The sequence below is a fragment of the Nicotiana tomentosiformis genome, chromosome 1, assembly GCF_000390325.3.
Source record: "Nicotiana tomentosiformis chromosome 1, ASM39032v3, whole genome shotgun sequence".
Classification (NCBI taxonomy): Eukaryota; Viridiplantae; Streptophyta; class Magnoliopsida; order Solanales; family Solanaceae; genus Nicotiana; species Nicotiana tomentosiformis.
The window spans coordinates 16,574,905-16,696,800 of NC_090812.1; the positions used below are offsets into that span (position 1 = coordinate 16,574,905).

General features: G+C 37.1%; 6 protein-coding genes, 1 long non-coding RNA gene and 2 other non-coding genes across 11 annotated transcripts; 6 read left to right on the forward strand and 3 right to left on the reverse strand.

The window, feature by feature from the left end:
- The first annotated feature begins 58,731 nt into the window (after positions 1-58,731).
- Positions 58,732-59,799, forward strand: LOC138903027 (uncharacterized). The gene is made up of 3 exons (XM_070190954.1): positions 58,732-59,049; positions 59,248-59,535; positions 59,587-59,799. The coding sequence occupies exons 1-3, from the start codon at positions 58,732-58,734 to the stop codon at positions 59,797-59,799; spliced, it is 819 nt and encodes a 272-aa protein (XP_070047055.1).
- A 6,336-nt stretch (positions 59,800-66,135) lies between these two features.
- Positions 66,136-66,855, forward strand: LOC138903066 (uncharacterized). The gene has a single exon (XM_070190992.1). The coding sequence runs from the start codon at positions 66,136-66,138 to the stop codon at positions 66,853-66,855; it is 720 nt and encodes a 239-aa protein (XP_070047093.1).
- A 10,856-nt stretch (positions 66,856-77,711) lies between these two features.
- Positions 77,712-78,596, forward strand: LOC104110978 (large ribosomal subunit protein P1-like). The gene is made up of 4 exons (XM_009620557.4): positions 77,712-77,844; positions 77,934-78,022; positions 78,111-78,329; positions 78,412-78,596. The coding sequence occupies exons 2-4, from the start codon at positions 77,954-77,956 to the stop codon at positions 78,463-78,465; spliced, it is 342 nt and encodes a 113-aa protein (XP_009618852.1). The 5' UTR covers positions 77,712-77,844; positions 77,934-77,953; the 3' UTR covers positions 78,466-78,596.
- Positions 78,597-91,211: 12,615 nt separating this feature from the next.
- On the reverse strand, positions 91,212-91,882 carry LOC104110977 (uncharacterized). Its single transcript, XR_689575.4, has 2 exons — positions 91,590-91,882; positions 91,212-91,446 (listed from the first exon to the last, which is right to left on the reverse strand). It is a non-coding gene; the product is annotated as an uncharacterized lncRNA (long non-coding RNA).
- Positions 91,883-93,688: 1,806 nt separating this feature from the next.
- Positions 93,689-93,760, forward strand: TRNAE-UUC (transfer RNA glutamic acid (anticodon UUC)). The gene has a single exon. It is a non-coding gene; the product is annotated as a tRNA-Glu (tRNA).
- Positions 93,761-94,298: 538 nt separating this feature from the next.
- LOC104110976 (uncharacterized) lies at positions 94,299-102,348 on the reverse strand. The gene is made up of 6 exons (XM_009620556.4): positions 102,121-102,348; positions 100,730-101,190; positions 98,941-99,251; positions 98,803-98,859; positions 95,793-96,226; positions 94,299-94,810 (listed from the first exon to the last, which is right to left on the reverse strand). Exons 2-6 carry the CDS (start codon positions 101,125-101,127, stop codon positions 94,550-94,552), a joined length of 1,461 nt encoding a protein of 486 aa, XP_009618851.1. The 5' UTR covers positions 101,128-101,190; positions 102,121-102,348; the 3' UTR covers positions 94,299-94,549.
- Positions 102,349-103,491: 1,143 nt separating this feature from the next.
- On the reverse strand, positions 103,492-113,320 carry LOC104110975 (protein REVERSION-TO-ETHYLENE SENSITIVITY1-like). 3 transcript variants are annotated; one of them, XM_009620552.4, is made up of 5 exons: positions 113,078-113,277; positions 112,911-112,961; positions 111,566-111,619; positions 104,411-104,857; positions 103,492-104,040 (listed from the first exon to the last, which is right to left on the reverse strand). In XM_009620552.4, the coding sequence occupies exons 4-5, from the start codon at positions 104,717-104,719 to the stop codon at positions 103,618-103,620; spliced, it is 732 nt and encodes a 243-aa protein (XP_009618847.1). In that variant the 5' UTR covers positions 104,720-104,857; positions 111,566-111,619; positions 112,911-112,961; positions 113,078-113,277; the 3' UTR covers positions 103,492-103,617. The 3 variants fall into 3 exon arrangements, with proteins under 3 accessions (XP_009618847.1, XP_009618848.1, XP_009618846.1); XM_009620553.4 differs by having other exon boundaries at positions 113,074-113,199; XM_009620551.4 differs by lacking the exon at positions 111,566-111,619 and having other exon boundaries at positions 113,078-113,320.
- A 2,188-nt stretch (positions 113,321-115,508) lies between these two features.
- Positions 115,509-115,580, forward strand: TRNAE-UUC (transfer RNA glutamic acid (anticodon UUC)). Its single transcript has one exon. It is a non-coding gene; the product is annotated as a tRNA-Glu (tRNA).
- A 903-nt stretch (positions 115,581-116,483) lies between these two features.
- LOC104110974 (probable plastid-lipid-associated protein 4, chloroplastic) lies at positions 116,484-121,040 on the forward strand. Its single transcript, XM_009620550.4, has 6 exons — positions 116,484-116,970; positions 117,521-117,634; positions 118,809-118,907; positions 119,768-119,842; positions 120,060-120,127; positions 120,728-121,040. Exons 1-6 carry the CDS (start codon positions 116,653-116,655, stop codon positions 120,798-120,800), a joined length of 747 nt encoding a protein of 248 aa, XP_009618845.1. The 5' UTR covers positions 116,484-116,652; the 3' UTR covers positions 120,801-121,040.
- The last annotated feature ends 856 nt before the right edge of the window (positions 121,041-121,896 follow it).

Genomic DNA, 121,896 nt, shown 5'->3' on the forward strand with positions numbered 1-121,896 from the left:
TAACTGAATACATGGAATGATCACGAGGATCGAATATGCAATACTGTTTGATTACAAATTAACAGTACAATGAAATGAAAAGACCCCAAGGGACTGCGACGATCAAGCAGCTCTACCTTGAATCCTTACGATCCCGTTGTAACTCTGGTCAAGTCCGATATCTCCAATACCTGGCTCTGCACAAAAATGTACATATGTGTAGTATGAGTATACCACGGTCGGTACCCAGTAAGTATCAAGACTAATATCAATGGAGTAGAGACGAGGTACAGTCAAGACACTCACTAGTCTAATAACCTGTGCAATATAATATACAAAATACTAGAAAAGAGATAGCAATAAGGGCAGGATAAAACAACCAGTGGTATGCGCAGCAAGATAACAAGAATACCATAAATATCACTCAACAATTAATAAATACATGTATGCCCAATCAATTCAAGTTTTTCAAATAAATATCCTTCACATATAATTCTTACGAATAAAACTTTTTTTTCAAATATAATTTCGTCAAATAAATATCTTTCAAATATAATTCTTTCATATAATTATTCTTGAATAAAAATCCTTTTAAATAAATATTTTGAATATAATTCTTTCGATTAAAGAGTCACCATGTGACACCTCGTTTCAAAATCATAAAAATACGGGGCTCGACCCATTTTCATATTTTCACGGCACCTCGTGCCCTTAATTAAATCATCATATTTCCCCGGTACCTCGTGCCCTCATTTCATATTACAACTGAACGGACAATTCACGTGCCAAATATCATTATCATTTCATCACAGCACCTCGTGCCCACATTTCATATCACAACCGCACAGACAATTTACGTGCCAATATCCCCATTTCATATCACAATTCACGGCACCTCGTACCCACATTTTATTTTATAAGCCGCCTGGCAATAGCCATAGGCTCCCATTTTCAACATAAATCAGATTATTATCAATTTACCAATAACAAGACAAATTGCACAAGGTATAAAAATAAACACAAGCAAATCACAACATCACATGAAAATTATCAACACCACAACCCCACACCATCACATATGGTCCCTGACAATAGCCACCCTTATCGCTCATATTGCCGCCCTTGTCGCTCCTATAGCCACCCTTATCGCTCCGCCCAGACAATATCAATAGCCACCCTTATCGCTCCTATTGCCGCCCTTATCGCTCCTATAGCCACCCTTATCGCTCCGCCCAGACAATATCAATAGCCACCCTTATCTCTCCGTCCGGATAATATTTCAACAAACACAATAACAGTGAAATGCCACCCTTATACTCACATAATATCAACAGTGAAATGCCACCCTTATCTCCCCAAAATAGTAACTCACACAACACAATAATTTACACGGAAAATTAACACGGCAACATAATAAAATCAATTCATATCACAATTTGCCCAATAGCCAGAACCAAATTCCAAAGATATAACAAAATTAATTAATTTCACAACAAATAACCCAAGGCTCCACACAATGTATATAACACCCAAAAATAATTAATAGAGATAGAAATTACTCAGCATAAAGCAAAACCTTCATTAATGCAAATTTAGATAATTATATTAATACTTATTCTTAAACTCACTTAAATTAATTATTTGCATAAGAAAATTCATATTGGAATTAATTTTCAAGAAATATTAAACCAACAATACTCACGAAATTTCATAAATATTTCAAGTAACAATCACATCAAATTATCATATAAAAACAAATTCAACAATAAGGATTTAGGCATGGCAAACAGATGATTTAATAATTTTCCACAATTTTTTAATTTACTACACAATAATGCCTTAGACTTTGATTCAATGAATTTTGCACGTATAAGCCCGAGTACGTACTCGTCACCTCGCGTACACGGCTTTTCACATTTCACAAATGGCAGATAAGACTCAATGCCTAAGGGGTAATTCCCCCACTCGAGGTTAAGCAAGACACTTACCTTTTTGAAGTTAGGCCGATAATCCAAAATCGCCTTCTTGCTCGAATTGACCTCCAGACCGCTCAAATCTATCCAAATTAATTGCATAACTTCATTAAAATTCATCGAAAATAATTCTGGATAATAATATGTCGACTTAAAATTTTATTCAAAAAAGTCAATAAAAGTCAAAGCGGGGCCCGTCCCTCGGAACCCGACATAATTTTTACGAAATTTGATCACCCATTCCGATATGAGTTCAACCATACTAAAATTATCAAATTCCGATGTCAAATGGACCTTCAAATCTTAAATTTGTAGTTTACGAAGTTTCTACAATTTTTTCCCAAATTTTTATCTCAAAGTACTAACTAAATGATGAAATCAGTGATATATTCATGTATATTAACCAAATCCGAGTTAGAATCACTTACCCCGATGAATTTCTTGAAAAACCCACGAAAAATCGTCTCCAACCGAGCTCCCAAAGTCCAAAAATAAAATAATAACCTAAACCTCGGATATATAGTGCACCTCTCGGATTCTCAATACGCTGACCGCGCATTTCCACCGCCCCCGCGAACGCCTCACCGCGGTCTGCGAAATTCTCACCTCGGCCGCGAAAGCTTGGTGGCTGCACTGCCAGGCTTTAGTATTCTGGCCATAACTTTCTCTACATATATCCAAATGATGGCATCTTTATCTTTCTTGAAACTAGACACGAAGGGCTACAATTTTCGTTTTTGAATCATCTCAAAATTCCCCGTGGATCAAAAGATATAGGCTTCTGAAGTCGGACCAACGGACTGCAGAACTTCCTGGAGCGCGGCCGCGGACAGAATTGCGCGGTCCGCGAAAATTTGAGCGCGGCCGCGAAATTCTGCAGCTGACAGCGTTCCTCCTTCGCCTCAGCGCCCAAAATGCGCGGTCCGTGGCCCTCCTTCACCTCAGCGTCCAAAAATGCATGGTCCGCGTCCCCGAAAGTGCCAGAATAATATTAGAGTGCTGAAATACCCGGTCTCGCTCAAAACTCATCCCGAAACTCATCCGGAATCTCCCGGACACAAATCATATATGAATTTCAATCACAAAACACGCTACGGACCTGTTCGCGTACTCAAAATACTGAAAAGAGATCGTCTTGATCCGATATTGACCATGGCCAAACTCCCAATTTTTCTTAACTTTACAAATCTCTCAACTTCTATGTTTTGCGCCGAAACGTATCAAATCAATCCGGAATGACTTCAAATTTTGCACACAAGTCATAAATGACTTAATGGAGCTATTCCCATTTTCGGAATCGAAATCGGACCTCGTTATCAAAAATTCACCCTCCGGTCGGACTTTTTCAAAATCTTATATTTTTCAACTTTCGCCAAAATGTGTCGAATTGTCCTACGGATTTTCAAATCCAAATCCGAACATACGCCTAAATCCGAAATCATCATACGAAGCTATTGCCATCTTCGAAATTCTATTTCGGGGTCGTTTACTCAAAAGTAATCTCTCCGGTCAACTCTTTCCATTTAAGCTTCTAAATAAGAATTGCTCTTTTAACTAAATTCTGAATCTTCAGTAAATCAAACTCGACCACACCCGCGGGTCATAATACATATTGTGAAGCTGTTCGAGACCTTAAGTCACTGAACGAGGCGTTAATTCTTAAAACGACAAGTCGGGTCGTTACAGCACCCTCCACTTCCAACTAATAAGTTGTGAGTTCGTGTCACCCCAAGAGCAAGTTGGGGAGCTCTTGAAGGGAGGAAATAAAAAAAATAAAAAAAAAAGTTCAAAGTTTTTGAATTACACCTACTGAGCTATACAATTCTTGTTAAGAGAATAAATTACTATTAAGTAGGAAAAGCCAGTGAAAGCGTGTCTGCAACTTTTTTGGTCATAGTTATGGTGTTGTTAACTATCTAAATATCTAACGCTAGCAGCTGGACATAGTGCATGTTGGCACAGAGGAATATTTAGTGTCACCGTTTAAAATTTGACTTTGTTAAAAAAAGTTCTAGAAAAACAACCCGCGCCAGAATGTTAAAGCACACTGTCAAAATTTAGAAGCACGATCACGCTGCTAGAGTTTAAAGCATGCTTCAAAATTTTGAAATATGTTATCAGTATTTTGAAGCACGCTATCAGATTTTTTAAAGCACGCCGCCAAAATTTTGAGCATGCTTTACAATTCTGGGGCGGGCCTATTTTTTCACAACTTTTAACGGGACCAACATACACGGTGGTTCTAAAAAAATTCATCCAACATAATTCGGCCTTTGATTTAGCAACTGACCCAATGACAATTTAAATGTTGGATTTCAATTCAATACATGTTATTGGACTTGACAAATTAATCCAACTCTACTGATCCATGAATTTATTTGGGCCAGTATGGTTGAATTTTTATATTCCTATACAATATTTGAAACTTTATTACCCTTTATACTCAAGTTTCAATTTAATTACATAGTCATATACAATTTATCAATTATGTACATTTTAGGAATTTAATGAGAATAAATTAACTCCTATAATCACTCTAACGTACATATCCCACTCCCCCCACGTTTCTCTCTCCATACCCCCCATATTTCTTCAATATTTCCCTCCATTAACGCCCGTTTTCACTCTTCTTAAAAAATCCCTCTCGATTTTTATAGATTCCAGCTCTAAATCCTACCAAAATTGTAGTTGCTTAAATTTTTCCTTAACTTTCAATGAAGAAGAAAGCACTTTCGAAGATTAGCCCTAAAAAAGCTAAAGTAGATGATATTCCTACTTTTGATTTAGGTTTTTTCTCACAGGATTCACCAAAAAAAGTTTCAAAATTGTCACATGCAAAACTAGAGACAAAACCCAAGTTTTCCCCTCGCAAAGTTAGGGCAGAAGCTCGAACAAAACATAAGCATGATAGGGATGTTGGTGAAGCCTTGACATTTGGTAAATCTGTAAAGCGGTATGGCAAAGAAATTGCTTCCGATGATGATTTCGTCGAAGAAGAAGTTATCACGAAAGTTGCAAAAAAAAAAATCAGAGTTTCTCCTACTGTTAAACCTTCAAAAAAGAAGAAGGTTCAAAAATCAGCTAAAACTATACCCCAATAGTCATTTGAGAAGGTAAAATTTTAGTAGTTCCATTTTATTTTTTTTTAAAGTTAAAAAATTTGTTCTCATTCACATGAACATACATAATTTTTGTTTTTTTGTATTTGTAGAAATTTTGTCTACATTGTGTAGATTTGTTATAGGTTAACAAATTTTTTATATTTCCCTCTAAATTGTAGATTTTTTTGTATATTATTCGAAATTATTTAGTTAGGGAATGTATTACATGATTTAGTTGGTTTTATTGGTTATTATTTGCTCTATTTTGTAGATGTTAGTTTTATTTTCTGTAGAGAAATTGTATATATTATGTCTAGTTCTTAATTTCTAATTTCTTGCTCTAAACATAATTTTATCAGTGCATTTGTAGTTTCAATGTAGTCAGTTATTATATATGATTACTAATATTGAAACTTACTTGTATGCAATGCATTAATATTTTTTTGATTGTAGCTAAAATGTAGTAGAAATGTAGTTATTTTATTTTCTGGTTTTGAAACATTGTGTAGATTTGTTGCAGGTTAACAAATTTTTTACATTTCCTTGTAAATTGTAGATTTCTTGTATATTATTCAAAATCATTTAGTTAAGGAATGTACTACATAATTTAGTTGGCTTTATTGGTTATTATTTGCTCTATTTTGTAGATGTTAGTTTCATTTTCTGTAGAGAAATTGTATATATTATGTTTAGTTCTTAATTTCTAATTTCTTGCTCTAAACATAATTTTATCAGTGCATTTGTAGCTTCAATGTAGTCAGTTTTTATATATGTTACTAATGTTGAAACTTACTTGTATGCAATGTATTAATATTTTTCTGATTGTAGCTAAAATGTAGTAGAAATGTTGTTATTTTGGTTTTTGGTTTTGAAACAAGTTTTATTAACTTGATGTTTCTTTTGGTGCAGAATCGAATATTTTTTGCACCACATGATGTTGATTATAGTATCACTAGGTTCCAGATATTATCCGACCCTGCTATTCCTGGCCAAATCAAGGATTTACTGTCTGAAAATGGGTTAAAGCTGTTTAAGAAGACATGTTTTGGGCATTTACTTTTCTTGCCCAAAATATGTATCCAAAATCAGGCAATTCACCTTCTCATGAAGTATGAATTAAACGCATCTGGTTCCGACTTTTTTACAGCATAGATAAAGGGTGAGAGGCTGAACTTTGGGCTGAGAGAGTTTGGCCTGATCAGTGGCCTTAGATGTTTTACAGAAGTGACGGACTTTGGTTACACAACTAAGTATGACAGTAAAGTAATGAAGAGCTATTTTCCGAACAAAGAAACAGTTGAGAAGTCATACTTGAAATAAATTGTAACTAGCCGTAGTTGGGTGAACGATGAGGTTGCAGTCAACATGTGTATTCTCTATCTGATAGAATTCTTCCTCTGTCCTTCAGACAAAGATAATTTATGTTTGATAGACCATTTTAGGTTCTACTTGGTGGACTCGGGGCAGTATGCGAACTACGCATGGGGTATCGAATCTTATACACAATTGTTTCAGTCCGTTCGATATAAGCTCAACCCTTCTGTGCATTTTTATGTCATTCGAGGTTTTGCACTAGCTATGCAAATATGATTGTATGAGTATTGCTCTACAGTCAACACGGATATAGCTACAGGGGTTGATAATTCGATCCCCCGCATACTTAACTGGACAGTTAGTAAGGTCAAGATATGGTTATCTGCATTGGAAGATAGAATGATCAAACCATCATGGATCAAGGTAAATGGTTTTCACTTTTGGACAGACAATTTAATACAAAATTATCTACACATTTTATACATATTATGACTAGGTCCCTCACTTTTTTTTTTCACTCAGTTCACCAACATAATTGAAGCACCAGAAGAGCTTTCAAGAATGAATTTGCCAGATAAAGTTGAATACATCCTTGAAGAAGCTGAACCAAAGGTAAAATTATCAATATATTTCCAAGAGCGAGTTATGTGCACCGACTCAATCTCATGTGTGGAATGCGTGTGATATGTATGGTGGTCAAGATGATCACTTTTATGGTTGTGCTTATATTTTTTATCCTCCCACTACCCCTTATTATGATGGTTCTACTTTTACTTATGAAGTTACTAGGAACAAAGAACCCAGGGATGCTCACCTAAAGGAGATCAAGAATATGTTAATGTGCCTTGTGGAATAAAATAATAAGACACAATTACAGATACTAAGGCAAGAGGCAACTATTCACAACTTGAAGGCTCAAGTGAGTCAAGTGGTCGAAACTTTGAATGTTCGACAAGTCAATATGGTGGATAGTAGTAAAACCAATGTGAATTAGAGTCAGCAGTTGACACTCTGATGGAGGAGATCAAAGTAGAACACCAACAACCTAGCCAACTAGAATTTGAGGATGCCGATGTTGAAGGCGTGATACTAGAGTCAACCGAGGACATTGAGGATAAATATTCAGTTGACTCTAGTGTCATTGGTGTAGAGGATGTTGAACATCTCGAAGTTCATGTATTTGAGCGTGTTGGACCTCATTCCAAACACTTCTCTACAATGTGTTCGGATGGTGAAATGGAAATTAATCTGTATGAGCCAATGCAAGAGTCAAAGGAATGGGTAGAGGCAATAAACAGTCAAAAGGATAACATTGATGCTAAGGTTTTATTCGAAATATATTCATTTTGGACAACAATTTTTACCATGTCTAAGTTTCTATTATCATTCATAAAGTATATAGCCTAAAAAATTATGCTTGTAGTTTACTGGCAGTTCTACGAAAAATGATGAGCATTACAAAGAAAAGAATAATCAACACATTCTGGGCAATAGTGCTAAACCAGTGTTGGCCAGCAGCAGTAAAACAGGTATCTACATTATATTAATATTATATCTACAATATATCTACATATAGCCTAAATTACCAACAAATAATCTATATTATATTTCCAATGGTTTTCTTAGATACAGGACACATGAATGACATTCAAATTGAGGAGAATGTTCTTGTAGGTGTTGACTTATCTTTTCAATTTCAAGGGTCATTGGATGAAGAAAATGCAGGTATGATTTAGTATATTTTATCATCATATTTTACAATATATTTTGCAAATCAGTTGCAGGACAACATTTCAAAAAATTTACTACAATTAAACTATAATTTATATACAGTGTTGTTAATGTTTACTATAAATTATCTACAATTTTATTAAGTTGTATGCATTTATTGTAACAGAGAAGGAAACTATGCATGTGGACTCTCCAAAACAGGATGCTAAAGTTGGTATTCCAGGAGAGCATTTAAATGAGGAGAAGGAGACTACAAAAATGCAATCTCCCATTCAACAAGAAAATGTTATACAACAAGGAGACGATTGCTTTGAAGATTTCAATGATATTATATGTTACAATATAATTGTAGGAAAAAAAAACAGGTTTTATATAAGTTTCAATTTTTCAAAAAGAACTGATGCAACATACAATGTTGTTCTTTTGTTTTAAATTTTGAAGGTGAAACAGCCGACTACATTAATGTAGGTGATTTGGACAATGACTCCAGGTCTAAAAAAAGGGAAGTAACACTTGATGATTTTGAGCTGCCAGAGAACTTCTCCCAGATTGTTAAGTTTGACGAGCTTAATGAAGAAGAACAACCCTTGTGCATCAAGGAAGAACAAGGCAACTTGGAAAGCATGCTAGATCCCCATTTCTCCCTTTTTATAGTTCTGGGGGAAGCACTTCTGTTGGACCTCCAATTTTCCTTATCAAGCATCCATTTATTGGGGTTATTGGTGACGATGTTGATCCTGACTTATTAGAAGAATTCAATAAGTGGTTATACTTTAGTACCGGTACGGTTTCAAAGAGGTTAGATTATACAATTTTTTCATATTTTCGAGTGCATTCAATTTTTGGATTTCCAATTGAAACTACATATTAATTGTAATTGCTATATGTTTAAATAGGAGGAAGACGCCTTATTCTTTAAAAGATAACCAGCTCAAGCCGTGGTATGATCTTGGAGTGGAGAAAGTTGATAAAAAGGAGTTGTTTTATACTTTGGCACATCTTGGGTAAGTCCTCAACGACATGGTAAATACATACCCTGACAGAATTTAATGATTAACTGTAGTATTCTGTAATTTAAGAAGTCTGTAATTTTTTTGTTTAAAAAATATAGTTAAATTGTATGAAGCATTGACAAATAATAAAATCTATTTTTTGCAGCACATTGATGTTATTTTATACTATTTGAGGAAGAGAGGAAAGTATGGTCCTCAAAACAAAATACGGTTTATAACCACTGACTGTATGTTCAAGACTAGAATTGAACAAATTTATCAGAGGTACATTAATGCTCCTGCCGATAAGAAGCTTGATGTTGTCAAATCCCAGGACGTCGTATCAGAATACATATTGGGGTACAGGTTACTTGCAAATGTTGTATGGGATAAAGTTAATTTTGTGATTATGCCCATAAATATTGTGGAGAAATTTCATTGATTGTTGGCTATGTTTGACATTACCGAGAGGGTTCTATATGTTTATGATTCTCTGGTCTCTTCACGAAATCATAACCTTGTTGAATCTATTGTCAACAAGTTTGCTGTTATGATCCCCCTCTACTTGTCATACACCGGCTTTTATGACAAGCGTCCAGACATCAACTACAAGAACACAAAGGCATATATTGAAAAGGGTGTTACTGATCCTCTTGACATTCAGTGGTTGGTCGGTGAGATACCCCAGCAAAAAGAGGGATCAATGTATGAAAAAACTACTTTTCCTTCTATCTATTTAACAAATTTTATTTTACAATGAATGTTAAATCTTTTCCCCTAATTTTTTTTTGCAGTGACTGTGGTGTATACGTGGCTGCATTTGCAGAATATGTCAGCATTGGAGAGCTAGCGATTTCAAAGGAAGACCTTTCTGATATTGATCAACACTGTAGACGCTATGGAGCGCTACTTTGGGATTATGCTAGGAAACAACAAAAGCTTGGTGCAATTAGTGAAAGTGAGGTGACTAGCAGATTAGCAAGAAGAAAATGTGCACCAGCTGTGAACGAGAGAACACAAGTCAGGAAAAAGAAGAATTAGTTGCCCATTTCTGTAGAAAAGTTATAGTTAGATTGTTTAGTTATAGCTGGTTTGTAGTAAAGTTGTAGACAAATTATTAACTAAGAACAAGTCAGTTGTAATTTATTTGTAGCAGATTTGTGCTACAATTATTTACCTTTTGTTTTGTTATTTTGTCCAGAATTCAACTACTTAGAATAGAAAACATCTGTGATTTTTTTTTTTGGTTAAAAGTTGTTAGTAATTGATCTCGATATTGTTAGCATATAATTTTTTACAGTTTAACTACAATTATGTCTACAACTAATATACAAAAAATACATAATCCTGTAATGACCTGGCCTGTCGTTTTGAGTGTATTAGCCCCGATCCCCTATTTACTGTTTTCCCCGTATCTGTTTCTGCTTATGTGACCTGCCGGGAGGTCTTGTTTTTTATTTCGGAGTGTTTTGGGACACTTAGTCCCTAAAACGGAAGCTTAAGTCTTAAGATTTTGACCGTAATCGGAGTTGTATGAAGATGACTCTAGAATGGAGTTATGTCGGTTCCGTTAGCTCTGTTGGGTGATTTTGGACTTAGGAGCATGTTCGGACTGTGAATTTGAGGTCTGTAGCTAATTCAGGCTTGAAATGGCTAAAGTCGAATTTTTGGAAAGTTTGACCGGGGGGTTGACTTTTTGATATCGGGGTCGGATTCCAATTCTGAAAGTTGGAGTAGGTCCGTAATGTTGAATATGACTTTTGTAAAAAATTTGAGGTCAATCGGACATGGTTTGGTAGGTTTCGACGTCGTTTGTGAAATTTGAAAGTTTAGAAGTTCATTAGGCTTGAATTCAGGTGTAATTCATGTTTCTATTGTTGTTTGACGTGTTTTGAGGGCTTGACTAAGTTTATATGGTATTTTAGGACTTGTTGATATATTTGGTTGAGGTCCCGGGGGCCTCGGGTGTGTTTCGGATGCTTAACGGATCGAAATTTGGACTTGTGCAATTGCTGAGTTTCTGGTGTTCTGGTGTTTCGCACCTGCGAGTGGGGAACCACAGGTGCGGACACGCACGTGCATTAGGCCAAGCACAGAATTTGGGGTTGAGGAGATAGTTAGGGTCGCAGGTGCGAGGGGATTTTCGCATCTGCGAACCCGCAAATGCGCTTGAAGTTTCGCAGATGCGGAGAGTGAGCTGGAGGGGTGAATGCAGAAGCGGACCATTTTCCGCAGGCGCGCACATGCAGGTGCGGCCCCTTCATTGCAAATGCGGACCCAGCCCTTTAAGTCATTTCCGCACCTACGAGGGAAATTCTGCAGGTGCGGCAGTGTGTCCGCAGATGCGGAAGAAATGGGCAGAAAATGGGATTTTGAGGGTTTGATTTCCATTTCGATTTTGGGACTTTGAGAGCTTGGTGTGAGGCAAATTTTCGAGGTTTCTTCAAGAATATTGTTGGGGTAAGTGATTCTAACTCGGTTTGGTTTCATGAATCTATTGCTATTTTCATCATCTAATTAGGGATTTGAGTTGTAAATTTGGGGGGAAATGGTAGAAACTTCATAGGCTAAAATTTCGGATTTTGGAAGGTGATTTGAGGTTGGATTCGAGTAATTATTGTATGGTTGGACTCGTGAGTGGATGCGTGTTCATATTTTGTGACTTTTGTCAGATTTCGAGACGTGGGCCCGGGTGCCGGTTTGAGCCTAATTCGGATTTTGGCTTATAGTTTCGTATTTTTCTTGTGGAATTGATTCTTTTAGCCTATATTAATTATATCGTACTGCTTGTTGCTAGATCCGGGGCGTTTGAAGATTGATTCGAGGGGCAAGGGCATTGCGGAGTAGGATTTTGCGCAGTTTGAGGTAAGTCACAGTTTTAAATCTGGTCCTGAGGGTATGAAACCCCGAATTTTGGTATGATATGACTATTTTGGAGGTGACGCACATGGTAGGTGACGGGCGTGTGGGCGTGCACCGTGGGGGATTGTGACTTGGTCCGTCCCGTGAGACTGTAAAGTCGAATAGCCTATTGTTAATTGCATGTTCTCACTATGTTATAGAAATTTGACTGCAAATCATGTTAGAAATCATGCATAGGCTATGTGATGGTACTGTTGGGACCTGCATAGGTCGCGTACTTGTTGAATTATTTGCTAATTGTTGTCTTGTACTCAGTCATGGTTTTACTTGAAAATCATATCCAAGTCTCTTCTTGATTCTTGTTGATAAACTATGTTATTTTGTTTGGGCTGATCTTTATGATTTCTGAGAGCCCGAGAGACTGGAGAGGTTGGTGACTAAGTTAGGGCCCGAGTGCCGAGCTGTGAGCTATAGGTATATATATGGATCGGGTTGTACGTCGCAATGAGCCTGAGGGTTGTATGTATATGGATCGGGTTGCATGCCGCAACGAGCCTTAAGACTGTGTATATATATATATATATATATATATATATATATATATATATATATATATATATATATGAATCGGGTTGCATGCCGCAACGAGCCTTATGGCTATTTATATATTATGGGATCGGGCTGCACGCCGTAGAGATATAGAGCTTGGGCTGAAGGAGCCCTTCCGGAGTCTGCACATCCCCAGTGAGCGCAAGTACCTATTAAGTGTGAGTACTGAGGGCTGAGAGCCGAGTGATTGAGCTGTTGTGACGAGTTGCATGATTGTTTCCCTGAGAGGTTGTACTTCCTTTTTCATTTGTCGATGCACTTAGTTGCTATCTGTCATTGTCATGAAATTTCTGAAAGATTCTACATTCGGGTTTACCTACACTGTAACTGTATAAAACTTATTTGATTTGAACTGCCGGATTTGTAAGCATGTCTATTCTTTGCTGGAATTATTAAAAATGAACTGAATTTGTATAGCTCGTCACTACCTTCTCAGTTCCTTATTTATTTATGTTACTTGCTGAGTTGGTTGTACTCATGCTACACCCTGTACTTCATGTGCAGATCCAGGTGTGTTTGATCATGGAGGTCGTTGAGCTCGTGCACGATCGAATACCGGAGACTACGAGGTAGCTGCCGGCGTCCGCAGACCTTATCTCTCCTTCTATATTTTTTTTCTTTTCTGTATTGATACTTAGACACTGTATGTATTAGACTAGATATCTAGATGCTCATGACTCAGTGACACCCCGATGTCTGGCTATTTTTTTTCCGCACTTATGCTTTGGGTTTTACCCCATTTTTATGAAAGACTTCAGTTATTTTAAATATATTAATTCATTTATGTTAAATATTGAAAGTGTTTTGGAGATGTCGGCTTGCCTAGTATCGCTATAGGCGCCATCACGACGGGTTAGGTTTTGGGTCGTGACAAGTTGGTATCAGAGCCTAGGTTACATAGGTCTCACGAGTCATGAGCAGGTTTAGTAGAGTCTTGCGGATCGGTACGGAGACGTCTGTACTTATCTTCGAGAGGCTGTCGAACCCTTAGGAAAAACTTTACATTCTTGAATTATTGTCGTGCGAATCTGTTGATTCTACTGACTAAACATCTGTTGTTTCATTCTCTCACAGATAGTGAGGACTCGTACTACGGGGCGGGATGGACAGCCACCAGTACCTCCAGCCAAGGCCGCGAGAGGCCGAGGTCGCGGTAGGGGCAGAGGTGCAGCCCGCACAACAGTTGGGGTAGTACCTGCAGACCCACCAGTTGCCCCAGTCCAGGAGCAGCACCAGTTGTGGATGAGCCTGTGGGACCAGCTCAGGCACCACCTCTGCCTATTGTGATTCCAGGCCTTCAGGAGGCATTAGCTCAGATTCTGACCACGTGTACCAGTCTTGCTCAGGCGGTCTTTGTTCCGGCTGCAACAACCACTTCTCAGGCTGGGAGAGGCGCTCAGACTCCCGCCGCCGCATACCAGAGCAGGTGGTACATGGATTCCAGACACTGGGGGTACCGCCAGCCTAACCGGTTGCCGCTGCTCAGGATTATGTGGTTCCTGCTATGCCTGATGATGAGCAGCATAGATTGGAGAGGTTTAGGAGGCTCCAGCCCCCATCTTTCAGTGGTGCAGGGGGAGAGGATGCATAGGGTTTCTTGGACAGGTCTCAGAGGATACTCTGTACGACAGGTATTCTAGAGACCAGTTGGGTCTCGTTCACTACTTTTCAGTTCTCTAGGGCTGCCTTCAGTTGGTGGGAGGCTTACGAGAGGCGTAGGCCGGTCGGCGCAGTACCCCATACATGGCAGCAGTTCTCCGTTCTTTTCCTGGAGAAGTCCGTGCCTAAGTCCCGTAGAGAGGAGCTGCGCAGGCAGTTCGAGCAGCTTCGTCATGGTGATATGTCCGTGATGCAGTATGAGATGAGATTTTCTAAGTTGGCCCGTCATTCTATCTGGTTGGTTCCCACAGACAAAGAGAGGATCAGGAGGTTCAGAGATGGCCTCATTTTTCAGCTGCGATTGCTTATGACACGAGAGAGAGTGTCTGGTGCTGCTTTTGATGAGGTTGTCGACATTGCTCGTCAGATTAAGATGGTTCGAAGCCAGGAGCGGGTTGAGAGAGAGGCCAAGAGGCCTCGTGGACAGGGTAGATTTAGCGGTGTTCCTTCTAGGGGCAATTCCACCACGGTAGGGGTCATCCTTTCTGACATGCTCAAACGGCTCACCCAGTTCACCGTGGTGAATCATCTGGCCATGGTTCACACAGTTATCAGCAGGGCCATTCATCTCTCAGTACCCTTCCAGCTCAGAGTTCGTCCCGTGCTCCATCGGGTCAGGGCTCATCTATGTCAGGTCCTTCTACCAGTTATCCCAGTGCTCGGGGGATCCTTCAGTCCCCAGCACCAGCACCGGGGAGTTGCTATATGTGTGGAGAGTTTGGCCATACCAGGAGACATTTTCCCCGCCTTACGGGAGGTCCGGCTTAGCAGAGGAGCCAGTCTATGACATCAGCACCAGTTTCTTCACCACCCGCTCAGCCAGCTCGGGGTGGAGCCCAGTCAGCTAGGGGTCACCCGAGTGGGGACGGCCAATCAGAGGGCGACTAGGCCCGTTTCTATACTCTTCCTGCCAGACCAGATGCCATTGCTTCGAATGCTGTGATTACAAGTATTGTCTCAGTTTGCCATAGAGAAACCTCTGTATTATTTGACCCTAGTTCCACTTATTCATATGTGTCCTCGTATTTCGCTCATTATCTGGTTATGCCCCGTGAGTCTCTAGTTGCATCTATTCGTGTATCCACTCCAGTAGGCGATACTATCATTGTGGACCGTGTATATCGGCCATGTGTGGTGATTATTGAGAGTCTGCATACTAGAGTGGATCTCTTGTTGCTTAGTATGGACAATTTTGACGTGATTTTGGGTATGGATTGGTTGTCTCCATGTCATGCTATTCTAGATTATCACTCTAAGACCGTGACATTGGCGATGCCAAGGTTGCCGAAGGTTGAGTGGAGCGGCTCTATAGACTATGTTCCCAGTAGAGTGATTTCATACTTGAAAGCTCCGCGGATGGTTGAGAAGGGTTGTCTATCTTATCTGGCCTTTGTGAGGGATGTTAGTACAGAGGCCCTTGCTATTGATTCTGTTCCGGTGGTACGAGATTTCCCGGATGTGTTTCCTGCAGACCTGCCGAGCATGCTGCCCGACAGGGATATTGATTTCAGTATTAATTTGGTGCCGGACACTCAGCCCATTTCTATCCCTCCTTATCGTATGGCACCGGCGGAGTTGAAGGAATTGAATGAGCAGCTTCAGGAACTCCTTGATAAGGGATTTATTCGGCCTAGTGTGTCACCTTGGGGTGCACCAGTTCTATTTGTGAAGGAGAAGGATGGTACTATGAGAATGTGCATTGATTACAGATAGTTGAACAAGGTCACAATCAAGAACAAGTATCCTTTGCCACGTATTAATGATCTATTTGACCAGCTTCAAGGAGCGATGGTGTTCTCCAAGATTGATTTGAGGTCAGGATATCACCAACTGAAGATTCGGGACTCAGATATTCTTAAGATAACTTTCAGGACCCGATATGGCCATTATGAGTTCCTTGTGATGTCTTTTGGGCTGACCAACTCCCCAGCAACGTTCATGTATCTGATAAATAGTGTGTTTCAGCCTTATCTTGATTCCTTCATTATTGTATTCATTTATGACATCCTGGTGTACTCTCATAGCCAGGAGGAGCATGCCCAGTATCTGAAGATTATGTTACAGCGGTTGAGGGAGGAGAAGCTTTACGCAAAGTTCTCCAAGTGTGAATTTTGGCTCAGTTCAGCGGCGTTCTTGGGGCACGTGGTATCCAGTGAGGGTATTCAGGTAGACCCGAAGAAGATAGAGGCGGTTCAAAGTTGGCCCAGACCATCCTCAGCCATGGAGATTCGAAGTTTTCTCGGTTTGGCTGGTTATTACCATCATTTTGGAGAGGGCTTCTCATCCATTGCATCGCCCTTGACTAAATTGACCCAAAAAGGTGCTCCTTTCAGGTGGTCGGAGGAGTGCGAGGGGAGCTTTCAGAAGCTCAAGACTGCTTTGACCACGACTCCAGTTCAAGTTCTACCATCAACTTCTGGTTCTTACAAAGTGTATTGTGATGCCTCGCGGATCGGCATTGGGTGTGTTCTGATGCAGAAGGGTAGAATGATTGCTTATGCTTCGTGCCAGTTAAAGCCCCATGAGAAGAACTATCCTTTCCATGACCTTGAGTTAGCAGCTATTGTTCACGCCTTGAAGATTTGGCGGCACTATTTGTACAGGGTCCATTGTGAGATTTACACTGATCATTGGAGTTTACAATATCTGTTTAAACAGAAGGATCTTAACCTACGTCAACGAAGGTGGTTAGAGCTTCTTAAGGACTATGATATCACCATTTTGTACCATCCCGGGAAGGCCAATGTAGTGGCTGATGCCTTAAGTCATCGAGCGAAGAGTTTGGGGAGCTTAGCATATCTTCCAGCAGCAGAGAGGCCATTGGCAGTTTGTTAGATTGGATATTTCTGAGTCGAGTCGAGTATTGGCTTGTGTGGTCTCTCGGTCTTCTCTTTATAATTGTATCAAGGAGCGTCAGTATGATGACCCCCATCTGCTTGTCCTTAAGAATACGGTCCAGCACAGTGATGCTAGAATGTCACTATTGGGGATGATGGAGCATTGAGGATGAAGGGCAGGCTATGTGTGCCCAATGTAGATGGGTTGTGTGAGCTGATTCTCCAGGAGGCTAACAGTTCGCGGTATTCTATTCATCCGGGTGCCGCGAAGATGTATCAGGACTTGAGACAGCATTACTGGTGGAGGAGAATGAAGAAGGACATAGTGGAGTATGTAGCTCGATGTTTAAATTGCCAACAGGTGAAGTACGAGCATCAGCGACCAGGTGGGTTACTTCAGAAGTTAGAAATTCCGCAATGAAAATGGGAGCGGATCACTATGGATTTCGTTGTTAGGCTTCCACAGACTCGACGGAAGTTTGATGTAGTTTGGGTGATTGTGGACCGGCTGACCAAGTCAGCTCATTTCATTCCTGTGATGACTACATATTCTTATGAGCAACTGGCTCGAGTGTATATCTGCGAGATAGTCAGGCTTCATGGCATACCAGTATCTATCATTTCTGACCGGGGTACGCAGTTTACATCACGGTTCTGGAGGGCCGTACAACATGAGTTAGGTACTCGAGTGGAGTTGAGCACAACATTTCACCCTCAGACGGACGGACAGTCCGAGCACACTATTCAGATATAAGAGGATATGCTCTGTACGTGTGTGATGGAGTTTAAGGGTTCGTGGGATCATTTCTTGCCTCTAGCGGAGTTTGTTTACAATAATAGTTACTAGTAGAGCATCCAGATGGCACCGTATGAGGCTCTGTATGGTAAGGGGTATAGGTCTCCAGTGGGTTGGTTCGAGCCGGGCGAGGCTAGATTATTGGGTACAGACTTGGTTACGGATGCTCTAGAGAAGGTTAGGGTGATTCAGGATAGACTACGCACAGCCCAGTCCAGATAGAAGAGTTATGCGGATCGAAAGGTTCGCGATGTTGCATTCATGGTTGGAGAGCGGGTCTTGCTCCGGGTGTCACCCATGAAGGGTGTTATGAGGTTCCGAAAGAAAGGCAAGCTGAGCCCGAGGTTTATCGGTCCATTTGAGGTATTGCGACGTGTTAGGGAGGTTGCTTATAAGCTTGCCTTACCTCCCAGTCTAGCAGGAGTTCATCCTGTATTCCATGTTTCTATGCTCCTGAAGTATCACGGCGATCCGTCTCACGTATTAGATTTCAGCTCAGTCCAGTTGGACAAGGATTTATCTTATGTTTAGGAACCGGTGGCGATCTTGGATAGAAAGGCTCGAAAGCTAAGGTCGAAGAATATTGCTTCTGTGAAGGTTCAGTGGAGGGGTCAACCGGTCGAGGAGGTGACCTGGGAGACCGAGCATGATATGCGTAGCAGTTATTCTCATTTTTTTACCATTTCAGGTATGTCTCTATGCTCGTTCGAGGACGAATTGTTTTAAGAGGGGGAGGATGTAATGACCCGGCCGGTCATTTAAAGTGTATTAGCCCCGGATCCCCTATTTACTGTTTTCCTTGTATCTATTTCTACTTATGTGACTTGCCGATAGGTCTTGTTTTTGGTTTGAGAGTGTTTTGGGACACTTGGTCCCTAAAACGGAAGCTTAAGTCTTAGGATTTTGACCGGAATCGGAGTTATGTGAAGATTACTACGGAATGGAGTTCTGTTGGTTCTGTTAGCTCCGTTGGGTGAATTTGGACTTAGAAGCATGTCCAGAGTGTGAATTTGAGGTCTGTAGCTAATTCGGGCTTGAAATGGTGAAAGTCAAATTTTTGGGAAGTTTGACCGGGGGGTTGACTTTTTGATATCGGGGTCGGATTCCGATTTCAAAAGTTGGAGTAGGTCTGTAATGTTGAATATCACTTATGTTCAACATTTGAGGTGGCGTCGTTTGTGGAATTTGAAAGTTTAGAAGTTCATTAGGCTTGAATCCGGGTGTAATTCGTGTTTCTATTGTTGTTTGACGTGTTTTGAGGGCTCGACTAAGTTCGTATGGTGTTTTAGGACTTATTGGTATATGTGGTTGAGGTCCCAGAGGCCTCGGGTGTGTTTCGGATACTTAACAGATCGAAATTTGGACTTGTGAAATTGTTGAGTTTCTGGTGTTTCACACCTACGAGTGGGGAACCGCAGGTGCGGACACACACGTGTGTTAGGCCAAGCACAGAAGCGGGGGTTGAGGAGATGGGCAGGGGTCGCAGGTGTGAGGGGATTTCCGCATGTGCGAACCCGCAGATGCGCTAGAAGTTCCGCAAATGCGGAGAGTGAGCTGGAGGGGTGAACGTAGAAGCGGACCATTTTCCACAGGCGCGCACACGCAAGTGAGGCCCCTTCATCGCAGATGTGGACCCATCCCTTTAAGTCATTTCTGCACCTGCGAGGAAAATTCCGCATGTGCGGCGTCGCAGGTGCGACGGTGTGTCCGCAGATGTGGAAGAACTAGGCAGAAAATGAGATTTCGAGAGTTTGATTTCCATTTCGATTTTGGGACTTTGAGAGCTCGGTGTGAAGCAATTTTTCGAGGTTTCTTCAAGAAGATTGTTGAGGTAAGTGATTCTAAGTCATATTGGACTATATTTCATGAATCTATTGCTATTTTTATCATCTAATTAGGGATTTGAGTTGTAAATTTGGGGGGAAATGGTAGAAACTTCATAGGCAAAAATTTCGAGTTTTGGAAGGTGATTTGAGGTTGGATTCGAGTAATTCTTGTATGGTTGGACTCGTGAGTGGATGGGTGTTCATATTTTGTGACTTTTGTTAGATTTTGAGACGTGGGCCCGGGGGCCGATTTGTACCTATTTCGGATTTTGGCTTATAGTTTCGTGATTTTCTTGTGGAATTGATTCTTTTAGCCTATATGAATTATATCGGTACTACTTGTGGCTAGATTCGGGGCGTTTGGAGATTGATTCGAGGGGAAAGGGTATTGCGGAGTAGGATTTTACGCGGTTTGAGGTAAGTAACAGTTATAAATCTGGTACTGAGGGTATAAAACCCCGGATTTTGGTATGATGTGACTATTTTGGAGGTGACGCACATACTAGGTGACGAGCGTATGGGCATGCACCGTGGGGGATTGTGACTTGGTCCATTCCATGAGACTGTAAAGTCGAATAGCCTATTGGTAACTACATGTTCTCTCTATGTTATAGAAATTTGACTGCAGATCATGTTAGAAATCATGCTTAGGCTATGTGATGGCATTATTGGGAATCGCATATGTTGCGTACTTGTTGAATTATTTGCTAATTGTTGTCTTGTACTCAATTATGGTTTTACTTGCGCATCATATCCCAGTCTCTTCTTGATTCTTGTTGATGCACTACGTTAATTTTGTTTAGGCTGATCTTTATGATTTCTGAGAGCCCGGGAGACTGAAGAGGTTGGTGACTGAGTTAGGACCTGAGTGTCGAGCTGTGAGCTATAGGTATATATATAGATCGAGTTGCACGCCGCAACGAGCCTGAGGGCTGTATGTATATGGATCGGGTTGCACGCGCAACGAGCCTTAGGGTTGTGTGTATATATATATATATATATATATATATATATATATATATACACACGCAATGAGCCTTATAGCTATTTATATATTATGGGATCGGGTTGCATGCCGCAACGATATAACGCTTGGGCTGAAGGAGCCCCTACGGAGTCTGCACACCCCAAGTGAGCGCAGGTACCTATTGAGTGTGAGTACTGAGGGCTGAAAGCCGAGTGATTGAGCTGTTGTGATGAGTTGAGTGACCGTTGCCCTGAGAGGTTGTACTTGCTTTTTCATTTGTTGATGCACTTAGTTGCTATCTGTCATTGTCGTGAAATTTGTGAAAGATTCTACATCCGGATTTACCTATACTGTAACTGTATAAAACTTATTTGATTTGAACTACTCGATTTGTAAGCATGTCTATTCTTTGCTGGAATTATTGAAAATGAACTGAATTTGTATAGCTCGTCACTACCTTCTTAGTTCCTTATTTATTTCTGTTACTTGTTGAGTTGATTGTACTCATGCTACACCTTGTACTTCATGTGCAGATCCAGCTGTGTTTGATCATGGAGGTCGTTGAGTTCGTGCGCGATCGAGCACCGGAGACTACGAGGTAGCTGTCGGCATCCGCAGACCTTGTCTATCCTTCTATGTTTTTTTTTCTTTTCTGTATTGATACTTAGACACTGTTTATATTAGACTAGATATCTAGATGCTCATAACTCAGTGACACCCCGATGTCTGGCTATTTTTTTTTGCACTTATGCTTTAGGTTTTACCCCTTTTTTATGAAAGACTCTGGTTATTTTAAATATATTAATTCATTTCTGTTAAATGTTGAAAGTGTTTTGGAGATGTCGGCTTGCCTAGAATCACGATAGGCGCCATCACGACGGGTTTGGTTTTGGATCGTGACAAATCCATTCAACTTTAAGCAGTATTGTTAGGAAAGGCTGAAATAAATAAACTCAGTAATTGAACAAAATAACTAGAAACCAATTGCATTAAGAGATGAAAACATTTCATTATAGGAGACAGTCTTTATTCAAATTACCAACACAGCTACACAAAACATATACAACTTCATATCTTAAACTACAGATTATCTTCAACGGTACTGAGGAAAAAAAATCTTGTGACTGTATCAACTTTTATTTCCTTTTGGGGGCATTCTTACAAGATCTTTTGTTATGCCCTTATTGTCCGCAGTTGCCACATGAAACCTTGTACTTCTTTGCATTTACTTCATCATATGGTTTGTATCTTTATTTTTGAGGTCTCCCTGGCTGTCTTTTCCTAGTAGGTGGCATTACAACTTCTTCAGCTATATGTTGTGGCACATTCTATTTGCTTTTGTCAGGCAGCGGGTCTACTGGTATTTCATAAGTATTCAAAAGGCTCTCCCTCGTGTAATAAGGAGAACAATAGTTTTCATAAGACACATTTATGTGCCTCAAAGCCGCCAAAGCATGTGCACAAGGAAGTTCATCAAGCTGGAATTGTTCATAACTACATCTTTTGTTTTGAAGGCAAGCAATGAAGCGCTTCACACCATCTATCACAGTATGGATGTGATATGTGAAAGCCCTCACCTACAATTTTATTACAAACACATAACAAGTTGTCAGCAAAATATACAAAATAATTACAATTATACAACACTTTATCTACAATTAACAGTATATATTTAGTTTGATGGAATCGATGATCTGGTGTTACTGGCTATAGCTTACTCTCATCTTCTGCGATAATGTCCTGTTGTTCTCCAACTCTTTGTTGTATTTTTTTCCCAAGATACGTGAACGTACCCTTTGCTTTCAATAACTTTTCATTAGTCCGACGTTCAAGAAGAATTCTCATGTACTCTAATAGTTCTACTACAGGCAGCTTTCTTGCATATTTTGTTACCGCATTCAATGACTCTACAATATTTGATGTCATCATCCATGTTCTGTTCACCGTAGCATGTACCCGAGACCATCTGTGATAGCCAATATCATATAGGTATATTTTAACACGTGTGTCGATCTCTTCAATCTGTGACATTCTTTCATTAAATTCATCAAGCGTGTATTATCGTGTCGTGGCAAAGTACAATTCGCTTAACTTTAGATGACCCTTCTTGAACTTTGACCTTACATTTGTCTAAATATGCCACATGCAAGTATAATATAGCATGACGGTATAAACAGTAGATGTTGCCTTCAAGATACTCTCATTCCGGTCCGAAACAACACACATATTTGATTTTTCACCATATGCATGTTTGAATTGCTCAAAAAACCACGTCTATGATGCGTCATTTTCTGAATCAACAACAGCGTATGCCAGTGATAATATGCTACCTATCACACATGTGGCAAAAAGAAATTTAATTTTTGTAATAAAACTTGAGAGTATAAAAAATACATACTGAAAAACAACTTTATAACAATATTTCTATAATTAATCTACAATACCTGTTGCATCCATTGTGCTAGCTATTACCATTATTCCCCTATATGCCGACTTCAAGAAGGTGCCATCAACTACTACAACTAGCCTACAATACTCCCAACCCTTGATGGACGTACTAAGTGCAACAAATGCGTACAAGAAACAGTCATTTTCAGTCTTCTGCAATTTAACTACCGACCCCGGATAAGTCTTCTCCAGAATATACAAATAACTTGGCAAGCGACTGTAGGAATTAGCAGGATGACCTCTCAAAAATTCCAAAGCCTTTTCCTTTGATCTCCAAGCTTGCATGTTTGTTAAGTTCACACCATGTTCCGACAACATATCAGTTTGTATGTCTTTTGGTGTGTATATTATCTTAGGATCAGCATATTTTGGTATAACCATGCTACCAATTACCATGGTAGTAGGTTTGCGTTGTATGTATGTATTGTCCATCAAAGAGCATGTGTGCAAGCTGTTGAATTTTCGAACCTTGAACAATGCTGATTCGTTTATGCTGGTGGACTTGAAGTGTCATGTACAATTGTCCCCAACACATACGAGGCAGTAGCTACAGAATAAAAATAATTTAAAAAATATGATGAAAAATGTAGCTACAAAATAAGAGGTTGCTTAAGCATAAAAATCTTATATTAAACAATTTATATATAATTTATATACAAAAAAACTACAAATTATATAAAATTTATATACAAAGAAACTACAAATTATACAAATTAAACAAAAATATGAATTTGATAATTGAACTGTTCCTACCTTCTTGCGCTAGACCTTTTTACCCTAAATTGAAACTTATTTATGACAGAATAGTGCTTCATTGTACTGATAATTGTTTGCTTATCTTGGTATACTTGGCCTACTTCAATAACATTTGGCGTATGTTCTATTATGATGATACTTTCATATTCCACAATCGCCGGAGATGTTGGCCTATCAATCAACTTCACTGTTCCTGATACTTCTCCAATTTTATTACAATTGCTTGACAATTGAACCACGTTAGACATACGATAATCAGATGAACCTGCACTCAATTAAAAGTATCTACAACTCAAACCTACATTGTAGATAGGTTGTAGTAAAATTGTAGAACTCAATAGACATAACAGTTGAACTACATTTGTTATGTAGTATCATTGTAGATATGTTGTAGAAAAATAGTAGAACACATGAAACTGACAAAACATCACCACTGAAAAAACAGAGCATACCTGCAATTGTACTCGAATTAGAGATACTGCATTCCAAATCGAAATCACGCACTGTTATACACAGCGGATACATTCCTAAACTTTTGTTTTCCTTTTTCGTCTCCATGTATACTCGAACTCCCATATCGTTCTGAATTTTCATTGGAGGACAAAGTTCGTTGATAGTGTATTTGATTTCGATAATTTTTGCGGAGGTATCAATCATTAGATGCTCTGCAATTGCAGAATTCAATTGACTATAATTTGAATCCTCGTTGACAACAATTCCATCAACATTAAAATCTTTGTATCTCCCAATGCTATCCCAGTGACCATTTAGCTGAAGCATAATCGCTAATTTTGACATTATGTCGCGAAATTCAATACAATTGTAGATAATTATTTGCATTTTTTTTTCCAGAACCTTCGCTTATGGAAAACCAGAGGAAACAGAAAAAACCAGAGAATAGAACTTGATCATGGTGCGATGATAATCAGAGAAAATCGGCGTAATGGCAGAATTCTACAAATACATTGGCTTGATTAATGTGCGATGATTGCGTCAGTAAAATCTCTGAAGAATCCTACGCGATCCCAAAATCCCGCGTCTAAAAAAGGAAGGCTACTACAAAAAGGATTCTAGTTTAAATAAATGTATATATTTTGTAGATAAAGCTTGTTTAGGTTAGGTAAATAACTGAACGTGGACATTTTTGGTAATAAAGTTTTAAATAGTATATAGAAACGAAAAAAGCCCTTTACGCAATTGTCCCTTTTTGGCCACCAATTATATTTTGTTTCCATTTTAAACGTTGTTCGAATATAACACTTGAAAAGTTACCTTTCTAGATAATGTTAGACGTAGGTCTAAAATTTTGTCGGTTATCACAAGTATTAGACGAAGAAGTCTAATTTTATTTGTATGGTTGAGAAATCTATGATAAGTATCGCATAAGATTTTCAGTTTGCTCAAAAGAAAGATAATGGTCTAAAAGGTCCCTAAATTGCAAGAAAAATTAAAAGAGGACCATTTACTAAATAGTTGTAATAAAAAGGGACAACCGATGAAAAATTCTGGTATTAAACGTAAATTTATCCCTTATGTTAGCTCAATCCACTAAACTTTAAATTCCTACCATCTCAAGAAGCTCTTTGAGAAGATTAAGGTATAACTTTTCTCCTCTTTTAATTATAACTAATATTATGAAAAAAATGTTCGTTGCCTTTGAAATTTCGGGCAAGAACTATATGACATGGGTGTTGGATGCTGAAATTCATTTAGATGCAATGGGTCTTGGAGACGCCATTAAAGATAAAAATAAAGCATCTACCCAAGACTATGCTAAGGCCTTGATTTTCTTACACATCACCTTGATGAAGGATTGAGAATAGAATATCTCATAGTCAAAGATCCACTTGTTTTGTGGAATGGCTTAAAGGAAAGATATGACAACTTAAAGTTGATCACTCTTCCACAAGCACGAAGGCTTTAAGTCTATTTCTGAATATAATTCTGTGATGTTCAGAATTACTTCTAAATTGAAACTCTATGGAGATAGTATCACAGATTATCATATGCTTGAAAAAACGTTCACAACGTTTCATGCCTCCAATATGGTCTTGCAACAGCAATATCGAGAGAAAGGTTTCAAGAAGTACTTTGAGTTGATTTCTCTTCTCCTTGTGGCTGAACGAAACAATGACTTGCTCATGAGAAATTACGAAAATCGACACACTGGGTCTACACCATTGCCTGAAATGGATGAGGTGTATTCCCATTATGCTAAACGTGGAAAAGGTCGTGGCCCTGTTCGTGGCCGTGACCAAAGAAAAAATTTTCTGGTGTTAATCATCCCCCAAAGAAAAATAACTACCAAAAGTTGAAAGGGAAAGATGAGAAGCCAAAAGTAAAGGGTTCAGAAATTGAATGTTATCGTTGCGGTGGAAAAGGCCATTGGGCTAATATTTGTCTTACATCAAGACATTTGGTTGAGCTTTATCAAATATCCTTAAAGAATAAAGGCCCTGAAGCTAATTTTGTTTATGACAATGAATTTGACATCATCCACTTGGATGTGACAAACTTCTTTGAGCACCCCGATGGAAAAATAGACCACTTGATTGGTGATGGATCCGTGGTTAAAAATAATTGAGTAGTTTGATTTTTTTTATTTTCGCCTATTCGTAATAGCTAGCGAATAAATATCATTTAATCATAGTTTATTACATGAGTAGTAGTCATTAGTATCAAGTAGTAATATTTATTTTATGAAATAGTGTTAGTTCGTTTTAATTAAATATAGTAATATTATTTCCCGTATATAACTCAAAGTAAAATATTACTGTTTCGTTATTACTTGAGACTTACGAAAGAATATTGTTTTCTTTTTCAAGTTTTAGTTTTCTTAATTGAAGTGGTAGTAGTAACACGTTAGTACAACAAGTCCAAATTTACTTGTTTTTCAAATATGCAATCATTACGGAATAAGCAATTTGAACAAGCATAAATATTTCGCTCAATTCCACAGTGACTACAACAGTGCTCGTTCAATACTATATTCGTTCTATTTTCGTCCTATATTCGTTTTATGTTGTTAATCCAGACCCAACCGCCCTCTTTCATTGATTTAACTTCGTTTCTTTTCCTTTTTTCTGTGAAATTACTAATATTTATTCGTATATTTCTTTTGTATGTCAAATCATGTGAAGCAAATATGAATATCTCACAGATCAAACTAGGATCAAAGTCCAATTGTAAGAATATTTGTTTAATTAATTCATATACGTCACATACAATATTCAAAGAGAAGAAATATTTCTCTCATTTAAGTAAGTGTAGGGCAGATGTTACTACAATTTCTAGTAGTAGTAATTTAATTGAAGGCTCTGGAAGAGCTACTATAACTCTGCCTAGGGGAACCATACTTATCATAGAAAATGCAATGTTCTCCTTCAAGTCCAAGAGGAACTTGTTGAGTTTTAAAGATATCCGCCGAAATAGATATCATATTGAGACAATAGATGAGAATAATCTTGAATATCTCATCATTATCAAGAATGTCTCTGGCCAGAAAAGGGTTATTGAGAAGTTCACATCTTTATCTTGTGGCTTGTATTGGACAAGAATTAGTGCAATTGAGGCACATTCTATCTTAAACCAAAAGGTTACCGATTCCAATACTTTTGTACTTTGGCATGATCAATTGGGACATTCTGGATCAATTATGATGAGACGAATTATAAAAAACTCAAATGGACATCCATTAAAGAATTTAAAAATTCTTTTAAATAATGAATTTTCTTGCACTTCTTGTTATCAAGGCAAGTTAATTATTAGACCATCACCAACAAAGGTTGGGATTGAGTCCCCTGCATTTTTGGAACATGGACCTATTCACCCACCTAGTGGGTCGTTTAGATATTTTATGGTATTAATAGATGCATCCTCTAGATGGTCTCATGAGTGCATATTATCATCTCCCAACCTCGCATTTGTAAATTTAATGGCACAAATAATTCGATTACGGACACAATTTTTCGATAATCCAATTAAGTCTATTAGACTTGATAGTGCTGTTGAGTTTCATCCCAAGCATTTAATGACTATTACTTATCAATTGGGATAAAAGTGGAACATCCTGTAGCTCATGTTCACACTCAAAATGGCCTTGCAGAGTCTTTGATTAAACGTCTGCAATTGATAGCAAGACCGTTACTCATGAAAACGAGGTTACCCACTTCTGTTTAGGGTCATGGCATTTTGCATGCAGCAATGCTAGTTCGTCTCAGACCGACAAATTATCATAAATATTCCTCATTGCAATTAGTTTTGGGTCATGAACCTAATATATCCCATTTAAGAATTTTTGGATGCGCAGTATATGTGCCAGTAGCACCGCCATATCGTACCAAGATGGGTTCCCAAAGAAGGATAGGAATATATGTTGGGCTTGAATCTCCCTCAATTATTCGCTACCTCGAAACATTAACGGAAGATTTGTTCACTACTCGATTTGCAGATTGTCGATTCGATGAGGCACTTTTTCCAAAATTAGGGGAAGAAATTGGTGAAACAATACGAGAAATTTTGTGAAAAAATCCATCATTGTCTCATCTTGATCCACGTGCCTCTATTTATGAAAAATGGGTGCAAAAGATCATTGACTTGCAGAAAATAGCAAATCAAATGCCAGACGCATTTATAGATCTGAAAAGCATAACAAAATCACATATCCCTACAGAGAATGTTCCAATTCGTATTGATGTTCCTGTTGGACAATCTTCTAGTGCCATCGCTAATGAGTCAAAAGCACGCCTAATACGTGGTAGATCATTGGGTTTTAAGGATCGAAATCCTAAAAAAAAAAAACAAATGATCAAGATGACACTAAGAAAGAGTCTCATGAAGAAATCCACGATTTAACCAATCCTGAGATTCATGAGGAAATCACTGAGCCTGAGACTCAAGAAAATAAGGAACAACCAATAAATCCAATCGATATTGAGACAAATTTGAATCGATTGGATATAGTGGTGAATTATGTCTTTGCATAGAATGTTGCATCTAGTATTATGCAAGATAGTGAGGATCTTGAACCTCAATCCGTTGAAGAATGTCGACAAAGACGTGATTGGCCAAAATGGCAAGAAGCAATCCAATCCGAGTTGGATTCACTTGCGAAACGTGATGTTTTTGGGCCTATAGTCCAAACACCTAATAGTGTTAAGCTTGTTGGCTATAAATGGGTCTTTGTACGTAAAAGGAAAGAGAAAAATGAGGTACAAAGATATAAGGCACGTCTTGTTGTACAAGGATTTTCACAAAGGCCTGGTGTCGATTATGAAGAGACGTATTCTCCTGTTATGGATGCTATAACGTTCCATTATCTCATTAGTTTTATTGTCCATAAAAAGCTTGACATGCATTTAATGGATGTGGTTACAGCCTACCTTTACGGCTCACTTGATAATGAGATATACATGAAAATTTTTGAGGTATTTAAAATGCTTGACGCACATAATTCAAAGTCCCGAAAAATATTTTCAATCAAATTGTAAAGATCTTTGTATGGTCTAAAGCAATCTAGAAGTATGTGGTACAACTGCCTTAGTGAGTATTTATTAAAGGAAGATTATATAAATGATGCCATTTGTCCATATATTTTTATAAGAAAAATAACATCGAAATTTGCTGTACTTGCCGTATATGTTGACGACATAAATCTTATTGGAACTCCTATAGAACTACAAAAAGCAATTGATTATTTAAAGAAGGAATTCGAAATAAAAGATCTCGAAAAGACAAAATTATATCTCGATTTGCAAATTGAACATTTGGCAAACAGAATTTTTGTTCATCAATCTGCCTACACAGAAAAGGTATTAAAACGGTTTTACATGGTTGGAGTATATCCATTAAGTACTCCGATGGTGGTTCGATCACTTGATTTGAATAAGGATCCATTCCGACCTCAAGAAAAGAATGAAGAGCTACTTGGTCCTGAAGTACCATATCTTAATGTAATTGGTGCACTAATGTATCTTGCTAATACTATAAGACCTGACATAACTTTTTCAGTTAATGTCTTAGCAAGATATAGCTCTGCTCCTACAAGGAGACATTGGAATGGAATCAAGCACATATTGCGGTATCTAAAAGGGGCTACCGATATGAGCTTATTTTATGGTAACAAATACAGTTCCGGTCTTGTTAGTTATGTCGATGCTGGGTATTTATCCGACCCACACAAGGCTCGATCTCAAACAGGTGTCACACCTCCATTTTTTCGAAGGGGATATGAGAGTTTTTCCAATTAAAGTGATAATATTCGAAATGGGATTATTTATTTATTTCAGAGTCGCCACTTGGAATAAGTTATGGTGTCCCAAGTCACCGGTTTATTTTAAATCCCAAATCGAGAAAGTTTGACTCTATTTATGGTCTGCGAACACAGAAGACCGGGTAAGGAATTCTATTAACCCGGGAGAAGGTGTGAAGCACTCTCGAGTTCCATGGTTTTAGCACGGTCGCTCAACTATTAATAATTGGCCTAATTATCTGATTTAATACATGTTTTTAAAATCTAGTGTGCATTTTTATCTTCTAAACTGCTTTTAATATTTATGAAATTTATTTGAAACAAGTCACGATGTCGTGCGCTTGTCGTTTTGACACACGTCGCAAACAGCGCCATATGAAATGCACCCGTGATTTACAACATGTCTATTTTTATTATTTTGCGAAGTTATGGTGGAGTCACGTGAAACGCACACTCAAATTGGGAATTCCGGATCAGGACTACGCCACGGGAACCATACCCATAGTCACGATGATTCATTATTCGCGTCTAAAGCAAGTTACGATGTTCAAAATTGCTCTATCTACTTTGAGATTATTGAGGACGGCACAATACGGCAAAAGAAGTGTTGGAGTTAATGTTTGATCTATTCATATGATTAAAGAATTCTTAGTACATTCAAATTAATTCAGAGGCTTGTGATGATTCTGGTTCTTCGATTCACGGCTGGAAATTCCATTGGAGCCCACACATTTAGGATTACACAGTAGATGACAAAATAAAATATGCCACTAAATAAACTAACTACATATTTCAACAAATTAATACTAAGGAGACTAGCTTTTTCATTCCATTATCCAACATTAAGGTGAGAACAGGTCTATAATGGGCCATATTTACTTAACATACTCAAAATGAACCTTTAACAAGTCACATGTGAGCACAAAAATGGTATCACAATAAATAAATAAAAACTGTGCAATCAACCACTCTATATGCATGACCCAAAGGAACAAACAGAACAAAATGATCCTCACTAAGCTGAATTTCATATTGAAACAAACTTATAGCACATTTAATCATAATAAACCATTAATTTCAACAAGGATGCATAGACATAACTTATTTCAATAACACTCAATCTACAATAAGCATGGTCCATGGATTTACACACAATTATAAGATCAAAGTTTAAGGAATACCTTGAAACAAATGAGTAAGGAAGAAAAAGAAAACAGTGCAGAAGTGAAGAAGTGGCAGTAATTCAGCAGGACATCAGATCCCAATCAAACGGATAGCCGTTCTATAGCTCAAATCCCTTTGTATTATATAATTTTATCTTGAATACGATTACACTTTAAATTCGGACAAAGCACGGGTTACCACGGACCGGATCTCAGCCTCAACCACTCAATGAGATTCCCCAACACCTCGTGCTGCTGCTTCCCTCGTTTCCAGCGAGTTCGCCGGCAATGGAGGTCGAGAAGGGTGGTCTGCTGAGATTTGGACTGTTTCGGGGCTGTTTAAGGGTGATTCGATGGAGGTTTTTGAGGTGGAGTAAGGTTGAGACTTGAGCTCTAATGGAGATTTTGAAGAAAGAGCAGCTGTCGATGCTTTTGTTTTGAAGAAGAAGCAGAAGGTGCGGCTGTCTCTTTTCTTGGGTGTATGTTCGGTGGTGTTGAAGTGTTGGGATTGATTGGTGGCCAAGCAAATGAGTGTGTGTATTTATCTTTAGGTAGGGAGAAGGGGCTTAGGGTTAAGGGATTGGGCTTGGATTTAGGAAATTGGGTTGGGTCCATGTCTTGTTGGGTTTTAATTTTGGGCTAAGAAGACTAAAATAATATAATGTATTTATAAAAATCACTCTTAATAAACTACTAAAATAAAATTAAATATTAAAAGTAAAACTATATTTTTGTATTTTTAAATGTTATAATAAAGTAAAAATAGAGAAAATAGGCTAAAGTCATGGTAAAATTAAAATACTATAAACATAAATATACTAACTGACCTTAAACTAAAAATAAAAATATTTTTGAGTTTTAAAATTGTAATTTGAAGTAAAAATTGATTGAAACTCTATAAAAATTAAAGTTAAGTTAAATAAATATTTTAAACACTAAAATAGCTCAAAAACGTGCCGGATCAAAAATTACGTGCTTACAACAGGCTTTGTGTTTACATGTGGAAGCACTGCCATATCTTGGCGATCGATTAAGCAATCAATCGTGGCTACTTCATCTAATCACACTGAGATAATTGCTATTCATGAAGTAAGTCGAGAATGTGTGTGATTGAGGTTTATAATACATCTTATTCGAAACAAATGTGGTTTGAAATGTGACAAACTACCCACGATTTTGTATTAAGAAAATACAGCATGCATAGCCCAATTGAAGGGAGGATTCATAAAAGGAGATAGGACAAAACACATTTCACCGAAGTTATTTTTCACACATGAGTTTCAAAAGAATGGTGATATCAATGTACAACAGATTCGTTCAAGTGATAATATGACTCATTTGTTTACCAAATCTCTACCGACGTCAACCTTCAAGAAGCTGGTGTACAAGATTGGGATGCAAAGGCTCAAGGATGTGAATTGATGCTCTCATTAGGGGGAGTTAATACGCGTTGCACTCTTTTTTCCTTACAAGGTTTTGTCCCACTAGATTTTACTTGCAAGGTTCTTAACGAGGCAACCAAAAGGCGTATTATTAAACATGTGTACTCTTTTTCTTTTACTAAAAATTTTTTTCCACGGTTTTATTTTAGTTATGGTTTTAACGAGGCACATTACCTATTGAGTAGACATTCAAGGGGGAGTGTTATGAATAGAATTGTACTTAGAGTGAATTTCTATCTTTTAGAGAGTTTGTTACTTTGTAGCTAAGTCATTTTTTCCCCTATAAATAGAGGGGCTTTACCCCATTGTAAATCATTTCCAAAATCAATAGAATTCTCTATCTTTTCTCTGCAATATTCTTCTTTTCCTTTATTGTTTTATTTCAAAATTTGCATTAACCTCTATATTGCAAATGATATCTATGTCACTTTTGCTTATTTGGAAACTAAATCAAAATTTCCCTATTCTTTTTGTCACATTTCCTTCGGTAATCTTAGTCACTTTTGCTCACTGGAAAGTCCATCAATTTATTCCCTATTTCTTTTGTAATATTTTATTGACTTATCATAAAAATGAAGATTCTTTATTATTTTTTTTACAATGAAAAACTTGGAAGATTACAATTTGGGAAGGTTGTTAATAAATTTGCAGAAAATGATAAACAGTAGATATTCCAAATCCAATGAATAGTGAGTCAAATGGTACAAGAAGTTCCCTATAAAAGGGTCTAAATTCTCACTCAATTGGCACAACAACACTAAGAGCCTTTCTTTTATAATCATTTTGCATATCTACTTGATATATTCATTTTTAGAAAATGTCAGGAGGAAAGGGAGTCACAATTATTGCAGTAGCTGTGATGCTTTGCATTCTTCTTCAAACCAGCATTTCAAGTGCAGCTACTTTTCCTGCTGGTGGCGCTAATGGTTGGGGTTTCAATATGAATGGTTGGCCTAATGGCCAAACTTTCAAGGTTGGCGATGTCATTGGTAAGCATTCATAAACAAATTTTTATATTCAAATAATAATGAAAATATGCATCTATTTGACATTTCCTAAAATACAGAATTTAAATACATGGCTGGGATGCACAACGTTGTGAAAGTGAGCAAGGCAGGATTTGACTCTTGCGATGGTACTGGAGGACAAGTTTTTAGTTCAGGAGACGACAAAGTAACACTTGTACAAGGAACACAGTACTTCATTTGTACTATCGGGCCACATTGTTCTAATGGCGTTAAGGCTGCTGTTACTGCCAATTAATTTATTTCAAATTAAATCTAGTAGTATTATTCATTCCAATTGTTGTACTTTGGAGTACCAATGATATATATAGAATGTTTTATTTCTTGATCCATATAGATGTTTTTGGCTTGTGGAGTACTTGAATGAAAAAAAAAAAAACTAGCATAAGTTGTCATTGTTGAGATTTTATTTTAAGATGTAATATTCTTAAAATGAGGGTGAATGGGAAATGGAGGGAAAATGAAATTTTGAGTAAAATTTTAAGTTTTTCCCTCTTAACAATGAGACATTGTCCCATATTGGAAGTGGAAGACATTTTTGGTGGGTATATATATAATTGCTCTTCTTGTAGCTCTTAAAGAGTTAAGAAGAAAGCAAGCCTCGCGCCGTCGTCGTCGTCGCTCGGCTCGGCTTCGGCTACGGCTACGGCTACGGCTTCGGCTTCGGCTTCGGCTTCGGCTTCGGCTTCGGCTTCGGCTGCTTCGGATTTGGATTTGGATTTGGATTTGGATTTGGTCAAATGATCGATTGATTGATCCGTGTATTGATAATTTGGCAGCCGGATAATGGTCTCCACAAATATGAAGTGCTTGCTCCACAAATATGTAATGCTTGATCCACCATGAAGGGTGGACGTTTGGTCTTGCACTCCTTCTTGGCTGCTATATATATGAGCAGCAAATGTTGAAGAAATACTCAACTCAACATACAATTCGCTCAACAAATTGGCTATACATTGCATTCCTTCCTCTCAGAACTTCCATACGTTTTTCTGAGTATATACTCCTTCGTTCTGCATTATTTTTAACTTCAAACAAAGCAACTGTAAGTGTGATTTGCTACCGAACTTTGTGTTCGCCGAAACACTGGGGTTTGAAGTACCGCTACACCAGTGTGTTATTCGTTCTATCCTGGGAGGAAATAATCCATTACCTTGGGTACTAGGAGGGGATTAAATTCCTTAAGGAAACACTGTGAATTCAGTGGGCTCGAATTTATTATTATTGTTTCATTACGTTAACTTATATTTTGCAGAATTAATATTTACAAATACAGCAATATTGACCGGGAATAACAATCTTAAGGAATTTAATATTTATTTCTGTACTTGTGTTATTCTTATTATTCTGCAAACTAAAACCTTTGTGGTTTGTGTACTCCCGTTTTGGAGAGTTAAGCCTTCGTGGCGTTTTGTTGGATATTAAAATCTACGTGATTTTTACTCCAGTTTGAAAACGTGTATTAAACGTTTGTTTGTGTCATTCTTTTCTGAAAAAGATGATGACTGAAAACGAAAACCAAGCTGTTCCGATGGCGACTGCCAACGCAACGACAAGCCGAACACCGGCGTTGGCACCGGCAGAAAAACCCGGAAAATTTCCGGGATTGATTTCAAACGCTGGCAGCAGAAGATGTTCTTCTACTTAACTACGTTATGTCTACAGAAGTTCATCAAGGAAGATGTTCCTGATCTGCCGGATAAAACTCCAGATAATGAATGCTTTCTCGTGATTGAAGCGTGGAAGCATTCTGATTTTTTATGCAAGAATTATATTCTTAGCGGACTGGATGATAATCTGTATAATGTATACAGTAGCATGGAGACATCCAAAGAATTGTGGAATGCGCTTGAAAAGAAATATAAGACTGAAGATGCCGGGATGAAGAAATTCGTTGCCGCAAAATTTCTGGACTACAAAATGATAGATAGCAAGTCTGTTATTACTCAAGTCCAGGAATTGCAAGTGATTATTCATGATCTACTTGCTGAAGGTCTTGTAATCAACGAAGCATTCCAAGTAGCAGCAATGATTGAGAAGTTGCCTCCGTTGTGGAAGGACTTCAAAAATTATTTAAAACACAAACGAAAGGAAATGTCCCTTGAAGATCTCATTGTTCGGTTGAGAATCGAAGAGGACAATAAAGCTGCTGAAAGGAGAGGCCGTGGAAATTCAACAATAATGGGAGCAAATATTGTTGAAGCTAACAAAAAGAGGAAGAAGGAATGTGAGTCGTTTGGTGAAGGATCTAAACGACCTCGGGAAGAAACAAAAGAAAGTACATGTAATCAGGAGAATCCAAGACGTAGTAAACGTCAAAGAACGTCTACTTCATTTGGACCAGATTTTGTGACTTTCTTATTGGAGAATGAGCCTCAAACATTTAAAGAAGCTATGACTTCTTCGGAATCATTGTTTTGGAAAGAGGCAGTCAATAGTGAAATACAATCCATATTGAACAACCATACATGGGAATTGGTTGATCTTCCTCCTGGAAATAAACCTTTGGGTTCTAAATGGATTTTTAAGAGAAAAATCAAAGATGATGGCACTATTGATAAATTCAAGGCAAGGCTCGTAGTCAAAGGGTATAGACAACGAGAAGGTCTAGACTACTTTGATACATACTCTCCAGTTACAAGAATTACGTCCATACGGATGTTAGTAGCATTAGCTGCAGTGTATGGTCTTGAAATTCATCAAATGGATGTTAAGACGGCCTTCTTAAATGGAGAATTGGAGGAAGAAATTTACATGGAACAACCTGAAGGGTTTGTGGTTCCAGGTAAAGAAAAGAAGGTATGTAGACTTGTTAAGTCTCTTTACGGACTAAAACAAGCACCCAAACAATGGCATGCGAAATTTGACCAAACAATGTTGTCAAATGGTTTTAAGATAAATGAATGTGATAAATGCGTGTACATTAAAAATGTTCCAAATCACATAGTCATTGTTTGCCTATATGTGGATGATATGTTGATAATGAGTAATGACATTGCCAACATAAATGCTACTAAGCATATGCTCAATAGCAAGTTTGATATGAAAGACTTGGGAGTTGCTGATTTAATTCTGGGAATTAAGATCAATAAGACTCCTCAAGGTCTGGCATTGTCACAATCTCATTATATTAAGACAGTACTTGAAAAATTCAAGCACTTGGGCTTTAAAGTTGCAAAGACTCCAATTGACGTGAATCTTGCATTAGCAAAGAACAAAGGCCAAAGCATATCACAATTGGATTATGCTCGTGTATTGGGATGCTTAATGTATATCATGAATTGTACACGACCAGACATAGCTTGTGCTATAAGTAAACTGAGTCGATATACGAGCAATCCAGGCCAATCTCATTGGATGGCAATGAAACGAGTTTTGGGATATTTAGAACATACCCAGAACTTTGAATTGCACTACAGTAATTTTCCTGCGGTGATTGAGGGATACTGTGATGCAAATTGGATCACCGGTTCAACTGATTCTAAGTCCACGAGTGGATATGTATTCACTATTGGTGGAGGAGCGGTATCTTGGAAGTCGTCCAAACAAACATGTATTGCCCGCTCTACAATGGAGGCTGAATTCATAGCCTTAGATAAAGCCGGTGAAGAAGCTGAATGGCTCCGGAATTTCTTGGAAGACATTCCATTTTGGCCCAAACCGTTGGCACCAATATGCATACATTGTGATAGTCAAGCGGCAATTGGAAGGGCTGGGAGCGTCATGTATAACGGTAAATCTCGTCATATACGACGAAGACATAAAACCGTTAGGCAATTACTCTCTAGAGGAATTATCACAATTGACTATGTAAAGTCAAGTGATAATGTGTCGGATCCACTTACAAAAGGCCTAGCTAGAGAGGTAGTTGAGAAATCATCAAGGGGAATGGGGCTATGGCCGAGAACAAGTCATTGTGGCGGTAACTCTACCTAGAAGACTGGAGATCCCAAGATCTAGGTTCAAAGAGATCAAACAAAGTCATTAATGACGTTTCAACATTGTCAAATAAAATTTTAGTCCATTCTCGTGATGAGACAATGTTCAGTACCAAGGATAAAGCATTAAGGCTTTTTAATGATTTCTAAATTTGATACGGGGTATATCAAATAGTGTATCTACAGGATGACACGTTTAGAATCACCTATTTAAGTGTGAAGTGTGAGCCGCTTCAAGGAGAACTTTGTAAGGCCAGTTCTCTACGCACTTATGAAACCAGGCGGTGTTCATGGCTGAAACGAACACAACAATGAGAACCAAAGACGGTTAAGGGTTGATTGTGTGACTTATGGTTATCTAGGTATACACCAAAGATCGACGGTTCAAAGATATCAAATCTACCAATTGACCGAGTATATCCGACATAAGTTTACTACGGAAAGTTCAAAGGGAAACCTACTTATCCAGATGCAATTAATCCTTGCTTGTAAATCACACAGTTTTTTCATGCATACTTCCGTGATATAGCCATTCCCCATTCATGTGGGGGATTGTTGAGGTTTTATTTTAAGATGTAATATTCTTAAAATGAGGGTGAATGGGAAATGGAGGGAAAATGAAATTTTGAGTAAAATTTTAAGTTTTCCCCTCTTAACAATGAGACATTGTCCCATATTGGAAGTGGAAGACATTTTTGGTGGGTATATATATAATTGCTCTTCTTGTAGCTCTTAAAGAGTTAAGAAGAAAGCAAGCCTCGCGCCGTCGTCGTCGTCGCTCGCTCGGCTCGGCTTCGGCTACGGCTACGGCTTCGGCTTCGGCTTCGGCTTCGGATTTGGATTTGGATTTGGATTTGGATTTGGATTTGGTCAAATGATCGATTGATTGATTAATTTTTTGGACCAAATTTATTTGTTAATAGTAAATATTAACGTAAGATTATCCGTATTTGTAAACGGATATTTTCCAATCCGTGTATTGATAATTTGGCAGCCGGATAATGGTCTTCCCACCATGAAGTGCTTGCTCCACAAATATGAAGTGCTTGCTCCACAAATATGTAATGCTTGATCCACCATGAAGGGTGGACGTTTGGTCTTGCACTCCTTCTTGGCTGCTATATATATGAGCAGCAAATGTTGAAGAAATACTCAACTCAACATACAATTCGCTCAACAAATTGGCTATACATTGCATTCCTTCCTCTCAGAACTTCCATACGTTTTTCTGAGTATATACTCCTTCGTTCTGCATTGTTTTTAACTTCAAACAAAGCAACTGTAAGTGTGATTTGCTACCGAACTTTGTGTTCGCCGAAACACTGGGGTTTGAAGTACCGCTACACCAGTGTGTTATTCGTTCTATCCTGGGAGGAAATAATCCATTACCTTGGGTACTAGGAGGGGATTAAATTCCTTAAGGAAACACTGTGAATTCAGTGGGCTCGAATTTATTATTATTGTTTCATTACGTTAACTTATATTTTGCAGAATTAATATTTACAAATACAGCAATATTGACCGGGAATAACAATCTTAAGGAATTTAATATTTATTTCTGTACTTGTGTTATTCTTATTATTCTGCAAACTAAAACCTTTGTGGTTTGTGTACTCCCGTTTTGGAGAGTTAAGCCTTCGTGGCGTTTTGTTGGATATTAAAATCTACGTGATTTTTACTCCAGTTTGAAAACGTGTATTAAACGTTTGTTTGTGTCATTCTTTTCTGAAAAAGATGATGACTGAAAACGAAAACCAAGCTGTTCCGATGGCGACTGCCAACGCAACGACAAGCCGAACACCGGCGTTGGCACCGGCAGAAAAACCCGGAAAATTTTCCGGGATTGATTTCAAACGCTGGCAGCAGAAGATGTTCTTCTACTTAACTACGTTATGTCTACAGAAGTTCATCAAGGAAGATGTTCCTGATCTGCCGGATAAAACTCCAGATAATGAATGCTTTCTCGTGATTGAAGCGTGGAAGCATTCTGATTTTTTATGCAAGAATTATATTCTTAGCGGACTGGATGATAATCTGTATAATGTATACAGTAGCATGGAGACATCCAAAGAATTGTGGAATGCGCTTGAAAAGAAATATAAGACTGAAGATGCCGGGATGAAGAAATTCGTTGCCGCAAAATTTCTGGACTACAAAATGATAGATAGCAAGTCTGTTATTACTCAAGTCCAGGAATTGTAAGTGATTATTCATGATCTACTTGCTGAAGGTCTTGTAATCAACGAAGCATTCCAAGTAGCAGCAATGATTGAGAAGTTGCCTCCGTTGTGGAAGGACTTCAAAAATTATTTAAAACACAAACGAAAGGAAATGTCCCTTGAAGATCTCATTGTTCGGTTGAGAATCGAAGAGGACAATAAAGCTGCTGAAAGGAGAGACCGTGGAAATTCAACAATAATGGGAGCAAATATTGTTGAAGCTAACAAAAAGAGGAAGAAGGAATGTGAGTCGTTTGGTGAAGGATCTAAACGACCTCGGGAAGAAACAAAAGAAAGTACATGTAATCAGGAGAATCCAAGACGTAGTAAACGTCAAAGAACGTCTACTTCATTTGGACCAGATTTTGTGACTTTCTTATTGGAGAATGAGCCTCAAACATTTAAAGAAGCTATGACTTCTTCGGAATCATTGTTTTGGAAAGAGGCAGTCAATAGTGAAATACAATCCATATTGAACAACCATACATGGGAATTGGTTGATCTTCCTCCTGAAAATAAACCTTTGGGTTCTAAATGGATTTTTAAGAGAAAAATCAAAGATGATGGCACTATTGATAAATTCAAGGCAAGGCTCGTAGTCAAAGGGTATAGACAACGAGAAGGTCTAGACTACTTTGATACATACTCTCCAGTTACAAGAATTACGTCCATACGGATGTTAGTAGCATTAGCTGCAGTGTATGGTCTTGAAATTCATCAAATGGATGTTAAGACGGCCTTCTTAAATGGAGAATTGGAGGAAGAAATTTACATGGAACAACCTGAAGGGTTTGTGGTTCCAGGTAAAGAAAAGAAGGTATGTAGACTTGTTAAGTCTCTTTACGGACTAAAACAAGCACCCAAACAATGGCATGCGAAATTTGACCAAACAATGTTGTCAAATGGTTTTAAGATAAATGAATGTGATAAATGCGTGTACATTAAAAATGTTCCAAATCACATAGTCATTGTTTGCCTATATGTGGATGATATGTTGATAATGAGTAATGACATTGCCAACATAAATGCTACTAAGCGTATGCTCAATAGCAAGTTTGATATGAAAGACTTGGGAGTTGCTGATTTAATTCTGGGAATTAAGATCAATAAGACTCCTCAAGGTCTGGCATTGTCACAATCTCATTATATTAAGACAGTACTTGAAAAATTCAAGCACTTGGGCTTTAAAGTTGCAAAGACTCCAATTGACGTGAATCTTGCATTAGCAAAGAACAAAGGCCAAAGCATATCACAATTGGATTATGCTCGTGTATTGGGATGCTTAATGTATATCATGAATTGTACACGACCAGACATAGCTTGTGCTATAAGTAAACTGAGTCGATATACGAGCAATCCAGGCCAATCTCATTGGATGGCAATGAAACGAGTTTTGGGATATTTAGAACATACCCAGAACTTTGAATTGCACTACAGTAATTTCCCTGCGGTGATTGAGGGATACTGTGATGCAAATTGGATCACCGGTTCAACTGATTCTAAGTCCACGAGTGGATATGTATTCACTATTGGTGGAGGAGCGGTATCTTGGAAGTCGTCCAAACAAACATGTATTGCCCGCTCTACAATGGAGGCTGAATTCATAGCCTTAGATAAAGCCGGTGAAGAAGCTGAATGGCTCCGAAATTTCTTGGAAGACATTCCATTTTGGCCCAAACCGTTGGCACCAATATGCATACATTGTGATAGTCAAGCGGCAATTGGAAGGGCTGGGAGCGTCATGTATAACGGTAAATCTCGTCATATACGACGAAGACATAAAACCGTTAGGCAATTACTCTCTAGAGGAATTATCACAATTGACTATGTAAAGTCAAGTGATAATGTGTCGGATCCACTTACAAAAGGCCTAACTAGAGAGGTAGTTGAGAAATCATCAAGGGGAATGGGGCTATGGCCGAGAACAAGTCATTGTGGCGGTAACTCTACCTAGAAGACTGGAGATCCCAAGATCTAGGTTCAAAGAGATCAAACAAAGTCATTAATGACGGTTCAACATTGTCAAATAAAATTTTAGTCCATTCTCGTGATGAGACAATGTTCAGTACCAAGGATAAAGCATTAAGGCTTTTTAATGATTTCTAAATTTGATACGGGGTATATCAAATAGTGTATCTACAGGATGACACGTTTAGGAATCACCTATTTAAGTGTGAAGTGTGAGCCGCTTCAAGGAGAACTTTGTAAGGCCAGTTCTCTACGCACTTATGAAACCAGGCGGTGTTCATGGCTGAAACGAACACAACAATGAGAACCAAAGACGGTTAAGGGTTGATTGTGTGACTTATGGTTGTCTAGGTATACACCAAAGATCGACGGTTCAAAGATATCAAATCTACCGATTGACCGAGTATATCCGACATAAGTTTACTACGGAAAGTTCAAAGGGAAACCTACTTATCCAGATGCAATTAATCCTTGCTTGTAAATCACACAGTTTTTTCATGCATACTTCCGTGATATAGCCATTCCCCATTCATGTGGGGGATTGTTGAGGTTTTATTTTAAGATGTAATATTCTTAAAATGAGGGTGAATGGTAAATGGAGGGAAAATGAAATTTTGAGTAAAATTTTAAGTTTTCCCCTCTTAACAATGAGACATTGTCCCATATTGGAAGTGGAAGACATTTTTGGTGGGTATATATATAATTGCTCTTCTTGTAGCTCTTAAAGAGTTAAGAAGAAAGCAAGCCTCGCGCCGTCGTCGTCGTCGCTCGCTCGGCTCGGCTTCGGCTACGGCTACGGCTTCGGCTTCGGCTTCGGCTTCGGATTTGGATTTGGATTTGGATTTGGATTTGGATTTGGTCAAATGATCGATTGATTGATTAATTTTTTGGACCAAATTTATTTGTTAATAGTAAATATTAACGTAAGATTATCCGTATTTGTAAACGGATATTTTCCAATCCGTGTATTGATAATTTGGCAGCCGGATAATGGTCTTCCCACCATGAAGTGCTTGCTCCACAAATATGAAGTGCTTGCTCCACAAATATGTAATGCTTGATCCACCATGAAGGGTGGACGTTTGGTCTTGCACTCCTTCTTGGCTGCTATATATATGAGCAGCAAATGTTGAAGAAATACTCAACTCAACATACAATTCGCTCAACAAATTGGCTATACATTGCATTCCTTCCTCTCAGAACTTCCATACGTTTTTCTGAGTATATACTCCTTCGTTCTGCATTGTTTTTAACTTCAAACAAAGCAACTGTAAGTGTGATTTGCTACCGAACTTTGTGTTCGCCGAAACACTGGGGTTTGAAGTACCGCTACACCAGTGTGTTATTCGTTCTATCCTGGGAGGAAATAATCCATTACCTTGGGTACTAGGAGGGGATTAAATTCCTTAAGGAAACACTGTGAATTCAGTGGGCTCGAATTTATTATTATTGTTTCATTACGTTAACTTATATTTTGCAGAATTAATATTTACAAATACAGCAATATTGACCGGGAATAACAATCTTAAGGAATTTAATATTTATTTCTGTACTTGTGTTATTCTTATTATTCTGCAAACTAAAACCTTTGTGGTTTGTGTACTCCCGTTTTGGAGAGTTAAGCCTTCGTGGCGTTTTGTTGGATATTAAAATCTACGTGATTTTTACTCCAGTTTGAAAACGTGTATTAAACGTTTATTTGTGTCATTCTTTTCTGAAAAAGATGATGACTGAAAACGAAAACCAAGCTGTTCCGATGGCGACTGCCAACGCAACGACAAGCCGAACACCGGCGTTGGCACCGGCAGAAAAACCCGGAAAATTTTACGGGATTGATTTCAAATGCTGGCAGCAGAAGATGTTCTTCTACTTAACTACGTTATGTCTACAGAAGTTCATCAAGGAAGATGTTCCTGATCTGCCGGATAAAACTCCAGATAATGAATGCTTTCTCGTGATTGAAGCGTGGAAGCATTCTGATTTTTTATGCAAGAATTATATTCTTAGCGGACTGGATGATAATCTGTATAATGTATACAGTAGCATGGAGACATCCAAAGAATTGTGGAATGCGCTTGAAAAGAAATATAAGACTGAAGATGCCGGGATGAAGAAATTTGTTGCCGCAAAATTTCTGGACTACAAAATGATAGATAGCAAGTCTGTTATTACTCAAGTCCAGGAATTGCAAGTGATTATTCATGATCTACTTGCTGAAGGTCTTGTAATCAACGAAGCATTCCAAGTAGCAGCAATGATTGAGAAGTTGCCTCCGTTGTGGAAGGACTTCAAAAATTATTTAAAACACAAACGAAAGGAAATGTCCCTTGAAGATCTCATTGTTCGGTTGAGAATCGAAGAGGACAATAAAGCTGCTGAAAGGAGAGGCCGTGGAAATTCAACAATAATGGGAGCAAATATTGTTAAAGCTAACAAATATAAAAAGGAATGTGAGTCGTTTGGTGAAGGATCTAAACGACCTCGGGAAGAAACAAAAGAAAGTACATGTAATCAGGAGAATCCAAGACGTAGTAAACGTCAAAGAACGTCTACTTCATTTGGACCAGATTTTGTGACTTTCTTATTGGAGAATGAGCCTCAAACATTTAAAGAAGCTATGACTTCTTCGGAATCATTGTTTTGGAAAGAGGCAGTCAATAGTGAAATACAATCCATATTGAACAACCATACATGGGAATTAGTTGATCTTCCTCCTGGAAATAAACCTTTGGGTTCTAAATGGATTTTTAAGAGAAAAATCAAAGATGATGGCACTATTGATAAATTCAAGGCAAGGCTCGTAGTCAAAGGGTATAGACAACGAGAAGGTCTAGACTACTTTGATACATACTCTCCAGTTACAAGAATTACGTCCATACGGATGTTAGTAGCATTAGCTGCAGTGTATGGTCTTGAAATTCATCAAATGGATGTTAAGACGGCCTTCTTAAATGGAGAATTGGAGGAAGAAATTTACATGGAACAACCTGAAGGGTTTGTGGTTCCAGGTAAAGAAAAGAAGGTATGTAGACTTGTTAAGTCTCTTTACGGACTAAAACAAGCACCCAAACAATGGCATGCGAAATTTGACCAAACAATGTTGTCAAATGGTTTTAAGATAAATGAATGTGATAAATGCGTGTACATTAAAAATGTTCCAAATCACATAGTCATTGTTTGCCTATATGTGGATGATATGTTGATAATGAGTAATGACATTGCCAACATAAATGCTACTAAGCGTATGCTCAATAGCAAGTTTGATATGAAAGACTTGGGAGTTGCTGATTTAATTCTGGGAATTAAGATCAATAAGACTCCTCAAGGTCTGGCATTGTCACAATCTCATTATATTAAGACAGTACTTGAAAAATTCAAGCACTTGGGCTTTAAAGTTGCAAAGACTCCAATTGACGTGAATCTTGCATTAGCAAAGAACAAAGGCCAAAGCATATCACAATTGGATTATGCTCGTGTATTGGGATGCTTAATGTATATCATGAATTGTACACGACCAGACATAGCTTGTGCTATAAGTAAACTGAGTCGATATACGAGCAATCCAGGCCAATCTCATTGGATGGCAATGAAACGAGTTTTGGGATATTTAGAACATACCCAGAACTTTGAATTGCACTACAGTAATTTTCCTGCGGTGATTGAGGGATACTGTGATGCAAATTGGATCACCGGTTCAACTGATTCTAAGTCCACGAGTGGATATGTATTCACTATTGGTGGAGGAGCGGTATCTTGGAAGTCGTCCAAACAAACATGTATTGCCCGCTCTACAATGGAGGCTGAATTCATAGCCTTAGATAAAGCCGGTGAAGAAGCTGAATGGCTCCGGAATTTCTTGGAAGACATTCCATTTTGGCCCAAACCGTTGGCACCAATATGCATACATTGTGATAGTCAAGCGGCAATTGGAAGGGCTGGGAGCGTCATGTATAACGGTAAATCTCGTCATATACGACGAAGACATAAAACCGTTAGGCAATTACTCTCTAGAGGAATTATCACAATTGACTATGTAAAGTCAAGTGATAATGTGTCGGATCCACTTACAAAAGGCCTAGCTAGAGAGGTAGTTGAGAAATCATCAAGGGGAATGGGGCTATGGCCGAGAACAAGTCATTGTGGCGGTAACTCTACCTAGAAGACTGGAGATCCCAAGATCTAGGTTCAAAGAGATCAAACAAAGTCATTAATGACGTTTCAACATTGTCAAATAAAATTTTAGTCCATTCTCGTGATGAGACAATGTTCAGTACCAAGGATAAAGCATTAAGGCTTTTTAATGATTTCTAAATTTGATACGGGGTATATCAAATAGTGTATCTACAGGATGACACGTTTAGGAATCACCTATTTAAGTGTGAAGTGTGAGCCGCTTCAAGGAGAACTTTGTAAGGCCAGTTCTCTACGCACTTATGAAACCAGGCGGTGTTCATGGCTGAAACGAACACAACAATGAGAACCAAAGACGGTTAAGGGTTGATTGTGTGACTTATGGTTATCTAGGTATACACCAAAGATCGACGGTTCAAAGATATCAAATCTACCGATTGACCGAGTATATCCGACATAAGTTTACTACGGAAAGTTCAAAGGGAAACCTACTTATCCAGATGCAATTAATCCTTGCTTGTAAATCACACAGTTTTTTCATGCATACTTCCGTGATATAGCCATTCCCCATTCATGTGGGGGATTGTTGAGGTTTTATTTTAAGATGTAATATTCTTAAAATGAGGGTGAATGGGAAATGGAGGAAAAATGAAATTTTGAGTAAAATTTTAAGTTTTCCCCTCTTAACAATGAGACATTGTCCCATATTGGAAGTGGAAGACATTTTTGGTGGGTATATATATAATTGCTCTTCTTGTAGCTCTTAAAGAGTTAAGAAGAAAGCAAGCCTCGCGCCGTCGTCGTCGTCGCTCGCTCGGCTCGGCTTCGGCTACGGCTACGGCTTCGGCTTCGGCTTCGGCTTCGGCTTCGGCTTCGGATTTGGATTTGGATTTGGTCAAATGATCGATTGATTGATTGATTAATTTTTTGGACCAAATTTATTTGTTAATAGTAAATATTAACGTAAGATTATCCGTATTTGTAAACGGATATTTTCCAATCCGTGTATTGATAATTTGGCAGCCGGATAATGGTCTTCCCACCATGAAGTGCTTGCTCCACAAATATGAAGTGCTTGCTCCACAAATATGTAATGCTTGATCCACCATGAAGGGTGGACGTTTGGTCTTGCACTCCTTCTTGGCTGCTATATATATGAGCAGCAAATGTTGAAGAAATACTCAACTCAACATACAATTCGCTCAACAAATTGGCTATACATTGCATTCCTTCCTCTCAGAACTTCCATACGTTTTTCTGAGTATATACTCCTTCGTTCTGCATTGTTTTTAACTTCAAACAAAGCAACTGTAAGTGTGATTTGCTACCGAACTTTGTGTTCGCCGAAACACTGGGGTTTGAAGTACCGCTACACCAGTGTGTTATTCGTTCTATCCTGGGAGGAAATAATCCATTACCTTGGGTACTAGGAGGGGATTAAATTCCTTAAGGAAACACTGTGAATTCAGTGGGCTCGAATTTATTATTATTGTTTCATTACGTTAACTTATATTTTGCAGAATTAATATTTACAAATACAGCAATATTGACCGGGAATAACAGTCATTTCATTTTTTCTTTTGTTACAATTCATATTCGATGTTCGAACACTTACCACTGAACAAAAACTTTTGTACTGATTTAGAACAGTTCCAGAAAGTAAATTGATGTACAATCAAAGTGCCGACGCCACTATCACATGGAAATTAAAGCAAATAAAACATACAATAAGCAGTGGTAGCATTCCGACGCTTCGAACTTTTTGTCTTTTAATTTTGTTATGAAAAAATTAAGTAAAAATAATTTTATTAATAAACAAGTGAATTGTAGAAAAACAAAACAAGTGAATACTACCAAGGGCCGGGCTAGCCCATCCCATCCCACATGGGTTTTAGCAATTGACGGGCTGGGCTAGCCCACCATTTTGATGGGTCTTATAATGGTCAGCCCACCCTAGCCCTATGTGGGTTGCGGACTCCCACGGGCCGGCCCATCATTTTTTTTAAAATATAATTTTTTATTTTTTATTTAAGTTCTAACCTAAAAAAGAAAAATATTTAAAAGTTAAAAAAAATCTTATTGGAAAAATTTCACAAAACTTAATAACTTTTTATACTGTTCTAATATATCACAATAAATACTAAAAAAGTAAAAGACAAGACTTTATTTCATTCACTAAAAGTCAAAACTGAAAACAAATTATTCAAGAGAATGTCCATGACGCTTATGGGATATCCAACATATCATCTTCATCAAATACATTTGAATCCGCTTGTGAGAAGGTTGTCTTAATATCTTCACTTTCATTTACATCTACAATACGTATGCAATATTAATTAGTTATATATTAAGAATAATTAAATTTTTAAAACTAATTAACGTTTTAAGACTTTGATCTTTTAATATGACGAGCTTAATAAACTTTAAGCTTTGGATACTCTTCTTCTTATTTTTTGTGTCATATACTTTTTATATTTTTATATATTTTAAATTATTAGGCCCACGGGCCGGGCCGGACCAGGCTCAGTCAAGCCTCACGGGCCATGGGCTTACTCATGCCGGGCTTAAAAGCATCATTTTTAAATGGGCTTCAAAAATTCTAGCCCAGCTCTACTAAATCACGAGCTGAGCTGGGCTGGCCCAACGAGCCAAGCCCATATTGATGGTTCTACTACCAAGCCGCCACTGAGTAAATACTTTTTCGACGAGTTTAGCGAGTCTGAATTAGTCGGGCCAATGGGCATAAAACACCAGATGATTATAAAAAAGAAATACCTTTCCAATAGTTTGAGAGTTGGGGGTGGATTTAGCATTTTTGTATATTTTGATGTCCGGAACTCTCATTTCGAGAAAAAATTTACATTCCTCTCGTATAATTTGAGTTTAAGAATAACAAATTAAAATTTAAGTACATAATAATTAATTATTATTAAATGATAAATAATTAGTTGAAAAATAGTATTATGCATTTATTGGTTTAATATAAATACCTACTAAGTTTTTAATTTTATTTTGGCATTATTAATCCATTTTATATGGATTTGTACAAAATACTCCCTTCGTCCTAAGTCATGTGATGCAATTCAAATTAGAGTCAAACTTTTTTATTTTGGCTTTGAATTCGGATATAAAATTTTAAATTTTTTTGAAATAAAACTCATTTGGCTCTTAAAATCCAAGCTGAATCGCATAAATTGGGATAGGGGAGTATAAACATTTGCATGCTTTATTGGGGTTTAGTAAGCTTAGTTTGAGATGCATTTGAATCTTTTGTCACTATTTATGAAAGTAACTGAGCAAAACCTTTAACAAAATTTTTGTTAGAAAAGGAGTTTCTAACAAAGACCAACAAACACAAAATAATAATAATAATAATAATAATAATAATAACAATAATAATAATAATTTAATATGAAAGATGTGCTCAAGGATAAAAAGTTTATTATATGAAAGATATTAAGAATTTTATTAGTAATTTTTTAATGTACCAAAGAGTTAAATTATAGGACAGAACAAACTTAAATATGCCATTATCTCTTCGAAATATAGAGGAAAAATTGAAATTTAGTTCTATTTTCCGCAGAGGGTTTTGAAGAAAAAAGTTTAATGATTGAACCTGATCTATGAATTTGAGTGGGATTTTGTGACAGATTCTCAACCCAACATGACAAAAATATTTAATTGCTCAGTCATCTATAGCACATGTTGATCACTTATCTTCATCTTTTGAAATATCTGACTTTAAGTTAATAGAGAAATGTCGCTTACCTCGTCTTCTTGCTTATAATCAAACTTTAATTTATTACGTTAAGATTAGAGTGAAAATTATTTTTCTCCTCCAACTTTGCTTTTGAAAATCAAACATCTCTGATCTCTCCCAACTATGAACGATATGCATTAAGGAATTTAGTTATAACTAGATGGGTAATTGAGTTTCCTAAAGAGTAGCCAATACTTTTCCTTAATCAAATGAACATATTTAGTTACTAAAAATCTTAGGTTCATAACCAACGTGAGCCAAGTAAATAAAGAGGGTTATACTCTTGCAAAATTAAGTCGATAATTTTTTTAAAGGAAAAGGTTATAATTAGATGACCCAACCCACTTGATAATTCTTGGGTGGCGATTAAAAATCAAATTTCAAATCCTTTTGAGCTATCAAATCGTCGCAGAACATCTCATTTGTGTTCATAACCTTAATAATACGAAACTCTAGATTATAATTCCCTTAAAGGGTAAAAAGCTTCACTATTTAATTAAATTCTTTATCACCTCAATAGTTAAGGACTTGCATTCACCTTTAAAAAGAATTAAGTAACTTTTGCTTTTTTGGAAACACTATTATTTTTTTTCCCTTTTCTTTCTGTAATATTTCCTTCAGTAATCTTAGCCATTTTTACTTCTTTCGAAATTTAATCAACTTTTTCCCTTTTATTTCCAAAATGTCCTGACCCGTCAAAAATTTCTACCGCAAATTTCGCATTTGACACAATTCTTGTCATAAGCGAAGATGCCAACGATGACGTATTATTGACACTTGATGTAGATTCTTCTTGTTTACTGTCTCCCATTTTGACACAAATATTATTTAGTAGCTGACGACACAAATCAAGATTATTTCCTTTCTGGTGTGGAAGATCAGACTAAGCTGCAACCACAGAGCATACTCAGACAGAACCTTGACTCAGTTACCAAGATAGATCTTTTCTGATGTGGAAGATCAGACTATGCTGCAACCACAGAGCATACTTAGACAGTACCTTGGCTCTGATACCAATTGTTGCGGAAGCCAAATGTATATAGTGTGAATGAGTCACAACTACTATACCAAAAATTATGACAACCACTAAATAATAAACAAGACAATAAGACAACAATAAAAGAACACCAGAATTTACGAGGTTCGGCCAATTTTGCCTACTTCCTCGGACACAATCAATATTTTATTCCACTCCAAAATTACAAGTGAAATAATACTAAAGAGAGAAGATACAAATGCCTTAAGAAGATAAAAAGGCAAATGAGAGGTGTACTTAAATCCTAAACATTAGGCCTCCTTTTATAGGGTGAAATTCCCATTCAAAATTGTCATCCACCGATGTGGGACTTTTGACAATTTCAACAAATCTCCACCTTGGCAAAATTCCACATCTTCAATTTTCTCTCAATAACAAATTTTGGTTGTGTCTTCATCTTCAATCTTTAGTGTTCAACAATGTTGATCAAATCCAAACAATGTTGAAACTTGACCGCAGTCACCACTTTTGTCAGCATATCAGCAGGGTTCTCCGTAGTATGAATTTTCTTCACCGTGACTCCACCTTCTTCTATGATTTCTCGTACGAAATGATACCGAACATCAATGTGCTTCGTCCTTGCATGATAAACTTGGTTCTTCGCTAATTGAATAGCACTTTGACTATCACAAAAAATTATAATATTTTTTTGTTCAATACCAAGCTCCTTTAGCAACCCCTGAAGCCAAATTATCTCCTTCACAACCTCTGTAATAGCCATGTACTCTGCCTTTGTTGTAGACAAAGCAACTATTGACTGCAAAGTAGACTTCCAACTAAGTGAAATAATACTAAAGAGAGAAGATACAAATGCCTTAAGAAGATAAAAAGGCAAATGAGAGGTGTACTTAAATCCTAAATATTAGGCCTCCTTTTATAGGGTGAAATTCCCATTCAAAATTATCATCCACCGATGTGAGACTTTTGACAATTTTAACAAATCTCCACCTTGGCAAAATTCCACATCTTCAATATTCTCTCAATAACAAATTTTGGTTGTGTCTTCATCTTCAATATTTAGTGTTCAACAATGTTGATCAAATCCAAACAATGTTGAAACTTGACCGCAGTCACCACTTTTGTCAGCATATCAGCAGGGTTCTCCGTAGTATGAATTTTCTTCACCGTGACTCCACCTTCTTCTATGATTTCTCGTACGAAATGATACCGAACATCAATGTGCTTCGTCCTTGCATGATAAACTTGGTTCTTCGCTAATTGAATAGCACTTTGACTATCACAAAAAATTGTAATATTTTTTTGTTCAATACCAAGCTCCTTTAGCAACCCCTGAAGTCAAATTGCCTCCTTCACAGCCTCTGTAATAGCCATGTACTCTGTCTCTGTTGTAGACAAAGCAACTGTTGACTGTAAAGTAGACTTCCAACTAACTGGTGCATTTGCAAAAGTAAACACATAACCAGTAGTTGACCTTCGTTTGTCCAGATCACCCGCAAAATCTGAGTCACAATATCCAACTACAGACCGATTGCCTTCCTGCTCAAAAACTAACCCAATATCTACAGTACTATGAATATACCGTAGAATCCATTTTACAGCTTGCCAATGCTCCTTTCCTGGATTATACATATATCTGCTAATAACTCCAACTGCTTGTGAAATGTCAGGTCTCGTACAAACCATTGCATACATCAAGCTACCAATAGCATTTGCGTATGGTACCCTTGACATATACTCCTGTTCAGTTTCATCCTTTGGCGACATAGTAGTACTTAGCTTAAAATGGGGAGCAAGTGGCGTACTAATTGGCTTAGTCTTCTTATCTATGCCAAAACGCTGTAGTACTCTCTTCAAATATTCTTTCTGAGATAAACAGAGTTTCTTTGAACGTCTATCTCTTATTATCTCCATGCCAAGAATTTTCTTTGCCTTACCCAGATCCTTCATCTCGAACTCTTCCTTCAGTTGAATCTTCAACTTATCAATTTCTTCCGAATTCTTGGAAGTTATCAACATATCATCAACATATAGGAGAAGATATACAAAGAAACCATCATTAAGTTTGCGCAAATACATACAATGATCGTATTTGCTTCTCTTGTACCCTTGCCGTAACATAAACTTGTCAAATCGCTTGTACCATTGTCTAGAATATTGTTTCAATCCGTACAACGATTTTTCAAGTTTGCATACCATATTTTCTTTTCCAGCAACTTTGAATCCTTCTAGCTGATTCATGTAGATTTCCTCCTCCAAGTTTCCATGTAAAAACGTAGTTTTTACATCCATCTGAACTAGTTCCAAATCCAATTGTGCTACCAAAGCCAACATAATTCTAATGAAGGAATGTTTTACAACTGGAGAAAATACTTCATGGTAATCAATTCCCTCCTTCTGAGCATATCCTTTGGCCACCAATCTTGCTTTGTAGCGAACATCTTCTTGGTTAGGAAATCCTTCTTTCTTTGCAAATACCCATTTGCACCCAATTGTTTTCTTTCCCTTCGGGAGATTGGCCAATTTCTATGTATGATTCTGATGAAGGGACTGCATTTCTTCATTCATGGCAATCCTCCACTTATCTTCTTCTGAACTTCGGATTGCATCTTTATAAGTGGTAGGAACACCATCAGCTACAATTGAGGTTGCGCAAGCAACCGTCTCTATGAGACGAACAAGTTTCGTTATTGTCCTTTTTGGCCTGCTGGTTGCTATTGATTCAAGTTGTTGTCGAGGTTCCTGAGTTAGAATCTCCCTCTCTACTGGCTCTTCTTCCAGAGGGTAATCTTCATGAGTTTCCTCATCTGCTTCTTGTGTAGGAAAAATAAATTTTCCCTCAAACTCCACCTGTTTTGATGCACCACCAGTTTGTTTGACATCACTGTCACCTTATCTATTATGGCAGATTCATCAAAGGTAACATCTCTGCTGAATATAAAATTCCTTGTCTCTGGACACCATAAGCGGTATCCTTTGACTCCAGAAGTAATCCCTATAAATATAGCCTTCGTTGCTCTCGGATCCAATTTTGACTCTTTCACATGATAGTATGCAATTGAGCCAAACATGTGCAAAGAGTCATAATCTACAGCAGGTTTTCCATACCATTTTTCAAATGGTGTCTTGCCATCAATAGCAGCAGATGGTAGACGACTAATGAGGTAGCATGCATATGTAATTGCCTCAGCCCAAAATTCTTTGCCCAAGCCAGCATTGGACAACATACACCGTACCTTCTCCAGTAAAGTCTGGTTCATACGTTCTGCCACTCCATTCTGTTGTGGTGTATGTCTGACAGTGAAGTGTCGGACGATGCCATCATTTTCACAGACCTTATTGAAATGATCATTTTTGTATTCACCTCCTTTGTCTGTACGAATACACTTGATCCTCCTGCCTGTTTGATTCTCCACCATCGTCTTCCATTTGAGAAAAATTCCCAACACTTCATCTTTCCTCTTCATTGTATACACCCACACTCTTCGAAAAAAATTATCAACAAAGGTTACAAAATAGTGCTTCCCACCCAATGAAGGTATTTTGGAAGAACCCCAAATATCAGAGTATACATAATCCAAAATGCCTTTAGTATTATGGATCGCTGTACCAAATTTAACCCTTATCTGTTTTCCTTTGACACAATGCTCGCAAAACTCCAAGTTGCAAGTCTTTACGCCTTTTAACAATCCTTGATTAGATAGAGCTTTCAAGGATTTCCCTCCAGCATATCCCAAGCGCATGTGCCATAGCCTGGTTGCTTCTACCTCTTTGTCATCACTGGATGTCACTGTTGCTGTCCCAATAACTGTACTACCACGATAGCGGTACATGTTATTGTTTTTCCGATTGGCCTTCATCACCACTAGTGCACCGGAGCATATTCTCATCACTCCATTTTCTGCAATGATTTTGAACCCTTTTGATTCTAAGGCTCCCACAGAGATGAGATTCTTCTTCAAACCCGGTATATATCGAACATCTGTTAATGTTCTGATCATTCCATCATGGCTTCTTAATCTTATTGAACCAATGCCATATGAGGTAAGAGGGCTGTTATCTGCTGTGTGGATGACTCCATATTCTCCTTCTTGAAAATTCATGAACCAGTCCTTGTTGGGACACATATGATAGCTACAAGCCGAGTCCATCAACCATGTATCTGATGATGTTGATAACTCTGTTGTAACTAATGAGAAGTCTGAATCATCACAATCAGCTATATTTGAATCCATAATGGCCTTTCCATTGTTATGTCTGGCCTTATTCTTCAACTTCGGACAGTCTTTCTTCCAGTGCCCCTTTTCTCGACAAAAGGCACATTCATCTTTGTTGGGTCTAGATCTCGACTTGGATCTTCCTTTCTTAGTCCTCGCTTGATTTTGAGGACGACCCCTCACAATTAGTGCTTCTCCTTCTCCGCCCTTCTGTTTTTCTCCCTTTCTTTGTTCATAGCTGTACAAAGCCGAACAAACTTCTCTGAGAGAAATTTCGTCATTTCCATGGAGTAGAGTAGTTTCAAGGTGCTCGTACTCATTAGGAAGTGACCCCAACAACATCAAGGCCAAGTCACCATCATCAAAAGTTGCATCCATATTTTGCAAATCTGTGACCAACTTATTGAAACTGGTGATATGTTCATTCATTGTGGTACCAGGAACATAGGTGAAGCGAAACAGTCTCTTCTTCATGTACAATTTATTTTGACTGTTTTTCTTCAAAAATTTATCCTCCAGTGCTTTCCATAATTTACTTGCAGAAGTTTCCTTTGTGTATGGATATTTCTGCTCTCTAGCAAGGTAGGATCGAATGGTACCGCAAGCAACACGATTGATAATTTTCCAATCTTCTTCTCCAATAACATCTGCCTTCTTTTCTTCAATGGCAAGAACTAGCCCTTGTTGAAAAAGAACATCTAGAACCTCGCCTTGCCACATCCCAAAATGTCCTGATCCGTCAAAAAATTTTACCGCAAATTTCGCATTTGACACAATTCTTGTCATAAGCGAAGATGCCAATGATGACGTATTATTGACACTTGATGTAGATTCTTCTTGTTTATTATCTTCTATTTTGACACAAATATTATTTAGTAACTGACGACACAAATCAAGATTATTTCATTTCTGGTGTGGAAGATCAGACTAAGCTGCAACCACAGAGCATACTCAGACAGAACCTTGACTCAGTTACCAAGATAGATCTTTTCTAATGTGGAAGATCAGACTATGCTGCAACCACAGAGCATACTTAGACAGTACCTTGGCTCTGATACCAATTGTTGCAGAAGCCAAATGTATATAGTGTGAATGAGTCACAACTACTATACCAAAAATTATGACAACCACTAAATAATAAACAAGACAATAAGACAATAATAAAAGAATACCAGAATTTATGAGGTTCGGCCAATTTTGCCTACTTCCTCGGACACAATCAATATTTTATTTCACTCCAAAATTACAAGTGAAATAATACTAAAGAGAGAAGATACAAATGCCTTAAGAAGATAAAAAGGCAAATGAGAGATGTACTTAAATCCTAAACATTAGGCCTCCCTTTATAGGGTAAAATTCCCATTCAAAATTGCCATCCACCGATGTGAGACTTTTTATAATTTCAACAAGATCTTCAATGTTGGCGATGTCGTTGGTAAGGGAAATCTTATAATTAATGATAAATCATACACTTTTTGTAATTAGCTCGTGCAAAATATTTTGTGCAAATAATAGAATGTGTGTATGTGTATTTTTTGATGCAGAATTTAAGTATCAAATCGGAATACACAATGTAGTAATAGTGAGCAAGGCAGAATTCAACTCTTGACTTAATACAGGAGATGATCAAGTATTAGTTCCAAAGGGGACTACTTATTTCATCTGTAGTATTCGAAATCATTGTGCTAAAGGTGTCAAAGTTGCGGTCATTGGCAATTGATTTGCTTTAAACTACACTTACCAAAATCTTATAGAGTTTTTTGTTTCATTCTAACAATTGTAGCCGGGTAATAGTTAAAAATTTTATCATCTAGTCAGTAGGTCCCCTTTGTTTGTAGAGTGATAAATATACATAGATGGAAAAATGCTGATTTATATTCTACATCTTTTCACTGCTTGATATGTGAAAAATTATCTTTTGTATTGTCAACTATATTTTAAAAAAATTCATTTATCCTAAAACACAAAATTGGGATCGAGGCTTTTTCAAGGCCATGGAGCAAACACAACACTATAGTCCAATTTACTAATGTTTGAAGGAGGAAAATCCAATTCTAATAACTACTACAAGACAAAAAGGGGAACAAGAAGGGGAGAGAAGCTCTGAGGGCGCATGTTAAGCGAAGGATAGCTAACGTGCACCATCCATGACACGCCAGAAGAAGAAGCAGATTTCGGCGCTGGTGGTCGACACCAATCTTTCCTCAACAGATCCTTCTAGATTAGTTACACTAGAGACGGGAGTTCCACAAAACTTAGCCCCAATTCAATTAGGGCAATGGATGACGGGTATGGGTAGTGCACCAACGATATTACAAGCTCAAAATCGGAATCAACTGGAGATCCCAGAAAAGATACGGGCGGAGACACAAGATCAGTAATTAGGAGCTAACACTGCAGCAAGGAAACTAACGTTCTCTGCGAACTCCAGTGCGGTCAAGCCAACCATAGTGGACATAGTCAAAGATAATCGATCTCAGAACTTAGGGCAGGAACTTAACTACTTTTTGCCTACCCTGAAGGATGGAATTAAAGTTGTCAAGTTAAGTGCTAATGCCATAGAACTGCAAAATCAAAAATGGAGGTCGAGCCTAATTGGTTATGTAATTGGGGGTAACCCTACGTTTAAAGACATGCTTAAGTTCATCTATGAGGTATGAAATGATGTCACAACTCCTCGGGTCTATCTCCATGATGAAGGCTATTTCATATTTATATTTGACAGTGAATAAGATAAACTAAAGATTCTACAAAATGGCCCTTATACTTACAACAATAGGCCCATGATTCTAAAGCAATGGGTACCAAATTTCAAATTAGCTGAAGAACCACTGAATGCAATACCAGTATGGGTAGTGTTCCCAAACCCACCCATCTAGTATTGGGCGACATAAAACTTGGGACGAATAGCTAGCTGCCTGGGAAAACTAATATATACTGATAAGCTCACAACAAAAGAAGAAAAAATCTCTTATGTCAGGATACTTATTGAAATGGACGTGGCCCAGCCTCTCCCTGAATCAGTAATGCTAGAGGAGCCCAAGGAGACAACAGAAGAAAGTAAAGCAGCAGCAGTGGAAAGCTAAATCCATTACAAAGCCATCTATTGATGCTACTAAAAAAGGCAGATGATAGACCAAAAGAAAAGCCACAAGGAAGTGAATGCTATTGAGGAAAGCCATGAAACTCAAAGATTATGCAATGGCAGGGGCAAGCAAAAGATGGATGAAAAGAAGGATAACAGGTCTAGGTCTCCATTAGTACATGAAGAGGTTGAACAATTTCTACGTCAGAACAGATTCAGTGTGCTAAGGATACAACCTGATAAAGCTAATACCAGTCTGGTAAAGGGGATAATTCTTTAAACAAAGATTCTCCATGATCATTTGCCCTTCAAGCAAAAGGAACTTAAATCCTTTTTTCTTAAAAATAAAGTGGTACTCTGGGATGTCTAGAAACTAAAATAAAGCAGAACAGAGCAGAAAAAGATAAAAAGAAAATTAGGAGCTGAGTGGATGATACATGCAGACTATATACTATGGATTTGCTGGAAACCTCACAAGGTTTCAGTAACTATTTTGCTTTCATTTACATTGTAAGGTTGAGGACAAGGAGTTACAATTTGCCTCTCACGTGACTTTTGTATATGGAGAGAATACACAACTGAAAGGAAAGAATTATGGACACAACTGAAGCAAATTAGCACACTGATGTCTGATCCCTAGGTTGTCCTAGGAGACTTCAATATTATCCTCTCTGTACAAGATAGAGTAAATGGATTGCCTGCAAAGCAATCGGAGATTGAAGACTTTCAAAATTGCATACATAAGACTGGTTGGTCAAATCAACAAAAAGGGATGTACCTACTCCTGGTACAATAAGAGAGAGACAAATGATATAATATATAGTTTGATTGATTGGGCATTTGGTAATGATCTCTGGTTTATGAGGTATGAAAAGCTGGAAGCATTCTACCATCATCCGAAATGCTCAGATCACTCACCAATCATTATCAGAACAGAGGTGGCCAAACAGAAATTGCCTAGGCCATTTCGACTTCTCAATGTACTTTTGACTCAAGAGAACTTCAAGGTAGCAGTACACAATGCTTGGGAACAATATATATAAGGACATAACATGTATGCAATCTGGAGGAAACTCAAGTTTATAGAGTTGGAAACCTCCCAGATGAATAGAGAAATGTCAACACTGGAGAGGAAAATTAATGTGCTGAGCGATAAGTTGCAACATACATAGTTGGAACTGTGTACAGATATGTTCAATGAACAGCTTATTACAATTGAAAAGGACACTTTGATACAACTAGAAAAATGGACAACTATACATGAGAAAGTGCTTCGACAGAAATCTAGAGCAACATGGCTAGCTTATGGAGACTCGGACACAAAATTCTTTCATGCAACACTGAAGGCTAGGCAAACCAGAAATAGAATCTCCTGCACAGAACATGGGATACAACTACATGAACCTGCCCTAATTCAAAAAGAGTTTATAGGTTTCTTTAAGAACTTACTGGGAACAACTGCAGCAAAAATGCCATGCCTAGATCCAACCATAGTAAGAGATGGACCTTGTCTCACTAATGAACAACAAATGACCTTTATATAGGACAGAAGTGCTTCAGGCTCTGAAAGACCTCCCAGCGATAAAGCTCATGGCATTGATGGATTCCCAACTGAATTCTTCAAAGAGTACTGGCATTTGATAGGGAAGGAGGTAACAAGGGCTACAATGCAGTTCTTTCAAACTAGTAAACTACTTAAGGAAGTAATTTGCACTACTGTGACTTTAGTTCCTAAAGTAAAAAAACCACATTTGTGAAGGAATTCAGACCCACAGCCTGTTGCACTACACTGTAACAACTGATAGCTAAAGTTATTTATAACGACTCGGCCGATCGTTTTGAGTATTATAATCTCGTTCTCCCATTTACTGCTCAAATTATGATTTACGATTGTCATTTGACTTACCAGGATAATTGGTTCGGGTCCGGTAAAGTTTTGGAATGATTTGGAACACTTAGTTCCAAGATTTAGAAGCGTAAATAAAAAGAGTTGATTGATTTGACTTTTTATGCAAACGACTCCAGAATGGAATTTTGATGGTTCCCAATAGCTCCGTATGGTGATTTTGGACTTAGGAGCATGTCCGAAAAATTACTTGAAAGTTAGTAGTTAAATTAGGCTTGAAACGGCTAAAATAAAAATTTAAGTTTGGAAGTTTGACCCGGGAGTTGACCTTTTGATATCAAGGTAGGAATATGATTTTGAAAATTTGGAATAGGTCTGTTATGTCATTTATGACTTGTGTGCAAAATTTGAGGTCAATCGGACTTGATTTGCTATGTTTCGGCATCGAACCTAGAATGTTTCGACATCGATTCTTCATGAATACGTGGTATAACATTAGGCAAATGAGCTCCAAATTCAGTTTAGATTGAAGCATTAGATTCGTATTGAAATTTCATAGTCATAGCAAAAAGAAACGTCGAATTCGGACATCGTATGAGAGAGTTATGCTCATTTCCGCGTGGGAAACGATTTTTCGTCGCCGTTAGTGCCCAGGGTAGCGCGGGGCGCTAGCCCTGGCACAGGGACATTTAAAGGTACTGGAAACAGCACCACATGCGGCTCCCCCATGCCACATGTGGCGCCAGAAGCAGTTGAGGCCCTATAAACAGGGTTTTTCGCCATTTTTGACATAAAAATAGTTGGGGAGCTCGGTTTGGGCGATTTTCAGAGGCAAACTTCACAAATCCGACTGGGGTAAGTGATCTTAATTTAATTTGGTCCGTTATTCATGAACCTAACATTATTTCCAGTACTTATTTCATGATTTGGGGTATTAGAATAGAAATTTTCTAAAAATTGATTTGAGGGTTTGAAGGCCGAATCGGAGTCAGAATTTAGTAATTTTTGTATGGTTAGACTCGTGGTTGAATGGGCGTTAATATTTTATAACTTTTATCGGGTTCCAATACGCGGTCCTTACTATTAAGTTTTGAGTTAATTTTAGATTTTATTGTAAAAATTAGCATTTTCATATGGAATTGATTCATATACCTCGTGTTGATTGTATCGAATTATTTTGACTAAGATTCGAGGTATTTGGAGGCCGAATCACGAGGAAACGGATTATTGGAATAAAAAAAAATTGCTCAGATTGAGGTAAGTAACGGTTCTAAATTTGGTCCTGAGAGTATGAAACCCCAGATTATGTGTTATATGATTGGTTTTGGAGGTGACGCACATACTAGGTGACGGGAGTGTGAGCGTGCATCTTAGGAATTGTGAATTGGTCAAATTTCATGGAACTGTGTAGTTGAATAATCTGTGGTTATCTATACATTCTCCATGTAGTAGAGAAATTTAAACACAAATCATGTTTAGATTATGTGTTGGCACTGTAGGGACCCACAGAGATCGTGCACATGTTGAATTGTCTACTAAATTATTATTTCGTACTCAGTCACAGTTTACTTGTTTATTTTATCTCAGTCTCTATTGTTCATTATTGATGCATCATATTATTATTGTTTGGGCTAATTTGCATGATCATTGAGATCCCGAGAGACTGGAGAGATTTATGACTGAGTGAGGCCGGGGGCCTGATTGTGAGATATTATATTATAGCACGTGAGTTGTCCGTGCAACACGTGAGTTGTCCGTGCGAATCCAGATATTGATACTATAGCACGTGAGTTATCCGTATAGATCCATGTATTATACTATAGCACGTGAGTTGTCCATGCGGATCCAGATATTATATTATAGCATGTGAGTTGTCCGTGCAACACGTGAGTTGTCCGTGCGGATTATAGCACTTGGGCTGTAGGAGCCCCTCCGGAGTCTATACATACCCTCAGTGAGCACAGGTACCTACTGAGTGCGAGTGCTGAGTGCTGGGTGAATGGAATGGTTAAGTGACGGTGGTCCCGAGAGGATGCATTTGATTTCATTACTGTTGCACTTGAGCTGTCATATATCACTGTTTTGAAAATTTTTGAGAGATATTATCTTATGTTTCAGTTTAACTTGACATGAAATTATTGTTTTGGCCTTAAATGTTGAACTTGAAAGCATGCCTATCTTATTATGTTGGAAATTACTGTAATTGGACTCAACTGTGAAACTCGTCACTACTTTTAGTTCTTTATTTAGTATTGTTACTTTCATACTACACCCTGCACCTCGTGTGCAGATCCAGGTACTTCTGGATACGGCGGGTGTTAGTTCTCGGAGTTTTATATGTTGGAGTTTATCGAGGTAGCTGCTTGGCATCCGCAGACCTTGACTCTTTTCTTTTCAGTTGTTGTACTGTTCTACATTTTTAGATAGTGTTTTTTTATTTATCAGTCAGACTTTGTTATCCTTTAGATGCTTATGTACTCAGTGACACCGGGTTTTGGGAATGTATTTTTTATGTCAGTGATTTGTGATATTTCTTCCGCTGAATTTAATTATTGTGTTTTCAAATTTAAAAGATATGATTTATTGAGATTGTCGGCTTGCCTAGTATTGAGATAGGCGCCATCACGACGGTTGAGATTTTGGGTCGTGACAAGTTGGTATCAGAGCTTAGGTTACATAGGTCTCACGAGTCATGAGCAGGTTTAGTAGAGTCTTGCGGATCGATACAGAGACGTCTGTACTTATCTTCGAGAGGTTGTCGTACCCTTAGAAAAATTTTTACTTTCTTGTATTCTATCGTGCGAACTTGTTGATTCCGGAAAACTAAAATCCTGTTATTCTATTCTCTCACAGATAGTGAGAACACATACTACCGGATCGGACGGTCAGCCACCAGTACCACCAGTTAGGGCCGCGATAGGCCGGAGCCGTGGCAGAGGTCGGGGCTGAGGTAGAGGTCGAGGTGTAGCTCGTACAACAGTTGGAGCAGCACCTGTAGCACCACCAGTTGCTCCAGCTCAGGAGCAGATTTCAGATATAGTTGAGCCGACGGGACCAGCTCAGGCACCAGCTGTGCCTATTGTGATTCCAGGTTGTAATGACCCGGCCAGTCATTTTGAGAGTTGTAGCCCCATTCCCCCATCTATTGCTCAATTTATGCTTCACAGTTGTTATGTGACTTGCTAGGGTAGTTTGGGTCCGGTGAGGTTTTAGGATTGAATTGGAACACTTAGTTTCAAGATTTAAAATTAAGTTGAAATAGTGACCGGATGTCGACTTATGTGTAAACGAACCCGGAATAGAATTTTGATGATTCCAATAGCTCAGTGTGGTAATTATGGACTTAGGAGCGTGTCCGGATTTTTTTTAAGTCCGTAGTAGAATTTGGTTTGAAATTACGAAAGTTGAATTTTCAGGAAGTTTGACCGGGGAGTTGACTTTTTTATATCGGGGTCGGAATCCAGTTCTAAAAAATTTCATAGATCTGTTATGTCATTTATGACTTGTGTGCAAAATTTGAGGTCAATCAGAATTGATTTGATAGGTTTCGACATCGAATGTAGAAGTTGGAAATTCTTAAGTTTCTTAAGCTTGAATTGGGGTATGATTCATAGTTTTAGCGTTGTTTTATGAGATTTGAGGTTTCAACTAAGTTCGTATAATGTTTTAGTATTTGTTGGTATATTTGGTTTCGGTCCCGAGGGCCTCGGGTGAGTTTCGGATGGTTAACGGATCAAAATTTGGACTTAAACAGCTGCTGGAATTTTTCTGCTGGAAATTTCTGCTAGAAAAAAACCGAGTCTAAAAAAATCTAGGTCATGAAAATCGAGGCAGGAAATCGAGGTCATGAAAATCGAGGCCAGGAAATCGAGGTCATGAAAATCGAGGCCAGGAAATCGAGGTCATGAAAATCGAGGCCAGGAAATCGAAGTCATGAAAATCGAGGCTAGGAAATCGAGGTCAAGAAAAATGAGGTCATGAAAATCGAGGCCAGGAAATCGAGGTCATGAAAATCGAGGCCAGGAAATCGAGGTCATGAAAATCGAGGCCAGGAAATCGAGGATATAAAAATCGAGGTCAGGAAATCGAGGTCAGGAAAATTGAGGGCAGTGCGTGGACAGAGACTTTAAGTTACAAAACGGGGGTTTCGTCCCATTTTCCCATTTTTGACAAATTGGAGCTTGGGGAGAGGCGATTTTTGAGAGATTCTCAAGGAAAAATATCGGGGTAAGTGATTTTAACTCGGATTTGGTCAATATACACGAATATATCATTGTTTTCATCATTTAATTAGTGTTTTGAGATGGAAATTTGGGGGAAATGAGGAAGAGTTCTTGGACTAGAATTTTGAGGTTTTGAATGGGATTTTGTTATCGGATTTGAGTAAAATTGGTATGGTTAGACTCGTGAGTGAATGAAATTTTGGGTTTTGTGACTTTTGTCGGATTTCGAGACGTGGGCCCGGGGGTCGGGTTTGAGACGATTTTGAATTTTTGGCTATAATTTCGTATTTTCTTGTGGAATTGATTCCTTTAGCCTATATTGATTATACTCTACTGCTTGTGGCTGGATTCGGGACATTTGGGGACCAATTCACGAGGCAAGGGCATAGCAGAGTAAGAAATTACACGGCTTTGAGGTAAGTAACATTTCTAAAATTGGTTCCGAGGGTATAAATCCCTGAATTGGTGTTATAATAATTGTTTGGAGGTGACGCACACGATAGTTGGCGAGCGTGTGGACGTGCACCATATAAATTGTGACTTGAATAAATCTTGTGAAGTTGTAAAATTAAAGAATTATGTTATTATCTGAACATTTCCCACGTGTTAGAGAAATTGAGCTGAGGCTCTTATTAAAGATCATGTTTAGGCTACGTGCCGATATTTTGGAACCCATGGGGTCGTGTTGATGTTGAATTAATTGTTTTAAAAATGTACATTTCACACTCAGTCATAATCATCCATTGTGAGGATATTTATGGGATCGAGCTGTGTGCCGCAGCAGGCCATATTGGCTTTATATATACTATTATTATATGGATCAGGGTTGCCCGCCTGCAGCAGTCCTTATAGGCTTTATTATTATTATGGGATCGGACTACACGACGCATTAGGCCATATCAGCTTTATATAGCGCTTGGGATGAAGGAGCCCCTCCGGAATCTGTACACCCCCCCCTTAGTGAGCGTAGATGATTATATATTCGGGATGGACTTCTCAGGGCATGGACTTGCCTTACTTATTTGTATTATGATGAATTTTTCAATGGACATGGATCTTGTCCGTATCATTTACATTTGGGGAATAAATTACCCCAGGGTTGGATTGGCTTTATACAGTACTTAGTGACTGACTGTCAGTCGATATGTATATATATACGGGATGGAATATCCCTGGGATGGATTGGCCATAAATAGTACCGAGTGACCGAATGATTTGTGACCAGTTACATGAAGTCTTTCCACTGAGATGACATATTCCTCATATCATGTAGTATTGATCTATTTCACTTGTACTGAGTTTAACTATCAAACTTGAAAGTATGCCTACATTTCTGTACTATTATTTATACTGGACTGTACCTGCGGAGCTTGTCACTACTTTCAGCCCAGAGGTTAGTCTTGTTACTTATTGAGTTGGTTGTACTCATACTACACTCTGCACCTCGTGTGCAGATCCAGGTGCTTTCGGACACGGCGACTGTTAGATCTCACAATGCTATCAGTTGGAGATTTATCAAGGTAGCTAACTGGAGTCCGCTGACCTTGACTCTCTTTCTTTCAGTTATTGTATTGTTCTATATTTGAAGACAGTGTTTTGTCAGTCAGACTTTTTATTCATATTAGATGCTCATCTACTCAGTGACACCGGGTTTTGGGAGTGTTAATATTTGTATTTGTGAGTTTTCTTCCGCTGAATTTAAACAGTATGTTTTCAAACTTCAAGGATATGGTGGTTTATTGAGATTGTCGGTTTGCCTAGTATTGAGATAGGCGCCATCATGACAGTTGTGATTTTGGGTCATGACACAGGCCTTCAGGAGGCTCTAGGACAAATATTGACTGTTTGCACAGGCCTTGCTCAGGTGGTTTCGGCTCAGGACGCACCAACCACTTCTCAGGCTGGGGGAGGTACTCAGACCCCTGTTTCTCGGTACTCCAGAGCAGGTAGTGCAGGGACTTCAGATACCGGGGGCACTACCAACCCAGCCGACTGTAGCTGCTCAGGCCCCGGTAATCCCCATTATGGCAGATGATGAGCAGAGGAGACTTGAGAGATTTGGGAGGCTTCGACCTCCATCATTTAGCGATGCTGAGTCGGAGGATGCTCGGGGCTTTCTGGATAAGTGCCAACGGATGCTTCGAACAACGGATATTCTGGAGACCAGTGGGGTCTCGTTCACTACTTTTCAGTTTTCAGGGGATTCCTTCATATGGTGGGAGGCCTATAAGAGGCGCAGGTCGGTCGGTGCAGTACCACTTACATGGCAGGAGTTCTCTATTCTCTTTTTGGAAAAGTTCATGCCGCAGTCTCGTAGGGAGGAGCTGTGCAGACAGTTTGAGCAGCTTTGGAAGGATGGCATGTATGTGACCCAGTACAAGGAGAGGTTTTCTGAATTGGCTCGTCACGCAGTTTGGTTGGTTCCCACTGATAGGGAGAGGATTAGGAGGTTCATTGATGGCCTCATGTATCAACTACGGTTGCTTATGACTAGGGAGAGGGTATTTGGTGCCACTTTTGAGGAGGTGGTTGACATTGCTCGGCAGATAGAGGTGGTCCGGAGCCAGGAGCATGGTGATAGGGAGGCCAAGAGGCCTCGAGGTTCGGGCGGTTTCGGTGGGATACCTTCTGGGGGACAGTCCTACCACAGCAGGGGTCGCCTTTATAGGCTTGCTCAGACGACTCGTCCAGCTCATCGTGGTGCATCAGCTAGCCACGGTTCTTACAGTGCTCACTCACGCTAGTCTTCATTTGGTGCATTACCAGTGTAGAGTTCTCATCATGCCTCGTCCGCTTAGGCTTCTACAGGTAATTCCTCGGGTTATCAGGAGCAACAATTCCGTCAGAATAGGGGTTGTTTCGAGTGCGGAGGATTTGGTCATTTCAAGAGAGATTGTCCTAGGCTGTTGAGTGGGGCTCCACAGCAGAGCTCTCGGCAGACGGCACCAGCACCAGTAGTTACACCACCCACCCACCTAGCTCGGGATAGGGCTCAGCCAGTTAGGGGTCGCCCAAGAGGGGGAGGCCGATCAGGTGGTGGTCAGGCCCGATTATATACTTTTCTGGCCAGGCCAGATGTTGTTGCTTCAGATTCAGTAATCATAGGTATTGTCTCAGTGTGCCACAGGGAGGCTTCTATATTATTTGACCCCGATTCTACTTATTCGTATGTTTTATCATATTTTGTTCATTATCTAGATATGCCTAGTGAGTCCTTAGTTTTCCCTGTTCGTGTATCTACGCCGGTGGGCGATACTATTATTGTAAATCATGTACATCGGTCATGTGTGGTAACTATTGGAGGACTGGAGACTAAAGTTGATCTCTTATTGCTTAGTATGGTTGATTTCGATATAATCCTGGGTATGGATTGGTTGTCTCCATGTCATGCTATTCTGGACTGTCACGCAAAAACGGTGACATTGGTAATGCCGGGGTTGCCGAATGTTGAATGGAGAGGTTTTATAGATTATGTTCCCAGTAGGGTAATTTCTTATTTGAAAGCCTAACGTATGGTTGGGAAGAGGTATTTTTCATATTTGGCCTTTGTGAAAAATGTTGATGGATATACCCCTACTATTGATTCAGTATCGGTAGTGCGAGACATTCCGGATATATTTCCTGTAGACCTATCGGGTGGTATACCACCCGACAGGGATATTAATTTTTGTATTGACATGGTGTCGGGCACACAGCCCATTTCTATTCCCTCATATCGTATGGCACCAGTTGAATTGAAAGAATTGAAAGAACAACTTCAGGAACTTCTTGATAAAGGGGTTTATTAGGCCTAGTGTGTCGCCTTGGGGTGCACCAATTCTGTTTGTGAAAATGAAAGACGGTACTATGCGGATGTGTATAGACTATAGGCAGTTGAAGAAAGTTACAATCAAGAATAAGTATCCTTTACTGCGTATTGATGATTTATTTGACCAGCTTCAAGGAGTGAAGGTATTCTCTAAAATTGATCTGAGATCCGGGTATCACTAGTTAAAAATTCGGGACTCAGATATTCTAAAGACGGTATTTAGGACCCGTTATGGTCACTATGAATTTCTCGTGATGTCTTTTGGACTGACCAAAGCCTCAGCAGCATTTATGCACCTGATGAATAGCATATTTCAGCCATATCTTGATTTATTTGTCGTAATATTTATTGATGATATCCCGATGTACTCACGTAGCCAGGAGGAGCATGCACAACACTTGGGTATTGTATTATAGAGGTTTGAGAGAGGAGAGGCTTTATGCCAAATTCTCTAAGTATGAGTTCTGGCTTAGCTCGGTGGCATTCTTGGGACACATAGTGTCCAGTGAAGGGATTAAGGTAGATCCAAAGAAAATAGAGGCAGTTCAGAGCTGGCCCAGGCCATCTTCAGTTACCGAGATTTGGAGTTTTCTCGGGTTGGCCGGTTATTATCATCGCTTCATAGTGGGTTTCTCGTCTATTGCATCGCCTTTGACTAAATTGACCTAGAAAGGCGCTTCGCTCAGGTGGTCAGATGAGTGTGAAGAGAGCTTTCAGAAGCTCAAGACAGTCCCAGTATTGGTGTTGCCTACAGGTTCAGGGTCTTATACTGTGTATTGTGACGCGTCGCGTATTGGTCTCGGCGCAGTGCTGATGCAAGACGGTAGGGTGATTGCCTATGCGTCCAGACAGTTAAAGGTACATGAGAAGAATTATCCGGTCCATGAACTTGAGTTAGCAGCTATTGTTCATGCCTTGAAAATTTGGCGGCATTACTTGTACGGTGTCCATTGTGAGGTATATATCGATCATCGGAGTCTACAACATTTGTTTAAAAATAAAGATCTTAATTTGCGGCTGCGAAGATGGTTGGAGTTGCTTAAGGATTATGACATCACCATTCGGAAAGGCCAATGTGGTGGTCGATGCCTTGAGTCGTAAGGCAGCGAGTTTGGGCAGCTTAGCATAATTACCGATAGCAGAGAGGCCTTTAGCCTTGGATGTTCAGGCCTTGGCCAACCAGTTGGTCAGATTGGATATTTCCGAGCCGAGTCGAGTTTTGGCTTGTGTGGTTTCTTAGTCTTCTCTTTATGATCGAATTAGAGAACATCAGTATGATGACCCTCGCTTGCTTGTCCTTAAGGACACGGTTCAGAACGGTGATGCCAAGGAAGTCACTATCGGGGATGACGGTGTATTACGAATGCAGGGTAGGCTATGTGTGCCTAATGTAGATGGTTTGTGTGAGTTGATTCTCCAGGATGCTCACAGTTCCCGGTACTCCATTCATCCAGGTGCCGCGAAGATGTATCAGGATTTGAGGCAGCACTATTGTTGGAGGCGAATGAAGAAAGATATAGTTGGGTTTGTAGCTCGGTGTTTAAATTGTCAACAGGTGAAGTACGAACATCAGAGGCCAGACGGATTACTTCAGAGGCTTGAAATTCCGGAGTGGAAGTGGGAGCGTATTACTATGGATTTCGTAGTTGGGCTCCCACGGACTTTAAGGAAGTTTGATGTTGTTTGGGTGATTATAAATCGATTGACCAAGTCCGTACATTTCATTCCAGCTGGTACCACTTATTCTTCGGAGCGGTTAGCTGAGATTTATATCCACGAGATTGTTCGCCTACATGGGGTGCCCGTGTTCATCATTTCGGACTGGGGCACGCAGTTTACATCACAGTTTTGGAGAGTAGTACAACGAGAATTAGGTACACAGGTTCAGCTAAGTACAACATTTCACCCTCAGACGGACGGGCAGTCTGAGCGCACTATTCAGATATTGAAAGATATGTCACGCCCTTGTGTTATAGATTTTGTAGGTACTTGGGATTAGTTTCTGCCACTCACGGAGTTTGCTTACAATAACAGCTACCAATCGAGCATTCAAATGGCTCCGTATGAGGCTTTATATGGGAGACGGTGTCGGTCTCCGGTGGGTTGGTTTGAGCAGGGTAAGGCTAGGCTATTAGGTACTGACTTGGTTCAGGATGCTTTGGCAAAGGTTAAATTGATTCAAGAGCGGCTTTGCACGGCACAGTCTAGACAGAAGAGTTTTACCGACCGGAAGGTCCGTGATATTGCTTACATGGTTGAGGAGAAGGTTCTGCTTAAGATTTCGCTCATGAAGGGTGTGTTGAGGTTCTGGAAGAAGGGCAAGTTGAGCCATCGGTATATTAGGCCTTTTGAAATACTTAAGAAGATTGGAGATGTGGCTTATGAACTTGCATTGTCGCTTAGTCTATCGAGTGTTCATCCAGTGTTTCATGTATCTATGCTCCGGAAGTATGTCAAGGATCTGTCTCATATTTTGGATTTCAGTACAGTGCAGCTATATGGTAATTTGACTTATGATGTGGAGCCGGTGGCCATTTTAGATCGGCAGGTTCGAAAGTTGAGATCAAAGAACATAACCTCAGTGAAAGTGCAGTAGAGAGAACAGCCAGTCGGAGAAGCTATGTGGGAGACTGAGCGGGAGATACAGATCAAATATCCACACCTATTTGAGAGTTCAGGTATAATTCTAAACCCGTTCGAGGATGAACGTTTGTTTAAGGGGGGAGAATGTAACGACCCGATCAGTCGTTTTGAGTATTATAACCCCGTTCCCCCATTTACTACTCAAATTATGATTTACGGTTATCATCTGACTTACCAGGGTAATTAGTTCGGGTTCGGTGAGATTTTGGAATGATTTGGAACACTTAATTCCAAGGTTTAGAAGCTTAAATAAAAAGAGTTGACTGATTGACTTTTTGTGCAAACGAATCCGGAATGGAGTTTTGGTGGTTTCAATAGCTCTGTATGGTGATTTTGGACTAAGGAGCATGTCTGGAAAATTACTTGGAAGTCAGTAGTTAAATTAGGCTTGAAATGGCTAAAATAAAAATTTAAGTTTGGAAGTTTGACCGGGGAGTTGAACTTTTGATATCGGAGTAGGAATCTGATTCTGAAAATTTAGAATAGGTCTGTTATGTCATTTATGACTTGTGTGCAAAATTTGAGGTCAATCGGACTTGATTTGCTATGTTTCGGCATCGAACCTAGAATGTTTCGACATCGATTCTTCAAGAATACGTGGTATCACATTAAGCAAATGAGCTCTAAATTCAGTTTTGATTGAAGCATTAGATCCGTATTGAAATTTCGGAGCCATAGCAAAAAGAATCATCGAATTCAGACATCGTATGAGAGAGTTATGTTCATTTCCGCATCACGAACGATTTTTCGTCACCGTGGGGCCCACTGTTGATTTTTGTAACTTTTGTCGGGTTCCGAGACGTGGGCCCCACTATTGATTTTTGAGCTAATTTCAGATTTTATTGTAAAAATTAGCATTTTCATATGGAATTGATTCATATACCTCGTGTTGATTGTATCGAATTATTTTGAGTAAGATTCAAGGCGTTCGGAGGCCGAATCGCGAGGAAAAGACTTATTAGAATAAAAAAAATTGCTCGGATTGAGGTAAGTAACAGTTTTAAAATTGGTCCTGATGGTATGAAACCCCGAATTATGTGTTATATGATTGGTTTTGGAGGTGACGCATATGCTAGGTGACAGGCGTGCGGGCGTGCACCGTAGAAATTGTGACTTAGTCAAATTTCATGGAACTGTGTAGTTGAATAATCTATGGTTATGTATACATTCTCCATGTAGTAGAGAAATTAAAACACAAAACATGTTAATATTATGTGTTGGCACTGTAGGGACCCACAGAGGTCGTGCACATGTTGAATTATCTACTAAATTGTTATTTCGTACTCAGTCATAGTTTACTTATTTATTTTATCTCAGTCTCTATTGTTTATTATTGATGCATCATATTATTATTGTTTGGGCTAATTTACATGATCATTGAGAGCTCGAGAGACTAGAGAGATTTATGACTGAGTAAGGCCGAGGGCCTGATTGTGAGATATTATATTATAGCACGTTAGTTGTCCATGCAGCACGTGAGTTGTCCGTGGGGATCTAGATATTGATACTATAGCATGTGAGTTGTCTGTGCAATACATGACTTGTCCGTACGGATCCATATATTATACTATAGCACGTGAGTTGTCCGTGCAGCACGTGAGTTGTCTGTGCGGATTCAGATATTATATTATAGCATATGAGTTATCCGTGCAGCACATGAGTTATCCGTGCAGATTATAGCGCTTGGACTGTAGGAGCCTCTCCGGAGTCTGTACATACCCCCAGTGAGCGCAGGTACCTACTGAGTGCGAGTGCTGAGTGCTGAGTGAATGGAATGGCTAAGTGACTGTGGTCGTGAGATGATGTATTTGATTTCATTACTATTGCACTTCAGTTGTCATATATCATTGTTTTAGAAATTTCTGAGAGATATTATCTTATGTTTCAATTGAACAAGACAATAAATTACTGTTTCGATCTTAAATGTTGAACTTGAAAGCATGCCTACCTTATTATGTTGGAAATTACTGTAATTGGACTCAGCTGTGAAGTTCGTCACTACTTTCAGTTTTTTATTTAGTATTGTTACTTGCTGAGTTGGTTGTACTCATACTACACCCTGCACCTTGTGTGCAGATCCAGGTACTTCTGGACACGGCGGGTGTTAGTTTTCGGAGTTTTATTTGTTGGAGTTTATCGAGGTAGCCGCTTAGCGTCCGCAAACCTTGACTCTCTTCTTTTCAGTTGTTGTACTGTTCTATATTTTTCAGACAATATTTTTATAATTTATCAGTCAGACTTTGTTATTATTTAGATGCTCATGTACTCAGTGACATCGGGTTTTGGAAATGTATTTTATGTCAGTGATTTGTGAGATTTCTTCCGCTGAATTTAATTATTGTGTTTTCAAATTTAAAAGATATGTAGTTTATTGAGATTGTCGGCTTGCCTATTATTGAGATAGACGTCATCACGATGGATGAGATTTTGGGTCGTGACATCATTACTGCTAGGTTGAAATTAGTAGTTGACTACTTGGTAGGGCCTTCACAATCAGCATTCATTGGGGGGGAGAAACATTTTAGATAATGTGATTGTGGCACATGAAATGGTTAAGAGTTACACACAAAAAGGAGTGTCCCCTAGATGCCTACTAAGGGTAGACATTAGGAAAGCCTATGATTCAGTTGAGTAGGGCTTCCTCAGAATGGTCCTACTATAATATGGGATGCCTGGGAAGTTTGTGAACTTAATTATGGAGTGTGTCAGCACAGTGAGCTATTCTTTATTATTCAACGGTGGTCTTACACCCAGATTTCAAGCTAAAAGAGGTCTAAGGCAAGGCAGGGAGACCCAATGTCTCCATACATATTTATTCTTTTGATTTAGTATTTGAATAGATCCCTCAAGCAGATGAGACACAATCCAAACTTTAACTATCACCCAAGATGCAGCAAGTTGGAGATAGTCCATATATGCTTTATTGATGATTTAATTATGTGTTGCAGAGCTGATCCAATATCTGTAAGATTGATGCTTCAGCAGTTCCACCACTTCTCTGCAGTATCTGGTCTCAAGGAAAACTTGGAAAAGAGTTCATTGTATGTGGCACGGATCAGTCAACAACTTAAGGAACAACTATTGAATGAAATGCAATTCTCAGAGGGAGAAATCCCATTCAAGTACTTGGGAGTTCCTCTATCCTCAAAGAAGATCACAGTTTAACAATGCCTACCACTGGTTGAGAAAATGATTGCAAGAATAAGATGTTGGTCCACTAAATTCATATCATATAGTGGAAGGGTGCAACTTATTAAAAGTGTATTATTTGAGATGCAAACATATTGGGTCCAGGGGTTTCTAATTCCTAAAAAGGTTATTCAACTCATAATAAGAGTTTGCAGAATCTTCCTATGGACAGACAGTCATGAGAGCTCAAGGAAAGCCTTGGTTGCATGAGAGACATTATGTAAACCACATTCAGCAGGTAGTCTGAACTTCATAGATTTTCATATATGGAATAGAGCAGCTATCATTAAACTACTATGGGTTGTAACAACCAAGAAATATGCACTCTGGATAAAAAGGATCCGTACCTTCTATATCAAAGGGAAATAACTTCAGCAACTAAATATACCTACACATGTCTGCTGTCTGGTAAGGAAAATATTGGATGCAAAGAAATGGTTCTTGAACAGGGACTACAATGTGACATTACATAGATGTTGTGATAAAGATAAGTTTAGCATTAAAAAAGCTTACTCACTCTTTCTTCCATAGTTTAAGAAAGTTCAATGGAAATGACTAGTGTTGGGACCAACTACTATACCAAAACATAAGTTCATCTTTTGGCTGGCATTATTGGGTCGATTGGCTACTGTTGATCGATTGCAGAAATGAGGCATACATATCCAAACTGACTGTGTCTTATGTACCACTGGAGCTGAGGAAACCTGCAACACCTGTTCTTCCGGTGCCCCTACTCATCCCAAATTAAGAGTGCATTACTCAGGTGGCTGGGAAAAAATAAGAGAATTAGCAACTGGGAGGAGGAGATTGATTGGATAAGCAAAAAGATGAGGAACAACATGCCACGAGTAGAGATCATGAAGTTCCTATGTGTTGCTACTGTCTACCATATATGGAATGAAAGAAACGCAAGGAGATTTCAAGATGAAAAGAAAGAAAGTCAACAGAGACTAAAAGAGATAGCCATACAGTTGCATACAAGAGGGTAACACTTCAACAAATGGAAGAGATCCTTAGAGTCGTCGAATAGTTACCATGTATAGAGGTAGTTATAGAGGTAGTTGATATACCAGAAAGAGAAACTTATACCTTCACAAATAGGTAGTGAGAATATGGAGGACTACTTATAGAGTCAAATGTAACTAGTAGATGTATATAATTATACTTAGTTGAAATAATGCTTTTAATTTTAAACAAAAAAAAGTTTCAAGGAGTCCTCCGTGAACAAGAATAGTTAAAAATTCAAAGTGATTTAAAAGATTCTCACCAATGAAACATGACGGGTTTCTAATAAATTGTACAAGGAATATGGTCATGTTTTTCAAACAAAATTGAAAATTTTTAAGTCTAGTTTCCGACGATTCAAATGATTTATTATTTAAACTTGTCTATACAAAGTTATAGTTATTTTACTGAAGTGCTTAAAGCTGAGAAAAAGCCTTTGTATACCGCAAAAATTAAAAGTACCGCGACACTGTGTGGCAGCAAGGCTACTTAAAGGATTTTATCCTTTTATCTTATAGGAGTAGTTATATAAGCTTCGGTTTAATCCTAAGTCATTTTGAAGTCTCTCAAGACGTCTCTAGCAGCAGAATAAATTTTTTCTTCGCCACTATCCAAAATATTTCCATCACCTAGACTATTTTTTTATTTAAAAAAATTCAACCTTCGATTAATCTTTCTACAACCTTGAACCTGAAGTCTCAAAAACTGAGCTAAATATTTAAGGTGATGTTTGTTTTCAAAGCTGAACGTGAATAATCTAGAGGAATTTTTCAGTTTTGTAGATATTGAAAAACTTTTTGGTTTAATGTTTTCTTTTTAATACAAAAATTAAAAGGAAATCTGAAAACCTTTTTCACCTGTTTTTGTGAAGCAAAGTTCACCCCAACAAGTATTCTTTTTCACGGTAAATACTTGAGACACATGCCAAAGAGAAATGGGAGAATAAAAATAATTAAATGGGATAACAAATTACCCTAAGCATACTGCAGATGTTTCTTGGAGATAATTAATTAAGATTGAGACACAAATTATGTTGCTCACTGACTATCTTACTTAGTTTACGAACAAAGCGTAGTAAGGTCTCATGGATATGGTAGGCATATAAATTTTATTAAAATTAAATTCATAAAATAATTTGAATTATAGTTTAAATTCAAGATATATTGGTCCAAATAAATATTGTGAGCTAATATAATTGAATTAATTATATAAGTTCAATATATATGGATTAAATAAATAAGTCTTAATCCATTGGGCTAAAGTGATGAGTCCGCTTCATTAAACTCAAGAGGTCATCTTCCTAGAGGCCCAGTTTGGTGCCACGTGTCAAATAACGTGGCACGCCAAGTCAAACGGAAGAGCCAATAAGACCGTACCACGTATCAAAATGACAAGGCCAAGTCAAATTAAAAGGCCAATGAAACTATGTCATGTGTGCAAGTGACGTGTTCTGGCCAATCAAATGTGGTCTTGTCACTCTCCAATCCTATTGGTCGGAAAGAGTTTGTTCTCATCAAAACTCTTCCCTTCCACAACTATAAATAAGGGTCTTTGTAATTCAGAAAGAGGACAAGAAGTTATAACAATAAGCAAGAAAGAGCTCATGGATCAAACACTTCAAATTCCTCCACAAGTTCAAGCTCAAGAACGAAGAACAAATCAAGTTCAAGGAGTACGAGTTCAAATCAAAGTTCGTGCTAGTTGAATTCAAGATCATCGTTCGTGGCAACAACTACATATTCAAGATCAAGCTCAAAGGCCCTTGGATTTATTTACTATTAGAAAGAAGAATTAGAGGATTCATAGAGATTATACATTCATATTATTTGAAATCAAATACTACGATTGTTACAAAAAATTTCGATCTCGAATATTTTCTTGACCCAAAATTTATTGTCTACGACTATATAAAAGCATTTCCTTCCACTCACAAAAATTCTAAAAAAAAATAAAAAAAAATACAAATATATCTTTTTACGATAGTGCACATTTGACCTAATTCATCGGCTATTTGTTATATCTCACTAGGGCTGTGCATAATTTAGTAAATACCGAATTACCGTACTGAAACTAAAAATTTTGGTATTCGATATTTTGATATTCGCTATGATATTTAGTTTAAGTTTTAAAAAATATTGGTATTAGGTATGGTATCTGGTATTTTAAAATGAAATACCAAAATACCGACACCGTACCGAAATATATATTATATTACATAATACACATATTATTAATTATAACATAAATATAAAAATCTAAAATTTTACTTTTCTTTATTCTCTAAGTTCATTAATTAACTCTAAGCAAGTAAAAAGACAGTTCTACTGATCAAATTTATTCTTTTATGTATAGTTTTCTCTCTCTGGGTTGATATTTGTTAGTTTTGGACAAAACTTTTATCAACAAATATTTTTAGTTTTGTACTTTCGAGTACTTTAATTTAGAATATTACCGCCTATGACTCTATGCACTAGTTAGTATTCAAACCGAATAAATCGAAGTTACCAAACCGACTAAACCGAAACTGAAAGGAGAAAAATCAAACCATACCGAATTTAATTAGGTACGGTATTGGTATTACATTTTAAGAAATCGAATACTGAAAATACCGAACCAAAATGTCTAAATACCGTATCATATACCGACCGACTAACACCCCTATCTCTCACAAATAATGTGTCGTGTAATCTGTCCTTCAGAACATAATGAAAAGAAAATTATGTCCCATAAAAACATCAACAGATGTGTAAAATCAGTAAATATTTTCTTTCTTTACTGAAATTTAAATCCTGATATTACATGATTCATTCTAACTTCATTTAACAATAGGGCACACCTTTGAATGTTACAACATTTTCTTTTCTATTCAAAAACTTTATTTCAATAAACCTTTTTAGAAAATATAAAGTAAGAGGACAAGACGAATAGGCCTGATGTTTGTTGGGCTTCATTTTACATAATTGGGCCCCCAAAGCCCTACTAACCCAGTGTTTCTACACTTTATATGCCTCTCACCATCTCAAATCTCAAAACCCTAGCAATCAGTTGCAGCAGCGGAAAGAGCAGAACAACATTTTCTTGCCTCAAGGTATAAACCCTAACCAATTCCACTGCCGCTTAACAATGTCATCTATATGTTTATTGCGCGTTTGCTCACCCACAGTTACAATATTGCAGGTAAATCGATTGAGTAGAAAATGTCGATCGGAGAAATCGCTTGTACCTACGCATGTTTGATCCTCAACGATGAGGACATTCCTATCACTGTATATTTCTTTGCCCTTACGATTGTTTTCCGGATTTGTTTTATTATTTTGTGATGTATTGATTTTGGTTTGTTTTGATTATTAATAGGCAGAGAAGATTTCTAGTATTGTAAAAGCAGCAAATGTCACCGTGGAGCCTTACTGGCCGCTCTTGTTCGCCAAGCTTTCTGAGAAGAGAAATCTCTCAGATCTCATCATGAATGTTGGTGCCGGCGGCGGTGGTGCTGCCGTAGCCGTAGCTGCCCCCACTGGTGGTGCCGCCGCTGGTGGTGGTGCTGCAGCTGCTCCTGCCGCTGAGGAAAAGAAGGTACACGAAATAAGTGTTTTCCTTTTTGAAATTTGTTTAACTCGGAGTTGCATACTTATTATTGTTTGTTGAATGTGTGCAGGAGGAGCCAAAGGAAGAAAGTGATGATGATATGGGATTCAGTTTGTTCGATTAGAAGCTGTTTTCAGTATGATCTTGTCTGTTTCCAAAAAAATAGTTGGCTAAGTTTTAGTATTTGATGTTTGAGATATTCAGAGAAGTGTAAGGGTACATGTAATTTTGAGGTTAATGACTCCTGTTTTGCTAGTTTGTGCCTTATTTTGAACCCTTTTTGTCGTTTTGAAATCAAATGTTTGTTCTTCTTTTGCTAGTTTTTATTCTCTGTTTCTTTTAATTGTTAGTACATTTAAATAATAAAAACTTGAAAAGATTTTGAGGTTCTTTATACAAATGAAATGAGGTACAGTGAGACACCCCCTCAGCTAGCTCAAAACCCTTCAAATTGTATCTCTGTTGCTTATAAATTGGTAGTCTTTGGATGTAAGACTGGCATGGTTTAATATCAAAATAGTTGGCGCTCTTCGTGGTTTTTAAGGAAATAATTGTCTCCATTATACTTTCTCAACTAGCTCTAGACGTTTTAGATTCTAACTCTGTTGCGTGTAAACCGATACATCATATGCTTTGCCAAGACTGACACAGTTTAGTTTCAAGATAGTTGGGGCATTTGACTGATAGATTTTGGCATGTAAGAGTGACACATTTGAATTACAAGGTAGTTGGTGCCCTTTATGTTATTCGTGAAACATTCATCCTCTGCTTCAAACCTGTTATATTCTAACTTTGTTGCTAATAGAGATATATTTTGGGATGTAACACTGTCAATTTTAAGATAGTTGGTGAAGCAGCTTAATATTCTTAATCTTCTGGTTGAAGGGTTGGTAGAGGTGGAATGTCCTCCATTTTTCCATGATATGCGTATAAGCTGAGTTTTCTTTTTGTTTGGGTCTAAGTTGCACTATGACAACTTGTGGACTAGTGGCTATCTGGATCATGTGTTTACATATGATAAGTTGTTCCTAGGGAGCAGTCATGTGCGACTGGTCTTGATGACATCTGCTGTAATAATCATGTATTTTCGTATGAAAGAGCATATAATTTTGTACTTTTGTTGAAGAACCCGTAGTCCCTTGTTCTGCGTTTCAGTGTTTGGCTGAATGTCTAGTTTTTGTTGTAATTTGTCCTATAGAGATCTATTTATGTAATGTGTAATGCTATATATTTAGAGTAAAGATTAGTCATATTTTACAGACAGATCCAAAGGTGTATTGGAAATTGTATAATTGAAAAACCACAAACTGCGAAATTGAGTTTGTGGAGTTACTGTGAGGTGAAGTACATCTCTTAGTTGCAATTTTGCAGTTGACTGCTCAGTGCATGTGATTTAAGTTGTACATATGGGATTAGGTGAGCACGTAACAGTCCTGCTTCCATCTCTTCCTGTTGAACTACCAAAACTTAATTATATGCGAGAAAATTTAATATTGCCAATCATCACCGCAGTCGTTTATCATTTTACCTCATGGAGATCACTGCTTGAGTGCCTAGCAAGTGGTGAGGGATGCCAGAGCAATACTCGACCCTTGGCAATGGGCATTCAAGAATTTCGCTGAGTAAAAAATTTGTGTGCTTTTAACATGGAAGTTAAACTGTTGGATAGTCTGAGCTGGTAACGGCTTTTTCCAACTGATGTCTTGAATGTCACGACCTTTGTCTAATTTCAGTGACACTTAAATCTTGAGACGTATCTAGGATTTTAGAGTATGGTGCACTATATTACCGTCTAACTTGACTCCATCAAAATTTTGCTATGACAATAACTTATTGAACAAACCATGGTTAATATTATCACAAGGAAATATTATTCCGTTTACAATTGTTCTTAACAAATTCTATGCCTTAAAAATGATTAATACTAGCATAGTTATTTGAAGAAAACTCACTTCACAAATCATAGAAAAATTTGAAGGAAAATATAAATGAGAGAAATGATAAAGAAATTAGTCTATGCCTTAAAAATGATTAATACTAGCATAGTTATTTGAAGAAAACTCACTTAACAAATCATAGAAAAATTTGAAGGAAAATATAAATGAGAGAAATGATAAAAAAATTAGTTAGAGGATGATTGTTGTTCCTACAAAAATTGAGATAGAAAGAGAGGTAAGGAGGAGATGTGAATTTTAATTTTTTAGGAATTTTAAAACTCAAGAGTGAACCAAAAAAGAAAAGAAAAAGGGAGAAAAGAATAAACATAAAATAAAGAAAAGATAAAACAATAAAAGAAGAACAACAAAATGAAACCAAAAAAGAAGAGGAGGAAAAGGAAGACAAAAAACAGAAAAAAGAAAAAAACAAGACAAAAAGTATAAAGGAAAATAGGGGGGAGAGGGGATGGGAACCACTAACATGGACTATCAAAGGGGCACAGAGCTACCAATGGACAAAAGTGGCATCTTGTGCATGGGTTCCCCGGATCTAATTAAGTAAAAATTGTATGGGCGTCCTATTTGGTCGCCCCTCTTTAACTTGTACCCATTTTATTTTTTTTGTTTGTATCCGTACACATTTTTTTTGTTAAAAGTGTTTTAAAAACACGATTTTGCCTTCTTTAATAAAAGACTATTGACAAACTGCAGGACAAAAACTTATGCATGTTTAGCCTAAAGTTTTAGCAAATAAACTAAAAAACTTCAGCTTGTTTAGACTGAAATTTTGGATAAAACTCAGGACAAAACTGTAGACTGCGTTACAAAATTTCAGCATGTTTTGGTATGAAATTTTAGCAAATGAACTAAATAACTTCAGCATGCATTAACAAAAACTCTTTAGAAAATTACATACTGCAAGACAAAAACTTAAGCATGTTTACTCTGAAGTTTTAGCAAATGAACTAAATAATTTCAGCATGTTTTGTCTGAAGTTAGCAAATGAACTAAATAATTTTAACATGCATTAGCAAAATCTCATTAGAAAATTACATACTACAAGACAAAACTCGTGTTTGGTCTGGAGTTTTAGCAAATGAACTAAAAAACTTAAGCATGTTTAGTGTGAATTTTAGCAAATGAACTAAATAACTTAGCATGTTTAGTCTGAAATTTTAGCAAATGAACTAAATAACTTAATCATGTTTAGTTTGAAATTTTAGCAAATGAACTAAATAACTTAAGCATATTTAGTCTGAAGTTTTAGCAAATGAACTAAATAACTTCTAACATGTTTAGACTGAAGTTTCGGATAAAATTCATGAAAAAACTGTGGACTGCAGGATAAATAACTTCAGCATGCATGCATTGGCATTAAGTTTTGGCTTCAATGTGAAACAACTTCATGCTATATTAGCATGAAGTTTTAGCTTCAACATGAAACAACTTCATGCTACATTAGCATGAAGTTTTAGCTTCAAGGTGAAACAACTTTATGCAAGTGTGATTCTTAAGATGAATCTGGACAAGTTTCGGATTTTTTTATAAAGTTGCTGAGAGAAGAGGAGGGGATAGTTTTATATCTTTTATCAAGGATGTAATTGTCATATTATTACGGATTTTTTGTGAGATGGCTAACAAATCAATAATTTTTAAAAATAGAATACAAGTTAAAAGGTGACACAAATATAGGGTACAACTACAAATTCCCCTCTAATTAAATATAATACCAGAAAAATTAGAGTGCTATATCCAGTATACCCCTCCCTGCAAATCCGCCCCACTTGAATCCGTTCAGTTTCCTTTTTACCGATATGCGAATTGAATCCATTTATCCAATTTTTATGTACCGACGTCCTTGGTAATGGATCGAGTTCACTTGGAGCTTTGTTTACTTTTTAGTTGGAAAGTTAAATCCCTGATTGGGTTGAGCAGGATAAAAAAGAGTATACGAGGCAAAGGAAACGACCTTCTTTTTTTTTTTTTTTGCTTTTTCTTATATTCTGTTTTTGTCATATTATATACAGTCAAAAATAATTTAATCAATTTATCCCACTCACCTCAAATTGAGTGATAAGTATTCAGTAATGCTTACTCTAAATTTTACCTCCGGTATCAAATTATTACACCCTATTTATTATAAACTAAAACAGTTTTAAAATATTATTACTTATAGCTACTTTTTCTATTTTATAACAAAATATGTGTTTTATTTATACTTACCATTGATATATGAAATACGTCAATTATGTTCTTTATGTCTTCCTTCTCTTTCTTTGAGCAAAAAGAAACAAATCGTGAATTCGCGAAGACCAATAAAAACAAAAATGGGGCAGAAGTAGATGTAGCAATGGACGATAAAGCAAAGAGAATGAGAGATCTATTATCAAGTTCCTAAGAGATCTATTATCAAGTTTCTACTCCCTGGATCCTAGTTCTATTTCTTCAATGCCGCCGCTCAATGGTGCTTCTAATCGTCGTCGGCGCCATCATCCACTATTGGCTCATTCTCTTAGGAGAACATATTTGGCCATGACTATGCCGGAGAAGATTTGAGGGCCGAGTTTTTAGTCTCCATTTTAAGTTTTAATGCAATGTATACAGTATTTTGCTTGGCCGGAAAATGCTATCTCCGACGAACTTTCTTCTTTTTTTTGCTATTTAGTCACATATAATGATATAAATACATTATATTCTATACAAATACACTCAAATACATTGTACTTTTGTATAAATATATATTTTTCCCATGTATTTATGTATTCCGAAGGTCTGTATTTTTGTAATACAGCCGAATATCATTTTGTTTTGCGATTTTTTGTTGTTTGAATACAGTCAAATTGAATACGGTGAATTGAATACAATGTATAATAGTGAATAATGAATATATGTGAATTGAATACAATGTATACAGTCGAATTGAATAGAATCACTGTATTTATAAATACAGTTGCGTAAATACATGGAATACAACACAGTAGCAACAAAATTTATGTAGAATTGATTTTGTTGAGTTAAATTAGGAGTGATACATGCTAATTGATCTTCTTTCCGTTATTAAACAATTGGACTCCCATATTTTTAGGCGAATTCCGCTACTTTATTCATGAATACAATAACGCAAATACAGCAAATACAGTCGTACAGCTGGACTCCCTATTTCTTAGGCGAATTCCGCTATTGTATTCATGAATACAATAGCGCGAATACAGCGAATATAATCGCGTAACAACAAAATAGTAACTATAGGAAGTAACTGTATATGATAATTATAGAAAGTTAATAGCCACTAAACAACAATAATTTCCGAAAACTTCTGTACTTTAAACCCATCTTCCCGCGAATCCCCAAGTCAAATACTGGTGGGATAAAATATACTCCTAATTATAATATTTGATTTCCTAATAAAATTGACAGAAGTGTAAAATTGATTGGTTCTTACAGATCTTGATAAAGTCCCACCAATAATGAAAACCGGACTAGTTTGTAATTTTAGGAAATTCTCTCCTATATATATATCAATGGAGAAGTTCTCTCTTCGATCAAGCTTCAAATTCTTGAATTCATCCCCTTCACTTCTTTCAACAACTAACATTCACAACAATCCCAATGTAATCTCACAAGTAGGATTTGAGAATGGTAATGTATATGCGAATATTGTGAAGATAGAAAGACTGTTTTCGATAGACCCTCGACTTAAGGAAAGCAAAATTTGTTAGGACCGAAAAAATCAGGTGTCATGCGGAAGCTACTAATGCAAAACTTGAACGACGATAAATCAGACGGCAAACAAGAAATATACCAAAAGAGACACAAACATTTAACGTGATTCGGTCAATTGGCCTACGTCCACGGCGGAGATGAGCAATCCACTATATTAAAGATAGTACAAAATATCGAGAGAATAACCTCACGAAGAGGCAAACACAAGTGGCAAACTAACACTTATCCCGTAAAATTCTCACCCTAAACACGACTCTCAAACCCCATATGGCTACATTGTGGATGCTAATGAATGAAAAGTAAGGATCCTCAATTTATAAAAGTCCAAACTTTTTTCTACAAGAAAAAAGACTAGTCAAACATGGAAGAATTATAATTTCCTTCAATAAAAAAAAACTCAATTATAATAAATATATTGTCCTTTCCTTTATGAAATAGGAAAACCAAACATGATAAGAAAATCAGGCAACCCTAACAAAATTATGGCAGTAGTAAAAAAATCTATCTCCCCCTCCCAAAGTTAGTCGCTTATATGAACCAGTACATTCGAAGGAGTTTCATTCTCAAATACATTCCAAGGAACTGAGCATGAAATACAGAGATATAATATCAACCCTTCCCAGACGAGAAACTCCCTATCCCTCTGATCTAGATCATTATCAATACCAAGGCTTCTGGTTCCCTTTTGTCTTCTTAGGACCAATTACATACCAAGGTATACCAAGAAGACAAGAATGCAAACTCTGCTTGGAAGTTGACTATCTCATTCTCACCAATCCTACTTTTCTACACATAGAGTTGCCATTGTTGGCCACACATGTTCCGTATACTTGCTTGCCACCATTTGTACCAGATTGTAAGATCATCTACATATGTAGGGAACCTAAAGACACGTTTGTTTCGTGGTGGCATTACGCGCAAAGGCTTAAACAAAGCATCGATCGACTTACTTAAAGCAGACGCTGTTACACTCGAACAGGAATTCAGGTGGTTTTTGTTAGTCCCGCCAATATTTGTAAATAATAATTCTGCAAAATATAAGTTAGCGTAATGAAACAGTAATTAATTCGAGCCCACTGAATTCACAGTGTTTCCTTAAGGAATTTAATCCCCTCCTAGTACCCAAGATAATGGATTATTTCCTCCCAGGATAGAACGAATCACACACTGGTGTAGCGGTACTTCAAACCCCAGTGTTTCAGCGAACACAAAGTTCGGTAGCAAATCACACTTACAATTGCTTTGTTTGAAGTTAAAACAATGCAGAACGAATGAGTAGATACTCAGAAAATCGTATGGAAATGCTGAGAGGAAGGAGTGCAATGTATAGCCAAATCTGTTGAGCGAATTGTGTGTTGAGTGTTGAGTGTCTTTCTTCAACATCTGCTGCACATATATATAGCAGCCAGTGTTGAAGAAGACCAAACGTCCACCCTCTATGGTGGAGCAAGTATTAGCTTATTTGTGGAGCAAGCACATTCATGTTTGTGGAGCAAGCACATTCATGGTGGGAAGAACATTAGGCGGCTGCCAAATGGTCAATACACGGATTGGAAAATATCCGTTATAAATGCGGATAATCTTACGTTAATATTTACTATTAACAAATAAATTTGGTCCAAAAAATTAATCAATCAATCGATCATTTGACCAAATCTGAATCCGAATCCGAATCCGAATCCGAATCCGAAGCCGTAGCCATAGCCGAAGCCGAGCCGAGCGAGCGACGACGACGACAGCGCGAGGCTTGCTTTCTTCTTAACTCTTTAAGAGCTACAAGAAGAGCAATTATATATATACCCACCAAAAATGTCTTCCACTTCCAATATGGGACAATGTCTCATTGTTAAGAGGGGGAAACTTAAAATTTTACTCAAAATTTCATTTTCCCTCCATTTCCCATTCACCCTCATTTTAAGAATATTACATCTTAAAAAATAAAACCTCAACAATCCCCCACATGAATGGGGAATGGCTATATCACGGAAGTATGCATGAAAAAACTGTGTGATTTACAAGCAAGGATTAATTGCATCTGGATAAGTAGGTTTCCCTTTGAACTTTCCGTAGTAAACTTATGTCGGATATACTCGGTCAATCGGTAGATTTGATATCTTTGAACCGTCGATCTTTGGTGTATACCTAGACAACCATAAGTCACACAATCAACCCTTAACCGTCTTTGGTTCTCATTGTTGTGTTCGTTTCAGCCATGAACACCGCCTGGTTTCATAAGTGCGTAGAGAACTGGCCTTACAAAGTTCTCCTTGAAGCGGCTAACACTTCACACTTACATAGGTGATTCCTAAACGTGTCATCCTGTAGATACACTATTTGATATACCCCGTATCAAATTTAGAAATCATTAAAAAGCCTTAATGCTTTATCCTTGGTACTGAACATTGTCTCATCACGAGAATGGACTAAAATTTTATTTGACAATGTTGAACCGTCATTAATGACTTTGTTTGATCTCCTTGAACCTAGAACTTTGGATCTCCAGTCTTCTAGGTAGAGTTACCGCCACAATGACTTGTTCTCGGCCATAGCCCCATTCCCCTTGATGATTTCTCAACTACCTCTCTAGTTAGGCCTTTTGTAAGTGGATCTGACACATTATCACTTGACTTTACATAGTCAATCGTGATAATTCCTCTAGAGAGTAATTGCCTAACGGTTTTATGTCTTCGTCGTATATGACGAGATTTACCGTTATACATAACGCTCCCAGCCCTTCCAATTGCCGCTTGACTATCACAATGTATGCATATTGGTGCCAACGGTTTGGGCCAAAATGGAATGTCTTCCAAGAAATTCCGGAGCCATTCAGCTTCTTCACCGGCTTTATCTAAGGCTATGAATTCAGCCTCCATTGTAGAGCGGGCAATACATGTTTGTTTGGACGACTTCCAAGATACCGCTCCTCCACCAATAGTGAATACATATCCACTCGTGGACTTAGAATCAGTTGAACCGGTGATCCAATTTGCATCACAGTATCCCTCAATCACCGCAGGGAAATTACTGTAGTGCAATTCAAAGTTCTGGGTATGTTCTAAATATCCCAAAACTCGTTTCATTGCCATCCAATGAGATTGGCCTGGATTGCTCGTATATCGACTCAGTTTACTTATAGCACAAGCTATATCTGGTCGTGTACAATTCATGATATACATTAAGCATCCCAACACACGAGCATAATCCAATTGTGATATGCTTTGGCCTTTATTCTTTGCTAATGCAAGATTCACGTCAATTGGAGTCTTTGCAACTTTAAAGCCCAAGTGCTTGAATTTTTCAAGTACTGTCTTAATATAATGAGATTGTGACAATGCCAGACCTTGAGGAGTCTTATGGATCTTAATTCCCAGAATTAAATCAGCAACTCCCAAGTCTTTCATATCAAACTTGCTATTGAGCATACGCTTAGTAGCATTTATGTTGGCAATGTCATTACTCATTATCAGCATATCATCCACATATAGGCAAACAATGACTATGTGATTTGGAACATTTTTAATGTACACACATTTATCACATTCATTTATCTTAAAACCATTTGACAACATTGTTTGGTCAAATTTCGCATGCCATTGTTTGGGTGCTTGTTTTAGTCCGTAAAGAGACTTAACAAGTCTACATACCTTCTTTTCTTTACCTGGAACCACAAACCCTTCAGGTTGTTCTATGTAAATTTCTTCCTCCAACTCTCCATTTAAGAAGGCCGTCTTAACATCCATTTGATGAATTTCAAGACCATACACTGCAGCTAATGCTACTAACATCCGTATGGATGTAATTCTTGTAACTGGAGAGTATGTATCAAAGTAGTCTAGACCTTCTCGTTGTCTATACCCTTTGACTACGAGTCTTGCCTTGAATTTATCAATAGTGCCATCATCTTTGATTTTTCTCTTAAAAATCCATTTAGAACCCAAAGGTTTATTTCCAGGAGGAAGATCAACCAATTCCCATGTATGGTTGTTCAATATGGATTCTATTTCACTATTGACTGTCTCTTTCCAAAACAATGATTCCGAAGAAATTATAGCTTCTTTAAATGTTTGAGGCTCATTCTCCAATAAGAAAGTCACAAAATCTGGTCCAAATGAAGTAGACGTTCTTTGACGTTTACTACGTCTTGGATCCTCCTGATTACATGTACTTTCTTTTGTTTCTTCCCGAGGTCATTTAGATCCTTCACCAAACGACTCACATTCCTTTTTATACGGATATATATTTTCAAAAAACTCAGCATTATCTGATTCTATAACCGTATTATTATGAATGTCGGGATTTTCTGATTTATGAACCAGAAATCGATATGCTTTACTATTTGTCGCATATCCTATGAAAACACAATCAACGGTTTTCGGTCCTATCTTTACCCTTTTGGGTTTAGGAACTTGCACTTTTGCCAAACACCCCCACACTTTAAAATAATTCAAGTTGGGCTTCCTTCCTTTCCATTTTTCATATGGAATGGATTGTGTTTTGCTATGGGGCACTCGATTTAATATTCAATTAGCCATAAGAATGGCTTCCCCCCACAAGTTCTGTGGCAAATCAGAACTTATCAACAACGCATTCATCATCTCCTTTAATGTGCGATTCTTTCTTTCCGCAATCCCATTAGATTGGGGCGTGTAAGGGGCTGTTGTTTGATGAATAATTCCATATTCTAAACATATTTCTTCAAAAGGAGATTCATATTCACCACCCCTATCACTTCTTATCATTTTTACTTTCTTGTTAAGTTGCATTTCAACTTCATTTTTGTATTGCCTGAATGCGTCTATTGCTTCATCTTTACTCTTCAGTAAGTAAATATAGCAATATCAAGTACCATCGTCAATAAAAGTTATGAAATACTTTTTTTCACCGCGAGATGGTATTGACTTCATGTCACAAATATCTGTGTGAATTAAGTCTAAAGGATTTGAATTCCTTTCAACTGACTTATAAGGATGTTTAACATACTTAGATTCCACACATGTTTGACATTTTAATCTTTCGCATTCAAACTTGGGCAGTACTTCCAAGTTAATCATTTTTCGCAAGGTTTTATAATTGACATGACCCAAACGTACATGCCATAAATCATTTGACTCAAGTAAGTAAGAAGAAGCTGAAATATTATTATTGTTTTCCACAACCATTACATTCAGATTGAAAAGGCCCTCAGTGAGGTAACCTTTTCCTACAAATATTTCATTCTTACTAATGACAACCTTGTTGGACACAAAAATGCACTTAAAACCGTGCTTAACAAGAAGTCCAGTAGAGACTAAATTCTTTCTCATTTCGGGAACATGAAGGACATTGTTCAAAGTCATGACCTTGCCAGAAGTCATTTTCAGAAATATCTTCCCATATCCTTCAACTTTTGTTGTTGAAGCATTTTCCATATAAACTGTCTCTCCGGGTCCAGCAGGAGCATAAGTAGCAAAAGTTTCTCTAACTGCACAAACATGGCGAGTGGCTCCTGAATCAAATCACCACAGTTTAGGATTTCCCACCAAGTTACATTCAGAAAGCATGGCACACAAGTTATCAACATCATCATGCTTTACTACCATGTTTGCTTGACTCCTTTTCTTGTCTTTCTTCGGAGCACGACACTCCGTAGATTTGTGTCCTGTTTTTCCACAGTTGTAGAAGTTTCCACTGAACCGCTTCTTGCTTGGGTTGTATTTCGGACCAGAAGCCTTTTTCCTCTTTTTGTTATCTTCAACAATATTTGCTCCCATTATTGTTGAATTTCCACGGCCTCTCCTTTCAGCAGCTTTATTGTCCTCTTCGATTCTCAACCGAACAATGAGATCTTCAAGGGATATTTCCTTTCGTTTGTGTTTCAAATAATTTTTGAAGTCCTTCCACAACGGAGGCAACTTCTCAATCATTGCTGCTACTTGGAATGCTTCGTTGATGACAAGACCTTCAGCAAGTAGATCATGAATAATCACTTGCAATTCCTAGACTTGGGTAATAACAAACTTGCTATCTACTATTTTGTAGTCCAAAAATTTTGCGGCAACGAATTTCTTCATCCCGGCATCTTCAGTTTTATATTTCTTTTCAAGCGCATTCCACAATTCTTTTGACGTCTCCATGCTACTGTATACATTATACAGATTATCATCCAGTCCGCTAAGAATATAATTCTTGCATAAAAAATCAGAATGCTTCCACGCTTCAATCACGAGAAAGCGTTCATTCTCTGGAGTTTTATCTGGCAGATCAGGAACATCTTCCTTGATGAACTTCTATAGACATAACGTAGTTAAGTAGAAGAACATCTTCTGCTGCCAGCGCTTGAAATCAATCCCGAAAAACTTTCCGGGTTTTTCTGCCGGTGCCAACGCCGGTGTTCGGCTTGTCGATGCGTTGGCAGTCACCATCGGAACAGCTTGGTTTTCGCTTTCGGTCGTCATTTTTCTGTAAAAGAATGACACAAACAAACGTTTAATAAACGTTTTCAAACTGGAGTAAAAATCACGTAGATTTTAATCTTCCAACAAAACGCCACGAAGGCTTTACTCTCCAAAACGGGAGTACACAAAACCACAAAAGTTTTAGTTTGCAGAATAATAAGAATAACACAAATACAGAAATAAATATTAAATTCCTTAAGATTGTTAGTCCCGCCAATCCCAATCCCAATCCCAATCCGTATCCGTAGCCGTAGCCGTAGCCGAAGCCGAGCGACGACGACGGCGGCGCGAGGCTTGCTTTCTTCTTAACTCTTTAAGAGCTACAAGAAGAGCAATTATATATATACGCACCAAAAATCTCTTCCTCTTCCAATATGGGACAATGTCTCATTGTCAAGAGGGGAAAACTTAAAATTTTACTCAAAAATTTTATTTTCCCTCCATTTTCCATTCACCCTCATTTTAAGACTATTTCATCTTAAAAATTAAAACCTCAACATTTTTGTGAAGACCAATATAATCCCCATACGGACCATATCGGGACTATGTTTTGGAGTACCGAAAGGCAAGTGTAGATAGACCGGAGAGACTGTTCTTCTTAACGTACCAAGACTTGAAGAAGGACACGTTGTGCTATGTGAAGAAGTTGGCAGAATTTATGAGTAAAATATATATGAGATATTGTTAGCTAGGTATTTGGACAATGACGGTAAGAGTAACATGTCTCTCATAGTAGTAACGTACTTTTAAGGAAAACTATCTTTCGTAGATATATATAGCTTCTCTTCAAGAAATAGATAAATAAATTAACGAGCAAGAATTAATATATACTAGAGTTACAATGACGACAGTACTGGGTGCTAAAGCATCAATTATTTTTGGACCCAAACACTACAGGACACTAGTTTTATTCATAACTAGCTGCCACAAAGAAGAGCTTTCGCATTTTCCAGACAAGTTTTCCAAGAACATCTTGGGCTCGATCAGGTTTAGTACGTATCAAGGTGATTCCTTTAATGTAAGACTAAGCTAAGCTATTATTCTTTCCAAGGTACGTATAACCAGTCAACATAAAGTGATAAAAGACCGAATATAATTCAAACGTGCAAAATTAAGAAGGATAACAAGAAACAAGCTCGTGTTAAGCAACATACCAAGAATGAAGAATTAAGCTGGGGTTACGTTGTTGTGGCATATGATTTGAGCGTTTTCTCAAAGAGAAATTTGCAGAGCTAGTTTGGCACTCTGGCCCCCTCCTCATTGAAAGATATGGAGCTAGCAATGGAGGTGGACAGAATGCCAAAATGGCTCTACTGATCACAAAGACAAAAACCCTAAAAATGAATTGAATTTATAAACTAGCAGAAAAGACTTATATACACTTCATGATGTGGATGCTTAAGTTACTAATATATGGGGGGTTCATAAATTCATTTTTGCCGTTGATTTTTTATGAGTGATTTGAATGAATTTTTGGATATATACAGCTATATATATAAGCTTTTTTAGGAGATGGATGGATCTCAAATCAATGGGTACAACTAAACTTAATATGTTCGAGTATGTGGAGATAAGAGGTATCGTTACTATTTTGCTGTCATTATTTTTATTTTCTTTAATATTTTCATTTTAGTTTTTTTTACTCTCATATTTTTGAAACATGATTTAAAAAACCCTTTTTTGAGCTGAGGGTCTATCAAAAGCAATCTTTCTATTTCATACAAGTCAGGGGTTATGTCTACGTACACCCCACCCTCCCGAGTCCCTACTTGTGGAATAACACTGGGTATATTGTTGTTGTTATTGTATCATACGTCGGATCAACAATATAAAATTAATTTTTTAAAAGATTGAACCTATCGAGTTTAAATTTTGGACTCACCGCTTTTTGTATCTTTTATGTAGAAGAAAAAGAAGGAAAGAAAGTTGGGTGCATGAGCGAGCATGGTGTTAGTACGACTTAGTGGAGGGTAAAAGGGAAAGGTAAGGAGGAAAGTTGGCATATATTGTTTTTCTTCTTTACCTCATTCCCACATTTAACCAACTAGGAAAGTTTGAGAAGTTCTTTGCTTCAGTCTTGTACAATGTGGACACACTTGCCTTTGCTTTCTCATGGATTATCTGTACAAGAAAAGAGACTTTGTTTGACTTATATATGATGATTCTGGTAGCTGTAACTATGATTTGGTTTTTGACTTTTGCAGCAAAAAAGGGAGAGTGCAAAATGGGGCTGCCATTGTCTCCCATTTACTAGGTAATCACCATTGTCAGCTCACATCAATTCTACCTCTTTTTACATTTCAATCTTTCATGCTTCCCCTCCCCAAATCAGCCTTTTGCCCCATAAATTCTTAATGGGCATTGACAGTGTAATTTTTTTATTTTTTTTTTACAATCAACTCATTTATAAGGTAATAATTGTATTTAATAATATTATTTGGTAATCTAACAAGTAACATATTATGACATTGATGATGTAAAATTTTTATTATATTATCATTGTAGGAGTATATAACTTAAGACCTTTATAAATGGCAGATAAAGAGTTGCAATGATAAGATTGGGGAAGAAAAGACTGATGAAAATGTATTTATGTGTTTTTACATGATACCATTTTGGGTATTTAGCTACTTTTGTATCTAAATTACGTGTGTACTTTATTGTTGTATCACATGTTTTCAGAATGTCAATTAATTGTATCCATGCCAAAACATGGATTAAAAAAAGTTATCTCAGTTCATAAACCTTGATAAAATATAGTAGTAGTAGTAAAGTATTTGTCTAATGCATGTGTAAGTGTGTACCAAATATGCATATCTTAACAAATTACATTTTTCGTAGAGTGAATCTTGACTAGCATGATTCCTTAATTTGAATTCACATGCAATCTTTCGATGTTATTCACACTGCCTCCACTCAAAAGTTATATTGTCTTTTTTGCTAAAATGGTCGTTTAACGTAGTTTTTTTCTTTTTCTGAAGATGAAAAATTATCTTTCTCATATTTACGCATTTGACAATTTTTCTACTCAATATAACAACTAATTAGATGAAGTCATGGTTCATTTTTTCTTAATTTACATATTTAATCATTAGAGGATATCAGTTTAAGATGCACATATTTTGCAAACAATTTCGCATTTACATTTCTAGTTTTGGTATTCATGTTTTGCCTTCATTTGGCCCTTTTGGTATTCATGTTTTTCCTTTATTTGTCCATTATAAATTTTATACTCAGAGAGGGTCTCAACAACTCCGTTATCGTCCAGCGGTTAGGATATCTGGCTTTCACCCAGGAGACCCGGGTTCGATTCCCGGTAACGGAAATTAATTTTGTTTCCATTTCTATTCAACCATATCCAGATTACTTGAGGAAATGTTAAAAAGATTAGGTTGCATCTACAATTTTCTCTTCTATTTCAGTTACTGATTTCTTTTTGGACAAATGAACACACCTATGCAGTCGCACGAAGCCAATAGAAAATTTATGATTTCATATCATTCTATCATAGATATTAACTTTGGAATTAATAAAACTTCGATTAGAGTATTATTTTTCATAATATTTCAAAGATGACATGTTTCTAATCTTAAACCACAGTTTCGATATGGTCACTCTCAAATTTTCTTCTAAAAAGGCATTCTAGAGATTAATGCATGACATTCTGCAAAAATTACGATCAATTTTTCCTCATTTCGAGAATTACAACCACTAATTCACAGAAGCCCATCCTAATTAGTTCCATTATTTATTAAAATTTCTGATAATATTTATGCTCAATAGAACAAGAAACTAGCATGGACCTCCAATTACAACCAGTGGATAAGGGGGCAATTGGTGTGTTGATATAGAAAGACAAGAAATAAGCAAATCAAACTCAATCCTGCTGTTTCTTGAGGCATTTGACTACATTATTTACCTGAAAAATGTAACTTGAGATTGAGGAATAGTTATTGTTGTTTTGGTGCATTTACAGGACAGTTGAGATTCGAGTCAAATTTACATGTTGGTTTAATGTCCAAAAGAGAAGTGACGAATTGAAATCAACTTCAATCACCTTCTACTAGATCACTGAATCAGATATATACTGCAATCAAGAAAGCTAAGCTGAAGATCAGTAATTCCGTTTACCAGCTCTCCGTCGAGCCTTCCTCTTCTTGCTCTTAGGAGGAGCAGTAAGCCTGGAAATAGAACGAATTTTTGGAGTTGGTTGATCATCCAGGGCAGGATCTGGATCTGGGAGACTGGTCGGGACGGTACCCTTCTGCGCACACTCTAAAACCTGAGGCTTTTCCACAGAATGAATCTTGTATTCCTCAAAATTACTCATCTCTTCCTTCGTTCTTTGATAGTAGATTAGAACACCATCTTCAGGCTGCACGTCAAAGATGATTTCATGAATCCGAGACATATTACAAGCATCAATTCAGCAATTGAGTAGCAAGTTTTAGCTCATCATCACACTATATGAAGAATATTTCATGACTAGCCAAAAAATGCAAGCTAGAAGACAATTGCTTGGCCTCATCAAAGCCTTTTTTTCTAAGACCATCATAATTATCGATAATGCTTAGTTAGAAGAGATTTTGCATTATCCAAAAGCACAGTGAGATCATGACCAAATGCCAAAATAGACAACTAAGGAAGAAGAAAAAGAAGAAAGCACAAAAACCAAATCACGAGGTTATAGTCCTGTAGAAATCTAATGTGCAAGCTTTCTGCTAGTTGGAACAGTGGATAGAACAGTTATATCTCCCTCACTACAAGTAAAATAAACATCTACTTCCAAAGCCACCAAACTTTTCCCAGGCGATAAGTATTGAGTTTGACTGCTTTCACGATAGAAGGAGAACTATTTTAACCATAAACTATTACAATTAGAAAATTATGGGTTAACTAAGTTAAAGCAGGAAGTAACAAAGAGAGATCACTCAGAGAAATGGAACATAAAATGAAATCTATAAGAAAAAGAATAAAAGTACATCCCATCATTTTGCCTACTTATATTGAAAACCACGAGATTCCTTTTTGATTTTGCACCGGGTGTCCGAGTCTCTTTGAGCCCCGACTAATCCCGGAGGTGCACAGGCCCTCGGCAAGGAGTTTCCCGCAAGTGCACCACGGTTAATTCAGGTTTTACCCAGTCCGATGGCCCTGCACCCCGTGGGTTTCGAACTTGAGATCTTGAAAGGGAGCAAACCCCAAGGCTCAAGTCAATTGCCACCAGGCCAACCCCTGAGGGTTAACCACGAGATTCCTTTGAAGGGTTAATGATCTATGATGAATGATAGTGCCCATACACGGTACCCAGAGAGCAACATTCAATGAAGAATAGGGAATCATGTTGAAGTACTTACATTGGTGTTTGTATCCAAAAGAAAGGAACGGTCTTTGCTTTCATTCACATTAGGGATGTTCACCGCTTTTCCACGGCTTGAAGCTGCACTGACAGGCACAGCCATATTATACTCAGATATCAGCTGTGATACAACATCACAAGATCCTACTGGCATTTTGACCCGATTGTCCAGAAGAGAGGCAGAACTCCGAGCTGAGCTGGCCAAACCATTACATGGTAGAAGTGATTTCAGGTCCTCAGCGCTTGAGAACACTCCAGCGTTCTCACTTGTTACCTTGTCAAGTCTAGTTTTAAGCTGGATAACTTGTGACTGAAGAACCCCAATGTTGCGGAGTATTTTCTCCAAGGAAGTATCACCATCAGCAGGCCGTAGGTGCAAGTCATCTTGAATCTCAAACTCATCATCAGCATTGTTCTTGTCAGAGCAGATGGCTACAGAATTAAGAAGTGAAAAGATTAAATGCACAGAACAACTAGAAGAAAACCAGCACAAGAGATAAAGCACATACAACAGATGTAATTTTGTATAGGATATCATTTACGAAAGAAAACTATTATGTACTAGACCGAGTTCAAAGATGAGAAGAATATACACAGTTGGGGGTCAAAATGAATCAAATAATCAACCATGCCTCAATTTAAACTAACTGGGTTGGCTATATCAATTCTTTGCATCCATTTTGTTGTATATAGGGCCACTTCATTCAATACTAACTAAGGTACCTTTTAAGGCAAAGGAGTTTTTTAAAACATAAGTTTCCATCACTTATTCCTACTATAATATACAGGTTTCTAAGGACACTAAAAGTACTCTTAACAAACACATAACATAATCCAAGTGTAAGTGTGTAACAACAACTACCATTAAATCACAACTAAGCAATATTGCCTATATAATCCCTTTGCTTCCATTGTATTGTCCTTAACGAAGTCATATCAATTTCAAGAGATTGCAAATCTTTTGAAGGGGTTGTTAGTAATTACAATTTTCAACTATTTTCAAATTATTTATTTTTATAAGGTAAAAGTTTATTAAAAAGGTACCAAGATGGTATAAAATGATACAAAGAGCATCCCAAAACAACCACCACCGCCCAGTCCCTCCTAACAAATCCAGAAAATCTATAACCTGGTGCAGAACTACTTCCAAATTATTCCAACATTTCTTCTCATTTTCTTTTGTAGTTTTGGGCTGATCTGGGCTGTGCTGATCCGGACTAGGGGTCGAAAAGCCTTGGCCTGGCCCCAGTCTGATATGTTTGCCCGGACAGCCAAGGCCCAATTTATAGAAGTGCGCTGGCTCGGGGCTCATTTTTATGGGTCACTTGGTGAGTTTCCTTACTCTCTCAAGTGTTTTACCACTGTTCCATCTTTCGACTGACTCTCTAGCTAGTTTAGTCAATTAACACAATATAGTCCACAATTAGCAAGCACGATCGTATTTCATCCTTGTTGGTTCGGTCATTCTGACTAGGGTATACAATAACAAGCTTAGGGCAGATCCCTAGACCCACGGAACTAGAAAACTCCTCTATATCTCCTCAAGTTGAGTTCTCATACTCGTGACCAATTTCTCTGACATATCCTTTATGGCATTTACATATTTGACATAAATCCCTTTCTTCTCAAGCCAAGTCCTTGGCACTTTGTTATATGCTTTCTCTAGGTTAATGAATATGGGAAATTCGTTTTCCTCTTTTATCCTTAATTTTCTGAACAAAAATATGGCATGGGGTAGACCAATCAATTGAAATAACATCTCCACCTTATTTGATGACGCCCTCCGTTGTCAAAACGTGTTAAGAAATCATTTCTATTACACCCCATTTCATGAACCTGGCTCTGATACCATGAGAAGAAGTGGACCTTAAGCTTAACTCAACCCCAAAAGTTAGCTCATGAGGTGAAGATTGCTCAAGACCACATAAGGAGACCAAGTAATCCATCACCCACCAATGTGGGAACTCAAATTCCCTTGAGACTGAAAGTCTAAAACTACGCCTTTTTATGTCCTATGTGAGTGTTATAACCCAATTTGGTCTTTTATCTGCATCAACCTAATAATTGTAACTAATTTTACTCCAACAAGCAGCATTTTTGCATGCACATATGTGTCACCTCAAGTGCCGTCGACCATACATATGCCACTCTAACCCCAAAAGTTAGCTCATGAGGTGAAAATTGCCCAAGACCACATAAGGAGACCAAGTAACCCATCACCCACCAATGTGGGAACTCAAATTCCCTTGAGACTGAAGGCCTAAAATTACGCCTTTTTATGTCCTATGTGAGAGTGTTATAACCCAATTTGGTCTTTTATCTGCATCAACCTAATAATTGTAACTAATTTTACTCCAACAAGCAGCATTCTTTATTTGCATGCACATATGTGTCACCTCAAGTGCCGTCGACCATACATATGCCACTCCTCTAAAACTCACTATCTTTAGTTCTTGGTGCTTTGTTGTCCTTCATTTTAGGAATCTTAGCTAAGTATGAGTTTTATTCCTCCACCAACCCAGTCATAACCTAACTAAATGACTAAGCATAGTTCCAAGCAATCTTGTACCATCAATGAAAGTACTAATTAATTTTAACTGCACAATGGAAGCAAAATAGGACATATAGCATTTTGGTGGAATTAGAGGCCACAAGATTCGGGGTCAACTTCATCAACATGTCTCAGAAACTCAAAAAGGAAAAGTACAACGTGAACTTGAAACCTACAATCTTTAACATCTGTGTGCAACATTGAAGATACTTGTACTCAAGAGATAAGTATAAATTCTTAACCAAACAGCACGTGTCTCACAAGAGGTCCAATTCATACACATCCAAACATAACCTCTGTTGTATGTGCAATTGCCATTAATATTGGTGAGCAAGAGATATGAATAGGAACAATGTATCCATTGCTATTTTGATGTTATAAAAAAAAAATTCCACCAAGAAGCAACACGAAACAACAGCAATTGCAACTCAAGATTAAGAAAAGTATGCATCCTTACCTATTTTTCCCAGCTCATTGTCCGGAAAAGAACCATCAGCAATTGAGTTTCTCTTTTCTGCAATTCACAAATATAAATTCATGACTTGCAATTGAAAATAAGAATATCAGGCTAAAGGACAACAAATGAAAATATTACCAAAGAAAGAAAACAAGGGATGATGAGACATATAAGCTGCTATATCCAGTGTGTCTTCAGTTCTTCTTCTCTTCTTTCTCTTCACAACCTTATCTCTTAAGCTATCACAAGAAAATGGAAGTGACTTTGAACCTAAACCTTCCAATTCAACACTTCCCAGCTGAGGCTGCATCTGACACTTGATATCCCGCATTTGTTTCTCATATTTTCGAGCTCGAGACTGAAGCATATGGAGTTTCAATTCAATCAACTTGCATCGCTGCCTAAGAGGTTGTACAAAGTCTCTCCAATGAGGGGTCACCTTTTTCCTCCTAAAGGACAATAACAAGGTACAAGGTAAATTTTAAGGCTTTTACAGACATTCTCTTACACTGAAAAAGGGACAAAACACCACAAAAAGAATTATACCACCCCTCAGCGAATGGTGAATCTGACACATGAACCTTCACATAAGTCAAGGATGTGACAAATAGTTAGTTCTGACTGTGAACAAGAACCTCAAAAGTCAGTTCATGGCCAGACTTGGTTAAACAACTGTCCTAGGAGAGTAACCTCGTGGTTGAAAATCTCAGTAATGACCTTAGAAAACAAGGTTCAAATCTTAGTAGAGGTGACACTAAGTGAGTAAGTGAAGTCTTTCTATATGCCGAAACCTTGGCTGAAGAGTTTCCCAATACATATATTGGTGGAAGGTAGTAGCATATACCAGGTGAATTAGTTGAGGTGCGCTCAAGCTGGCCCGACCATCACCATTATCCAAAAAAGAAAACCACCTAGGTTTCACAACTAAACCATGCATAGTTAATTCTTCAGACAAACCCATTCCTTTAACGTAACAAGAAAATTGACTTTAATAGATGTATCTATCCCTGCACATGACCGGCGCATGTTTACTGGCATGACTCTGTCAAGCACATTTTAATAGTAACCACTCACTCTCCATCCAGTCATCGATTTTCAAAGTTTATTTCTCTCCTCTACTTTTGCAAACTCCAGGTTTTGTTAGAGTTATAGAATAAATAGAATGGCAATTACCATCTTTCTCTATTTGGAAGGTATTACTATTTATTGATTTCTCATTCACATGTCAGCCAATACTCTCTCTCTTTCTCTCAACCTAGCTAAAATGCCCAAACAATCAGTGACAAACAAGTAAACCCACCACAAATCCAAAATAGCCCTTACTAGGCATCAGGGGCGGATCCAGCTTAACAGGTGTGGGTTCCCGTGAACCCAGTAGCTTTTGCACATACCCTATATATGTATTAAAAAATCCATTAAATATCTATAAATATTTGATTTTGAACCCAATTACTTATTGTATATTTACTTGAGGTCGTTGTAGGAACCCACAAACTTCAAATCTTGTATTCGCCTCTGCTAGGCATGATGGCAATGTTCTCGATTAGCACATGTTATCACTAACAAGGCCATTAAGGTCTAAAATTAGCAGCCATAAAATCCTAAAGAAAATACTCAAGAAATCATCTTTAGGTTCATTTCATATCATGCAACAAAAAATAAAGCTGGGCAACTTTTTGTGCATGATTTTGCAAAGCTAAAAATGCTAGTAAGTTGACTTCTGAAGTTTCCCCACTGACAAAATGTCAAGAAAGAAAGCTTGAGTTCTGCAATCAGTTTCCTTTTCTGATGAATGAAGCAATGGATTCTAATGTTTATTCACATATGAATCATCAAATTCAAGGCACCAGAAACCAAAATGCAGCCTATAGAGAAAAACAAAATAGGGCTATCCAAGAAATAAGAATCTTGGAGAAGTAATACATACGTCATCCTAAATATGTCACCAAATCCACTAAATGCTAGTCGCGATGTAGCATCACCATTGTATTCTGATGTACACTCGGCATCACTCATAGTTGTGCAGCAATTCTCTGCTTCAGAAATAATACTCTCAAATGAACTTGAACTCTCTGTCAATTCTTCCTTGTCTGATTCCACCAGCACATTATTAGCAGGTTTTGTACACTCTGTAATATCAATTTCATCATCCTCACTGCCATGGACTCCTTTTACTTGTTCAACAAACGAGGTATGGTCTTCATAGTTGCTGGCACAATTTACATGACTAGCTTCAAGTTCTTTTGAATCAGTTCCGTTCTGCTTCTTTGCAGAAGCCTCCAAAATCATGTCTGTGTTTTGCTTGTTCTCTAATACAGGTCCCATTTTGCAATATCTTGATATTCAACTCATTCTCAGCACAATGAGAGAGAACACCATGTAAATAACCTGCCACAGAAGGGGAAATTGCTCATAAGAAACTCCAAGACAAGATATACAAGATTTCCTTTCTTTTGTAGTATATCCAATTTGCAGGGTTAACCCTTTATTATTTCCAAAAGATAATGAAGTAAAAATAAGATAATATATCTGGACATTGCCAAAACCGGGAGAACCAATGATCGCTTCCGAATTCAGATGGCATTTACTGGAGGAAAATATCAATATGTTACCCTAGAATGAAAACTCATCTTTTTCTCATGAAATAAAAATATATCTACTAATTGTTATAGTTTTGACTGACCAATGCTTTGAACCTAGAGGCTAGAATACCATGCTTTCCGAAATAAATTAGGTGAACAACCTTACATTCCTCTTGTATTTTGCCTTCATTCGTCTTCTTTCTTTTTCTCCCCAAACTAATTTTATTCTTTTTTCTCCCAGCTGGTTGGCCGTCTACCACCTTAGTTTTTTAATTTTATTTTAAATCTCTACACAGAATCAAACAAAAACCGAGAGATTCAACAGTGCCCAGTACAGTTCTGACTAAATAGCTCCATAGGTTCATTCTCAACCACTCAAAGAAAGCAAAGCCGAGTCTTTGGTTTTCCTTTTCCCCCTTTTTGATCTATCAATCAAACGTTTTTTTTCAATATTTATGGAAAATCAGAAACTTCTTTTTTGTTAGTTAATTTGGAAATTCGATACAACTAATTATTTACCAGCAGTAACTTCGAATTAAAGTAGAATACTCCTAAGTTGTAAAACGTAGTAGTAGAGCTTTCGAAACACAAAAACCAAATATAATTAAACGGACTTCAGAACCTTTTTGAACCCATCAGAAAACCCAATTCAAGAAAGTAATAACAAAGAACCGAAATTTCAAGAGCCCAATTCCAAAATTCTGTCAAAAAGGTAAAGAGAAGTAATCAAACATACCAGTGTGTAAGATATAGAAGAAGCTCCCAAGATCCTTGCAGCTGCGATTATCAAAAGAAAAGGTTTAATTGGAAAGTTTTCAACAGACTCTGTCCTGATTTTTCGTCTTCGCCGAGGGAGCGAAAGTGCCCTGGGCCGGGGGGGGGGGGGGTGCGTACTGTACGAGGTGGATGGGTACTGACAGAGAGACGTGTTTCAGTTTCTGTCGAATGCTTGGGGAAGAAGCACAAGCTGATGATTCCTTTACAGGAAACAAATCTTTACCTTTTTTTTTCTATTTTAATTTTAACATATATAGATTCATTATTAATGCTGTCCGGGCATAAAAACAAAAAATTAAAAAAAGAAAGAGTAAAACAAAAAAATTAAATTAAATTATCTTTAAATATAAAATAAAAAAAAATTAGGGTAAAAAAATATGCCATGTAAAATGAGATAGCGAAAGTACTGGTTACATTTTGTTGTGGGCATTTAGGTAAAGAATTTTTTATATATATTTTTTAGAATTAGTAAAAGTTCTTTTAATTATTATTTCTTTTTATGGATAATGCACCGGTTTGTAAGAGTATTTAACTCGTGATTACCTCAAATCAACATGCCAATAAATATTGTTTTACTCAATTTATATTAATAAACCTCTCATGATACGAAATCCATAGTTAAAAAAAAGTAGTCGTGATTTTTCAAAAGAGTTGGTACTTTAAAAGAAAAGAATCTTACACCTTTTTTATATTTTCATTTGATTAAAAATAGCTTAGTATGTGCAGTCTACTTGGAAATATAACATAATATTAAAAAGAAAGAAAAAAAATCATTGCCGATGATAATGCAGTTGCTTTCGCGGGTGATGCGCTAACCAGAAACGTACTTCACGTAATTTTTGGATCATTTGAAATCCATCTATACATTAATTATTTATATTCCTTTTGTAGTATTTTAGATTCTTCATTTTTTCTTGTCATTTTCTTTGTCTTTTGAGGCTGTTGATTATAGTGGTAGCAAAAGTAACATATTTTTGTCTTGTACCAATACACCTCATACTGCTTCTTAGAGGTTACAAATAATCTAAATATATGGAATCAAAATCCATCCTATTGTCTCGAATTACACCAATAAATTTCTATCTTCTACATTTAAAACCAATACATACATGCTTTTAAATTGGTCTCATTTTAAAATTTTCATCTTTGTTGTAGTAAAATATGGTATAGAGTCCAAATTATTACTTTCAAAAACTCTTTTTCAACTTTAACTTTAAAACATACCCTGTCTAATTTAAGTATCATATATTTGTTTGATATTTTCACTTTTCGCTGCGTTTAGAAACTCATTATTTGACAGGAACAGCCCACTAGACATAACTTGTTAAGCTAAAGGATAAAAAGGATTCTGCTATTACATACAACATTTTTTTACATTACAGGAAATAAGTGTCCAGTTCTTCAACAAGAGAAGAGTTTATTAAGGAAAAACATTTTCAGTTTCTTTGTCAACCACCTAATACTCATCCAGATTGTTGAAACAGTAAGTTGCCAAGATATACCATCCAGCAACAAGAAGAAAAAAGCTTGATATACCAATCAGAAACTGCCACCCGACCATTAAAAGTCCAAAGCAAACCATGACAATGAAAGGCATAAATGATCTTAAGATTGACAAGCTATTAACCCACTGCCCCTTGGACAGTACAAGAACTCCAACATTAACCATGTTCCAATTCATTGATCCTCCATAGGATAGCCGGTTCAGGCAATTAGCGACAAATGAGTGGTCGTTGCAAGTGAAAGGATTGAAATTTCTATGCTCAAAGCTGCACATAGAAGAGTGAAGAGCATCATCCCAACTTACTGCTGTCCCAAATTCCGCGTGTTGATAACCCTGCTTGCATGTGTGTCCAGCAAGGTTGGGAGGAAAACAGCACTGTTTAAGCATAAACAAAGTTGATAAAGAAAGTTACCAAAACCTATTTGTAGAGTTCTAAAAGTCATTGAAGGCAGCGGCGGAGCCACCTTTAACCAAGGGGTGCGAATTGATACCCCTTCGCGGAAAATAACACTACGTAGCTAGGTAAAAAGATTTTTTTTTTATGTAAAAATACTATATGTCGACTCCCCTTGACTTCTTCATGTGTTTAATTTTTTATATTTTGACTCCCCCTTTCTGAAAATCCTGGTTCCGCCATTGGTTGAAGGGATCTACTGCAGGTGCCTATTTAACTTTTCTTGCTTCTTTCTTTTTAGGGGGATGGGGTGGGACTTTGCAATGGATGAAAGCAGTCATGGACACATACCTGCCGTCTATCTAGCTGATAGTATCTGGCTACAGCTCCATATGAGAGATTACCAACATTAATCATGTTGGATCCAGAAAAATCTACAACAGTACCATCCTCCCTGCATATGCCAACATGTCCGACGAAAGGTGCAAGCCAAGAAACCACAGGGAGAGGAGTCCAAACAAGGCAACAAGGGAACTTTTCTTTCTTTGGATCAATTTCATCCAGTGGCCACAAGTCATGCTGAATTCTTTGCAAAGCATTATCCCTTTCAACCACATACCTAGGATTTACATCCATCATAGAAAATCTTCCTGGAAACATATAGCTATGTACAATTTTGTCGTTCCTAGCATTTCAAACTCAGATGACAGCTGCTCGCATTATGGCTACACTGAAATTTCTCAATAACCCAGATGAATGAGATTCCCTGTCAAATACTTTATCAAAGAATGAGATTCCCTGCCAAATAGAAAAAGGAAGAGCTTCTCAGTACACCCTCTAGGCAAAGACTGGAGCTATATCCTCACACAAAAGTTTGAACAGGGGTCACAATTAAAAATGGAGTCTCAGCCATTACAGTTCAGAAAAAGAATGATGAGTAAAAAAACAGTCCTAAGATAAATATTACTTAGCAGTTCCAACTTAGGAGCATAGCCACTTCTTACGGTCTAAAATAGGCCAGAATAAGAGGAACTGCAAGAAACAGGATCTTCTATACTTGACATATACATAAATCTATATGCAAATACAGGAAAGATACTTGAAGTAATCTCAGGTATCAAATCCGATCAATCATTCCTTGAGTATAAATCTGACAGAAACAACAATTAAATATCATATGATTCAGAAAGCTTCTAAAGGCACTTTATTCTGCATTTCAACGCCCTTTAAGTTCAATATAGAATGATTTAATTACAGAGATAAAATGGGTTCAATTGACCACAAAGCTTCACAATAACATATAAGGAGACACGAGAAGAAATAGTCATTGGAACACTGAAGAGGTAGCTTAGGCTGATCGAAATGATTGCTACAAGGTAATGTACCTAATAAACATTGCTGAGGCAAATAACTTCCCCCCCACCTATATCCTGTCAGTTTTAACCAGCAATCACGCCCTCTGTAATTCCTATCTCATATTCTTCCTACTATAATAACCATCAAAGGTGGCTTTTACAAACATTGAAAATGTGGAGAACAATAGCACCAGCATTTCTTAAACACCTTGAAAGTAACATAAAGTTGTAGCTTGAAGTCCCCCAGTTGGTGGTCAATATTATCACAAACTCAACTAAACTAGCAAGATGTTCAGAGTCCCCCTGTGCATTACGGCAATTAAAACTCCAGGCACTGGCACTGGCACTGGCACTGGCACTGTTCCTTAACCCTTTTTATGTCACAATGAAAAATAATAATTTTTGTACTAGAAGTTAATACACAAATTCTTTGGTCTATCGACAGAAGCTTGAGCTGAAACCTATCAATGAAACAGAAAGATTATTGAGCTTAGAGATTTTGTTTCATATCAAATACCGGTAGTTTATCAAACCAAAAAAAGGAAAGAAAAAAGAATCGAATAATTAGTATGTCACATGAAAGTAACCTCTTTAGTAAAGAAAGTTTCCGATGGAAGCAGGTTGCTGATAGATTTTGAATTAACTCAAGAAATGCCAACCACCAAACAAAAGGGGAAAAAGGCCTAAGCATTTAAATTTCAGGCTAGGTAACTCATGCACCATGCTTATTCAAAAATGAAGCAACCAAGGAGAATAAACATTTGACTCGTTTGGCTTAAATCTCGAGTGAAAAGGAAATGACTTGTGTCACAGATAGGGAAGTCGGTAAGATGATATTTCTATAATGCCCAATATCTATAGGGAAGAAGAAGATGTAGAAGTTCTAACTTACAGCACCTGCTGATCATGACTGAAATTTACCCTTCTAAAAAAAAGGAAGAAAAAATAGAGAAATAAATGTAGTCATATTGAATAACGTTCCTTATTTTCAATGACATAGTAGTGGATAACTTAATGTGCACTACATTTTCTTTACCAAAATACAAGATACACTTACATATAGGCATGACTTACACAATAGAAAATAGAGGGATGAATGTGAAGGATATCTATAAATTACGCATTTATTGCACGGCTTGACACATTCATTATGTGTGCACCTATCAATGGCCTGTTTGACTTCCTAACACAAGCTCATAGTGATGAAACTACTTCTGCCTGAAAGCTAATATGGAAAAATCAACATTAATGAAATACTACATTCATAACAGTTAACAATCACCATATAGTGCCTAGTTGCCCGGAAGAACAATAGGCAGCTCTTTATCCAAAATAAATAAATAAAAAGAGTACTATAGTCAGCAATTAAGGCCAACAAACAACCTAAAGAAAAGCTGTGACAGAAGTCTGATATTTTCGGGAAGCAATAGGCTGGTAATTAAGGCCGGCATCACTGGGAAGAAAGAAGGCCGACAATTGTCGGAACAACTAACCAAAATAAAATGTGGTCACATAAATCAGACATTTACCAAGATAATTATTAGAACATCGGTCAAACCAATATTAGTAGGGTGATAGATAAAGACAAACATATTAAGATTATCTCCTTATTCAGTTTCATTTCATCATGTTAGGGTTAAAATCAAGCCATTAAAGTAAAGATCATCTTATGAAATTTAGCTAAAATGGAAAAATCTTATCTGCTTTGGATCTTCCGGAAACTATTGGAAAATAAAAGGTTAGTACAAAAGATACTTTCCAAAATGGTTTATCTCTCATAAATAAAAGAAGCTATGCTAATTACATTTTTTAAAAAGGGGTGATAGGGGAATTACATGGCTTATAAGTTTCATGAACCGGTGAATATGTTCAAGTTGAGGAGTTCCCATAGAAAATGTATGACACCTCAATAAGAAGGGAAGGAACGGACAAGATGACATGGAGGGTGTCGAGAGAATAATTATTTCAATGAGATCATACTACATAGGGCTACTGGAACGGAATCTGGGTCTTTTAGGGTATGGTTGACGGTTGTTTCTGAATTCCATCTCTACTACAAAATCGGACGTAGGAGTTTCTTCTCATCCAACTCCTCACAAACAAAAAGATTTTAAAACTGTTAATTTGAATTAAAATGGTATAGTAAATCTTAAGATGTATACATATTTAGTGAGATCGAAAATGAGATTCTTTGAGATTTCATTCAATATATAATAGCTTTCCCCCCTCGTTGATGAATTGGGATCCTATATAAATGTGGTTAACATAAGGGAAGGCGACAAACAATATTATGATTTGGTGTAACTTATGTAGAGACTAGAGACATGGCGAAGATAGTGATCACCACATGTTACATTGTAATCTCATATCACAATTATGACAATATGTGTTGTCACAATAAAGACGGACATATAAAGATTATCTCCTAAATCCGATCCCCTTCACGTCTCTGGTTTTAGGGAGAAAAAAGTCAAGACATTTTAGGTAAAGATCGTGTCATGAAATTGAGCTGACATGGAAAAGATTTCCATCCTTTTTTTTTTTTCAATATTCAACATTAGTGGAAAAGAAAAGGTAAGTACAAGATATGCACTTTCACATAATGGTTAATTTCTCATAATTATAGAGAAACTATGATGGCTAATCATTAAAGAAGGTATAGAAGTAAAGTATACGAGACATAAGTTTCACGAGGGCGCTATCGCATTGTTGCTTAAAGTAATGAAGCAACATGAAGCTAGGGATTATCATGTCAGGGGTTAAGCCATGTGTTTCAAATATTGAAGCACTAAGTGATTAAAACAAAGACCTCGTCTTTGAACATCAACTTTGAGGAGTTGGATTATTTTGCACTTATTGAATATTGCAGGTTAAAACTAGTTATTTTATTTGCAATTTGATTATTATAGTACTAAATTCATTTATAATTGGTATTTTTAGTTTTCCATAATTTGTGCACTTCACTTCAAACAATTATGCACTTTTTTGAGATAGAAAGAAGCGATCACTTTATTTCTCGTTTTTCGCTTCAAGCCCCATATACTTTGTCGCTTTTGCGCTTTTCACTTTTAAAAACACTAGGAATAAATAAGGCTAAGGAATTTCTATAGAAAATATAGGACACCTCAATAGAGAGGGGAGGGATTGACAAGATGATATGTAGGGTGCCTAGGGAAAATCATTTGCGACAATAGTACATGGAGCTATTAAAAGGGAAAAAAGGTGAGGTGCTGAAGAATATTTTGAATACCAAAATACCAAAGAAAGTAGCTTTTTTTCTTGTTGATAACGTGGAATGAGATACGGCGGCTAACTTAAGGGAAGGCGGCAAATTGTTACGAGTTGATATTACTTGTGTGGAAAACATCGAGAAGATATTATGCATCTGATATTGCATTGTAGTCTCATATCATCATAGAAACTTGTGTTGGGTGATAGAGCAAGACAAGCAAAGCGCAAACATATCATAAGATTATCTCCGGAACCAGTTCCCTATGGTTGGTTTATAAAAGAAAAGGCCTATTCATTTTAGTTAAAGATCTTGTAAGAAATTTGGTGACATGGAAAACGAACTCTTTCTCATTTTTGGATTTTTCAACGCTAATGGAAATAAAAAGCTTCGTACTAAAATACACACCATTGCGAAATGGTTAATGTCTCCTTATAGTAGAGAAACTATGGTGGCTACTTATTTACAAAAAGGATGAAAGTGAATTGCATGGGTTTCAAGTTTCATGAGGGCCGTTCAAGATTGGAAAAAGATAAGGATAATGAAGAGTTCCTATATAAAATACTCCCCCATTCCAAAAAGAATGGCACTATTTTCTAAACAATCCATTTAAAATAGAATGACACCTTAAATTTGGAAATAAATTACCCTGAACTTCTCATTTTACCCTTGATAAAAAGTTTGTATAGCCACACAAACGTTATGACATGTTTTAAGACCAGAAGTTCAAAAGTCTTACATCCACACAAATGTTATGGCATATTTACGATCACAGGTTTCAAAAATCTTCACTTCTTTCTTAAACTTCGTGTTGAATCAAACTACACCATAAATTGAAACGGATGGATTATGTGATACCTTAATAGGGAGGAAAGCGATAGACAAGATAATACGGAGGGTGGCTACGTGGAAATCATTCACGGTGAGACTATGTTACATACAACTATTAGAAGGGGCAAAGAGGGAAGTCTGGAAGAATATTAGGAATACTAGACTACCAAGAAAATAGTTTCTTCTTCCTACTTGTAATGAGGGATGCTAATTCTCCTTGCTGATAGTGAGGGATGCTACAGTAACAACTACTAACTTAAGGTAAGGCAAAAAATCGCTAAGAGTGGGTGTTGTCTATGTAAAACATGGAAAAGATGCAAAACACCCTCTTATGCACTGCAGTCTCATATCAACTCGTGCAACCTTGCATACTTCTTCTTTTTTTATATATTAGTGATGTCTGAACACCTTGCACATACTTGACTAATCCATCGAGTCTAGTACACAAGCATAGATTGCCCTGATAATCATGTCCACCATTGTTGGAGGAATGGCACATTAAGCTTTGTATCTGGGATTTGAACTTGAAATCTCCAAATTGTTACTCTCGTGCCTCATCCACATCGAGACCTCTGTGCTTCCTCTTTAATATCATACTGGTGTTTCTAGAAGATGGGATGAAGTACTACCGATTTGGGGCTACAGAAGATTGACAAAAAAAAAGAGCGGCAGCTTGGCGAACTACACCATTGTGCCTTCTTGGATCTATTCTTTTATTTTGGGGGGTCTATGGTTGGAGAAGTGTGTCCTTTTAGATTATTCGTGATCGAAAGAAATAGAAGATTGTTCAAAGCAGTAAGCATGATATAAAAAATATTAAAAACTTATTTTTGTTTCAGTTGTTGGGTAAGAGAGAATTCCTTGTTGTATAGATAGTTCGGTTAACCCATATATGAAAGTGGTTATGCCAGAAACCCAATATAAACATCTATTTATAGCATCTTGGTGTGTCAATGAAATACTTATGTTTATCCGAAGATATAGATATAAAAGTTTCACTAAATATTTTCTCTAACCAATACTAACAACAAACTCAGTGGGGAGGATAGTGTGTACACAGACCTTACCCCTACCTTAAGGGTAGAGAGGTTGTTTCCGATAGACCCCGGTTCAAGGAAAGATGAAAAGAAAGCAGTAGCAACAAGCAGTAACTACAACGTGATATTAAGAAAACAAGTGTAATGGACAACATGTAGCAATAGAGATTTACCAATACTATATCTCCAAAAAGTTAAGTTGTAACGACTAACGCGTATAAGCGCACCCTAGACAAAATCATCTACCTAAGATTCATGTACCTCTACTTACCAACTTTTTTCAGTTTCCAAGCAAGAAAAAGGTAATAGGTTGTATCAGTTTGCTTTGATAATTCTGAAGGCAACAAGAAGAAATATGAAGATGAAACACATTACATATAATTAGCGGAATCCAACTTTCACAATCCATAATCAAAATCATGAGGTATAAAGTCAATAATTACACAGATATTTCTTGTTGAATTAGTACAAGCAATTTCATCCCTTTTCTTTTGTAAAATTCTCATAACTTCAACATTTGTTAGCAAATTAAGTATCAAGTTATCTAAAAGCCCTTCTCAGTAAAGAACACAGAGAAAAAAGAAAAGTGTTTTCGAGCTGAGACCTGCTTAATCAGAGTACCTGCAGAAATCCTTCATGCCACTATCATTGAAGAATAAGAAAAAGAACTAGCAACTGATGGCGGTGAATCAAAGGCATAAGCATCATTGTTCTCGCAAAATTAGATTCTAACCAGAAAGAAAAAGTCAACACATCTTCTAAAAAACTAAAATACTAAACAAGCATAAGTTATAGACATTGTATTAAAGGCTAATTTAAATTAGTTCAAGCTATTGTCCAAGTCTTTCACTAATTTAGAGCAATAATTGACATCTGCGAACTAGGATACCATAACCTGATTCAAGAAGATGAGTTCACTCCCTTGAGTCCTTTCTAAGGTAATCAAGGACAAAAAGTATTCGAGAAATTGGATTTACAGGACCTAAAATTCCAGGGTAAAAAGATGCATTTGCAGTGACATAAGGGCAAAGAAAAGTAAAGATCAATTATCGACCTTATTGTATCTTCTTGGCAAACTACAATGCGTTCTTAAGAATTCCAAAGTCACCTATGTACATAAAAATCAACACCCAAATTAAAATATTTAACAAAAAACTAGATCAGAAAGAACAAATGTAAGTGCATTGAGTAACGAAAATCAATAAATGAAAATAGGGAAAGATGATAGAGCCTTGGAACCTACAGAGTATAACAAGCCAAGAACTACAGTGAAGAGACACAATCAGCAACTTAGATATCAACGAAGAATTACAGTTCGGAGAAAGAGGAAGACCCAACTAAGAAAGACTACAAAACAAGAGTGAATGCTGGTCAGATTTTGTTGTCCACTTGTCCCTTTTTTCTGTTTCACTTTTATGTCCACTTCTTTTGGTTTACCAAGAAGAAGACGACCGTATTGTGGAGAGATGCATGAACTGAACTAAAATATATGCATCACTTTTTGTCCATTTATATATGCCACGTGGCGTTGGCTCGACTGAGAATCCTAATGTCACAGTGGACACAGACTCAATTAGGATCAAATAGACTATTTCTGTTCAGTTTAGACACCACCGAGCGCAGTAAATGCAAGAACCTAGTGTATCATCAATCAAATACTTTTATCAGAAAAACTAGATACAATTGCTTCGCTTAATTTATACCCTTACCTATTCTACACCTCTAAAAAGGTCGCCGTAATGAGCATAAAAGGCATCTGAACTAAAATCATGTACCTCCATCTTCACGTACTTGCACTTTTTCATGAACTACTTCTTTCAGTTTCCAAGTAGGAAAAGAAGTAATAGGTATAGATCAGACAACAAGAAAGAAGAATCATGAAAATGAGCCCCAAATTTTTTAATTATGTCCGAAATTCAATATTTACGATCCATGATCAAATTCAGGGGGAATGGTTCTTTTAAAGAGAGCGATTATAAGATCCTTTTCGATGCATTAGTACAAGCAATTCCATCCCTTCTCTTTTGAAAAATTTCCCATAACTTCAAAACATGGTGGCAAATTAAATATCTTATTAGATTCTAACAAGAGACTGTCAGGACGAAAAAGTCTACACATCTACTCAAACATATAAAATAGTACTAAACAAGCATAACTTGTCGACATAGTATTAAAAGCTAATTTACAATAAGTTCAAGCTATTGTCCAAGTCTTTCACTAATTTTGAGCAATGATTAACTTGGACACTGTAACCCAATTCAAGAAAATGAGTACCCTCCTTTGAGTCTTTCCTAAGGTAGCCAAGGACCAAAAATAAATCAAGAAATTGGCTTTACAGAACCTACATTCAGTAAGTATAAGGTGCAAAAAAAAACTACAGTAAAGATAGATTTTTTTACCTAATGTGTCTTCTGAGCAACCCAAGATGCAATCTTTAGAATTCGAGTCACCTATGTACAGAAAATAAACCAAGAACCAGATAAGAGAAAGAAATGTAAGTACATTTGAGCAACTAAAATTGATAAACTAAAAAAAAGGGGGAAACATGAAAGAGCCATGAACCTACAGAGGATAATAAGTCAAGTAAGAAGCACAATCAGCAACTTAGGTATCAATGAAGCGGTTACGGTTCTGAGAAAGAGGAAGACCAAACAAAGTAAAAACTATACTAGAAAACAAGAGTAAATGCTGGTCAAAATTTTTTTGTCCTTTTTGCTTTCTGTTTCTCTTTTATGTCAACTTCTTTTTGTTTACCAAGAAGAAGACGACCGAAATTTGGAGAGATGCATGAACTATTGTACTAAATAATACTATGTCATCATTTTTTGCTATTTATATATTTCACGCGGCGGAGGACCGATTGAGGCGTGTGATACTCATTAGTGATTTGAAGTGCAATATCACGAATCACGTCACAAAAATTAAGCAAAAGTATGGTTGTATGACACGCTTACAAATAAAACCGATAAATCACGCAAACTCGATAGTTTGAGTTAAATCGAAAAAAAAAATCGATTGTAATTTGATTTGATTTGATTTGGCGTTTAACTAAAAAAATTTAAACCGAAACTAAACCAATCTGACATTATATTTATATAATTTTTAAAAATATTTTATACATGTAAATATTTTTTTAACTTGTTCACGGTTTTATCTTTAAGCGTATTATCTAAAGTTTGGACTTGACATTCTTGAATGATCCAATAAATTTTATAGCCCATAAAAGTAGTAAGTCATATAAAATTCAAATCAATACTAATGCTAATAAAGAAAATTCAATTCAATACTAGGAATTACAATAATGTTGGATGTCTATCTTTTAGTTTTGCATAGATTTATAATGAAAATGTATAATCTAATTTATCTTTTTCTTCAGTGCTTAGTTGTGTAATTAATACTAGTACTTATTAGTTGTACTTATTTTAGCATGATCTATATAGTATTTTTAGATTATGTTAATTTTTATTATACTGTATTAATTAGTAATATTTTCTTTGTGCGATTTTATTATCTTTGTTATTGAATAATTTTGTGCAATGTTATGACTCATCTCATATTATTATTTTATTTTCTCGAAAAAAATATTATATAGTTGTATCCTACTATGACTAAAATAAATATTTAGAACACAAGTTACATATTTTGTGCTATTACGACTTTACCGGGAAAAAACCCGAAAATCCGAAAAGAAAAAAAATATCGAGAAAAACCGAGATGAAAAACCCGACTTTATTGGTTTGGTTTGGTTTGGTTTATAAATTTAAAAACCCGACATCATTGGTTTGGTTTGGTAATTGAAAAATACGAACCAACCCGACCTATGTACACTCCTAGTTGCAAGCAATGTTTTAAGAGACGTTCTCGGGACGAGCCCAACCATACCAAAAATATTCTGAGACGATGGCGGAGGACAAAGATTTTTGTAGTGAGGTGTAAGATCACGAGACTTTATATTCGTTTATAGCTGTATAATATAGATGAAATCAGTGATGCTTTGGGATATATGCATTCACTTGTGTTTATTATATGCATGGAATTTATCAACGAGTTATTTTGCTTTACGACGATATTGTATTATTTTCTCATTTCAGATAAGATGGACATTCTAGACTTATTTGTATTGTGAAGTAAATACCTAATTTGAGGAGAAATTAATCATTTCCTAAAGTGAGTTGAAGATGATATATCATAAATAAAGAAAGAGACTTCAGTATCTTGCTTGTCTATATAATATTACATTGTTATTGCTTTTTCCGAAAAATAAATATTGTTGTTAGAAAATAGAGGAAGTTTGTAACTCTCTTGTTCTATATTAAAGTCTTTAGTCAAAGAGGGTTTGCCATCTAACAAGAATGTGTTTTGCAATGAGGGACTCAAAATGCACTATTCTTATATAGGTAACATGATTTTACATTTTCTTGACTCGAAATGGTTGATATAGAAAGGATCCCTTTTAGGGTACTCCATAAGATTGGTTCAATTTTAATTTTAAAAAACAAGTAATTAACTCAAAATGTCTAAAATAAGCATTTTTTAAAAATTTGGAAAAAACAAGTAATCCATTGCTAAAGATTGGTTAAATTACACCTCAAGCGTAAAATGAATAAAGTAATTTGAAGTTCATAAACTTGTTTTCACATGTACTAGAATGAGGGACAGATTCCATAGAACAAGAGGCATTTATGAGTAGACTTAGAGGCAATTGCTGTCCCTTTTTTCCTCTTACATAATTTTCCAATGTAATGAAAAGAGAAAAAGACCCTGGATTGTTTATATCAACTATACCATCTCTTTTATTTCCATAGATATAACAGTTCAGCAATTGCAGTGTAGAAATAAGGTTAAGGGGAAGACTTTGGAAGAAAAATGTACCCAAAAATAAAAATAAAGAAGAGGAAAAGTTCGAACCTCTTTTTGTTTTTGGTTTATTTATTAGTTTCTTTTTGCATTGTAGTTTACGTTCAAATATAAACTCGGTGCACATAAAGCAACAAGCTTCCGTTATCGTCCAGCGGTTAGGATATCTGGCTTTCACCCAGGAGACCCGGGTTCGATTCCCGGTAACGGAATTTTTTTCTTTTTTTAAAAAAAAAAGAAATTTATAGTTATTAACCTAAAAAAGAAAATGAGAGGAGAATAAGCGAAGATAAGCAAGCAAGTTAGAGGGTGTTTCCGTTTGGATTGGCTTAAAAAAAAATAGCTTTTCAACGGAAATAGCTTTTAAACCAAAAAGTAATAAGTTGCTTTTGACTTGTTTTAAGTAGTTTTTAACTTATTTTAAGTACTTTTTGACTTTGCCCAATACCGAAAAAAGCTGATTTGACTAGCTTAAAGCTAATCCAAACACCCTCTAAGCTTAGAAGCTTATCAAACTGACTTATAAGCACATTTTGGCTTATCTACGCGTTTGGTAAATACCCAAACTGCTTATAAGCCAAGTACTTATTAGCTAAAATAAGTCATAAGTGATAAGTTGGTCACCCCCAATTTATAATTTTTTAGCTTATAAGCACTTATAGTTTGACCAAAGCTTTTATTAGTTTAGCCTTAATAATATTTTCTAATTAACAAAATAAATTTTCTAAATTCCTTTTCATTCCATATTCGTTGTTCATCTTTTTCTTTATTAAAATACTTTTTAATTTATTATCTTTAGTAAAAATTTTAAGAATATTTTAGTCATTTTAATAAAAAAATAACTTATTAATATTTTTCTACCAAAAACATCAACTGTTTATCGTCAGTTTCAACATGTCTATCAAAACACGTAAATACTTATTTAAAAAATAAATTTAAACACTTAAAAATAATTTTCTAACACTTCAAGCTTATCAATGATTTATAATCGACTAATCCAAACCTTCTCTTAATCTTCTCCTTCTTCCTAATAAAGAATTGATTATAGAAACCTACCACAAATGTTTGAAAGCATTTTTTTTGATAAACGTATGAAGTTTCCCAAAATTAAAAATGACCAGAGAATAATTTAGGTGTGAGGCCATGAGAGAGGCCACCAAACGGTGGCGGGAACCAACGGAAAATTAGCTATGTGCGAAATTCTTATCCGCTCAAGGGCTAATTCCTCCATAATATACCAAAAATAAACTAACATTTAAAAATTTGTAGCAAATTATCATAAGAATGGCTACTCTTTCTCTGTCTTCATCTTCTTCAGTTAAACTAAAGGAAATCTCCACTTTTCATTCTTTCCCAGCAAATGCAAAATTCTCATCAAAACCCTTCTGCGAGAATTTACCGGTCAATCATGCGCTTTATTGTGAGAAGCGATTGCAGCAAGTACCGGAATCTTGGAAATGGAGGACAAAGGTGTCCTTCTTTCCTTTTTTCTCGACCAAAAGCAAAGACATTGAGAGCCTTAAGCTGGAGCTTATAGAAGCCATAGCCCCTCTTGATCGTGGTGCCGAGGCTACTACTGAAGACCAAAAGCTTGTTGATCAGGTGTTTAATCTCTATTTTCGAATTACTCGCGGTTAATTTCTGCTGTCGTGAAGTTGAAAATTTGTTACTGTATATTAGGTATTTTGGGACTTTATTGCAGTGCTAAATTAAATAAATAAAGTGTCAAGTTACTGTGAGTTAATCTTTTAGACGAGGGGTTCACACAATTATTCAATATGCTATGGTAGCACGTAGGCGTTTTGGTTTCATTCTTGCCTCCTCCTATAACAAAAACACTACACCGTGTGCTGGTTTAGGAAAAAGTATTTGGTCACAGATGAGGGGTGTATTGCAGACATAATTAAAGTGTTTCATCTCCAACAATTTAAGCTTGTATGAATTGGTTCGTGCAATTCAATAAACATGATTAGGACTATGCTCAGACGAATCAGTGACATTTTTACGTGGACATAATGAACGCGATGAGTTTAGTTTGTGGAATGTCTTCGATATCCTCCTTTGGCCTTAGCAAGTCGAATAGGGGGAAATTGCTGGTTGATAGCTCTTATTCGGTTATCATTGAAGCCTTTCCGTGCCTATTTCATTGCAGATTGCAAGTAAACTTGAGGCAGCTAATAAAGTGAAAGAACCCCTGAAGTCAAGCTTATTGAATGGAAAGTGGGAGCTTTTGTATACCACATCTCAATCAATTCTGCAAACAAAGGTCTGCCTAATCTGTTCTTTCTTCTGCATATTTCCAGAAGCTAAGATGCTCCTGCTCATTTATCATCCCCTCTTTTCTCAAGGGAGCAGATTAATTCAATTACTGAAATTGTTGGTTTTAGATTCATATGGGTTGTAGGAGTATACAAGGTAGTTAATCACTTCTATCCTTTGGTTCTTTATCGTAATTAAATACATAGGTCATTGCCCTTGAATTGGCAAAATTAAGGCAGCTAATTCGCTCTTACCTATCTTCCTCGCACTAGACCAAATGAGATAAGCAAAGGATGATGTATATATCTAGTCACATTAAAGTTGCTTCTTCTGCATGTGATATCAGTTCCTATAATTGTTTTAGGTATAATCAGAAAGTTAGACTTCCTTTTGTTGTTTTCTGTTCATTTTTAGTCTAAAAGATATTATTGGGTAGTTTAGCATGCTGTAATTTAGGTGCAGTGATATTTAGCCTCAAGAAAAAGGGTAGGATACTCCAATGGACGAGAACAACTTTGATTAATGCACCACTGGCGTTTCCACTTTCCTTTTCTCCGACTTCTTAAACTGCAGTGGAATATCACTTGGTTCAGTAGTTAAGATGGCTTCCATTTTGTGGTGTGCGTCCTCTATTTTGTGATGTCATCAAAATGATATGGTTGATTGGGTGATTATGATTATGGTGGGATTTTTCTGTGCTTGACTAGTTTTCCAATTCGCATAGTCCTTACTATCGGTTTGCTCCGATATTAATGGGATTTATAATTAAATAGCAACAAAGTACCTCTATGCTTCCTGTATCAACCATAATAAATAATATTTTTCTATTTTCATTGACTTCGCAGAAGTTGCCTTTAGAAAATATTCGTTCTTCTTCTTCTGGGAGTGTTGGATGATCAACTCCTTTTCTATTTTCCTTCTGTTGTTTAAATGTTGGTTTTAGATCACATTTTTCGATTTGTTTTCTTCACTCCAACCATCAATATTGTGTTAAAGACATAGTCTAATGTGACAAACGACAACTAGATTCTAGAAAGGAAAAATTAAAGACAGCTGTGATATACATATGCACTATTGCTTTTTGAGCTTATGACCAGTATTCTGTTGTGTAATTTCTTTGTTTGATGTGCTTCATTCCTAACTGTAATGACAAGGCTCTTGTTCGGTTATTATCGTGGCAGAGGCCCAAAATCTTGAGACCCAATGGAAAAATTTACCAGGCTATCAATGCAGATACATTGAGGGCTCAAAATATGGAGACATGGCCGTTTTTCAATCAGGTCCATTTATTTATCTCACAGAAAATTAGGAAAGAATCTCGAGTATTTTATCTTCTGCTGTGAAATATTATCCTATTTAACTTGTAACATGTGAAAATTTGCCTGTTTCTCTAGTTACTGTGTTAGTAATACCCAGGAAATCTAGTCAAGTAAGTTTCATTTTCAGTGGAAGGACCACATTCTATTAACAGGAGTATTAGGGCCACGTCTCATGGTTCATATATATGTACACCGTACACGCACACACACACACCTTTCTCTGTGTTTGTGTGTGTGTACATTTGGTAACCTGGTTTTCTGCCCTGTGAGTTACATTTCATAAGTATCTCTTTAGTTTAGTCACCTTGATTAATATATGCAGCCTGCAGATTTCAAGAAGGTCCTTTTCAAAACTATTGTGAACTTTGAAGAAGTTTTCCTTTGCCCGGAAAAAAAAGATGCACACACAAACAGTTCCACTTTCTTTATGATATGAGATATTTCCATGAATAGGAAGATTCACACGGAAAAGAAAAATACTTGGATCGATAATGATCTCAGTATAAGTGTGTTTTTTTTTTTTTTTTTGAGCCAGATATAAGTATGTGATTTTATTATAACCTGTTGGAACTGCTGCTTTTTGTAAGAGGTAAAAAACAGATGCTCGGTTTCTGTCAGGATATATATCATAGGCTGGTTTTTGCTCCTTGAAAGTTATAATAGTTAAGTTTTTAATCGTGGTGAGATTCTCATTGTCCTGGATTCCAAGAGAAAAATTTGACATATATTTGAAAAGGGTTATCCCTTGTCAATTTTAAGAAAGATGTTTCATCTTTGATATTTGCAATAAAGTTAAGTTCAGTTTTCTTACAACTCTGCAGGCCACCGCCAATTTAGTTCCTCTTAATGAACGGAGAGTTGCTGTAAAATTTGACTCTTTCAAGATAGCTGGACTGGTAGGTGAAACCTTAATTTTGGCTTGGAAATTTAAGTTGCCTGCATTTTATTGTATTCATTAAGGCACATGACTGTGACATGAAAATATTTCCAATTCTACTTACCTATCTCTCTGTTACTGCTTGCTTCATCGCGAATTGGGTAGAAACACTAAACCGAATGTATAAGAATTTTCTTGTTAACTTTTCTTGGACCAATCTTTTCTCTGGCTTGTAGATATCGATAAAAAGCCGTGGAAGTGGTCGTGGTCAACTTGAAATCACATACCTGGACGAAGAACTAAGGTAAAGAAAAAGAACCCACTCTGTAATCATTAATGATTCTTGTATGCTGGTCTTCCTTATAGGCTAGTCATGTTCAGAGAGCATGACCATTGAGAAACTACATTTCGATCAGCATCAGTTCTCCTATTTAGCTTCCTCGTTTCATAAAGATCGACTGTTTTGATTGTAAGCCCATACTCCTGCTTCTCTTATTAGCCATGAAATTGCTCTTCGCTTTTCTTTTGGGGTGAACGTGAACCACGCTACATCTAGCATGCTCAGGTGGCTAATTGTACAACAATTTTATGAAAATGAAAGCAATATATTTGAAATGGGATCACATATGTTTAGTAAGTTGGTATGATAGACTAGTAATTTATTGTTAAAGTTAAGTACATCCTTCTTCCCATCCTATGGAACATGATCCATCTTTACATTAGGTTGAGTGGGGTGATTGGGACCGCAAGTTCAAGTTCTTATATGTAGTGAACCTCTGACCTTTAAGAAAATAATTTCAAAATATAAACTGTCTGCCCGTTGCCTTCTATTTCTGTTTTATTTGTCATCTAATTTCCTTTTTGTGTTTAGTTTTGCTTTTTCATATAACGTCATCATTTACAGGATATCAAGGGGCAACCAAGGAAACCTGTTTATTCTAAGAATGGTGGATCCATCATATAGAGTTCCTCTTTAGGCATATTTTCTGTGGATGGTGATTATCTCAATGTGATTAAAAGAAGTTTTCTGAAGTATTTCAGCTCATTGCTGGAAACAAGATATACATCTGAACCTCACAAGACTCCAAGTGAGCCTACTTCAAATCTTTATTTAACTATGATCGGCCATCATAATAGCAAATAAATGTATTCATTGTAGTTAGATCAAGCAGGAATTTTTGGATCGAAATTAGCAACAATGCATCACAATTATGGAATTTCAATCCCCCCCCCCGCCTTTCGTGATATATGAATGGAATGGATGATCCTAGCCTAAATTTAGTGAATAATTAAACTAACTCCTTTTTTGGACGTAATTAAGTAAGTTTATGGTGGACCTGAAGTCAACATCTATGAGCTAAGAAAGTAGCTCTAGAACCCTTTTTGGTCTTGTATGTATGACTACTTTGGTTCATCTTCTTGGATTATATAATCGTTATTGTGATATTTTCTCTAAACTAATTTAAATATAATCTTAAAAAAGTTTTTGATAGCTTTTCTAAACAATAGTTTTCAGTATCCAACAGGCCACCAAAATAAATCCGTGTTCAAGTTCAACTAACCAATAATGCTGGTTAAAAAAAGGAGAGAAACTACAGCAATTAACCAATAACTTCCTCAAAATATAGCAGTAATATAAAACATCAGGTTGTGGGAGTGAGCAGGTCTCTGGTTGGAATATTTAGAGCTGGCTCAGGCAGACACCATTATCAAAGTGTATACACATGAGTGTTCATGGTTCGGTTTGGATCGATTTTCCCCTAAAAAGAAACTAAATAAAGTAAGTCGGTTTTTCAAATATTGGAACCAAACCAATTAAGTCGATTTTTTATCAATTCGATGTATGTCGGTTTTTGTCAATTTTTCGTTTTTTTCTTAAATATGAGATATACATAACTAAACACATATTTCGGGGACTACATTTTCAACATAACACTGTCAAACCAATTGCTCTTTGAGAAATCTATCATTTTGCCAAGATATATTGATGATAATTGACTCAAATAGTGATGAATAATTTTAGGACTCAATTAAAAATAAATTATTTTTAACATGAAATAAATTCTTGTATTT

Excerpts from the sequence above, each read along its gene's own strand:
- LOC138903027 (XM_070190954.1), top strand. The coding sequence starts at position 58,732 with ATGGATTGCCTGCAAAGCAATCGGAGATTGAAGACTTTCAAAATTGCA. Across the intron at positions 59,050-59,247 it reads TGACTCAAGAGAACTTCAAG|CTTATTACAATTGAAAAGGA; the intron begins GTAGCAGTACAC and ends TTCAATGAACAG. Across the intron at positions 59,536-59,586 it reads CATGCCTAGATCCAACCATA|GACAGAAGTGCTTCAGGCTC; the intron begins GTAAGAGATGGA and ends ACCTTTATATAG.
- LOC138903066 (XM_070190992.1), top strand. The coding sequence starts at position 66,136 with ATGGCAGATGATGAGCAGAGGAGACTTGAGAGATTTGGGAGGCTTCGA.
- LOC104110978 (XM_009620557.4), top strand. The coding sequence starts at position 77,954 with ATGTCGATCGGAGAAATCGCTTGTACCTACGCATGTTTGATCCTCAAC. Across the intron at positions 78,023-78,110 it reads ATGAGGACATTCCTATCACT|GCAGAGAAGATTTCTAGTAT; the intron begins GTATATTTCTTT and ends GATTATTAATAG. Across the intron at positions 78,330-78,411 it reads CTGCCGCTGAGGAAAAGAAG|GAGGAGCCAAAGGAAGAAAG; the intron begins GTACACGAAATA and ends GAATGTGTGCAG.
- LOC104110976 (XM_009620556.4), bottom strand. The coding sequence starts at position 101,127 with ATGGGACCTGTATTAGAGAACAAGCAAAACACAGACATGATTTTGGAG. Across the intron at positions 99,252-100,729 it reads GGTGACATATTTAGGATGAC|GAGGAAAAAGGTGACCCCTC; the intron begins GTATGTATTACT and ends ATTGTCCTTTAG. Across the intron at positions 96,227-98,802 it reads CAATGAGCTGGGAAAAATAG|CCATCTGCTCTGACAAGAAC; the intron begins GTAAGGATGCAT and ends TTAATTCTGTAG.
- LOC104110975 (XM_009620551.4), bottom strand. The coding sequence starts at position 104,719 with ATGTTTCCAGGAAGATTTTCTATGATGGATGTAAATCCTAGGTATGTG. Across the intron at positions 104,041-104,410 it reads ATCAGCTAGATAGACGGCAG|TGCTGTTTTCCTCCCAACCT; the intron begins GTATGTGTCCAT and ends ATGCTTAAACAG.
- LOC104110974 (XM_009620550.4), top strand. The coding sequence starts at position 116,653 with ATGGCTACTCTTTCTCTGTCTTCATCTTCTTCAGTTAAACTAAAGGAA. Across the intron at positions 119,843-120,059 it reads CTTTCAAGATAGCTGGACTG|ATATCGATAAAAAGCCGTGG; the intron begins GTAGGTGAAACC and ends TCTGGCTTGTAG. Across the intron at positions 120,128-120,727 it reads TACCTGGACGAAGAACTAAG|GATATCAAGGGGCAACCAAG; the intron begins GTAAAGAAAAAG and ends CATCATTTACAG.